General features: G+C 35.9%; 6 protein-coding genes across 19 annotated transcripts in view; 4 read left to right on the forward strand and 2 right to left on the reverse strand.

The window, feature by feature from the left end:
* The window catches only part of LOC6049036 (tetraspanin-13), a 23,452-nt gene extending 23,222 nt beyond the window's left edge, over positions 1-230 (forward strand). For all 3 annotated transcript variants that reach the window (XR_005277824.1, XR_005277825.1, XM_001865830.2), the window contains one exon: positions 1-230. This exon is cut by the window's left edge and continues 1,486 nt beyond it. The gene's annotated coding sequence lies outside the window, so the exon portion shown is untranslated.
* A 3,926-nt stretch (positions 231-4,156) lies between these two features.
* LOC6049031 (ankyrin repeat and SAM domain-containing protein 6) lies at positions 4,157-5,228 on the reverse strand. Its single transcript, XM_001865829.2, has 3 exons — positions 5,071-5,228; positions 4,697-5,009; positions 4,157-4,629 (listed from the first exon to the last, which is right to left on the reverse strand). Exons 1-3 carry the CDS (start codon positions 5,084-5,086, stop codon positions 4,353-4,355), a joined length of 606 nt encoding a protein of 201 aa, XP_001865864.1. The 5' UTR covers positions 5,087-5,228; the 3' UTR covers positions 4,157-4,352.
* Positions 5,229-18,970: 13,742 nt separating this feature from the next.
* LOC6049034 (uridine phosphorylase 1) lies at positions 18,971-62,634 on the forward strand. 12 transcript variants are annotated; one of them, XM_038248198.1, is made up of 8 exons: positions 19,169-19,371; positions 33,925-34,030; positions 35,122-35,454; positions 53,487-53,610; positions 61,087-61,224; positions 61,285-61,494; positions 61,659-61,797; positions 61,858-62,634. In XM_038248198.1, the coding sequence occupies exons 3-8, from the start codon at positions 35,405-35,407 to the stop codon at positions 62,232-62,234; spliced, it is 1,038 nt and encodes a 345-aa protein (XP_038104126.1). In that variant the 5' UTR covers positions 19,169-19,371; positions 33,925-34,030; positions 35,122-35,404; the 3' UTR covers positions 62,235-62,634. The 12 variants fall into 12 exon arrangements, with proteins under 12 accessions (XP_038104124.1, XP_038104125.1, XP_038104123.1 ...); XM_038248190.1 differs by lacking the exons at positions 19,169-19,371; positions 33,925-34,030; positions 35,122-35,454 and adding exons at positions 43,097-43,295; positions 50,190-50,217; positions 50,386-50,559; XM_038248192.1 differs by lacking the exons at positions 19,169-19,371; positions 33,925-34,030; positions 35,122-35,454 and adding exons at positions 43,097-43,295; positions 50,199-50,217; positions 50,386-50,559.
* A 4,216-nt stretch (positions 62,635-66,850) lies between these two features.
* On the forward strand, positions 66,851-68,561 carry LOC6049033 (translation initiation factor eIF-2B subunit beta). Its single transcript, XM_001865826.2, has 4 exons — positions 66,851-67,022; positions 67,087-67,173; positions 67,236-68,072; positions 68,411-68,561. Exons 1-4 carry the CDS (start codon positions 66,955-66,957, stop codon positions 68,481-68,483), a joined length of 1,065 nt encoding a protein of 354 aa, XP_001865861.2. The 5' UTR covers positions 66,851-66,954; the 3' UTR covers positions 68,484-68,561.
* LOC6049035 lies at positions 68,531-77,891 on the reverse strand. The gene is made up of 3 exons (XM_001865825.2): positions 77,177-77,891; positions 69,689-70,150; positions 68,531-69,234 (listed from the first exon to the last, which is right to left on the reverse strand). The coding sequence occupies exons 1-3, from the start codon at positions 77,645-77,647 to the stop codon at positions 68,545-68,547; spliced, it is 1,623 nt and encodes a 540-aa protein (XP_001865860.2). The 5' UTR covers positions 77,648-77,891; the 3' UTR covers positions 68,531-68,544.
* Positions 77,892-83,554: 5,663 nt separating this feature from the next.
* LOC6049032 (programmed cell death protein 4) overlaps positions 83,555-101,335 on the forward strand; it is a 19,235-nt gene continuing 1,454 nt past the window's right edge. The window contains exons 1-3 of the mRNA XM_001865824.2: positions 83,555-84,511; positions 84,803-85,197; positions 85,277-85,527. Coding sequence (XP_001865859.2) covers positions 83,800-84,511; positions 84,803-85,197; positions 85,277-85,527 — 1,358 coding nt within the window. The 5' untranslated portion in view covers positions 83,555-83,799. The remainder of the gene's footprint in view (positions 84,512-84,802; positions 85,198-85,276; positions 85,528-101,335) is intronic.

Here is a 101,335-nt window from a genome sequence, read left to right on the forward strand (position 1 = left end):
CTCTGCACACAGGAAAACAGACGAGAAAAAAAACTGCCGTTTCAAATGCAAACTAGTTCGGCGCGATGCTTGGAAAAATGCTCACCAGATTGCGCTAGTGTTTTGACGTTCGCTGCGCGCCCTGGTCTCGTCTGTTTGTCTGTGCTTTGTGGTTGAACTGCGGTAATAATAGAAGCTAAAATAGTAAATAAACCATTCATATATAGCGGACTGTGAGCATAGACTAAAAAGCAGTCGTTTTTCTTATTGAATAGAATGTTGAGAACAATCCTTTATAATCACTTTTAAAAAACAAAAAATCACGTCCATTTGGCTAGTTGTCCACAACATTACGTAATTAAACTTCCCCAGCTGACCGTTGATTGTGTTTTTTTTTCGGGATTTGTTTACAGAAGCGATGCCACACATTTTAATATTATCGCCCGCGACCCGGGTCAGTGGTTATCAAACCACGGCATTTTAATACTTTTCGCGTGTTGTTAAACATTTTCATGAATGACACTGGGAGTGTGCGTCAGTTTTGACCACACCGGGATTGGTGGCGCGAGATTGAGTAGCCATCAAGGTCATTGGACTTTATGTAATTTTGTTTTTGAGACGACTTTTTTCTTTGGATCACCCGAAAGGAAATTTGCGTCATGGTTTAAAAAATGCTTGCTTAATTTTTTTTCCATAAATTTGGCGAATGGTGTTTGCCAAATCAAAAGTTTTTTCAACTATTCGTCTAAAAATATAAAAAAAAACTGTTCCGAATTAGAAAACATGTTATTCCATTGAAAAAAATACAAATGTCATAATTATACACCCACAATTCATAGTTGAGAGAATCGTTTTCTCAAAATCTTGAGGGCTCAGTGCCAAAGTCGAATACACCGTCAAAACGTTGATTGAAACAACAATTCTCCAACATGTGTCATATAACGACTCCTCCTTGGCTCTAGGCTCGGCTACCAGGCTATTAAGTCATTGGGTTAGTCTGTTAAAGGTCTCTGGCTCGATTCTCGTAGTCGACACTTTTTGTATGACGGATGATTTTTTTAATAATTCTCTCGCCCATCTAGAGCAGTGTTCTATGTGTCCGTAAATGGGCCATTGTTCTCTCAAACAAGCACTGCCAAGTTTTGAATGTACCTTTGTAACTCCGACCCTGTGTGGTGCAAGCTCTGTCGCCGGTTTCGCACCAGCTCAAACTGTCAAAATTGTACCAGCGTTGAAAGCTTTACGCTCATGGTATGGCAGATTTTCAAATCAAAATATTTGGCTATTTGACAATTCTAAACCGATCAAAGAAATTGTTGGAAAAATCGTCGTTTTGTGAGTTTTGTTAATTATGTTTAGTCTTTTGTAATTTGTGAATCAAATCTGGATTTATTTCAGATTCTTGATGGCCGCAATCTGCTTTAAACGTGGTTTTAATTTTGCGAAATTCAATCAGTTGTAAATAGTGGAGCAAAAAAACAACTGTGTAAAAACATTTAAATATGATCATAAATAAGTTCATAGTGAATAAATTCAGTAAAAAAATAATAAAAAAATAAAATTAAACCATAACTGACAGCTCGCGCGACCAAGCTCCGACTCAAAGCCGCATGCTCTTTCTCTTTTATTTTTTCTCTTTTTCTCGCTCATGCAGTGCTGCGTGGTGACAGCAATCATTTGAATGCAGTCATGCAAGGCATATGGATCAGGTAAACTAAGGCAGGTTCTCGATCTGCAAAAAAAATAGTTAGCACGGAAACCGGATTTTATATGGCGATTTTCAGGAAAGAGGAAATTTAACAAATAATAAAAAAAATGCGTTTTTCGGTTCCGTTTGGTATGTCAAACAACCTTATATAATAAAATCCTGTGAAATTTGCGAGTAAAAAAAAAGTTAAAATTTCCATTTCTAAAAACTTCTATATAAAATCCGGTGGTCCAATCCAATCCCCATTTCAGAATGGCAGCGATCCTGGCGGCCCATTTTCGAGGTAATTGGGTATTATCTGACCCCGCCTAGACATAGAACAAGAACCTGACGGGTCCTCGATCTATCTTTTAAAATACAAACCCAACAGGCAAAACAGGGATAGGCGCGTATATAGTGGTAAATAAAGGCTTTTTTTTACTTTTTCACAACTGGCTGAGATTTTCTCTCCTTTTTCACTTTTCCGCTCTTATTATTTTTCTTACGCGCCAAAACGACAACACTGTAGCGCAAAGTGTCACAATCAGGGTTGCCAGGTCAAAATTGAAAAAAAATCTTGTTAAGTACCTAAAAAATCTGGCAGTCGAAAATCTAACAATCAATAAAAAATTTGTAGAATTCAGGTGATTTAATCGATTTTTTTGGCCGATTACATTTACATTTTCATTAGAATATTTTTTGAGATTTTTGATTAAAATCCTTTGTTTTTTTAAATTGAAAAGTTGTTCAAAATTGACAGAAAATGAAAAAAAATCTTCAAAATCTGTCAAAATCTGGCATAGTTAATGATGAATCTTTATTCTGGCTGAAGCTATGTCCGGACCAATCATCCAATCTATCGTAGGATGGGTAATAGAAAGATCTTCCAAACGAATCTAAAATTTTTATGTTTTGGCAACCCTGTCTCAAGTTACTACAACTTAAGTAAAATTTACGCACTTTTTTGATGCCGAATCTCACTTATCTGTATAAAAACATTGTCCGGATCCATCATCGAAAGATCTCGACTCGATAACGATAACGATAATTCTATCGTTAAATCCATCTGCGATAATCTTATCGCCGATAATGAATGATAACTCATTTTTAAAATCTTTCTAAAATCGAATAATTCAACCATATCATGTTAAATGTTTAATGCTTTCTCTAAAAATATTTTTTTTTTGAAAATCTAATAAGTTTAAAAGTTCGATATGTATTCAAAATTGTTCACAAAATATCGTTGTTTTTTTAAAGTACTCAAATTTTCATAATTTCACAAGTTTCTAAATATGCAATATGGATATCAAACAAATTGTAATTTTGTATGTTTTTCTCTTATTTAGAGTTTTTTTTGCTAAAAACTAAAATTTTATCAAAATACCGTATTTTTTTTTTCGAAAATACTCAAATTTTCAAAATATGAAATATATGAAATATATCCATACCAAATACCAAGTTATCTGCTTACTTGGTTTCCAAATAATATGAATTATTCTGTGATGAATAGAATGCCAATAGAAATAGGAAGGCAACAATCACATAAGTGGGTTAAGATAGTTTTTTTATATATATATTGCAATTCAAAACCTGTGGCCGGCAGAGATGTTATGGGAAAGTATAATTTGTATCTAGCTTGACATGTTTCTTTCTAAGCGGTGGTGTTTGAATGATGCTCGATAATCCAATGTGTTTCTTGAAATTTACTAAACCGAAGCACAGCACCAGTAAAGCAGCTTTTTGGGAACATTTCTGTTTAAATAGACTTCTACCAAGAGTGTTTCTGATTCCTTTCACAAGAATTTTACAAAAATATTTCCTAAGTCTATTCCAGTCAAACGTGAATGCACGGGAGCCCACGCAATTTCTAATATCGGCAGTGTTCAGTGTTCATGGGTATGCAACTTAAAGTAAGTCAAACTAAAAGTAGTATTTCCATAGAAAGCCTCTTGGCATCACTGACTCTCATTGACATGTTGTGCTAGTGGTGTTGGTCTCCGGTCTTTGTTCTTTACTTGCCTTCGCTTCTCGCTCGGTTTTTTTTGTCAGCCAGCGACGAAAATAGGTAAAACTTTGAGTGACTTAGGGCATTTGTTGTTTTGTTAGCGCTTTCTAATTAATTACATGTTTCGGGATTAGTTTTCACGTGAAAATCTAAAGTATGCGCAAGAGAGTGTTTTGCCGGCAGTTGTAAGCAATTTTATAACAAAAACGCTGTAAAAACGTTAGCGCAAGTGAAAAGATGGTAATGACGACTTTTGTCAAGCGGTTGAGCTTTCATCTTTTGTGTGATGGTGAGTACATTCAAAGTGATGAGAAATTGTGCTGCTAATGCCGCTCCATATGCCGAAGATAGGTGACTGACGAGAATGAGTATATTTCCCCTAAATGGAATTATCTGATTTTTCTGCTTAACGGTGCACATCAACCAGATCGATCTCGATATCGAGATCGATATCGATAAAATTGTAATTTTTACAAAGAAAAGTGTTATCAGTCGAATCATATTGTATTTGTTAAATTATTTAGCACTACTAAGACGGAAAACATTGAATGATTTTCATAAATCTAATACCTAATTACAACACAACACATCAAATAAGAAGTTCAAGCATCACAATCTTCGTACGTAAGTATAAAAAATGAAAACATTTAACACTAATTTTCAAAAAAGTAAAAACCGCCTTCACAGACAGCTGTTCAGCTCGGCCACCTTGCCCAGAATCAGCTCAATGTCCCGCTGGCAGTCGATTCCGATCGTGTGCAGGTCGTCCTCGGACAGCGTCAGGAACACCACCAGGTCGATCTCCTCGCGCACCATCACGTCGATGTACCGGGCCAGGTCCAGATCGCGCAAGATGTTGGCCACCGTGATGCGATGTTCGAGCTGCCGCTTGGCCAGGGGCGTACCCAGGATGATGCTGCGGTTCCGCTGCTCCTTGGCCGTCATCATGCCGGTTGATCTGCAGAGAACAATAGAAATGAAACGAATCTTCCAGAAAGAATTGTTTTTTTTTTGCTCAAACTTACAGCTTACTGGTGTCGATCAGCACCTTCGGCACGATGGGCCGCTTAAAGTCCTTTGGCCGTGGCGTGTTGACATGCCGGGGCGTCATCCGGATCGACGTCGTCGTCGTCGTCTTGGTCTTGCTGCTGATTTCGATCGGGGAGATGTTGGGCGATCGCATTTTCTGCTCGTGGACGATCGGCGAGAAGCTGCGCTTGCGCGGTTTCGACTGCTGCTTGTACGACTCGAACGACACGTCCACGGCGGCCAGCGATTCCGGCGAGAACTTGAAGATCTTGGGCGACACCATAACGGTGGTCACGGTGGGCGTCGGGACTGCGGGGTTGAAGAATTCAATGTGATTTCAAATGATGCAAAATATATAACAATCAATTACCTCGTTGGTGGAACATTTTGTCGGAAAAAGCTGCAATCACGATGGTCACCAAATCTCACACTGTGTGTCGATATCAATTGTAAAAGTAATGTATTGTGCTCAGGGAAGACAATGCAACAACAGCGCAATAGAAATGGTGGCAACTGCTTCGAATTTAATGCCTATGCGTGTTTGGCGATGTTATGGAAAATGCGATTTTATGGTTCTATAGGGCAAATATACCGATTTTTGTTATTAGCATTTCTGTCTTCAAAGGATCACAATTTTCAATTTTTTACATTTGTATTTTGTTTTAATTTCTAGCATTTGAATTCAGTGACCTCAAATTAGTTCAGTTCTAGTGGTCGTTCATCTGTCACACTACCAAAAAAGTATTCAAAAAATGCACAACCGCCATATTGGCCGCCATCTTGAATCACACACTCCCAGATCACTTGAGGGGTTACGTACCGTAAAACGGGGTGACTTTGATAGGTTTGCGATTTTTCCGCAAAATGAAGAGTACAATTAAAATACGTACGAAATGGCTTAGAATCATACTGACCGTGATAGAGAAGCGTTCAAAGTACCTCAAGAAGAACTTTTCAAAACATTTTTTAAACTTCTCAAAGTGTCATGATTTTCTCAATGAACATGATTTTGAATCGGAAAACGGAATGCATTTTCGGATTCTTTGAACAATTTTCCACTAGGTGAAGGTTAAATAAGTTTGTAAATAATAAATTATATTTGGTTTTGAAACACAATTTAAAAAAATCTCGAAATTTATATGCAATTTCAGTTGAACAAATTGCATGTAAAATGTGAAAACTTGTGATTCGTGCTTCGAATTCAGTATAAAATGCAATATAAATCGATAATTCTACAAACAAAACTAATTTTAACAAATTTCAGGCAAAATTCCGACTTTCCAACAATTTTACCTAAAATTTATATGTATTTTGTTAAAAAGCTTAAAAACTAAGTTTACTAAATATAAACTTTGTTTTCTTTTTCTTAAAAACTATATCAGCTACTTTAGTGATGCTACATTTAACGTACAAATAAAGTTTGAACATCTTAAATATGATTTTAACAAGAAAAACTATGACTATCAAAGTCACCCCGGAATTTGAACTAGGAATTTTCAACGTAACTATTTTTCTAAACACTATTGAAAAAACTTTTTTTTTCCAAATAGTGCATGGACTTTGTGTGGCCTACCCCAGTACATGTTTTAAAAATAATAATCTTGAGAAAAACCTTACTTGTTGGAAAATATTCCAAAAACAAATTGAAATCCTATCAAAGTCACCCCGGTTTACGGTACATGTAAACCGTAAAAAAATGTCAGAGGTTGGTATGAGCACACATTGCAACCTTTTTAAAAACCTTTTTGCTGGGCATTAAAAAAGACAATTTCATCTATTAATTTGAAGATATTTGGTTGTATAATTGCCGAGATTTTGCTATTTGAAGTTAACAATTTCAAAAAAAGAGTGCCACGATATCTCAACACTACTTTGACCAAATCGGCTCAAAATGTTGGTGAAAATTCGTTAAACTGGTCTTGTGTGAAGGCCGATTTTCAAAATTCGCCCCAAATTTCAGCTAATTTGGTCCATAACCATCTCGAGATATCGGTGACACTCGTAAATCAACTCGATATTTAGAGAAAAAAGTTAACAAAGTTTGACAGTTCGCTTTGCGCATGGCAAAATTGTGAACTTAAATCGTCTCTTACTGAGTTGAGTCACGAAATATCTTCATAAAACTTTCAGGAGGGATTGAAAATATTTTTTTTTGTAATTCCGTCGTGAAACTACTTTTCCTGTCATTCTTGAACGACAAAATAGCCTACTTTTCTGTACCAAAAATAACAGAATCGAATAGCAACACTTTTCAAAATAAATGCTGCAAAGTTCTACTGTAAAAAATCCTCTTTTTGCAACTTGTTGCATAAACTACTATTTTAGTGCATTCAGTGAATTTTCTGTAATATGAAATTTTGTGATTCTTTACATGTATGTAACCCCTTAGGAGCAGTTCCATGCCACATTAGAAAAAGCTATGCAAAATAAGTAACGGTTGTCAAATTCCTTTATCTCTACGAACCAATTTTATATGTAAAAAAAACTTTTTTTTCATGTTTCCTTTTTTAAAAAAAGTAACCACTGAATTTGAACCTTTTGAAAAGAGTGGCTTTTTTTATTGCGTTTTTGCTGTCGTCAAGTTATTTTTAAAATAAGTATCGTTGTTTTTCGACTGCCAAATTATTTTCACATCTTGTTCTACAATATTTTTGGTTTTAATTTTGTTAAGACTTTTCAGGCCATCGATAAGAAAATCCATTCTTAAGATACATTTTTTGAATACTATAATTCCTTTTTTGTGTAGACCTCTATCAAAATTGTATGGCAAAAAACTTAAAATTAAGCGTAAAAAATGTTTCAATCTTAGGGTTTACAGAAAAAAACCCGATTTAATCCCACCTGGGGTGAGATAGAGCCTTTCTTACTAAAGAATATAACAATGGTAGAACTTTTTTCAATTCATAACATCTACTTTGTTTATTTATAACGTCAGCACAAAAGAAGGTCTTATGATGAAAGCAATGTATTATAAATGATATGATTTATAAAGAAATAAAAAACGCAATTTTCACCATAAGAATATTTTCAATCGTACAATATGTTTGTAAGTTTGTAATCAAACAAACGTTTATGACAAACGCGATCATAGCAAGCTTCCCATGCGCCAGTGACAACGCACACCGCGGTTTTGGTTTTTTAGCTTCGGTACGAGCCTTTTGTGTGTTGGTATTCTCCGTTTTTTCAAAGGTACACGCCGCGCGGCAGTTCAGAATGTGCCGCAGACACTGTTGCCAGCGATTTTTTGCCCGCGAGCGAGAAGAAGCACCAGTTGGCAACGAAAAAAAACAACAACACAACGCTTGAAGTTATACTTAGCTCTACACCATCGCCTCTTTAGCACAAGGCGCCGTGTGCGGTGAGCGCGAGTGTGGAGAGGAAAGGAATATAAGTTCTCTCCCTCGCTCGCTTGCGATCAAAGCTTTCCTTTTTCACCCAACAACAAGAAGCAAGCCAAAAACTTTCGAAGAAGATCCCCACTTTCTAAAAAGATCCCCACCCTCTAAAAGCTCTTTCAAATTCACCTCAATGTTTCTCAAGATTTAAATCTTTTGCCTCTGATCTAGATAAAATATTAGTTAGGACACAAACCTCTAGACCACCACACAACAAAAATAAATGACAAAATTTAAATCGCATAATGGTCTCATGTCGCAGGTTTCAAAACAAATACTGGACAGTTCTGCATATAATGATAATACTAAAGAGCCGAAAAATATACGATATCTATAGTAGCAAATGAAAATCGATAGGGCACCCAACACATAATAGAGTATATTGGATTCCAATAACAAGACGCGCCAGCAGTACGCGCCAGCATTAGAAGCTCAACTTGACAACGTCTAAAATCGATGCAGTGTGATTTTTTGACGATTTTTCCGAAGAAAATTCATGCTGAATCGACATATTTACGAAGATGAAAATGACGTCCAGCCTTAAAGTAAAACCTATACCTTTCTTTAGTAAGAAAGGCAAAAAGTAAATCGCTCTAAAAATTGATCCGGATTGCCGATAGATGTCAAATTTGTTTCAGATGCTCACTCATGGTCTGTACTATGCATGTAGAAAGAAATTTCGGATAAAATCGGAAATGAAAAGTGTTGGCAAAGGCCACCAGGTGGGCTTTTATTACCTTTTTTTAGGGATTTTTTTCTTTTGGTAGGTTAATCAAATGGCTCTAACTCCAGAACCAGATTATGGATCTGGATGAAAATTTGGGAGGTTGTAGAGCTTGAAAAATGCAATTTTTGAGATAAATAAATGATATGAAAATGAAAAAAAATGACCATATTTTCATTTGAAAACTGTGTATTTTGTTGAAAAGTCTGGCCGTATCCGAAAACAGATGGATATTTCGAAATTCGGTCTCAAATTGACCCTTGTTCAGCACACCACTTTTCAAATGCACTTGGAACAATCAAAATCGAAAATAGGGGAGCCGAGGATTACGCGACACAAAATTTGGCAAAAAATTTACCACACACGGACATCACTCGAACTCCACGGAATTTATTTTCTCAAAATTCGAGGGTTGGAGATAGGCGAGTTCTGTCAAGGTGAATCGATAGAGCGTCTAAAATCGATGCAGTGTGATTTTTTGACGATTTTTCCGAAGAAAATTCATGCTGAATCGACATATTTACGAAGATGAAAATGACGTCCAGCCTTAAAGTAAAACCTATACCTTTCTTTAGTAAGAAAGGCAAATATACTCGAAGAATGATAACTTAATTTTTAAATGTTAGGCCAATGTTAGATTGTCAACAAAGAGTGTTTCCTGCTCACTCTCAACGTAAACATAGGATCATTCTTATGTAAAATTGTCTGATCTTTCCGATGAAAATATTTTCAGGTTTTTAAAAACTGACCTAACATTTGAATAGTCCAAAATGATTTTATAGCGGAATTGGGGTTAAACGTGCCCTAGATGATTTTTGCGGTGTATGTGGTTATTTTTAATGGATTCCAGGGACATTTTTAACATAAGTTAAGTGTATTTTGGATGGCCTCATGAAGCATCCTTAATAAATTAATGAAAAATTGTTGAAAAATGGGGAATCGGGGCAAAATGGACCCCTAGCCGTTTTGTGCGATGGATGAAACCATCACCAATCGATTGCCTAGATTTTTTTTTACATAAGAGACACTAGTTTGCTTGCACAGGAACCAGCCGCGATGAATTAAGTCCGATTTTGGGTCCGATTTCGCCCACTGTGCACAAAGTCAACCTGAAAAGTGATGAACTGTCACTTTTTACACGGGACACACAATTACTATCAAACCAATCGTTTCGTAGTGTGTATGAGCTCCGTGTAAAGAGGGTGTCAAGTTCAAAAGTGACCCCGTTCGTTTGACAACAATTGGTGTCAAACCATCGGGGTTTCATTGTATCTCTTAAAATTAAATTCCCAAATTCCGTTTTTAGTTTTTTTTTTCATGAGTTTTAGACAAAACAAATTAGTCAACTGGATCGAACGGGGATTACAGTATTGCGTTAAGCGACATGCGTTAAGCGACATCTTTAAAACATTAAACTATTTAAAAAATAAGGCATTGAAAATTCGATTTAGCATTTAAAAAATGACACTTTTTTTAAGTTCTTGATCTTTTTCCAAAAATCACCTTTTTTCAAAATCCATCTCGGTGGAAAAACTGTTGACCATTCTTCTCGGTGGATCGAAAGATGCCTTTTTTGATCCCCTTGAAAATATTAATACATCTCGAAAATTTTAATTTTAGACTTTTTGTGAACAAAAACTAACAAACATTGTCGAAAACCTAAATGTACAAAATTGTTAATTTAACGACGAAATTTGCAGAGGTTTGATTAACTTTTATTTGCAATTATGGAAACCCTTTTTGTGATCTCTCGATTGATACATTTATTCGAGAGATCACAAGAAAGTCTTTCCATAATTGCAAATAAAAGTGAATCAAAGCATTGCAAGTATTTTTTTAGTTTATGGCATTTTAAATTGTTTTCAGTCTTGTGGATAGGAAAAGGTCTGCAGCCGTTCAGGGAGAAAACAAAGTCAAACTACCACGACACTCCACCATGTAACAAGTTACCACGCGTCTCCATGAAAGAAAAAAAAACTCCCAAAAAAAGAAAAGCTCAAACACAAAGGGCACAATGCATTCCGCCACAACAAAAGCTTCCGCCGCCACCACCACCGCCATTGTGTCACCTTGTTTGCTTTGACTGACAACTGGCCCGCGAGGCATCATCTGCCGTTGCTTTTTGGTTGGGACACGACCGTGTCTCGTCGTCGGTGACCTGGAAGTGCGCGTGTGCGTGCTTGGCCCCGAGCAACTCCCGAAAAAAAACCCCGTCGCCTTCGGGCCCAATCTTATCACATGGGGCGAGAGGACGAAGGCAAAGCGGTGCGACCGCGATGACCGACGACGACGACGACTCGGGAAGGGAAGAGCGAGTCAACGAAGAAGCAAAATTTTTGATTACGTTTCGTGGGTCCTCGCGTGGTTGAGATGTGGACTATGGACATTTTCATTCAAAATTAATTTTATTTAAAATTTAAATTCAAATTGTTTGTTGATTTTTCAAATGTGCATTCTGCAGCTGTGGCCAGGATTTTTTTTTGCATGAAATTTTGTAGTAGAATTTATTAACGTTGCATTAACATTTTAATTGAAATACAAACAATTATAAAATCTCCGATAAGTAAAAAAGCCTAACAAAAAGATTTGTTTTTCAATTCACGTGATATTTCAATTGTTTTGAAATCCAGTATCGATAAATCTTTCTCGAAAAAATCACGAATCGAAATGAAAATGTACTAGGGGCATGGGTGACTAAAACGGCATATTTTATGCTTACCTGTCAAATTGCAACATGGAGTTAAATTTTCTATGCAGTTGCTGTAAAGCAGGGGTGCCCAACCTTTTGGCCCTGCGGGCCAGATCTGATTTTTCTGAAGCAGTGACGGGCCGGAACCAATGTTTGATAAAAATTGAAAAAGTAAACATTTTTTTCATAAAATTATTCTTATAGGTTCTTTTCATGTAATCAAATGAATAAACTAGTGTTGAAAATAAGAATCAAAACATTGAAAAATGTGTTCATTTCTTTTATTTTCATTTAGTTTTTTTTTTTTCATTTATTGTTATTGGTTTTGTAGATTGCTATTCAATACCTTGATATAATTAATTTAAAAATTAGTAAAAAAAAAATGCAAAACATTCAAATGTAACTGGTCGTTGCAAGTTTTTTTTGAAAGCTTGATTGCCAACACAGCCATGTATAAAAGAAATCAATGAGGCTTGACAAAAACTATCTAAACGAAATTTGGATCCAAATAATTTGGATCCAAGCGTAATGAAACAAAAAAAAGTTTTTGCGTTGTTGTTCACCTTTATTGAAATATATTTTATAAAACATTTTAAAAGATTTTAAACAAACAAATTTTAAAACGTGTAGAAAAATATATATTGAGTAGTTTTCATGTTTAGTTCATTGAACTTCTTTAAACTATCGAAGTTTATGAAAAATATACTGAAGAACGTGTCATATATTTTATGCTCCCAGATTTATTGAGTCATTTTAACATTTCAATATTTTAAAAATATTTGCAGCTATTTTTTCTTCGGTCTTAATAATTTGCTTTTAAAAAGCTTTTTTTTTCAAACACAAGTTTATCACTGAAAAGATGTTCTGAAAAAAACGATATTTGAATTTTAAACTCAATTTTAATCAAGTTCCTAAAAAAAGAAAAACTTCAGTTTTATTTCACATTCTCACGAAATGGATAATTTTTTTTAAGCCATTTTTCAGTTAATTGATTAATTCTGAAGTCATCAATATAGAAATGATAAGAATTAAATTCAAACATGAAGAATGTTAGATTTTGAAACAAAAATCTTTGAAAATACAAAGGCAAAATCCAAATAATACGTTGAATTAGTAACATTTTATAGCAAAAAAAAAAAAACAAATAAAAAACCAAAATTTTTCTCGTTAAATTTTTGCTTGCGTGAATATTTAATCTCATGCTTATTTTTTAATTTAAACACTCAGTTTATTTATTGAATATTTCATGAACAGTCCATGAACAGGGCCGGTCATAGAACATTTTTGAAAAGCCGTCGCGGGCCGGATGAAATGGCTTCACGGGCCGGATCCGGCCCGCGGGCCGGACGTTGGGCAGGCTTGCTGTAAAGCTTACCAAGGCTTTTCAAAAAGTTTTACTCCATGTTGCACTCACACAATCTCACTTTTAATTTCTCGATAGGATGGAGCAAAATCCGGTACCGAAGTTGTGTTTTTTAAATGATGATTTTTGGAAAATATCAACATATCGATGCCTCTAGCTCTCTTGTACTATAAGTCTGCTGGTTTTCCTACCTACTTAGCATAAGAGAGTACAAAGGCAACGATATGGAAACCGGTAAATTTAAAAATTTAATTTAAGATGCAAAATACGTTTAAATCTTTTTATTTTAACAAAGTGAACAATTTCAAGTTCTATGCACTTTCGGTTGAAATTATAGAAAAAATCTCTGTCTTAGGAAAAATTGTCAGAAAAATATTTACACTCTTAAAAAATAACCTGTGTTTTGCTTTTTTTTTTACAAGAAATCAGATTGCGCAAAATAACCATTTTTGAAAAATATCAATTTTTGATAACAAAAAATATTATCTGTTGAGCTATGGCGCAAGTTCGGGAATAGTAGTTTTTGCAATTCCATCGTGAAACTACTTACTTTTCCTGTCATTCTAGAACGACGAACCAGGCTACTTTTCTCTACCCAAAAAAATAGCTTCGAATAGAAACACTTTTCAAAACAAATGGCGAAAAGTTCTACTTTTCAGAATTGAAATGGATGCTGTTTAGATTTAAACGGTGGATTGACAAAATACATGGTCATTTAACTTAAAATTTCATTCAAAGGGTGTCTTTCGGAATTGCAAAAAAAATGTTAGCAGCTTGTTGCAAAACTTGATTCGTCGTATTTATCCAACTCAGTGAACCTCGTTGGATAAATGTACGACTCGAAAAAGTCTTCATTTTTGCAACTTGTTACATAAAGTACTATCATGCAACAAGTTTCAAAAGGAAGATTTTTTCAGCACGAATCGTACCTAGTTGGATAAATACGACGTGTGCTGAAAAAATCATGTTTTGCAACAAGTTGCTTAAATTTTTTTTGGCAATTCCGAAATACACCCTTTGAATGAAATTTTAAGTCAAATTTCCATGTATTTAGTCAGATCATTCAATAAAAACAAGTGCTGAAAAGTTCAACTTTTAGGCTGGTACAAATATGCTTTAAAATTTTTGTCACGTCTTCCCCCTCCCCCTCACTTTAGGGGCAAACTTTTTTTTTCAAAAAATATTCTAATTTCAATGGATATAAAATGCGCTTGTCTGCGTTTTTAGCAAGTTTGAGTTTATTCAAAAATCTCTTGAGTTTCTGAAAATGTTGTTGTACAGTACGCAAAAAAAAAATTGGCTAAAATTTTTGTTTTCGTCAAATTTTACATTTTTTTGAAAACTACTGACCTAGTGTAAAATAGTAGTTTATGCAACAAGTTGCAAAAAGAGGATATTTTCAGCACGAGTCGTACATTTATCCAATGAGGTTCACCGAGTTGGATAAATACGAAGAGTGCTGAAAAAATCAAGTTTTGCAACGAGTTCCATACAACATTTTTTGCAATTCCAAAAAACACACACTGAGTGAAATTTTATGTCGAATTTTCATGTATTTTGTCATTAAATCGTTTAAATCAAAAAAATATTGAAAAGTGTTACTTTTCGAAACAAGTGCTGAAAAGTTCAACTTTTCAGCACCCATTTGAGTGCTGAAAAGTAGAACTTTTCAGCATTTATTTTGAAAAGTGTTGCTATTCGATTCTGTTATTTTTGGTACAGAAAAGTAGGCTATGTCGTCGTTCAAGAATGACAGGAAATGTAAGTAGTTTCACGACGGAATTGCAAAAAAGCATATTAAAACACTTTTTCATTCAAATGTTTAGATCATGGCTTGTTATTTAAATTTTTATATTTTTGCCCACAACCCCGCCCCCCTCCCCTTCTTGACATCGGGCAGAGCCAAGGGACAAATAGTTTTTTTTTTAATATTTGCATCGGTCTTAACATTTATTTGACGAAATGAATGCCGTCCGTCTTGTGCCATAGTTGTCATATGAAACAATGTTAGAAATATTGGCCAAAATAATCAGACCTGTATTCGAAATAGGGGACTCACGATTTTTGACAGTTGAGTAACGGGAAATGGCAGCGATTTTAGAATTATTTTTAAACTTTTTTGCCTTCCTCACTGAGGTAAGGCTATAATCCTGCTCTAAAAATGAACTTTGTATAAAAAGGTCGTAGACCCACCTACATGTATACATAAGGCTACCAACTCTTGCTGATCAAAAATCCGTACACTTTGCCGATATGACACAATGGTGTAACAAAAATTGTCAATGACTTATTTAGATAAATTAAATTAAATAAATTTGAGAATCAACAATATCAGAGTGCTTTTGACTTGCACGTTTAAAAGTATTCATAAAATAAACCGTGATTTGAATCAAATCATTATTGATCCTTGCACTGTAACTTGGATTTGGCCCGCACTTTTGACAATAAAATTTCAAAAAACTTGGCAACCAGCAGTTGTTTATTTACATTTCCAATCGCAGTTTCCACCAAACTGGACATTCGCACTTTAAAATTGCGATTGACAGGTGAGCAGGACGGCTCACTTTGATCATTTTTTAGAAAATTAAAATTTCCCAAGCCATTTTGACAAGTCGCAATAGTGCGTGTTCTTAATTTTTTTTATCAAATGTTAAAAAGTTTACGAAATGTCAAGTTTGCTATCAAATTTGTTTATTTGTTTATTTGTTTAACACCAACAGGCACCACATGCCCAAATGGTGTGCTTAAAACTAAGTACATGTACACAAATTATCGCCTGATCATCAAATTATCGCTATCGTTCTTAAGGTAAGAACAAGATTGTCCGTCAGGCCTGAACGCAAACGCAAAATTTTGCGCCTGTCATCATAGCCTGCCAGTCATCGACCATTGAACAAAGCAACCCCTGCAGATTGTTCGACTGACAGTTGATGGAAAAATCGAACTGGCACAGCGTTCTGCGTTCACCACTGCGTCGAACGGACAATCTTGTTCTTAGCTTTAGTGTTTTCACGAACACTTTTCCAGAGTTTTTTTTTTATTGAAAACTATAACATGTGAAACACAACAGTTTATAGGACCTTTAAAAATACTCTAGATTTGTTAATTCAAATGTTCAAATGTTTTCACAAGTTTCAGAAAGCCTTTGGAAATGGATAAATATATTTAGTAAGGAATTTCTAAAAGAACAATTCTAGAGTTTTTTTTAAAGGTCCTATCAACATAAGAAAGACAATAGTTCAAAAACTCTAGAATTATTGATAAACAAGTTTGAATTGAGGAAACCCCTTAAAACTCTCCCTTTTTAAATCAAACTCACAGAAAATAAAAATTTCTTGTTAACAAAAGCTTTTAGCAATTATATGATTAAAAAGTTATTAAAACTCCGTACAAATCCGTACTATGCGTAAAATTCCCTACAAAAATTCCGGCCTGTTAAAAATCCGCGAAGAGGTTCAAAAATCCGTATGGTAAGGAAAAAATCCGTACAGATGGTAGCCTTATAGTATACATATCGACTCAGAATCGAAAACTGAACAAATGTCTGTGTGTATGTGTGTGTGTATGTATGTATGTGAGCATGAGCATGAGCATGAGCATGAGAGACCACCCATGGTTGTCCTTCTCCGTTGCTGAACAGGACCATAATATCCCATCAGCACAACCGGTCACACGCTTCAACGATCAAATGATGTTTCCCTTATCAACAGCATGCATGAATGCGCTGAAAAGATAAAACATCACGATCATCAAAACTAGAGCCGGTGTGAATAGGAAACAGTCGTTGGCCACCAACGGCGCCCGCCATGTCAGTTTGTAGATCTCGAGGGAATGGGACGGGAATGTTAGTTAGCACAGGCTGCTACCAAGGGTGGGTTCTATACGATATCCACACCCCGCGTGTGCCGGAAAACTACTTCTACTTGGGATTTTGTTAGTGGGTAAGGGTAATGGCCAGGATTCAACATAGAGGATGATGATGCGACCCAATAATCAATAAATTTTGTTTAATGGTGTGATGTATTATGCATTCTCAAGGCAATCAGTCGGAGTATGCGGATGAGACTATTCCCGGTTATTTGGTGTTGAGTTTAGCATAAATGATTTAATCTTAGACAGCCGGCTGTGGAAAGATAAAACCAACTAAAATGCGAAAACGCGAAACCGCCCGGATCGAAATACACGCACAATCGGGGGGACAACAAAGACGGAAACGGCAACGAAAATCCTGCGCGAGGACCGCGACGCACACCGTTCATATTCTCCAACGCAACTGTCAAACATCCCGAAACCACCCGGATCGAAATACACACACAATCGGGGGGACAACAAAGACGGAAACGGCAACGAAAATCCTGCGTGATGACCGCGACGCGCACCGTTCAAATTCTCCAACGCAACTGTCAAACATCCCGAAACCGCCCGGATCGAAATACACACACAATCGGGGGAACAACAAAGACGAAAACGGCAACGAAAATCCTGCGCGAGGACCGCGACGCACACCGTTCAAATTCTCCAACGCAACTCTGTGTGTGTGTATGTATGTATGTGACCAACAAACTAGCTCATGTTTCTCGACACTGGCTGGACCGATTTGATCCGAACCTGTTGCATTCGACTTGGTTTAGGGTCCCATAGATCGAGTTTTATACAGACTGAAGTTTCGATAAATAGTTCAAAAGTTATGTATAAAAATGTGTTTTCACATTTATCCGGATCTCACTTAAATGTATGTAAACTATGTCCGGGTCTATCATCCGACCCATCGTTGGTTAGGTTATCAAAAGACCTTTCCAATGAGCCTAAAACATTGAAGATCTGGCAACCCTGTCTCGATATATGGCCACTTAAGTGGTATTGATGTACTTTTTGGAAGCCGGATCTCACATAAATGTATGTAAACTATGTCCGGATCCATCATCCGACCCATCGTTGGTTAGATTATCAAAAAACCTTTCCAATGAGTCCAAAACATTGAAGATCTGGCAACCCTGTCTCGAGATATGGCCACTTAAGTGGTATTGATGTACTTTTTGGAAGCCGGATCTCACTTAAATGTATGTATACTATGTCCGGTTCCACCATCCAACCCATCGTTGGTTAGGTTATCACAAGACCTTTCCAACGAGTCCAAAACTTTGATGATCTGGCAACCCTGTCTCGAGGTATGGCCATTTATGTGAAAATTATGTACTTTTTTATTCCGGATCTAAAAAATAGATGAAATTTTTGTACAATTCCATCATATCAGCCATTGTTGGTAATAGGCGAGGAAGGCTCCAACCACATATGTGGATTAAGTTAGTTTTTTGATGAAAAATAGTTTTTTTTTCGGAATTTTGAGTATTCCATCAAATCGGGTGTCTAATTTTACACAAAAGTCCCTTGACACCACATTTTTATCTCTTCACGGTTGCGAGCTACAAATCACTGAAAAACGTGTCTTAGTAAAAAACCAGAAAAATGAAAGGGGTCGTACCGCCCCATCGTCACGAGATATCGAAAAATGGACCTCGCATTCGTGATCAGGGATCAAAATTACCCCTTAGAACAAAGTTTCACGAAAATCGAAGGGGGCAACTTTTTCCGATTTTGTGTGAGTTGGTGGAGAATTACCCATAACTAATAAGTTATAGTGACCGATTCTTAGCGAAGCTACACCAAAATGTAACTTTTTTCGATTTTCAATGTGATTTTTTATAAAAGTTTTAAAAAATCAATCTGGCAAAACTGTGTCGATTTTTTTGGTGTGCCTTTTAAAATTCCAGTTTTACGATGTTGTCCCGTCACGCTACATTTTCATTTCAGGAGAAGCACAGGTATAATATTGTTCATTATGCATGTCATTTCTATGTTGGAAAATCAATTATCTTTTCAAATATGTAATAACATTGGGGGGTTTCTTCTTTAATTGTGCCACTACAGCCAAAACGCTGAAAAAAACTTGGGAATTTTTTGAAAAGGAGCCGAAGAATCGGTCTAGTATGTTTTGTTTTTTTTTACCCTTTGCGAATCCAATTTTGTCCACCACCCTAAATCCCACCGTGCGCCACCATCGTCGTCGTCGGATGACGCCGACAGAGCTCCTTTAAAATCTGCTCCTCGGCCGTGTGTTCCTTTTTTACGCTCGAAGCCTTCGTCGAGTCGGGTGGTACCATTGCGTTATTCCTTCAGCCGGTCAGTCAGTCCGTGTAAGTCCGTGCTTTAGGGTGTGTGTTGTGCGCTTAGTTGTCGCGACCGGAGTTGGGGTAAAAGGTAAATTGGGGGTTTTTCCGAAGAGTTTGAAAGGGAGTGTGATTTTTGTGTGCGGTATTTTCGAAATCAAAGAAGAAGAAAGAAAATTGTGTGTAATTTTAAGTTGCTGTGACGCCACAATTTCCTTTTCCGTGAACCGAGATCAAATGTTTGAAATTTGAGAAGAATTATCGATTTTGGAAAAGTGAAATCAACTATGAGCCGGATTTAGTCAGAGCAACAATTTCATCGAAACACCCAAGGTATAGTTTACATTTTATTGCTCATTACTGGGAGTTTTATCTGAGGAAAAAGTTTTCCCAACCCAAATACGATGCAACTGGCAGGCTTGATAATTTTAATGAAAAAACTTGCTCCTCCTGCCGGGTAAAATGACTTTTACAATCCTGTGCGGGTTTTTTTTTCTTTGGAAAATTTGCCTCTTCCCGCCACCGACCACCACCGCATCATGGCAGGGGGGTCGGGAGAGCTTAGTGGCCAAAGTTACGGGCAGACACCCGGAGAAAATCGATATCCGCCACCTTTTTCCCGCATATTTCCCACCACACCGAATTATGTGTGTGAGAGAGTTTGTGTGTGTGTGTGTGTGGGGTGGGGAGGGAAAATCGGTGGCGCGCGGTTAGAGATGGTCGCGAGCTTTACCCCGTTCGTGATCGTGTTGCTTTCGTGTGAAGTATCGTTTTGAGCATTGAAACAAGACGACTTAAGTTAAATTAGATATATTTAGTTTCAAACTAAAGTTTGTATGCAATTCTACTCCAACACCTAAAATTTTATGAAATTTCCTGAAGATTCTGAATACGTCAAAATTCAAAGCAAAAAATGCCGAGGTTTTAATTTGTTCACAGCAAAATCGTCCAATTATTAGAACAATTTCCATGGGCCAAAAAGATTTTTACCGTGAGCGCAAAATTTTCTAACTTTCATCTAAGGTTGGAGGCTATTATAAAAAAAGTTATTGTTGTTTTAAAATATCAGGTTTTCAGTAGTTTGCTGAAATTGCCAAAAATGAAACCATTCCTGAATTTGGAAGTGTTCAAAAATACATTTGGAAGTGTTTAAAAGACCTTTCAGCCAAAATCTACAAACTTCATTAAAGTTTACGCAAATGCAAGCAATTTTAAGATTTTTAATGATTATATCTTGAGTTTTTAAGGTCAAATAAACAAAATTTTAAAAGTAAAAAATTCAAATTATGTTTAGGCCGTTGGAAATATTTTTCAAAATTGTTCCGAAAAATCAGGAGGCAAAAATAACATTTTTTCCAAAAAACTTCAAAATTTCCATGAAAATATAAGTCTAACGGCGGAGCGGTTCTATCGACCAACCCAGCGTTCTCTCTCGGTTGGGGAGGTTCATACGCTAGAGTAGCCGCTTCTGGGGGCGGTTCTCCCCCGGGACAAGCTGATGTTACCGGTGATGATCTCTTCACGCTTCCTGAGTTTTTCGCCCTTGCTGGAGAAATGTTCACGCGCTTTCGTGCCTACTGAAACAAGGCAGAACAATTCCAAGCTCTCAGTGAGCTGATGATGAAGTACATCTACAACGGATAAGCTGCCTTGTGCAGTGAAGTTTTTCGACATCAATAGACTAAACATACTGTGATATAGCTTTAAGCTTTTCTATTTCTATCCTTTTCCTTAGCAAATCTAGAAGGTTTTTTTTTAATTCTCCTTCTCTTGCCAAATCCATTGTTAGAATATCTAATTACATCAATATTAATTATACAGCAATTCCATTTGAAAAGAGCCTAAACCAAAAAAAAAGTTCTCCGATCGGGCTCAAAATTTTTCTGGGGGTTCCTTGGCCAAAATAATTAGACCCGTATTTTTTTGTTTGGCCATTAGGGTGGCCTACATCGTGCTAGGGTGGTTCAAAAAATGGCAATTTTCGTCATTTTCCGCAAAAACCACTTTTTTTTCTAAAAATCATATCTCCGCGCCATTTCATCCGATTTTAGCTGTCTTAGACGCAAAGAAAGGTGATGAGTTTGGCTATTTGGGAAAAATAGTAAAAGTTCCAAAATCTAGCTTAACTATTGAAAAGTCGTATGAAAACTTAAAATGGCGTTTTGACCGTGTCTGGACCAAAGAGCCTATGCCTGAAAATATTTTTATCGGATTCCTCGGAAAATTTCATAACATATCAAAAATTGGCGATGTCGAACCGTACGTTTTGGAGATACGATTTTTGAAAATAAAACTGCGTTTTCGACGCGCCACGCGCAAAAACGGGAAAATGACGAAATCGGCAAAAATCAACTTTTTCACTAAAACTGCGATAACTTTAAAATTTCAGCGATGACCTATACATGTCTGGGTACCAAAATTTTCGTAATTGAGAGACGCAACTTTTGGTACCATAACATCTATAGGTCATCGCTGAAATTTTAAAGTTATCGCAGTTTTAGTGGAAAAAGATTTTGCCGATTTTGCGCGTGGCGCGTCGAATTTTTTCAAAAATCATATCTCGAAACGTACGGTTCGACATCGCCAATTTTGATATGTTATGTGAAATTTTCCGAGGAATCCGATAAAAATATTTTCAGACACGGTCCAGACACGGTCAAGCCACAATTTTCATACGACTTTTCAATTTTTAGATTTGGAACTTTACTATTTTTCCCAAATAGCCAAACTCATCACCTTTCTTTGCGTCTAAGAAGCTAAAATCGGATGAAATGAGATTGAAAAAAGTGGTTTCGAAAAATGACGAATTGCCATTTTGTGGAAACCACCTAACCAAACAAAAATACGGGTCTAATTATTTTGGCCAAGGAACCCCCAGAAAAATTTTGAGCCCGATCGGAGAACTTTTTTTTTGGTTTAGGCTCTTTTCAAATGGAATTGCTGTATAGTTCAAATCATAGTTGAAAGGAACTCCAAAACTCTATCAGGTTATAAGAAATACGAAATTGTAAATTGATTATTTACTAATAAAATAAATTGAATTGAATTGAATATAAGTCTAATCAACTGAAAACAATCTAAAATGCATTTTTCTGCATTGATAATCATGTTTAGCATGTTTGGACTTGTTTAATTTTTTTAATTTTTTATGAAATTCCAATGTACAGCTCAGCAAAAAACATATTTTTCCCAAAAAAAAATTCCTCAATACTTAGAAATTTTGTGAACAAATGATGGCAAAACAACTGGGCACGTATATAATGCATTTTAAAACACCTTTTTTGATTGAAATGTTAAAACCATGGCACGTAATTTAAATTTTTTTACTTTTTTTATTTTTTTTGCCCATACACACATACATTTGCAACGTTATCGCTGATAATTTTATCGTTCAGCGATTTTCAATACATTAAAGATTTTAGTGTAGAATACTAATTTTTAATCATCGTATTTTTGAAAACACATTCCTGACTCGATCTTCCGAAGACTTCGGTTAATAAAATCGCCGGATAAACGAAAAAAAATAATCTTTTTGCGTTGTCTTGTTTTGGCTCTTATTTGACTTCAAAAGTACCTCAACGTGATTTGGAAATTTTAAAATCGAATATTAAGAAAATGCATCTGCTAATGCAGACAATCAATCATTCGAATGTGACTAAATTTAGTACTGGAATTTGATGTTAAAAGTTTATTGTCTCAATACGAAAATTTGTTTATCTAAAGCTCCTAAAAAACTTTCTGATAATCAAAACTTTAGATAAACGAGTCTAGGCCAATGCTTGAAAAGGGGTCTATCACTGAATGGGACTGTTCGATATTCGATAGATCTTTCTGTCAGCGATCATTTCCCAACACGATATTTGATCGCTGACACACAACGCCTATCATGATCGTCATTGCTTGGCAACGGTCGGTGAACGTAAACACGAAGACGAAACGAACGAAAAATGAGCACCACTCAAGCAGCCGCCCGAACGAGACAACGTGCTCTTTCTCTTTCTCTCGTTTTTGTCTCTCTCTTCCTAGTGTATGCTGCGTGGTGACAGAAGTCATATGATTGCTGTCATTGGAGAGATGATCGGAATCTCGGTAGAATGTCAAACGACTGCTCTCTAAGCGATTTTTTGTTCCTGGAGGGAAGTCAATGATTCTGTGAGTGACTTTGCGTAGCACTCATTCCTTTGTGTGTGAAACGAACGAAAGAAGAATGTTAAAATCAGGTTGTCCTGGTGAAGACGATTGGAGGGTTCTGTCAGCTATCACAAAGTCGAAATTTCGCAAGCAATATAGGTATCAAACGACACAAATTTTAGTAAAGTCCACATTAAAAAGGCATTTTCACCAGACTGATTTTCATGTTGTATAAGTATTTTCATAAATAAGACTGCTGCAAATAGTTTCGGCCCGAAAAATCAGGTGGCAAAACATTTTTCTTATTCTTCCAAATTTCAACGTAATTTTGAGTGCAATCAGCTTAAAACAATTTAAAATTCATTCTGCGTTTATAATTTATAACATGTTATGAAATATTTTCAATTTTTGTGTATTTTCAATGTTTTTTTATTCGCAAAAAAATATTGTCGTCAAACCCAACTGTACTAGTGTAAAATGCATTTTCATTTTGTTGAAATTTTGGCTGGTGAACCACGCACCTCCTCCCCTCCCTCCCCTCTTCCCTGAGTTGTGGGACAAAAACTTCGAAACATATTTGCATCGGTACTTGGTGTAAATTGAAGTTTTTGTTTTACTAAAAAACAGTAATCTAGTTTAAATTAATTCAAAATTGAAAATTTCAAAAGATTCGTACAACGGTCCTGATTTTCGGTTCAAAGATCAGAAATCACTCACTCATCGCCGAGCGAATCTTTGCCGACTGGAGCTCGCAACCAGCCGCGAGCGAACACTACACTCAGGCTACCATGGCGATTTGCTCAATCGCTTCTCCCAGCGCCACACATACTTCGTGAATTTCTTTGCCCACTCCGTCCGTCGACCCGCGTCACACACGAATACATTCAGAGAGGATAGAATCGAACAACATACCAGCTCGGCGTTCTTTTGGCCTACACTACCACAGTTTGCCGAAAATTTGTATTTGACATGATGGAAATTGCTTGTAAATGTGTCTTTGATGTCGTGTTATCAACAAAATTGCAAAACATTTTTGATAACATATGTTTTAAGTAGTTTAATATTGTGGATTTAGCTCGTAGCTGGATTTTCTGGCATCTTCTCACGGTCATTGGAAACGTTCGTGGATAGACCTAGGTGTTCCCAGTTGTTGTGAAAAAAAAAATCAATTTGTAGAAAAATTATGGATTAAAATTTTGCTTCTTTATCACTTCTCCGACATCAGAAATAATTGTTTGAACGTGCTCGCAATTTTTTTTATTCGATCGAAAAAATATTATTTTTCTTGAAAAAACTTTCATTTTTAATCACATGATCACCCCTAATTCTGGCTCGATGCCGCCATCATGCGACCGCGTGCTCCGTTTGATTGTCAACAAAGCTGCAGCTGGATGGTGAGACGAAGTGAAGGGGGGAAGAGATTTTGACATTTTTATGCCCGCATCTGGCCCGCCGCCTATTTCGTCGGTCGTTGAGTCGCCGGTCGTTTCCAGCGGCCGAGTCCAGCTAGGAACTGATCGTACAATAACTGAGTAAAACAAAGCCGATAGCAAACTATTTCGACTCAGCGACTGAGCGACATGACGCAATCGGTCTATTTGGACCATTCGCTGTACTACCCGATTAACGTGAGAGGGAGAGCAAAGAGAGAGTATTCTGTAACGATTGGTGTGGAAGCGACAAACGGTCAGAGCAGTTTTTGTCGCTTTCAATTTGTGGTCGCGAGTGAATGAGTCGTTTTGGAGCAATCAGGACTCTTGGTTGAGTATTGAAAAAATGTTTTCAATAAAATTTGAGTATTTTATACAAAAAAATGATGGCTATGGTCTCAACATTTGAATGATTTTTTTTTTAAGTGCATTTTACACCTGCCTAGTTATTTTGCAATCATTAGTTTTCAAAATATCCAAGTTTTAAAGGGATTTTTTTTCGCCGAAAAAAAAACTTTTTGGGGTGCTGTACAGTGAAATTTCACATAAATTGAAAATATTTTTGATCGATCCCAGACATGCTAAATATGATTTTAAATGCAGGAAAATGCATTTCTAATTGTTTTCAGTTGGTAAGACTTCTATTTCCTTTAAAACTTTGAAGTTTTTTGATAAATATTTTTTTGCCCCCTGATTTTTCGAACCGATTTTGAAGTAGGGGGTTTCGTTTTGGCTGGCCACGCAAGAAGTTGCTCACATCTAATTCTAATTTGAAATCGCCCTGACGATGACTTGGTGCTGAACTCTAAAATGCGTTTTTATTCTCGAATTACATAATTTGGAATAATAGCCGAATTTTCAATTAAAATAGTAAATTTCAAATTCAACCACCTCTACTACAGTCCTAGAGGTAGCATGTTCATATCTCGTAAAGCACGACTTTCGAAGCGATTTTCCCAGCTTCTTGGTACAGACTGTTTACCAGTAGGGGAAGGTGGGGCAAGACGACCATATGGGGCAAGAGGAACAATCGCTCGTACGGCCGTAATTTTTACAATTTTGATTATTTCCAGTATGAGGAATTGTTGCTAGCAATGCAATTAGCTGATTCTACTACCACATAACCGCCAAAACGACGTAAACGCCACGGAGCATAAGATTTAATGCAGTTTTTTTCAAAACCTCTGTTTTCTTATAATATTTGGAAAGTACAAAATAAGGCATAGGATTCGTTTTATGGCAATTTTTTTCAAAATGCAATTTTTCCTAGATCAGTAGTGTCCCTACCAATGACTTGCACCTATTACAAAGTATGATTTAACTTTTGGTTATTTTTGTTGAGAGCTTTAAAAAAACTTGTTCAGATGGGGCAAGTGTACCATATAGATTTTTAGTATGGAAAAAAATACGAATTGCTGCAAAAACCTATTTTATTGGGAAAGAAATACTTAAAAGTACTTAAAAACTGATAAATAACTGTTAACAAAAAAATTCCAAACAAAATATAATGATATCATGAAAATTTACTATTTATCATCTCAGTAATATTTTTTTTTTGTAAAAACGATAAAATTTTTAGTAAAATATTTTTATTTAATCTAAAAATGAAAGAAACGTTTCAAATAAATTGTAATCTGATGTGTCTAAGTGATAACAGTTCAATTGTTAGCAAATTAGCATGTTGTTTCATGCATTGTTCCTCTTGCCCCAACGGGTTGTTCGTCTTGCCCCACTAGTTGAGTAGAACGCATGGAAAATCAAAAATTTTAAAATCAGTTTTTTACAGTCAAAACTAGATTTTTTAAAAGCCTGTTCTATCAAAGTCTTAGTCAAGACCTGGAATAAGATGATTATAAAAAAATCCGAAATTTTTCACGTTTTTAATGGGTTATAACGAGCATTTCCTTAGCTTGTTACACTTGCCCCACTTTCCCCTACTTAGTACAACAGAGTCCATCCTTCATCCAAGTTGGGTGCAAACATAAAAAAAATGAAAAGAAAAGAAAACCCCCGAGAAAATGGTAAAGCTTGCTGGATGTTTTGTTTTACATTATGTTAAGGGAGCTAGAACGAGAAATATGACTCACAAAAAACACAACCTCATCATCCCACTTGACCGCAGTGCGCGTCCCTTAATGGAAGGGGGGGTTGCTTTTTGACATTTTTATTTTTGTTTTTTGATTGACAACGATATTTTGCTGTGAATACAATTTAGAGATTGCTGTATCATCTCAGATTGTAAAAGGTGTGACTTTCAAAATCATTTAAAAGACATTGTTTACCGTCACATGTCACTTTTATTTGTAAACATAACATGACAGACAGAACATAACAGATCTTGAACCGAACCCCTTTGATTGAGAGTACTTTTTTTATTATATTTTGCTTTTGCTTTCCCCTCTCTTTCTTCATTTAAGAGGTCAAACTGAGAGAGCTTTGGTTGTCAGAACAACTGTCAAACAGTGTCATGATTCAGTAGTCGCATTAAATGTCAGAGAAATTCAGTTTGAGTGTAGACATCCGATGTTTCCAGCTTACAATAATGTCGTTAGATACCAGTGAAACTAGAAGAGGACTATTTTTCTAATAATAGCATGTAAATATTTCATTCCATCAATCAAATTGCCCACGTTACATCAAGTGGTTCGGTGTTATGTTCCCAAGAGCGATTTATCCTTGATTAATCATTGATTATACAGTAGCCACCGTTGATTGCGCGTTATGTGTCACGCACCACCCCCTCGAGTTGCAAGTGAAAGTTGGTTTTACCCAGCAAACATCAACCAACACTGATGGGAGGGGGGGGGGGGGGGCAAAACTTCCAGTTCCGGCGCGGACGCCCACGCTGACGTCAATTTTTAAATGGGTTTTTCGTCCTTCGTCCCATTTTTTCTGACCATTCCGACCAGCAGCAGCAAAAAACGAAGAGCCGTGCTGTAATTGTTGGCGGAATGTGTTTGCAAAAAAAGAAAACAAAAAATATGCACGAAGATAGCAAAACTGTCATTCTGAAGCAGAAATTGCCAACAGAGGAACGATTCCGACTTCCGGTTGGTGCTTCCGGATTAAGTGTTGCCGGCCATGTTTTCTCCCTCTTGCGTTCCAGCTCAAGGTTGTATGACAATTCTTTTTCTTTTTTGCTGGAAATGAAACGTAGCTCTGGAAATTGTTTCACGTAATGGGATGTCATGAGTGTGGAAGGGAAATGTTTGGCTGGTGATTTTTGTGGGAAAGTGAAGTTTCAACGTTCCTCTGTCGGAGTTATTTAATTTAATAAGTGAAAACATGGAAGTCGTTTTATATTCTACTCATTCTAGTTTTTATTTTATTTAAAATATCACGCAATTTAAAATGAAATTTCAAAGCAGTCTATAGCTAGAAATCCATAATAAAATATCATATGCCCTACCAAAATTGTCAAAACTCATGTTGGACTTGGCCCAAAATAATTAAATTTTAATAATTGAAAAAAAAAAATCACTCTAACTTTCTTAAACGATTTTCAAGACAAAAGCAGATCTCCTACTAACCCCGAGTAAGCCGCTGGTAATCGGCTCCCCTTCCATTAACATTTACACACAAGATCCTTGTAATTACTCTTAGCTTTATGAAAAAAATAATTTCAAAAGCCGGCTCTATCCTAACCAGGTCTCAGTACCGAAAGGACCCTTATAAATAATAATAATAAAAAAAAAAAAAAAATACAGAGCAGGTTTGTATTACTTACAACAAAATTCGTGAATTTAATCTCGGTTTTCAGAACTCGAGCAATTGAAAAAATGACTTTTTGAGGGTTCAACATTGCACAGTGGGAAAAATCGAGGCAAAAAACGGTCTTAATTGATGCCGGTCAATTAGAACTTTCAACCAAGACTTTTCTAAAATATATAAAAATGGATAAAAACAAGCCATGATCTCAACATTTGAATAAAAAAAAGTATTTTACAATGATTTTACACTAGGGTACGTTATCCATTAGTGGACCCCTTTCCTATAGTGGACTCTCTGAAGATTTTTTGATGAAAAATTCAATAAAATCTCAATTATTGTTTTTGTTTACAAATCTTTTATTTGGCGTAAAACAATGTTGACTGACATTGACGTGTCCTTTCCACCAAAATAAGTGTTTTGAGGTCGACATCTGAAATCAGCAATAGCCACTAGCGTTTTCACAACAAAACAGCATTTCTATTTTATGACTGAATTAACTATCCAATCATTTTTTCACAGATTATTTCCCTTCAGAAAGTCGAAATAATGTAAGTTTAAAGAACTTCACTTAAATAAAACGAAGAACTGCTCAATTTCGAGGAAAATTATGGCAATATAGGACAACGAAAATCCTAACTTTTCCAAAAGTGGACCCTTGTTATTTTAACTTACAAAAATAAAGAAAACTGTGTATTTAAGCAAAAGTTTTTCTTAACTATACAATAAATGCTTGTTGTAATCAACATCAATTGCATATATGCATATTTCAATCATGAGTATAAATATAGCTGTTTGAATGTTAAAAGTACCAAAGTTGCTGAAACTGTAAGAATTTATAATTGATCAAAACTTTAGTTAATTGTACTTAACTGAAGCATCATAATTGAAGTTTGAAATGATATTTTATAATAATAAATCAACAACAAAACAAATGTATTGTTTTGTTTTGGTCAACTATTTAAGTAATTAATGTGGAAAAAATGCAAATGCATGCACCCTTTTAATCGTTTTTATGTTTACATTGGTTTTTGACACGTTTTCTTTGATTTTTTTTCGGAAATAACTGAGTTTAAAAGTCTGTTAAGTTGTTATGTTGTTTGAAGCCATATTTGTTGACAAAATTTATTGGTTTACAGTGAAAAGTTAGCAAATGCTTACTTTTATTCTTTATATCTCTAATTAAACCCACACCATGCATCAAATCATCAAATATCGATTAAATTTGGTATAAATAATAACAGTTTTTCTATAGTGGACCCGGGTCCACAATCGGATTATGGACCCAGGTCCACTATAGGAAAAGAGGGTCCATAACTGGCAAAAAACAAATTTTTTTCTAGTGACTATTTTTCTGCTCAAAAACAAATAACTGATGAAACAAATGGTCAAAATTGTTCGAAAGACTTCAGATTTCATTGTTTTGTACAAAGGTTGAGTTTAGGTTGAAAGTTCTAATTGACCGGCATTAACTAAGTCCGGGGTTTCGCCTCGATTTTTCCCGCCTCGATTTTTTTTTGTGGTAATGGTTCATGAAATCAACATTTTGTATGATTTTTTTTTGAAAATGTGTCACATAAATCCAATTAATATAAAAATAAACATTCTTTTGCAAATTTTGATGAAGCTTTCGATTTAAATACTTTCAATCTATACAGTTGCATTTTTAAAACACACAGTTTCCTAAAATTTCGATTACTCTAGATAGCAAACACACGCCTGAAAAAAAAAATCTGCAAAGTTTCAAATGTTCTCAAAATTTGTTCAACACTACTTCTCGATGTAGGTGCTTTACCAAGTGGTTTGTGGATGGTTTGAGGACACGTTTTTTGCCTTCCTCACCTCACTGAGGCAAGGCTATAAAATCACTCGGAAATAGAACTTCTTACCTTCTAGATGTACCTTCACGTATACATATCGACTGCCTGAACCGATTTTGGCCGGGTCAACCTTATTTGATTCGTTTTGAGGTCCCATAGGACCCTATTAATTTTTTTTCTGTTTAGTAAAGTATTTAAAAAGTTATGCTAAGAAAAAGATTTTTATATCTACAAAAAGGGTGATTTTTTGCATAACCTCAAAAGGCCGGGTCTTTTTGTTTACGTGCGAGAGTCGCGTCAGTTGCGAAACGCCCGGTTGCCACATTGCTTCAAATGAGAGTCTGCATGTGTTCTGGAAAAGTCTGTATGAGGTATATATTTTTTTCATAAACTTATTTTCATTATAGAGTTACAGGGTTGTTACGGACGGCGCGGGTCGCGCGGATGGCGCGTTTCGCGCGGATAGCGCGGATTTGGCGCGGATTTGCTGACTAATTTTGCTCAGGCGCGGATTTCGCGCGGATGGCAATTTTAATAAATAAATAGATAAAATTACTTTCAAGTTTGTTTTTTTCATTGAGTTGCAATTTCAATTTCTTATTAATAGATTTTTTTGAAAATGATTGTTTGTATTTTCTTAGTACGAACCGTCGAAAAATTAAGATGAAGATTATGTAGAGATTATTTTTCAAATGTATGGTTGAGAATTTCTTAAATTTAATTATTACTACACTTAACTCATTTCTTAGTATATCCGGCTCTAAATATGTAATTTCTTTTGAGTTTTGAGTAATGTTTTTTTTAACCCTTATTTATTTTCAATTTTTTAGTGGATTTATTCAATTTGCCTTTGAATTGTAGATGGGATTTACCCGTAGAAATATTTTTCTAAATTTAAACATTCTTGGTGAAAAATAAAAAGATCAGAACATTCCAAAATTATTGCTCTATCATTCAAAATTCAAATTTCAAAAATTCGATTTTTTTTTATATTTAATAGTTTTTTTGAATCAAAATTTTTAAAATTCAGATTCAACCAATTTTGAATTTCTAAAATCGTAATTTAAAAATCCTAAATTTCTAAATTCAGAATTTTAAAAATCTGAAATTCAAAACTCCAAAACTAAAAATCCAAAATTCAAAATTTAGAGAAAAATCAAAATTAAAAAAATTAAAATTAAAAAAATCTAATTTTGAAAAAAAAATATTAAATTTAAAAAAATGGAAATCTAAAAAATCTCCAATAAAATTTAAATTCTTAAATTCTTAAATTCTTAAATTCTTAAATTCTTAATTCTTAAATTCTTAAATTCTTAGATTCTTAAATTCTTAAATTCTTAAATTCTTAAATTCTTAAATTCTTAAATTCTTAAATTCTTAAATTCTTAAATTCTTAAATTCTTAAATTCTTAAATTCTTAAATTCTTTAATTCTTAAATTCTTAAATTCTTAAATTCTTAAATTCTTAAATTCTTAAATTCTTAAATTCTTAAATTCTTAATTCTTAAATTCTTAAATTCTTAAATTCTTAAATTCTTAAATTCTTAAATTCTTAAATTCTTAAATTCTTAAATTCTTAAATTCTTAAATTCTTAAATTCTTAAATTCTTAAATTCTTAAATTCTTAAATTCTTAAATTCTTAAATTCTTAAATTCTTAAATTTAAATTCTTAAATTCTTAAATTCTTAAATTCTTAAATTCTTAAATTCTTAAATTCTTAAATTCTTAAATTCTTAAATTCTTAAATTCTTAAATTCTTAAATTCTTAAATTCTTAAATTCTTAAATTCTTAAATTCTTAATTCTTAAATTCTTAAATTCTTAAATTCTTAAATTCTTAAATTCTTAAATTCTTAAATTCTTAAATTCTTAAATTCTTAAATTCTTAAATTCTTAAATTCTTAAATTCTTAAATTCTTAAATTCTTAAATTCTTAAATTCTTAAATTCTTAAATTCTTAAATTCTTAAATTCTTAAATTCTTAAATTCTTAAATTCTTAAATTCTTAAATTCTTAAATTCTTAAATTCTTAAATTCTTAAATTCTTAAATTATTAAATTCTTAAATTCTTAAATTCTTAAATTCTTAAATTCTTAAATTTTTAATTTCTTAAATTCTAAAAATCCTTAAATTCTTGAATTCTTAATTTTTTAGAAGAAAATATTTCAAATATTGGAAATGCAAATTATTTTGGAATGAAATTTTAGTGAGAAATTTGTAATACAATCTGTATTAAAATACATAGATTTTGAATTTATAGAATTTCGAAATCTAAAATTTAATCATAATAAAATTTTAGATTTTGGTTTTTTTAGCCAACATTTTTGAAGTTAAATATTGAATAAATAAATTAGATTTTTAAATTTTGTTTATATTGGTTGATAATTTTCTATTTTGTTTATATTGGTCAAAATTATTGTAGTGTCCTTCTGATTTGCAAATAGTTTTTTTTTTTGGTGACACTTTTCTTGACGTTTCTTGAGGTATTTTTAAAAGGATTTTTTGCTTTCATTCCTTCAAACATAAAACGAGTTTAATTTTTTTATCAAATGCTTTCTGTATTAGTTTTTTTTCTTTGGAAATAACATTTCTTGTATATTGGTCGCGATTTTTTTTATATGGCGCGGATTTCTCGCGGATATAGGTTTCGGTCGGCGCGGATTTGGCGCGGATTTTTTTTCGACTTTCCCGTAACAACCCTGGAGTTATCTAAGCCTGCGCTCACGCACACTTGCATGCCATTTGTTTTGCTGGCCGGTACAAAATTTAACCTCAATCTTTTTCGTGTACGTAGACGCAATAAATGCGCACGTAGATAACTCTATTACTTTTTAAATGTGAGGAAGGCACCAACCACCTAATGGAATGGACCTAATGAAACGTTTTTCTTGAATTTTTTCTCTATTTAGCAACTTTTTTCCATTTTAGATTATAATTCAAACAAAAAATTAAAACAAATTTGAATTACAGGGCAAGGTTTTAACATTTGAATAAAAATGTGACTAAAAATGCATTTTATACCTACCCATTTGTTTTGCTATTTTTAGTTTTCAAAAAAAAAATCGACATAAAAAACATTGCAAAATAGCCCAAAAGCAAAAAAAAAAAAAATGGTTTATTGGACATTTATAAAAAAAAACCGAATGCTATGCTTGTGTTCTAAATTTTTAACTTTTGTTAACTCTAAACTGAAAAGTACCATCAGTTTTCTACTTAAAATAAGCATTTTAGGCATATTTTAATTCTTACCAAGGAATTAACGAGTTTAACTGTTTTTCCAACCTAAAATTCATATCATTTTTCAGGTTTTATGGGACGATTTGGTTTTATCATCTCGAATTTTACTAAGGATCGATTCTGATTGATGTTCTCAAATTAGGCAATGGTTTTGCAACGTCTAGCTTTTCGCTAATTTTTGCAATCATTTTTTTAACGTGAAATTAACTTCGGCATTTGAAGCGACATTCTGATTGATTTGGTATCTTGAGCAAAGTTATAGGTTATTATTATGACTTTTCAGAAAAAATAGTACGTTTATTTTTTAAAATAAATTTTAATTTTCTTTAAAACATTGATTTTGAAATTTTTCACCCCGTTCGTCACTTTTTTCATTTTGTAGAAGTTAATAGAGGAGTAACCTAAAAAGTAAAAAATAATAATAAAAAAGATGGCTGATTTTTTGTCCAGGTATAACTTTGATTTTTTTTAATCTTAGGACATATTACTCGTATTAGTCAACATTATCACATGTATCATTTCCACTAACCATCTCTATTTCTCGCTGTTTTCCATTCCAGACATTTTCATTAAAATCCTCATCGAGCATTCCGGTGTGACAGTCCTCGTTGCAATCCAGATTACGGATTTTAACGTCACGACTCGCGCTGAACCGTTCAGATCAGAGTACGTCCCTCCTCGGGGGAGCTACTCCGCAAATCCACATCTGACTCTTCTTTTGTCAGTCCAGGCTCGTATCGAGAAATTACAAAGAGAGATGTGAGCCGGTAACATGGAGTGAAACTTTCGCAGCTGTCATGGTAAACTTCACTGCAGCTTGGCAGAAAGTTTAACTCCATGTTGCACTTTTAATTTCTCGATATTGCTCGTTTTGGGCGCGGGCAAAGTTTATCCAGTGCGACTAACTTTTACTACCCCTGGCGGCGCGCTAGATCAAATAAGTGACAAAAGCTGTGTTTTTCGCGTGAAATGGGAAAAAGAACGTCAGGACAAACCGGGAAAGGAAACTGGCCGCACGTGACGGAAGTCGAATCGTGCCCGTCCGGCATTGATTCAATTGTCACACGGGGGAGTTTTTGGGGGGTTGCTTTTTGGTTGAAAATAGTAGTATTTTCGCAGTTTTTGGTGGAGATCTTTGAAGCTCTGGCAACACGGTCTTTGGAGCATCTAAAGAGAGATTTTTTATAGTTTTCAAAACTGAATTTGAGAATTTTCGTTAAATAACTTTTGGAATCGTTCAGACGACAAAGAGCCAACTCTCTATACATCCTTCCAAACATGGGAAGTTCCACAAAAAGTTTTATGTGAAAAAGTCAGTCTGAATTTAAATATTAATTTGTTGGAAAAATTGTTTTCTTGTTTCGACCTTTTTTCCAGTCGACTTTTTGTCTTTATAGATTTCCAATCAGAATTTAACGGTCTATTTGAGTGATCAGAAACTCACCACAGCAGTTTTAAATTCACCACAGCTTGTTTACACGCTTTTGACAGATGCTTGAAATTGAAGCATTAATAACTAGATGGCTATAGTTATTATTAATTATTGTTTTTTTTAAATAAATTCAATGATTCACGTCTGTTGTCTGTGAATAAACTTGTAGGAACTGGAAACTCTGCAAGAATCATCGCTATTTTCCGAGCTATTTTTTTGTTGGATTGTTGATGCAACTTTGTGTAACAATCATCGAAAGCAGACTGCAAATTAATTAATTTTCTTCAGAGCTTTGATTTCATGATTCAACAATTAAATTGAGTAGTTCCAGCGAATCAATACCGGAAAAGTGAGTTTGACTAGTGCTACAGCATAAATTGAACAAGTTTCCCTAGGAGAACCTCTTGAAGTGTGTGATTTCGCTCTCGATTCAATCGAACTCAATTTCTTCCGGAAGCTTTGTGAAGGGTAGCTCCCAAGTTTTGCACGTGTAATTGACTGAATAAGTGTTGGTAGTGAACAGAAAAAAACAAGCCAAGGAAGAACAAGTGGAAATCTTCGACCGAAAGGACCCCAGCGGAAGAAAAAGGAACCTACACTCGTGAACCATGTCGGCCTGGAACTACCATCCATCACTGTCGGAGGAGGAACGTGACGAGTAAGTAATGGGATTTTCTGCGACGGGAGGTTTCTTCTTATTTTCTTGTATTTTTTTGGTTATGTTTTACTGATTGGACTTTGGAGTTGTGCGGGGTTTTTTTTCGAAACTAAGTTTAATTAATTTCTCTGGAAATTTAGGTTACCCCAAATTGAATTTTAATGTATCAGCAGTAAGCTCAAATTTGAGTTTCCACTCATTTTTCGCCATTCTTCCGTTCGCGCTGACATGAAATATTCAAAAGGTCAAATCTCAAAAGGAAACGTTTATTTTTCGCTACCCTCTCCATCGCCATACAATTTGCTTTAACACAAACAAAGCGAGTAAAGGTTGAATTAGTCAGGCACAAAGAGCTTCAACCGGGTTCATTGTTTTGCATGAATTACGTGTTTTTTTGTTTTTTTTTTTGTCTCGTCGTTATCCTTTTCCTCTTTGTAGGAAAAGAAGACAATAAAATAAGGACCTGTTGAAATTGAATGGGGCAATGCATAATTAATTTAGAGCATATGATTACGGACACGAAGGTCTCTGGAATTAAATCGATCAATTTGAGAAACGAAAACTCACCTCGGCAGTTTTGAACTCACCACAACTCATCTACATATTTTACAGGATTTACAAATTATTTAAATCTGTTTGTCTGTGGTGCGCGATTCAATAAAAAAAATCGCTAGAAAATCATGAAACACAAAAAACTATTGAAATGTTTCAATCAAATTGTACAAATGATAACCTCGCCTATCAAAGCTTTAGCGTAAAATTGATGCGTTCCCCATCAAAATTTTGTTCTATCAAAACCTTGATGTCAGTGGCAGTAGAGTGGCCATTGGTCATGTGTTTGTAATTAAAGTGATAATGTTGCCTCCGATGTTTTGTTTGTTTGTTTGTTATTTTTTTTTCAATGAGAGTTCTAGCACTGCTCTTCTCTGATTAGAAGCTGATTACGGAATTGCGTAGCGTCTGATGCTATTTGCGTCATGATTTTTTTTGAACTTTTTTGTTCGTTTTCTTTTTCTTCAACCTTTTTCAACTAAATAATTTAGCAGAAGTCTGTGAGAAATTTTGGTAATTCGCAAAAAAAAAATTAAGCAAAACAATGTAGAGTCCGTCCCGCTTGTTCCTAATGTAAACATCCACTGACGTAAGCAGGACAGACTGTTTGTTTACACTTTGTTTTAGCCCATTTACATTGTATTGCTTGAAATGTCAAAAGCAAAATAAACTGTATTTAAAAAAATGCTATATTTTTAAAATTTAGGCTTGAATGTTTTTTATTGTCCATTAGATTGAGTTTTAAACTGTTTGAAGAGTCGATAAGTTGTTCAAAATTTATGCATAAAATGGATAATTAGTTAAGTAAATGTAAGATTTTTCCAACGAGTCTACAAGTTTGAAGGTCGAAATTGAAAAACTTCTGGTCAAGTACCGAAAAAAATCTGAAAAAATTTGGCAGACAAAAATCTTCCAATAATGAATAGGTTTAGGGAGGCGGGATATGATTTTGCTAAAAAGTTTGTAGAATCCATTTTTTTTTAATTTTTACTTCAAAAAGTAGAATTCAAATTTTTATTGCAATAAATATTAAGTTGATGATAAATCTTTAATCTGACTGCCACTTGAAAAATTTGGCATTTCCGATCCGGCAACCATGACCGCGTTTGAAATTATGAGTTATGAGTTTATATTTTAATTGCTATTTTGAGATTCGTCAGCCCAGCTTTCGAGTTTCATGTTAAAGTACAGCCCAGTTACCGATCAAGTACTGTATAAAAGAGCAAATCTTGGGACTTAACCTTTAAGGGTTGACTTTTGACAGCTGTCATGCCTAACAAAATGGTGTTAGATTTTATGTTTTTAAGTTAAAAATTAGGCCCTAAAACTAAACTTAGATTGCGGATATTATTGTTTACAGCGATAAAGCTTATTTTTCTGAGTACACTCAAACCCCGTTGGTTTGACACCAACTGTTGTCAAACGAACGGGGTCACTTTTTAGTTTGACACTCTTCTTACACGGAGTTCACACACACTACTAAACGTTTGTTTTGATAGTGTGCGTAAGCGCCGTGTAAAAAGTGACAGTTCGTCACTTTTTAGTTTGACTTTGACCAACCAACGGGGTACAAACTAAAAAAATGTCAAACGAAAAAGTGACCAACCACCGGGGGTTGAGTGTACAATGACTCTTTGTACGACAACAAAGAGTTTAAAATGGATTTTCAAATCAATTTTGAAAAATTAACCCCGCGGCCTTTCTTGACAGAAAAGGTCTGAAAAATGTTGTCTTGCCAATTCTTTTTTTGCACTAAAATAAATAAAAAGTAATCAGAAATGGTTTTTAAGCTTGTTTTTAATCGTTGTACAATAAAATATACATAGGGCTTCAGGACCCTATTCCGCATGAACTGTTTACGGGCTTTGAATGTTAAATTTGGTTTCTGTATTTGTTTGCGTGTATAATGCACTGTTCATTCGTGACGTCACAATGTTAAACCAAAACCTAATCGAGAAATAAAAAGTGCAACATGGATTTAAACTTTCTGTCAAGCTTCTGTGAAGTTTACCATGCCAGTGGCGAAAGTTTAACACCATGTTACCGGCTCACATCTCCCTTTTTAATTTCTCGATAAGGTTTTCCAACGAAAAATTTATAACACCCTAAAAGCGGAGTGGTGGTTTGTTTCCCCCACAGTTTTGTTAGTGTTAGAGGTTTAAACCTACTTCCCCATAAAAAAAATCATTATGACGACAAGATTGACATTCCGATGCTTTTGTTCTAAGCTTGCTGAGATTCCTCTCTAGTTCACAGAGGGCATCGATTTGCTAAGTCAACAGAAGTTATAAACATTATCTGGATGTTTTTTTTGTGGATTTGGCAGCTGTTTATTTTCAACATAGCACAGTTTCATGAACATACTCTTTATCCAAGGGAATTAGGTTCTACGCCGTGACGTCATTTGACAGCTCATGTGCACTGTTTACATGGTCTTCGTCAATTGTCAACGAATTTCCCCGAATAAAATCGACATTGAACTGTGCTAAGTCCATGTAAACATTGCACTCCTTTCTAACCTCCTCGAGACGGTGTAAAACCTCATGATGGAACAAGAGGAATCACAAATCCGCATAAATAATTTCAAGATTGTTCTGGTGTAAACTGAAAACGCGATCGAAAATTAAAGTAGACGAACACCCAAGTAACATTTTTAAACCAACTAGCCACCACCAAGTTTTATTGAGGTTTTATTGTAGCATCTTGATTGCTTAATAGTTTTATTTGGGCATTCATCGCAACCAACAAGCAAGAGCTAATTAATAGGTTTAATGTTATATGTTGTTATATGTTATATGTTGTTTATATGTTATAATAGGTTTTATGTTATACACTCAAACCCCGTTGGTTTGACACCAACTGTTGTCAAACGAACGGGGTCACTTTTTAGTTTGACACCCTTCTTACACGGAGTTCACACACACTACTAAACGTTTGTTTTGATAGTGTGCGTGAGCGCCGTGTAAAAAGTGACAGTTCGTCACTTTTTAGTTTGATTTTGACCAACCAACGGGGTACAAACTAAAAAAGTGTCAAACGAAAAAGTGACCAACCACCGGGGGTACGATAGACAAACTAAACTTCAACTTACCCTCAACAACCTTAACATGGTGCAACAAGGTAAGGAAATAAGTCAATTCGGAATATTTCCCCACTGTAAACACCTTTATTAGAGACAAACACATCTCCAAACATGACCCCCAATTTGTCAATCATCCTCCGACGGGGTGTGAATGATGATGATGATTCGCCCTCGATTACGGCTCAATCAACCGTTTCAATTTCCTTTTTCTGAGACGAGTTCGACAGAATCTCCCACAGCCGGCGGGATCTCCATACAAAAACGAAACCATTCAGGAGTGCGATTAATAATTGACACGGAGGCGGAATTATCCAATTGATTGCGTTCGTCGCAAACCTGCCGACATGTCACACGCAGTTCTTCTCTGGTAGTCCCATATTCGCTACTGCTACACAGCGGAGATCCGTTTGGTTGGACGGGGACTGTTTCACCTCAACACCGATTGGAACGTGTCGCTCCACCGATGTCCTACTGTGAGCTGTTTCTGGATTAGACAGGCAATATCGTCCCAGGTGGGTTTCGTTTACCGGAAGTACTTCTTCTGCAGTCCCTCTTCCTATCAGGTAACACCCTGGCCCTGGGGGTGCTAATACGTGATTTATCCTCGGTTTGATGCTTTTCCAAAGCCAAAGCTTTTGACGTTTATTGATTTTGCGCCGATTGAGGCGGGAGTCCGTCGGAGTTTAAAAATAACTCCGGGTAGAAGTAGGAAAAGCGGTTTCTCGAGGGGATGTGTAAACATTTCCAACTCAGTCGGATGCAAAATACCTGGGTACGGACCAGTCCAGGATAGTGCAAGGTGGAATGTTAAAGTATCGGAAGACCTTTTGACGTGGGAAAAAAGATTATAACGGCTTAACGTTGATTGCATTTCGGCGAAGAACGTCCCACTTTTGAAGTATTTTATTGTATTTATTTATGTTTGCAATTGAGGTAAACACGAATAACATCAATTTTCTTAAATTTGCACGTTTCAACTCAACATTCTACTCTGCAACATTATCTGTAGCGCTTGTGAAACGTCTGTGCGACAAATCGAAACGGACGCAACAAATTCGAATGTTATTTGACTTGTGCGCTACCTTGCGGAAAATGTTCGAACTAATTTCGTCGCCAGCATAGAATTTTACGATGTTTTCTGCTTTGCCTAACTTCAGTTTCTCACGCGTTTCATTCTCGGCGTGAGTAGCAGGATTTGAAGCAAAATAAAAGAAATTTGAAAACCGCGTGGTTTGTTATGTTATGACTACTCATTTCTTTCTGTTTCTTCGCCGCTCTTCTCCACTTGCAGGCTCGTTTATTTGGGTTTAGTTTGCAGGGATCGTGTTTTTGTTTCTGTTGACGTAGCCGTAGCTTCGTCAGCATCGGCTGATGTTTCGTCAAAGCGTCGTTTTTGAATAAGCACTTAGCGGTCTGATTTATTTTTATTTTTTCCGATTTCTCAATTGGGTTTTTGTTCACATATTTATTTATTATTGAATCATTTTTGATTTGGTCGTTAAATTTAAGAAGCATACCAAATATCGGATCTAAAAAAAAAAAAACGATTTCATTTCTCCTTAAAGATATTTCTTGTGAGTTTTTCCTAGGTTTTTAAATTCGTTCAAACATGGCCAGTTGCGGAGAATCAGAATTTCAATATTTGCTTTTATGAATTTCAAAGAACTTCTGTCATGGGCAATTTGATGATTATTTTTTAAAAGGGTTATATTTTCATAAAATATTGCTTTGAGAATTCAGATAACGATTTGATATGGAGCAATTTCAGCACAAAACAGGAAATTTTCAGGTACATTTTTCTCGACCCTCTCCGATTTCAATGAAACTTTGTAGACATGTTATCCTACGCTTATAAAAGCAATTTTTATGTACACCCAAAAACCGATGGTTTGACACCAACTGTTGTCAAACGAACGGGGTCACTTTTTAGTTTGACACCCCTTTTACACGGAGTTCACACACACTACCAAACGTTTGTTTTGATAGTGTGCGTGAGCGCCGTGTAAAAAGTGACAGTTGGTCACTTTTTAGTTTGACTTTGACCAACCAACGGGGTACAAACTAAAAAAGTGTCAAACGAAAAAATGACCAACCACCGGGGGTTGAGTGTATATGGAACCAGATTCACTCGAAAATGACATTTGAGAAAGGCGTAAGTGTTTTCAATGTTTTTCTAATATGGAATATAAATATTGCTGTATTTCGAAGCCGTTGCAACGTATGAAAAAGTGGTCAAAGACAAACTTGTTGGAAATTTGACGGGCTTTCCGACAAAAATACACTGAAAGAAAAAAACACGCCAAATTTATGAGATTTTTTTAATTTTCAAGTTTAAATGTCAAATTTAAAGGTGAGCCCACGATTTTTTTTCGTTAAATTTTTTTTGTGAGCCTAAGATGTTACAAAAAGATTCACAAAAAATAATAAAATTGTATTCAATCTTTAAAAAAATAGCAGAAAAAATATTTGAAAAATCTTACTTTTGGACGAGGAATGTCACCGATGCATCACAATTTTGGTGACCAATGTCAACATTATGAGAAGAAACGAGACGGGACGGGTGGAAAATCGAAATGTACAAAAATTCCTACTTTTTGCTGAAATTCATTTCCTTATTATAATAAAAAGGTTTGTTTTATTACCATTTTGTCATTAGCTGCGAGTTGTTATTCAAATACATTAGGTGGATAATACCAAAATGAAAAATTTAGCTTTGAGAAAGAAACTCGCCAAACCAATATTGATTCACGAAAATTAGAAAATTATGATCATTGTCTTTTGTATTGAAATCCATTTTAATTTTTTATGCTTTTGATCATGTCGGTAAAAACATGTTAAGATTTTGTAACATAAGATATTTGAATAATTTATTATTCTTTAAATTTGCTTTTTTTAATATTATCGTTTTCATTGTTAAATCTTGTTGATCGAGGTTCTATTTCTAGAGTTTTATTTAAAGAGGCCCATTAAACTTGGAAAATCTCACAGCTTACAGTCCCCTTTCAAGTTAGATCCACTAGAAATATGACAACGTGAATTTTTCAACCTGTAAATGTTATGACCAAGCTTGATCATCTTGAAAAATATGTTTTTTTTTTCAAAACATTCAGAAAATTTCACATAATTTGGTAAAAAGATATTGAAAATAGCCGCTGAGATACAGCCTCCAAAATAAAAACAAGGTTTTTTATACATCACCAAAATAGTGTTGAATTTTCAGGTAACGATAACTAAGATTTTTTATGTCACAAAGTTGAAGTATCAAATGTCAAATAAAAATATTTTCATAATTTTAAAATTACTCCTGACATTTGATATGGTTAAAAATAAATGTTATTTTTTGCCAAATATTTTGATTCAATTTTGTATGTTTTCTGAAACAAATGTCACTTAAATGTTTTTTTAGAAAACTAAAAATAGGTTTTTTTATTTGCTTTGTTTTTTTTTATTCCCATTTTTTTCGCGTCAATTGGCATAAATATTTGGCAGTGTTGCCATTTTTATGAAAACATTGTCGATTTTCTTTTTTTTTATTTGATTCGGAATTGAAAATAACTTCTTAAAAATTATGTTAAATGCACCATTTTCGAGATAAATCTACAAAATGTTTGATTTTGGGAACATATTCCAATTTTTGGATAGTTATTTAAAAAGTGCCCGTGACGTCTAATTTTTTTTCCAAATGTTTAGAAATATCCCCATAAATTTGTTTCAGAAACTCAGAAAAAATCAAGAAAAAATCACAGAAAACGTGAAATTTATGATCGATTGATTTTTTTATCAAAATTTCAACTTACATATTTTAGGACTAACACTTAAAAAGGGTGTAATTTCAAATATATTTTATTAAATTACAAAAAAATCTCCTAAAAGCACAACCAATCGGGTCGCAAAGAGATCTAGCTAGCCGGAGACCAAACCAACTACCGCCGCACACACCGGCCGACGGTCCGTTCCTTCACTCTCAAAACTAAATAAATAAAACAACGTGCCGACTAGAAGTTTGCTCGCTAGTCTTGCACGTACCGCTGAGTTGGACGGAAGTCGTCGCGTCGCGTTCGGTTTCGTGTCGATCGTCGGTTTTTTTTTTTACATTTGAAGAAAAGTTGTTTAAAAAGTGTTTGCGATTTTGGTGAAGATTTTTCTGTTCCGAAAATTTTGTGTTACGTGAATAGTGTTTTTTTTTCGTTTCCTGGTTAAATCAAAGGTTGATAGCAAAATTTTGATCACATTGAACAGTCTAATTCAAGTGAGAGGGTGTTCTAAAATTAGACTAGACTAAAAAAAAAAAACAGAAAAAAATGTGAGAGCGTGGCAGTTTGTTTTCATGTTTAGTTAGCTGGTCTGTCGATTGGATGGCATGGTTACTTGCGGCTTAGTTTGTGTAATTAATAAATTGTTTCTTTTTTGAATACGCCATTTTTTAAAAACGTCATCACTGTGTCGTGAGCAATCAATAATCATGCAGATTGAAATCCTTTCTCGATTATGCAACAAAATCTAGCGACGACGGTATGTCGTGACACGTGCAAACATTTGCCGGTCTTGTTTTGCACGGCATTTTTTTCGGTGTCATTCTGGTGAAATTTTCTCATTGACATCGTAATCTGCAAAAGAGAGAGGAAGAGAGTCGTCTACAACAGATGACAAAAAAGAGAGAGGATAAAGATGAGTGACACAGAAAAATGTGAATCATTGAAGCTTGTCCTGAGGGGTTTGTGACAGATCGGAAACGTAGACTTATGGGCATGAGACCAAAGTGATGATTCAATTTGTTTGTTAAAAAAAATATAATTTGGATCGATTCTTTTTAAATGGCAACGCAAGATTGTGCAACTCTAGTGCAACAAAACAAACATGATGCAACTGTTGTGCAACAAGTTTTAAAAATAAACAGTTTTAACAGTTTTAATCAAGATCGACACCACGACTTTATCGATTTAATAAAGACAATAAGCTTCAAGTTTCCAAAAAAACTACTACTACCTTAAATCAATAAATCATTTGTCAAATTGGTAATTCCATAAACAACAACATTTGCCGAACTTCAACCTCTAAAACAAAACGCAATAAATGGGGTGTGTTTGTTCACATTTTCCCACCCAGCATGGGCATGTGTGTGGCTGTCTTGGAATGACGAGCCCCCAAAAAGTGCCAACTCGTCGTCGACGACGACAAGAACCAGCAGCAGTCAGTGAGGTGGTGCAAAAGTCAACTTCGCGTGCACGACCTATCGTGCCCCACCACACTGACACATAGCAAACGAACACATGTTTTTTTTTTCAAATGTAGGTATTTTGCGCGCTCGTGATAACGTTGCCAAGTCAACAAATGAGTCGTCAACGGTGTTGTTGTTTTGTTGTTGTTGTTGTGGGTATCTTTGAGAAAAAAATAAGGTTATTTTGGACTGGTATACGCCAACGTTTCAACGTTGTCAATTTTCTTTTTGAAAGTAGCTTGTTATGATACCAATTTAAAAGTAAATTTTTATTTTAATCAGTTCATTTATGGCAAAATAGTAAATATTAACTGAAAAGTTCTAAATTATGTAATTAAATTGATTTGATATAACTGGCACCTCTGTATTTACATGTACAAGCAAACTAGCAGCACTGCTAGTGTCACAGAATGTGTACGACTCGATCGCAGACAAATCTGTTACAAAAAGCATATTTGTCTTTAAAAAAAGTTTAAAACTGGTTTTAAACCATCAGGCACTTTTCGTTACTCAACATGAAGAAATGGTGCGAAAAGTCATTTATTTGGAAATTTAGAGTACTTGTCAGCAAGCGTTGTAGAACATATTTTTTCATTCGAAAACTATCCATGAAAAGTTACAAAAAGTTCTGAATTTCGAAATTACCTCTCTGGGTTATTGCCGATTTGTAATAAACAACAAATTTCCTTGTAATCAAAGGTCTTACGATATTTTTTGAAGTTAAGTTACGAGAAATGGCGATGGTTTATAAATGGTTTCGAACTTTTTTTAAAATTGCTACTTCTAAATTTCCAAAAATTGCAAATTATTTTGGACCACAAATAGGGAAGTTCTAAAACCTTGCATAAATGAATATGTTCATTAATTCTAGTGTTTACACTTAAAAGTAATTCCCTTTTCTTTTTGACAAAAAATCCAATGACTCCATGATTATGTAAAAAATAAATCGACAATCTAAAATATTTATTTATTGAATGAGAATTTGTCGTTTTTACATTGAATAATTGTCTATAATGTAGCTACTTTTTCAAGATTTTTAATTTTTGTGTTTTTGGTTTAAAAAATTCCAAGCAAATGTCAACAGAAGACATTTTGCCACATTTGTTTTTCCACACAAGTCACTATAAAATTGTCGGCGTTCGTCATATAAAATGGGCTTGGTAGTTTCCGATTTTTGTTGTTACTTAAGTAAAATTTCCAAAACCATATTTTTAATTTACTTTTTTTGTATTTGAGGGGAAAAGCCTAAAATATGAGTTTTTAGCACTTTTACTATGATTTTGAAATTAAAAAAATAGTTTTTATTGAAAAATGCAAAAAGTTGCTTTTTACGAATCAGGTCTTTTTTATTGATTTTAATTTTGTATTTTTTAATCCGGCTGAAACTTTTTCGGTGCCTTCGGTATGCCCAAAGAAGCCATTTTGTATCATTAGTTTGCCCATATAATTTTCCATACAAATTTGGCAGCTGTCCATGCAAAAATGATTTATGAAAATTCAAAAATCTCCATCTTTTGAAGGAATTCTTGATCGATTTGGTGTCTTTGGCAAAGTTGTAGGAATGGTTAAGGACTACACTGAAAAAAATGATGCACGAAAAAAATGGTGATTTTTATTTCAGTTTTTGTCATTAAAACTTGAATTGCAAAAAAAAACAATATTTTTATTTTTTATTATTTTTTAATATGTTTTAGAGGACATCAAATACCAATTTCTCAGAAATTTTCAGACTGTGCAAAAAATCTTTGACCGAGTTATGATTTTTTATAATCAATAGTGAGTTTTTCAAAAAATCGAAACATTGGTCGTAAAAAAATTTCAACTTCATTTTTCTATGAAAAATCGAATTTACAATCAAAAAGTACTTTAGTGAAATTTTGAAAAAGTGCACCGTTTTCAAGTTATAGCCAATTTTAGGTAACTTTTTTAAAAAATAGTGGCACTTATTCATTTTTTAAAATGTGCCCATGTTTGCCCACTTTTGAAGAAAATATGTTTGAAAAGCTGAGGAAATTCACTTTATTTTGCTTTTTTGATACGAGCGTTAGTTGCTGAGATATTGCCATGCAAAGATTTAAAAACAGGAAAATCACTCAAACAACCCACCATTTTCTAATGTCGATATCTCATCAACTTATGGTCCGATTTTAAATGTTAAAATATGAAACATTCGTGAAATTTTTCGAACTTTTTGAAAACAATATTTTTTTAAAGCAAGACTTACATTTCAAAAGGGCCAAACATTAACTATTACGTCCTTTTTTAATGTTAGGTTTGATAAAAAAAATGAAAATATTGTTTTCGAAAAGATCGAAAAATTTCACGAATGTTTCATAATAACTTGAAGAAATGCAATGCAATTTAGCTTTTTTTTGCATGAAAATATATAACGAATAAAATCAAACGTTATCTTCTCAAATTCAGATTTAATGGTCATGTTTTTGAAACATGTATTGAGTTTAATACTTAAAGTAAGAAAATCATACAGTCAAATCTCTGGTTGTCGATCTCTGGTTCTTCAAACTCCATGCTTCGCTTCTCTTCCTTCTTCAATATTTTCTCTCGCTCGAAGAATCTCTTCCTCAACGGTCCCTTGGATACTTTTTGTTTAGAAATCTCATCCAGTTTTCATGGCTTGCATCAGGCCCGTGATACTGACGTAGCTTGCTGAAGCCGCCATCAAATGTTTGATGGCGCTGTTTCGGGATTAACATTTCAGAGGGTTACAAATCAAAATATAATAAATATTATTATTTTTTTTTTTGATAAAAATCCTGTAGCTGCTCAGAATGATACTTTTCATTAAAATAAACCAAAAATGCCGTTAACAACAATATAGATCTAGCATCAGGTCTCAGGCAAAGCTTCCCAGCAGGTCTTTTAAAAATCCTCTGAAATGTCTTCCGCAAATTCTAATTTGGCCAATGAACTTACAGATCACCTTTTTTTTTGCAATTTGATGCGGTTAAACTAATATGTGAGCTCAACCATGTAATTGGGAAACCTTAAGAGCGAGTCCATGTGTTGATAAATTTTCGACCTGAAAGCCTTCTATGAACAACTGTTCTTTGACATAACAGTTCAAATTTAGAAACTAATTTTGTTGTTTTATGTCTATTCTAACTGAAACCAATAAAAAATATCCAAATATTGTGCAAAAACATTGCTAAAATCACTTCCCAATTCACCCCATGTGTCCCGATTTGCTCCGGATAATGGTACACATTTAATTTCATTTTAACTATTGATCCTTGCACTGTAACTTGGATTTTGCCCGCACTTTTCTCTCGCACTTTTGACAGCAAAAATTCAAAAATCTAGGCAGCCACTCGTTGTTTATTTACATCTCCAGTTGCAGTTTCCACCAAACTGAACATTCGCACTTCAAAATTGCGAGTGACAGCTAAAAAACAAGCGATAATCCTCGGCTTTCTTTGATCGTTTTTGAGGAAATTTTAAATTTTCCAAGCCAGTTTGACAAGTCGCAATAGTGCGATCAATAGCAATAATTTAGTGCGAAGGCCAAGTTAGTGAGAATTGCGCAATAACAAAACAAAAATAAAGAAAAATATGATTTTCGTCCTTTCGATTTTGCGCCCTTTTCGTCATGTTACTCCCCATAATTTTGACACTAGACATCAAAACTTTGGTACTTTTTAGGCTTCAGTGACATTGTATGCAGATTACAGCCGTAGCATCCCCGTGGCTTTTATAGACATTTTCTGGTGCTTCTCTTCCTCGATGATCCCTCGGATAATGACAACCAGAATGTCGATTTTACTAATTTTTAATTTTTTAACACTAGCAAAAGCATAAAACTGTTTTTTAAAATTCAATTCAATTTTTTGTTTTTAAATTAGAAATTTCATCATTTTGTATGTAGTTGGCAAAAGGAGCCCATTTTTTCAAGATATTCACAACATTTTTGTTTGGCACGAAATATCCAAATATCCAATTACTTTCCTGTTTGCCAGATAGTGATTGAACACGACTGCGTTCTACGAGGGTTAAAAAACAACTTTTACCAAACAAAACAGCTGTCTAACCTTGAATCCAAGTCGCCTGTGGTTAGACACGTTTTGTTTTGTTTCTACGCAGTTTGAAATTTTCGATCTAGTCAAAAATGTTAATTTGTGCAACTCGTCCAGCAGTCCACGGCAGCACTGCTTAAGGTGACATTTTGGCAATCTCCAGAATCCTGCCCCAAAATTTGACTTACAAAAAGTTATTTTTTTTTTCGCTGCTGATCTATTTTAACATATTTTACTGCTGCTGCTTTTTTGGAAACTGGCAGCTTCTTCTCTTCGAGGGAGAGAGGGAGCACAATTTGCAAGTCAGATGAGGCGCGGTGACTTTTATCTGCAGAAATGTTGTACACTGTTATAAAAAAAATAATACAATGTGTTTGAAAGGTTTTTTCGCACTAAACAAAAATAAAACTCAAATTTTCCGATTCCCACTTCTCCCTGAAAATAAAATAATTTGCCAATTTACACTAACACACCACACCTAACTGATTCGGAGCGTTTGGTACGGTATGTCCACGCATCCTTCCTCCCCTGATAATTCTGTGAAATGTGATCCGTTCACAGAATCTGTCTCTGCGGTTAATGCAACGCAGTAGGCCTGGCCGCTTTAAATTTTGCTATACATTTTCGTGGTAACTCGGATGTACTGCAATTATTAATACTGACAAGAAAGTTCTTCCAGGATGCTTTCTTCGGACTGGCTGCGCTTGTGTTCGATTAGATTAGATTAGATTAGATTAGATGTGTTTGAAAGGTTTTTTTTTTCTTTTTGAAAAAATATTCAGGATGAAAAGGATTAAAAACATTTTTTTTTTTCACTGTGCAGTAAATTTTTATTTGTAGATATATAGCCGAATTTTATGATGCATATTTGATGAGCACCTTTAAAATTCATCGCTATGGACGAATTGGATTTAATGTCCTGATAAAAGGAGCTGCTTTGAATAATATCAAATTGAAGAAAACATCTGGTTGGAGACAACCGGAATCGTGCAATTTCATGCATCTTATTGTGGCCTCGCTCGTTATCACTTCTACTTTTTTTCTGTAATTTAGCTAAGAAATTTGCTTTTTTTATAAAAATACTATCCAACTTGCTAACTTTCACAGTAAATTCCCTGAAAGCAACTGCAAATTAGCGACTCTCTTCCTCACTGCCAAAAGTCATGACTATCGCCAGGTTCATCACCTTCAGTCCGTGGTCCAATGTACAACTTCAGCACGGGAAATGACCGACCATCTCTAATTAGGGCTTATTATCGGCGATGGCGTGGTCTTACCCACCTTTTCTTCTTCTTCTTTCGAGATGGTCACCCTGGAATGTCGATTTGCGGCAATTTGCTGTACAACTGAGAGCTACTGTATTCTTTCGTCACGTTTTTTTTCTTGTTTGCTTTTTTTTGTGTGCAGGTTCTTGTATGATTATTTGGTCGATTTGACCGACTTGCCCGAGAATTGACATTGACGTGATGGAGGCAATTTGTGCGATTCTTGACGAAAATGGCAAAGAAACTTTAAATATTTTACTTTAAATAATAAAATTTAAAATTTCTTGAGGCTTATGTCTCACAAGCAGAAGGTTCTGGGATCAAATCCCACTCGCTTCCTTTGAAATTTGAAATTAATGTTAAGTTATTCCAAGTCTGATACAAATTATACTATTTGGAACAAACAAATTTATTGACAAGATTTTTTTAAACAAAATAATGTTGAAATACATTTTTCACCGAGAATTCTTAATTAAAGTCCGCGCACTGGAACCGGTTTACCGAACAAATCAACGGGGCCGCTAGTGGTGCAGTCACAAACTAAGCAAGCCATGCCACACCTTTCATCAGTGTCAATCATAAATCAGGGTTTTCAGAAACAATTCACACCTGTCAGTACACCCTTACCAAAAATCATGATTTTTTGAGTTCCAAATCCCACTTTTCATACGAATTTTTCAGTTCAACCCATATAACCATTTTTATGGTTGTAGTACCTGAACTCAAAAAATCGTATGAAAAGTGGGATTTGGGACTCAAAAAATCATGATTTTTGGTAAGGGTGTAGGGTTTTGTACAAGTGAGAGGGAGAGAGTGACTGACTGATCTCAAAATGAGTGATTCCAACGGGTTCAAGAACGGTGGTTCCAGCGATTCCCAGAATGGGTCCCACGAGAACGGCAACCAGCACCGGAAGCCGGACGAGGAGGAAGACACGGTCTACCATCCGGACACGAGGTAAGGTTGAGGAAAACTTTTAATGAAAACATTTATTGAACTGGTGGCACAGATTTCCGAATCTTTAAAAGACGGATATAAAAAGTAACAGAGAATCGCGGACTAAGTTTCCGGAACGGCGTCTTAAGTTGGTCACCGTTGTGCTGTTTTGTCACATTTATCACATCATTAGGTTTGACAGCTAAAAAATCTGACAAACTCTTTGTTTACATTACAGTACAACCCCACTTTTTCGACTGTCAACATTTCCAAACAATCAGAAACGTCAAAACTGTCATCGTTGCGTCATAATTGCACCACCACGACGAAGTCGGACCGTCTCCCAAAGTAGATGGAAGTAACTTTAATCGTTTTGTTGCTGGTTGGTCCGGGTTCAGGTCAGACCAGCCGGCGCGGCGCGGTCGCGCTGTCAGCAAAAAAAGGACACAAAGTTGTTCATGTGTACTATATACACTTTTACTTTTGTTGAGGCTTCCTTATCTTGCCTGCTGGGGTGTGTACTTCCAGGAAGGACCGAGGCAGGAGGTGTCGAGGGTCGGTCTGTCTCCTCTGTCTTGCTGGATTTGACGTTGACACCCACGCGCGCGCCCGTTCAACGGTTTGGGTCGGCGAGGTTGAGGTTATGTCGCAGCGTGGTGCGATTGAATTTGGTCCCGGTCTTCGTGGAAGGGAGGGTTGAATTTACGTGTAACTTTAACATTATTTTTGTTGGGTGAACTTTGAACAGCTCAAAATTTAATATTTCCATTTGTATTGAAAATTTAAAACTTTCGTTCAGATTGACTAAAATCTTGCAAATCCTCAAACAATCTTTTCTCTAATATTTTTTCTTCCTGAAAGATTCTGGAGTGGAATAATGTTTCGACGTGTTCGTGCTACCTTTTCGCACGTCACTTTCTGAGGTGTCGAGAATAACGCGTTCAAATGTTTGACCTTGATTAAACAAAAAATAGAGCACGCAATCTAAACAATAACAAACACGTTTTGTTTGACTGTCTTTTATGAGTATTACGATTTTCCGAAAAATGTGAAATTTTGATGCTTTGGTGAACTTCATTATCAAATTTCGGTAAGTTTTTGCCGAATTCGATCATTTTCAGTTTTTCAAACTGTTCAGCAGTTGAAAATTCGGTAAACTTTACCGAATTCGGTAAAAAATCTAAGCATAGACTATTTAAAGACTAAACACTCCAAACGAAATTTTCCAAAAAGTATGACTCATAAAGTGTGAACCGCGGGTATTACGTTGAAAAGCATCGGCTCGCCCCTTGTATGACAGATCAACCTGGCAGCGCTGGCTTTTTCGATTCCGTTTTGTGCTGATTTACGCGCTCATCTTGTTTGTTTATGTTTTGTTTGGCAATCGAGGCAGCAGGCAGCAAATAAATCGGTTCAACAGATCGCCCACGACCTCACCATCGGATGATTGGAATCATCTCAAATCCGGTCAACTCGGTGGTCCCGATTGCCTGCGACACTCTATTCAAGGCCGGAGTTTGGGACACTAGGTGCGTGTTTGGCATTTCCACGCTGGAAATTATTCGTGCCAACACGTTCATCGGTGAGAGTGTCGACTTCGACGGGTCAACATTCCGGTCATCGAAGGTCACTCCGGCGGGATCATCATCCCAGTGCATCCCAGAGTGGTCTTCAAGCATAGGCGCTTCCACCGTTCAGCAGACGCGCAGAATGTGAATCGCTAGAAATTCGACAGCCCTCGGGATCTCACTTGGGATCCCCTTCGGACGATGGTTCATTCTAGCAATCACCGTCTTCATCCGGAACTGGTTCTGTTTAAATCAAAACAAAAACAATAACACTCCGCGAAATGTCATGTAAAAGTAAGAGCTGCCAGTTGATGAAATTTCGATCTGTCGTTTTGTGACAGTGAACCGGCCGTGCCGAGGGGTCATAAAAAGGTCATGGGTTAGAGCTAACTGTGTAGTCTTTTATTAGTCTATGATCTAAGTGTGTACGACTAAATTTAGAGAAAGAATCTGAGCAAACCATCAAAAATCAGTTTTAAGTTTTTTGAGAAAAGTGATGTTGGAGACAGTTTTAGAGCGAGTTCACACACACTACCAAACGTTTGTTTTGATAGTGTTCGTGAGCGCCGTGTAAAAAGTGACAGCTTGTCACTTTTTAGTTTGAATTTGACCAACCAACGGGGTACAAACTAAAAAAGTGCCAAACAAAAAAGTGACCAATCACCGGGGGTTGAGTGTATCTTTACACAATGTTCAATCATCACAATTCCATCCTCAATAATGCTAACGAAGTTGCATACATTACCTACCTACATTGCCCTCATCAGCAAATTTCATCAACTTGTGGTCTGCTATAGCTGTAACAATGCTCCAAAGTTAATTGAATTTGTGTGGTATATCCTTCTTGCTGGTGTAGGAGTCGGTCACTAATACTCAGTGGGTGGTTGCCGGTTTTGTGGGTGACATCCCGCAGAGAAGAAGAACGACTCCCATTTCAATGTTTAATTTATTGTTGTCAAAAAAGGGGAGAAAACCGCAAAATCGGAAAATTCGTTTTTTTGCTGCCATAACGAAGCAATGGTAGGTCATTTGAGAGGTCTAAAGTAAACCAAATCTCACTTTTTTAAGGGGTTTGACTTGGAATGCGAGTGGCAAACAGTCGAACCCCACCCCGAAACGCGGAGTTCTGGGTGAATAAATTTACCAAAATTGGCATGTTTGCGACAGAGAGAGCGGGGCTTAGAGCAATTGTTGATTCAAGGGCTAATCCACTCTTTGGGTTGGGACTGGCACAACCCACTCTCGGATGCTGGAAAACTGGGGCTCTGCATTGTTTATTTAACTTTGTGTCATATAGTAAATGGCTTCCAGAGTTTACTTTGGGGTTTAAATATACCATGATTCAAAGTACATTTTCTTTTTTTCTCTTTCGCTTTGCAGATACAATGATGGATCAGTTCGGCTTCGGAACCCCAACATCGAACTCATGGACCAGGACATTCTGTACCATCTGGCACTGGGCAGCGGCAGCCATGATCTGGTGGAGATGTTTGGCGATGTTAAGGTGAGTTGAGAATTATAAACTGTGTGGGAGCCCAATGTATGTAGATTAGTAAGGTAAGGCGAGATTTGGTATATGGCATTTTTCAGAATAGTGAAAATTTTACCATTTTCCGGGCAAATTTCACCACATTTTTTCTTTAGGGTTATTAAGCATGCCAAACTGAACCCAAATACGCTTTTAAAACCAAAATGTTTTTTTTTTGTTTTTCAATAAATCAAGTTTAATGCGTTTTTTCGGTTCAGTTGTCATGCTTAACAACCTTACAGAAAAAAAATATGATGAAATTTTCCCGAAAAATTGTCAAATTTTCACTTTTCTTACAATCGCCATATAAAATGTAGGTTTCGTGCTAACTGTTTTGACAGCTGGAAATACCCTCCTTACCTTATCTTATCTACCGTAAAACGGGGTGACTTTGATAGCCGGGGTGACTTTGATAGGTTTGCGATTTTTCCGCAAAATGAAGAGTACAATTAAAATACGTAAGGAATGGTTCAGAAACATACTGACCGTGGTAGAGAAGTGTTCAAAGTACCTCAAGAAGAACTTTTCATAAATTTTTGAAAAGTTTATAAAGTTAGTTAACTATAGTTAAGAAAATGTGGATGAAAGTCATTATTTTAAACTTCTCAAAGTGTCACGATTTTCTCAATAAACATGATTTTTAATCGGAAAACGGAATGCATTTTCGGATTCTTTGGACAATTTTCCACTAGGAGAAGGTTAAATAAGTTTGTAAATAATAAATTATATGTGTTTTTGAAACACAATTAAAAAAAAAATCTCCAAATTTATAGGCAAATTCAGTTTAACAAATATCATGTAAAATGTGAAAACTTGTGATTCGTGCTTCGAATTCAGTTTAAAATGCAATATAAATCGATAATTTTATAAACAAAACTATTTTTAACAACTTTCAGGCAAAATTCCGACTTTTTAACAATTTTACCAAAAATTTATATATATTTTGTTAAAAAGCTTATAAACTTAGTTAACTTAATGTAAACATTGATTTTTTTTCTTACAAACTATATCAACTACTTTAGTGATGGTACATTTAACGTACAAATATAGTTTGAACATCTTAAATATGATTTTAACAAGAAAAACTATGACTATCAAAGTCACCCCGGAATTCAAACCAAGAATTTTTAACGTAACTATTTTTCTAAACACTATTGAAAAAACTTTTTTTCCAAAATACTGCGTGGACTTTGTGAGGCCTACCCCAGTACATGTTTTAAAAATAATAATCTTGAGAAAAACCTTACCTGTTGGAAAATATTCTAAAAACAAATTGAAATCCTATCAAAGTCACCCCGGTTTACGGTACATATATTGGTGGGAGCCTTTCCCTCTGGCCAGAGACAATTTTTTAAAGACTATTACATTCAACCCCCGGTGGTTGGTCACTTTTTCGTTTGACACTTTTTTAGTTTGTACCCCGTTGGTTGGTCAAAGTGACGAACTGTAACCTTTTATACGGCACTCTCGCACACTATCAAAACAAACATTTGGTAGTGAGTGTGAACTCCGTTTAAAAAGGGTGTCAAACTAAAACGTGACCCCGTTCGTTTGACAACAGTTGGTGTCAAACCATCGGGGTTTGAGTGTATCACCGTTTTGGTGAAAAAATACTGCTCTTAAAAACTATCTTATATTTTTATTTACTTCTCATGAAAACTTTAATTCCCAAAATTGGTATTTTTAGATTTTCGTTTTTTTTATATTTAAGGGATTAAAATATGCAAGTTTTAAGCCGGAGAGTTATGAGTATAAAAAAATGTGGTAAAACATTCTATTTTTCCCCGAAACAACCGTTTTTAAGGAAAATAAAATTTGAAATTTTACTTAACAAAAAAACCGGTTTCCTAAAATTTGATTTTGGAGGTTTTTTAGTTTTTTTGATTTTCAAAATAATGCTCATGCACAGAAAGGAATATGTGAATTTACTCGACACGGAAAAAAATAATCACGTGTAAACTAAGTTGATGTAAATTTGAAATTCGAAGTAAACCGTTGAATCACCCGTAAAATCATGTTTTTACGTATAATTTGTTGTAAATTTACATCAAATTGCATTTAAATTTAAATGTTCAATGACGAGCAAAAGTTTTCCATCATAGATGATGTAACATTTGGAAATATTTTTGTGTGTGACTTTTCATTTTATTTATTTTTTTGCACTTCCGTCGTGAAACATTTTTCTTTTCTGTCACTCTCGAGTGACGAAACGGCCTACTTTTCTCAAACAAAAATTAACAGAATGAAAGATTAATACCTTTAAAAACCAGTGCTGAACAGTTATACTTTACAGCACTGAAATGAGCTCTGAAAAGTTGAACTTTTCAGCACTAGTATCAAAAAGCAACATTTTTCAATATGTCTTTGTTTTGAACGGTGAATTTACGTTTGACATAGAATTCCATTCAAAAAGCGTTTTTCGGAATTGCAAAATAGTAGTTTATGCAACAAGTTGCAAAAAGATGATTTTTTCAGCATGAGTCGTTTACCGAGTTGGATAAATACGACAAGTGTTGAAAAAATCAAGTTTTGCAACGAGTTGCTTACAACAGTTTTTGCAAAAACGCTTTTTGAATGGTACTTTATGTCAAGATCCATGTGTTAAAAAAAATCATCGTTCAAAACAAAAAGAAATATTGAAAAAAAATACTTTTCGAGACTAGTGCTGAAAAGTTCAATACTGGTGTTGAAATGTATAAATCTTTCATTCTGTTAATTTTGGTAGAGAAAAGTAGGCCATTTCGTGTCTCAAGAATGACAGGAAAAGCAAGTAGTTTCACGACGGAATTGCTAAAACAACATTATGGCAATCATTGAGTAAAGAAAAGTTTAACTTTTCAGCACTTGCTAAGAAAAGTAATACCGTTTGACACTGTTGACAATTTCTTTTCAATAATGAATTTCGGAATTGCAAAAAAAAAACTGTTGTATGGAACTCTTTGCAAAATTCGATTTTTTCAGCACTCGTGGTATTCATCCGATTCGACAGAGCCTCCTTGAATTAATCTATGAATCTTGTGCTGAAAAAATCATCATTTTGCAATTCGTTGCATGATTTACATTTTTTAACTTTTAAGTTGATTGCTCGTTTCATTCTTTTGAAATTTGTGATCTGTTTGAAATAAATGGTTTGTTTTTTAATGCCCAGAAATACTCTGATCTAAAATGTTTAATAAAATGTAATGTTTTTTTAGTGCGTTTTATGTAATATCAACACTTTGCATGGCAACCAAAGTTCCCAAGCTCGCTGCTTTGAATTCCACCGAATTTGAAACTCCTGTTTTTTTCCATCTGCTGATTAGATCACAAATTTCACTCGATGACTCGCCATAACAATCCTGCTGCGATCGAATTTGCATCGATTGCAAAAACGCTGACGCTGCGGACCCATAGGGTAATGGTTCCAGCATTGTTTTTTTTTGTTGGAATTGTAATTTGCTGAATTTTTATTTTATGATTATAATTCCGTAATTTTTTTTCAGAAAAAAGTACATTTTATTTATCTTTATTTTTTGAAAAAAAAAAAATCCACATTCAATTCAATAATCCGATCCACGAAACGGTCATCAATCTATTTTAAAACAGAATGCACGAGCCTTGTGTTTTGTTTAGTTTTCGCAAACTGCTATTATTCCAAGAAACCCATAACCGTTTTATCAGCTCAAGTGGGCGGACCAGACATTTGCTTTACATCGACCGTAGCCGTAGTCGGGTGCTGTCACCCGTAATTCCCGGAATTACTTGCAAGTCGTAGCCGTTACCAGACGACAGCTTCACAAGAGCAAACATAAGGAAAAGAAAGTAGAAAAGAAGGGTTATGTCACGTTTATTGATAACGAAGATGTGTGTAATCAATGACTTCTAACCCACACCCCTCCTCAGTTACGGTTACGTGACAATGACGGTGTTGCGGATCGTCGGGGTGCGGGTTCAAGTCGGGAAAATTGTGTTACAAAATCGGATTACCCCTAATTGTGCCATTTGCGCCATAAATCAATTTCCGTCCGCTCAGCTCTTTGTCCGCTACATCACTTCATGGGGACGCAAGGTGATTCACCGAAAGGTAGCGCAGGAGGCACGTCAAATTGAGTTTATCAATTTGATGGGTAAATTGTGTTTCCTTAGCCGGGCGTGCAGCCAAATTTCGTTTGAAGGTCAAATGATAGTGTTATCGTTTTTTGGGGAGCAAGACATGTTATCATTCGTGATAAACATCGGCAAGTTTCTTTTATTGAAGTTGCGATTTTTTTTGCTCGTGATTTGCTGATAACAATCTTTCGACACATTAGTTTCATCGATTGACGTAACTGTTGTTGTTTTGTTTGTTTGTTTCGGCCGGCTGCCAATAGGACGCACAGCATAGCGTCATTATTCCCCGATGTCGAATGTCGAACGTGATTAACCCGTGAGTGAGATTACCAGAGAGGGAGCATCATCTCGTGTGAGGCAGGCGAGAGAAGTTTTTTTTTCACGGCTGATAATAGTCGGAGGCTTTATTTTTAGGGCCGCAAACGATGGCGATGGCGTGACGATTGAATGGCAGCGTTTGTCAAAATAAAATAAAAAGGCGATGCACCTTGAACTTGGCGTTAACAGTACAAGATCATTTTTGAAATTTGTGATTAGTCGTGTATTAGTCGGGATTTCAACTTACTTGCTTATTTTTATTTAGATTTCGTCAAACTAAACCAACTCAGAAATGAGTTCAGCGGAATTAACCCAAAAATGAGTGAAAAATTCCTTGGTGTCTACACGCACGTTCAAAATCACTCAGTTTTTGTCAAAACCAAACCTACTCAGTGATGAGTAAATCATGCATTTGTCAGATTTGAGTACATTTTTCTCAGGATTCCACAAAAATTGAATGTAATTCATTTAGATCTGACATGTGCCCCATTCACTCATTTTTGAGGGTGAAGAAATTGTTGAACAATGGAGTTGGATTGCAGTTTGATTACTCATTTTTTTTTACTTTTGAGTGCTATTTAATTCGAATTTGACAGACTGTGAAGGCAATGATAAAAACCCGATTAAATGTAATTTCGATGAAATTCTGACAATCCCAAACGGAAAATCTAGCTAATTCCATAGAATAGAAGCACCTAACGGCCAGGTCTTTGTTCCATAAAAAATGTTATTGTGTAGATGTTTAGCCTTATCCTCACTTTTTCAACAACAAAACGTGTGCTGCACCCACTCGAACCCGTCATTGTTTTGCTATCTCTGCGCTGCTACATTTTGCATTGTGTATATGAAAACTTTTATGCTTCTGTACGGTTTCTGCCCTTTCGCCATTCACGACGTAGAAATGTGTAGAATAATCGAGGTAGGATGCATGTTTAGCCGACAGGTATTGTTTTGGTTTCGGTATCATCACTTTACCCTATCAATTTTCCTCAGATGGTAAGCAATCCACGCCTGGTGTTGTTTATAAAGGGTTCAAGTTTTCATTTTTGTTAGAGTAAATTGAAATAAATCTTCGTGTAAGTTGAGTACCTAATAAACTCTGTAACAACTTTTCAATAGGGCGAAACCCTCAGATGTAAACAAACTGAGTTTTTGTCAGAATCATATAAAGCGAACAAAACTGATTCTAAAACACCCTCCATCATCACAAAATTCCGAAAATACGTAGTTTTACAAGCAAAAACAAAGGGCTAATCAACAACATCAATCAAAACAAACCAAATTGAGTTTCCGCCCTTGTGTTTTCATCCAATCACGAGGGCGAATGTAGTGTTTTCTGCAAGTTCCGACGTATATTTAGAAACACTAATTTTTCGTTATAATTTAGTGAATTTTAACCTGACAATCCTCAAAATGGATCAAAATGTATGTTTTTGATGTCTCTGACCACAATTCCACAAAAAAACACAGATTTGTATGATCCTAAATACATAACTTTTTAATTTCAATTATTGTAGTATCGGATCTGGTCTGGATTCACAATCTAGCTGTGAAGGTCCATAATTTACCGGTTCTTGGGACATCCGGGGATTCTGGGTCGAGCAGTTGCAGGACAAAAAGTTAGTGTAGGGAGGTTTAGGAGGAATGCCGTACAAAATCATCGCCTCCGTAACCATCGAAGCTATGCAAAGATTGAGAAGGCCGGATGGTGTCTCCCACTTCCGGCGGGGACACCCTAAGGAACGTCACTTAAATATAGACCACATCGTCAAACCAACTTGCTACTTACGGTGTATCCTAGCTCAACGAGTCTTGGCCTGAATCGGACTCCTTATGAAGGCTTTCTAGACCAATTTTTTATCACTGAGGTTGCAAATATCACTGTATTATCACTGACTGTAACGTTTCACAATGATAACATAGTTGTTTCACCACTTTTTTCTTTAAAAACCCGAAAAATGAACAAAAAACAAAAGGGCGAATCTGTTGTTTACTTTTGCTTTGTGGCGTAACCTGACGGGCTAAACCGTTGTTTTGGTTGAGTGGGTGGCGAATACGGTGGGGCGAAAATGGAGGCACGCTCTTCAAAAAGGCGTAATTTGTTTTTCTCATTTTTTAATAGCAAAACACCTTAATTAATTTCAAACTGCTCTCTGTGATGAAATTATTGCTTTTTTCTATTACGTTTTGAAAAAAATGATGGTTTTCATGCTTTTTTGTGAAAATAGGAATTGATCGGAGTTGCAAAATTTTGAATGTTGATTTTCTCGAAACGGCAGGATCGTAGGTTTCGCCCTTTTGAAATGTTGTTACTGAACTATAGCATAAGGCTTTCTAGGCCCAGTGAAAAAAATATAATTTAACTCAAAAATGACGAACTCCTCGTCATAGTGTCCTGATGCAAACAATGATCGAGCTGTAGCTGTCACAGCCCTGCGAAGTATGTTGGCTGACATATCGGGCAGTCAGTCAAATAAACCAGCTAGAAGTCGCTTGACAAAAAAAAAATTGCTAGAAAGAGATAGGAAACCTGATGCAAACAAACGTCCAGCTGTCATGTAAACATACTTTGAATGTGTTGGTAAATTTCTGACTAGAAAGCCTTATTGTTAAAAAAACCTGGGTTCAAAGTTAACTTAATTATTCAATTTTTTTCACACCATTTTAGGAAACCCTCTAAGACAACATTTTACTGAAAAATTCTGATAAAAAATCGATTGATCAGAAATTTGGCTCGTTTTTGAGCAAAAATGACAGCTCTTGATGCCACAATACACGCTTCTTTTAACATAGCAATTTTGGGTATTTATTATGCCGGCCATATTTTTGACAGTGGGTTTTAAGGCATATCATGTTTCTCTAGCAAGACATTGTGAAGTGTAAACAAAGAGTCTATCCTGCTCGTTCCTAACATAAACATCAACTGACGTGAGCAGGATAGACTCTTTGTTTACACTTCGGCTTCGGCCCTTTTACATTGTTTTGCTTGTTTTAATGGTTCAAGAGACATCAATTAATGTTTGCGTTTTCCCCTTTTTCCGACAGTTTGTCTGCATGGGCGGCACCCCGAAGCGCATGGAGAACTTTGCACACTTCATCATGGACGAGATCGGCTACAAGCTGCCCGCCGGAACCCAGCTGCAGGACATCAGCGCGTTCTCGTACCGGTACTCGATGTACAAGGTTCGCTTCAAATGACCCAAATATCTAGCAAATACCCAATGTTAACAATTCTCTTCAAAGGTCGGTCCAGTGCTGTCCATCAGCCACGGCATGGGCGTGCCCTCGCTCGGTATTTTGCTGCACGAGATGATCAAGCTGATGTACCACGCCAAGTGCAAGAACCCGATCTTCATGCGGATCGGAACGTGCGGCGGAATCGGCGTCGAGGGCGGCACCGTCGTCATCACCGAGGACGCCGTCGACGGGCTGCTGCGGAGTACCCACGAGCTGGTGAGTGTTACTTAGTTTAGTGTTCGGGATCTGGGCTGTCTTCGTTTCAGCGTGTACTGATGGTTTTACAGCACGCTCGCGATGACAGTTTTGTACACGGTCCACTAAGTTTAGACCATTTATTTTTCAAAATTACCTGACGAATTTTTTGTTTCATTTTTCAGGCTGTCCTGGGTAAAATTGTCCACCGTCCAGCTATTCTAGACAAACGACTAGTGCGGGAGCTGAAATCGCTTGCCTCACAGGATGACCCATACGACACGATCGTCGGCAAGACCATGTGCACATCGGACTTTTACGAAGGTAAGCGGTTTAAAAGTTTGAAAAAGTTCTCGTGAATTGTACGCCCAACTTCCCTTTTAGGCCAAGGTCGCCTGGACGGTGCGTTCTGCGAGTTTAGCGAGACGGAAAAGATGGAGTACCTCGAGAAGCTGCACGACTTTGGCGTCGTGAACATCGAGATGGAGTGCACCATCTTCGCGGCGCTCACGCACTACGCCGGCATCAAGGCGGCGATCGTGTGCGTCACGCTGCTGGACCGGCTCAAGGGTGATCAGGTGATGTCGCCGAAGGAGGTCATGAACGAGTGGCAGCAGCGGCCGCAGATTCTCGTGTCGCGGTTGATCCGCAAACACCTGGCCCAGGCCGGCCACCTCAAAGCGCTTGCGTCCCTGCCCAGTGCGATCAAGTCGCCGCGGCGTTTCAAGCTGGTCCAGCAGGAGTCGGAAGCGCACGAGTAAGCGTGAAGGGGCAGACGACTTCCACACAGACAAGCAAGTATATTTACACAAACTCATATAAAATTAACAAAAATTGCCTGGCCGTGCCATGGCGCAAGCTTTGGCCTGGTGTTCGTTACTTAGAAGAAACAAAAAGACAAGTTTTCGTCGGGATACGAAGCAGTAGATTAGGTGTGAGGGCAACACCCCTCCACCCTCCCGCTGAATGCACATTCCAGTTAGCAAACATTCGTTCTAACCTAAAAAATAATTGCGGCCTGGCAAATATCGAACCGGGAAGAAAGCAGAAGGTATCGTGATATTGCAAGCTTAGCCTAACTAGAACAATATTTCACCGTAAATGAATCGATGGTTGGTTTATTTTGACTTACGTTCAATAAATGACGTTTTCAACCATAAATGCGTTGTAACCCCACTGAAAAAAATAATGGTGAAATGTATTCTAACTAAGATGTCTGGTTTCGCGTAAGAGTGTTGCGATGTAAACAAAGTGATGGGGAGCGTTCTTTTATTACGTAACGCGAAAAATCGGACTTTTAGACCCCCTCCCCCCCCTCGTAACAAAATTTCCATACAAATTTTAAAAAAATTGTATGGAGCGTAACACGGCCTCCGACCCCCTCCCCCTTCTGCGTTACGTAATAAAAGAACGATCCCATGTCACTGTTTTATCATACACTCTGTCAGGAATTATGCATTTTGGGTTATAACAACTTCTAAAATACTTTTTTTAGTGGGTTTAAAAACTTCTATCAATTGAGTCATTTTTCCTAACCAATAGAAGAGTAAAAACCAACGATTTTGTTTTAAACAAAAAGTAAAGGATTCACATTTTTCGTTTGCATCTTGGAAGTCATTGTTCAAAATTGATCTGGTTAAACTTCTTTAGAAAATGAAAAAGAAAACATCAATATCTAATGAAAACGACAATATGCGCCCAGCAAACTGTGTACGGCAAGCCTGTTTCGAAGGTTCCGAAACGATTCTTTATTTTGCGTGCGCAGAGAACTAAAACCGGCTAGGAACAGTTTCATGAAGTAAAAAAAATCGTTTTAAAAACGTTTTATCGAATAGACAACGAGAAAAGCAAATGTGACCCGCTAGATTTTGAGAATGTTTTTTCCATTCGTTCGTTTTGAATCGTTACTACTAAGCGTTATTTGGTAGTTGTATTATTATATATCCTCCAATTGATACACACCGTATATTAGCGTTAATTGAGCAACTAAAGTTGCTGTAATGTTAAGCGTCGAAAACTAAAACAAATGAAAAATTACAAAAAAAAACAACTTCAAATTGTCTTTTTTAGTTAAGCGTTCTAATCATATAGTTGTCAAAACAGCAATGGAAGGCTCTAAAAATGCATTTAAAAATTTAGATGAGTGAACTAAAAGTCATATCATTTTGTTTAAAATCATTTTCAAAATATAACCCAAACTATGGAAGCTCTTTCTTTTCGAAATTATTTTTGAATAACCAACACCACTATTGGATGTTAAACACAGAAACACTACTCACTACTCAAAAAGAAAACTATACACTATTTACTCTAATCTGTACAAATCCTAAGCTGCGTGTTGCAAACGGATGGAGAAAATCATACCAGTAAATGTCTCTTACACTCACTAAAGTAACTAAAAAATAATCATCCTCACTATACTCACCAGGATATTCGGAACGTAAAGAAAAACAAAACTCTCATCATACCTTGCACTCTGGTTGGCAGGCAAAATTTAAAACAATCTTTAAACAAAAATCATTCTTCCTTCCGACGGAAAGGGGCAAAACATATTCAAACTATAGTAGCGACAGAACAGAGAAATGTGCGCGCAGCTTGAAGCGAAACGCGATGTGGATTGTACAAACGTCTCGTTGAACCGTGTGCGGAACTTGTGCGTCATCTTATTATTAAATTAAAATATATACCTATTGAATGATTTGATGCAAAACTTCTATTTGAAGAAAAGTGGCCGTGTTTTTACTTGATTCTGAAGCAATCCGAAACTCCGTTGTTCTTCCTTTATTTATTTTTCAGAGTGGTAATGGTTTCTAAACTATTAAAAATTAGGTCAGATCTGCCTTTGTTCTTCGTAAAACTTTACTTGTTTTGAGTTTATCTCCATGATGTTTTTCGTATTTTGGTTTGCTCTTCATTTTGTATCTTTAGATGTTCTAATAATTTCATGCCTTTCTTACAAACTTCAACGGCTACATTTTGCCTATTTAATGTTAATAAAATAGGGGTTTAGAGCCCATTGTAAATTTTATTTCCGCATAACTAAATTTAAAATTTTGCAGGTGAACACTAAAAATTCGGTTGAGATTTGAAGTAGACAAAAAAATATTAAATTAACATATTTTATCTACTTTCGACTTTGGATTATAAATAAGGAGACTGGTCGATATAAATTTGATTTATCCAAACAGACACGAGTTTGCCGTATCCAAACGAGGTCCCTACTTTACTTTCTACAAGAAGGCGAAAAAAAGTCCTAGTGATAAAATATAATTTAATTCCAAAATGACAAACAGTGTCACAGTGTCCTGATGCAAACAAAGATCGAGCTCGCTATCGAGAAATTAAAAGTGCAACATGGAGTTAAACTTTCTGTCAAGCTTCTGTGAAGTTTTCCATGATTGCTGGAAAAGTTTCACTCCATGTCACCGGCTCACATCTCTCTTTTTAATTTCTCGATATAAGTCGCATGACGAACAACTTTTGCGAGAAAAGGTAAGCAGATTCCAATGCAAACAAAACAACTTCTTTGAAGATAAAATAAAAATTAGATATCAAAAATATTTCTGCATTCCTGTTCCTGAGGGGAACACCCGTGAAGAGTATCAGGGCCGGCATTTACAAAGATTCAGTGACAGTTTATTAATCAACTTAATGCTAACATGTTAAGGTTAATGTTAACATATTAGTGCGCTGACCACGGGGACGCGCTGTCTTGTTTTTGCATGCTCATTTTCATTTCTTTTGTGTCGCTGTTTGTGTGCTTGGGTGCTTGGTTATTATATATATAGGCGAAGGGATTTTATTAAATGACATTATATTGCATTATTATATTTAATTGATTATATAACCACACTATATTTTACACTTAACACATTATACAAAACACATATGAAACTGTAAAATGGAGCTTTTGGTACGGTATGTCCTCCCCTGTAGATTCTGTGAAATGTGATCCGTTCTCAGAATCCTCTTTGCGGTAAACACAACGTAGTAGGGCTGGCCGCTTTAATTTTTGCAATACATTTTCGGGTGTTCTCGGATGTACTGCAATTATTAATAATGATAAGAAAAGTGCTTGGGGCGTAATCTAATCACAAGACTTTCCAGCATGCTTTCATCGGACTGGCTGCGTTTGTGTTAGATTAGATTAGTTTAGATAGATTAGACATGTTAAGGTTAATGTTAACATTCCATAGGTTGTCTTCCTAAGGTGTGGTGGTAAGGTCCAGTTTGTGACGATACACTATCTTCCATTTACTAAGCAATCGAATCCAGAAGGGAAAAGATCACCAGTTGTGTTGGTCCGAGCCGGGATTTGAACCCCGATCTACCACTTGCGAGGCGGAAGCGTTACTACGTGACTCGGTTAATGTTTAAGGACCCTAGAAATCTTCTTGCTCACTTCCTACTAAGGTGAAGTGAGACGTAAGTTTTTAGTCAACTTCTGTTCAAATTTAATCTTTTTCTGATAGATTTTTTTTTGACAGATTGCTTTCTATCGAGCTGTCAAATCTGCAACAAAGAATTAAACTTTCTGCGAAGTTGCTGTGAAGTTTTCCATGGCACTTCGAAAAGTTTAACTCCATGTTGCACGCACACATTCTTACTTTTAATTTCTCGATAGAGTGATCTAAGCCCGATCTCACGCACACTAGCTTACCATTTGTTTTTGCTGGCGAGTACAAATTTTAACCTAAAAATCCATCGTGTACGTACACGCAATACATGCGCACGTAGATAACTCTATTGTCTGAAACACGCAGAACCTTCGTACTTGAATTTACTGGTACGTCAAAGTGCTGATATGCCAACATTACGTGCCCGATGGAAGTACATGCTGTTCACATAGATTGTATTAGATCATTAGATTCATGTAAAGTCGGTTTTTAATTTAACAATATTTAACAAAAAAGAACAGATATCCCATAAGGCTTTCTAGTCAGAAATTTACCAACACATTCAAAGTATGTTTACATGACAGCTGGACGTTTGTTTGCATCAGGTTTCCTATCTCTTTCTAGCAAATTTTTTTTTGTCAAGCGACTTCTAGCTGGTTTATTTGACTGACTGCCCGATATGTCAGCCAACATACTTCGCAGGGCTGTGACAGCTACAGCTCGATCATTGTTTGCATCAGGACACTATGACGAGGAGTTCGTCATTTTTGAGTTAAATTATATTTTTTTCACTGGGCCTAGAAAGCCTTATTAGAAATTGAAATATTTTACTTGTGGCAGCGCGAGACTCAATTTTGAGTAATTTATTGTACCTTTCGCTGACAGTGGGTAAAAACTCCACCGGATTTACCCTTCTTTTCCGGAGACGTGTACTGATGATGATGTCTGCGTACAGACCTCAATGATTGTTGACATTTTTTGACGTTTCGCGACTTTCGGTCGTCGTGTTCGTTTTCGTTGGACGAAATTTAGAGTTTGGCGTGAAATTTGTCTACATTTTCTGCATTTCAACGTGAATATTGAAATGACTGGACAAGAGGAAGTCTGCCCCATGCCGGAAATTGCCCAATTCATCCACGATGTGCGGCTAAAGTGAGCAAATGTTTGATTATATTAAAATTGTGTTGGTGTTTACCTTTGCAATGTTCAATTTCAGCAAAATTGTTGGTTCGCACAAACTCACGTCTCGAACGTTGGTCCTGCTAACGAACCTAATCTCCAAGTCGGAATGGAACACGGCTGAGTAAGTTTGCCTCTTGAAGATCTCTTGATCAGATTCCCTAATTGAAATTTCCCCGCCAACAGGAACCTGCTGGAGCAGATCCGCCGGCAGGGCCACTTGCTGGTGGCAGCCCTGCCCCAGGACATTGTGATTGCCAACACGGTGCGCCGGATTCTGAAAATCGTCCGCGAAGAGTACGATTCGGCCCAGCTGCGGGTGCACTACGACGAGGCCCAAACTTCGCTTTCGCTGCACAAACTGGTCACGCAAACCAGCGATCACAAGCGCGCCAACGACTACTCGAAGCCCCAGGAGGGACTGAAGGACGCCCTGCTGGAGCACCTGAGCGAGATCGAAACCGAGCTGGAAACGTGCGCGGAAAACTTGACCTCCCAGGCGACGGAGCACATCCACTCGGCGGAACTAATCATGACGCTGGGCCACTCCAAGTCGGTCGAGAAGTTCCTCAAGAAAGCCTCCGAGAACCGAAACATCGAGGTGATCGTGGCGGAGTGTGCCCCCGTCTGTAAGGGCCACCAGCTGGCCACCAACCTCGGAAAAGCCAAGATCCAGACAACGCTCATCCCCGATTCGGCCATCTTCGCCATGATGTCGCGCGTCAACAAGGTCATCATCGGAACGCAGTGCGTCCTGGCCAACGGTGGGTTGCGCGCCGTTTGTGGCGCCTATTCGTTGGCCCTGGCGGCGAAACACTTTTCCGTGCCGGTGATTGTGCTGGCGCCGACGTACAAACTGACGCCGGTGCACTTGTCCAGCTACGATCAGGACGATTTCAACATTCTTGCGAATACAGAGGGCGTGCTGGCGTACAATTCGCGCGCGGCGCGCTTTGCCAAGGCGTACAATCCGGTGTTTGATTACGTGCCGCCGGAGCTGGTGACGCTGTTTATCACCAACACGTGAGTACAAAAAAGTTCAAGGAACTTCTTGCGAAACAAATCCGCAATTCTGTTTCCAACTTATCTTAGGATAGTAACTTCACACAACGATATATGTTATATTCTGGACACATTTTTAATAGAAATTCCGGAATGAAATTGAGCGTGTTGTTATTTTTTGTGTATATCTTTATTAAATATTCGGTTAAGACTTTTTTCTGTGATTGCTAACTTTACTAATTAAATGATTTAATACCAAATTATAGAATAATTGTAACACTTAATTTACCTTAGATCCTAAAAACAATTATAAATAATTTATCTGAAACATCAAAACTCCGCTTGCTCTTTATTTACAGCGGTGGCAACGCCCCTTCGTACGTCTACCGACTGCTCAGCGAGTTGTACCACCCGGACGATAGCGAGCTGTAAAGCGCCCAGAGTTTAGGTATTTTGGCAATGTATAACTCTTTTGTTAATAAAATCTTTTGCTTTATGATTGCTTAAAAAGTTTCTTGTTGAACAGCTTCGCCCCTCTGTACGTGGTGATGTTGTAAAACTTTGACAATCCCTTGGCCGGCGCCGAGTTCAAACTCTCGGTGGACGCCTTCACTGACGACGACGACGACGGCGTTGCCTTCTTCAACTCGCCAGTCGCCGCCGTTCCGCTGTAAATCGGTTTCATCTTGATGCTCTCCTGCCGGTCCAGGATCCTACATCTCACCAGTTTCTGCTCGGCAGTCGACTCTTCGCCGTCGCTTTGGAATGTCAACGCCCGCGGGGGCTTCGGAATCGAGTTTGCCCTGGTTAGACCCTTGCTTGTTGGGGTGCCCCCCAACTGTTGGTCCTCCTCGGGAAGATCCCGCTGGCGTTGCTGCTCCTCGTCGACCACCGTCGAAGAGTTGGACGACGAAGAAGATGTGGACGACGAGTCGGAGCGAATCGTGACTTGGTTTGGGGCAAGGCGTGGGGTGCTGCTCGCACGCACGATTATGTCCTCCTGTGGTACGGCCTTCATGTTGACGTTCTCGATCTGGGTGGCGGAGTAATCGAGCGGAAGGAAGCCGGAAGAGGGGGTCGAGTCGCGTTTGCTGGAGTGACGTTGATGGGTTGGGCTGAGCAGAACCAGGCTGCGGCTGCGCGTTGGAGTAACTTCGACGATCCGGATGCGGTAGTAGAGGATCTAGGGAAGGAGATTTGGGGTGAGTATTTGTAAAATATGGTAAGTTGTTGTTTTTGTCTGACGAAGAAGAAGAAGCACATCTAGAGAAAATACTGAGCAACTTTAATCGCACGTCAAGTGCGCGAATTGTGGTGGTTATTTTACGGCCAATTACCCCACATAATTTTAGGAAATTTACTCAAAATAGAGGTAATACTGAATCATTTAAATTTACAACCTTCCAAAATTCAACTTTTTTTAACTATTTATTTATGGATGATGAACATTTGTGAGGAGTTCTGTTATCGTAACGAGAAAAAAAATACTCCTGTACAAAAGGCTGACGTCCGAAATTGGAAATTGATAACGACACGCGCCAGTCTTCCTCGGTCCGGATTACCGCAGCAATTTGCAAATTCCAAAAAAGTCGTTATCTATTTTAAAACAACAAATAAAATAAAAACATTCCACCCACCTTTTCCTTGGTCATGAACCGCACCGCTTCTTCGATCGCAATTTTGGCGCAGTTGCCGTCCTTCAAAAAGTCCGCGTCCGTTTCGGCGTGGCACGGAAACCGTTGCACCAGCAGCTTGGCACTGTCGATCGGCGAGTACAGCTCCAGCTCGAACGCGAACCGCTGGCTGGTTTTCGCCTCCTTCGAGGCACAAATGACCGTCCAGATGGTGCGGCGACTGTTCTGGTCCAGAATTTGGTACACGTTGAAGAACTCGCCGAACGTGCGGATCACGTAGTACGCAATCACCGACTGGAGCTGCAGGCCGCGCCGATCGTCGGAGGCGTAGTTCCAGGTTAGCACGATGTCCGGCGAGTTGTACACCTTGTCCTGGTGGTCCGCCACGCAGTGCTCGTTCCAGTCCTTTTCGCAGCCGTGCCACGAGCAGTTTTCCCACACCTTGCCCATGAAGCACTCGATTTGCTGGGAAATGAAGGGAAATTTGGTTGATTTTGATTAATTTATAAATAATTTATAGGGATAATCACGAATATTTAACATGTTAAAGATTTAATACTATTGTTATTTCAATTACCGATCCTCACTGTTTAAAGTACCGTAAACCGGGGTGACTTTGATAGGATTTCAATTTGTTTTTAGAATATTTTCCAACAGGTAAGGTTTTTCTCAAGATTATTATTTTTAAAACATGTACTGGGGTAGGACACACAAAGTCCATGCACTATTTTGGAAAAAAAGTTTTTTCAATAGTGTTTAGAAAAATAGTTACGTTTAAAATTCTTAGTTTTAATTCCGGGGTGACTTTGATAGTCAAAGTTTTTCTTGTTAAAATCATATTTAAGATGTTTAAACTTTATTTGTACGTTAAATGTATCATTCCTAATGTAGCTGATATAATTTGTAAGAAAAAAAATCAATGTTTATGTTAAGTTAACTACACTCAAACCCCGATGGTTTGACACCAACTGTAGTCAAACGAACGGGGTCACTTTTTAGTTTGACACCCCTTTTACACGGAGTTCACACACACTACCAAACGTTTGTTTTGATAGTGTGAGTGAGCGCCGTGTAAAAAGTGACAGTTCGTCACTTTTTAGTTTGACTTTGTCAAACCAACGGGGTACAAACTAAAAAAGTGTCAAACAAATAAGTGACCAACCACCGGGGGTTGAGTGTATTGGTTAACTAAGTTTATAAGCTTTTTAACAAAATACATATAAATTTCAGGTAAAATTGTTAAAAAGTCGGGATTTTGCCTGAAATTTGTTAAAACTTGTTTTGTTTATAAAATTATCGATTTTTATTGCATTTTATACTGAATTCGAAGCACGAATCACAAATTTTCACATTTTACATGAAATTTCTTTAACTGAATTTGCCTATAAATTTGGAGATTTTTTTTTATTGTGTTTCAAAAACACATATTATTTATTATTTACAAACTTATTTAACCTTCTCCTAGTGGAAAATTGCCCAAAGAATGCGAAAATGCATTCCGTTTTCCGATTGAAAATCATGTTCATTGAGAAAATCATGACACTTTGAGAAGTTTAAAATAATGACTTCCATCAACATTTTCTTAACTATAGTTAACTAACTTTATAAACCTTTCAAAAAATTATGAAAAGTTCTTCATGAGGTACTTTGAACACTTCTCTACCACGGTCAGTATGTTTCTGAACCATTCCTTACGTATTTTAATTGTACTCTTCATTTTGCGGAAAAATCGCAAACCTATCAAAGTCACCCCGGCTATCAAAGTCACCCCGTTTTACGGAATTGTTTTCGATAGAAACTTTCTTGTTCACTTTCAAAAAGTGACGTTAAGATACGAAGTCATTCTAAATTATCTGAAAATAAATCGTATTTGAAAAAGTTTAATTACCAATATTCATAGATTTTTTTTAGCTGTTTCAAAAGTATGAAAATTCGGTGAAGTTTTAATCTGTTAAAATATGAAAAATACAAAAAATGTGTTTCTACAGAATTTTCGGTACCGTTATCTGGGGTGACATTGGGTCTGTGGGTTGAGATTAGGCCATACAAAAATGCTGAAATTTGTATGACCCAATCTCACCCCTCAGACCCAATGTCACCCCAGATGACGGTAGTGAAAAACTTTAATATATTATCGATTTCGGTCAAAAAGGTTGGTTTTATAAAAATAAATTAAAGCTTCAGTAAGTTTGATTCAGAGCTTTTGGTACGGTATGTCCACGCATCCTTCCTACCTCCCCTGATGATTCTATGAAATGTGGTCCGTTTACAGAATCTGTCTCTATACGGTTAATGAATCGCAGTAGGCCTGGTCGCTTTAATTTTTGCTGCACAGTTTTGGGGTTACTCGGATGTACATACTGCAATTATCAATTCTGACAAGAAAGGACTTGGGGCGTAATCGAACCGCAAGTTACTCCAGGATGCTATCTTCGGAGGGGCTGTGCTTTTTAGATTAGATTAGAATAAAATATAGCTTCATTTAAAGAATTGAAGTCGAGAGCCCAGCTGCTGTTAGTAAAGCTATTTTTGTAGTAGGGGGTCATTCCCTTGTGGACCATCATTCAGTGAGGTACTCCTGGATTTTAGCTCCTGAAAAGTGCTTAAAAAGTGCAAAAATGCCTCACGGCAAGAAAAAGAGGCGGTCCTCACCAGCAGGATCGGCAGATTTGAAGAAGCTAAAGAATGCCGAAGCGCTACCTGCAAAGCCAGGCAGTTTGAGCAAGGACGCTCAAAAATTGTCTGGAAACCAATTCGCTACCCTCCCTGTGGACGTGAGCGAGAAGGAAGAATTTGAACGACGTGAAAAGTTGCCACCCATTTTTGTGAAAACATCGTCAACGGATTCGGTGCGAAAGTGGCTGACCGGGTTTATCAAATCTGGTGCTTTACGAGCTTCCATTCGCTTGTGTGCTGATGGACTCAAAATTCTGCTACCTACCAGAAAGGATTACAACTACGTTCGGGATTTCCTGAACAACACAAAGATTGAATACTACAGCCATGACGATCCAGGTAAACGACCCATGAAACAGGTCCTCCGAGGCCTGTACGACATGGATGTGAGTGTGCTGAAAGAAGAGCTCAAAACTCTTAAGTTGAACGTGATCGAAGTCTTCAAGATGACGAGACACAACAAGGACATCAAGTATCGTGATCAACTGTACCTGGTTCATCTCGAGAAAGGATCGACAACGCCGTCTGAGCTGAAGGCAGTTCGGGCAATTTTCAACATCATCGTGACTTGGGAACGTTATCGTCCAGTGCACCGTGACGTGACACAGTGTTCGAACTGTTTGCAGTTTGGACATGGTGGAAGGAACTGTTTCATCAAGAGTCGTTGTGCAACCTGCGGAGGTGAGCACAAAACTCAAGTTTGCAATACAATCAACGAGAACATCGAAGCCAAATGCTTCAATTGCGGCGGCGACCATTCTACCAAGAATCGAAGCTGCCCAAAACGTGCTGAGTTTGTAAAAATTCGGCAGCAAGCGACGACGAGGCACCAACCAAATCGTCGCAAAATACCACCAGCATACACGGACGTGGATTTTCCTGCTTTGGCGTCACCAGGAGCAGGATCTACTCGAGTGGTTCCAAATCTGCAGCCATTGCCGTTGAATCAGCGGCAAAGAGTTGCAGAGAATACAACACCTCCAGGCTTCAGTCAGCAACCGAGGAAAACCAACCAACATCAACGGGTGAAGGCAGTAGTGACCTGTTTTCACCACAAGAACTTTTGAACATTTTCATCGAGATGACAACAACTCTGCGTGGGTGCAAAACTCGCCAGGAACAAGTAAGAACTCTTGGAGCATTCATCTTAAAATACAGTTCGTAGTTTACTCGTTCTAGTGATTTTGAATATTTCAATGGATTTTTTTTTTTAGTTTTAGGTTAGGATTAGTTGTTAAAGTGATTTTTTTCTTTTTTACCCAAATGTATTCAATTCAATGCAATAATGTAAAACAATTTGAAGCAAATAAATAAATGTGATCAGTTAATAATAAAACGAAAAATACAACAAAGATGAAGAGCATTAGGCCATACCACTTATCATGTAAAAGAAATGTAATTATTATAAGAATGTTCAATAAAGACATATTTAATTTCAAAAAAAAAAAATGTAGTAGGGGGAAAGCATACAATTCCATCGTGCCTCTTATGTTGCCATAGAATTAATGAATTTCTAGTTATAAGTAGCTCAATAGGAAGTGAGCAAACAAGTTTTGCAAATTTATTTGTTTAAATAGGGAAAATCAGCAAATTGGATGGAGTTCGGAGCGAGTCAAACATTCAAAAATTTCCCCTAAACAGTAAAACTTTAAATTTTTCGAATAAAACGGAGGGTAAGAAGGGGATTATTATGCAACTTGCATGCACCTCGGAAATTCTTTCTGGAGGTTATCTCGATTTGAAGTTAAAAAACCTAATATATCACCTAAAAACTCAAAAATACGTCTAAAAACTCGGTCTATTTCTGGGCAAAGATGTACATTTACATCTAGATATCTAATTTTAGTTCACAAAATATATTCCTGACATAGTACACCTTAAATCGATCCATTACTTGAGTCCCAGCGTCATCAGGAGGTGTACAAAATAGTCTTGGAATGAAGTGTTTTGTTCAAAAAGTCCTACGTTTACTAGTGAAATAGCAAGATAATGTCCAAATGAAGGTTCTAAAAATAGTAAGGTCGACAGAAAAGCTACTTTTGGCATGCTATTGACAAATTATCATGAAAGTGTTCCGAATTTGTGGGTGTTTCGAATATGTGGGATGACTGTAGTTCTAGATACTAAATAAAACCCACAAATTAATTAATTGAAAAAAGGAGTATTTTATTAATCTTGCGAAATTTTGATGAATTTCCGTAAATTGAATTTTAGATTTTTTTTTCTTTTTTTATAAGGACAAATGTAAACATTGAGTGTATGTATCCCGCTTTCTCCAATGAACATTGTCACAAGGTGTGAAAGAGATACACTCAACGTTAACATTTGGAGCCTAATATTTCAAAAGAGCACATAACTTTTGTAAACAATAGTGTATCCCTTTCACTCAAATGACAGTTTACATACTTCGTCAAAAAAGTTATGTGCCCTAATGAAATGGCAAGCACGATTTGTTTATAAGATCTTATAAAAAAGTCAAGAATTTATTATTCAGCTGTTTTAATTTTATTGAGATTTTATAAAATTAGCAAATTATGCTTAAATACCTCCAAACCGAAGCACGTCTTGAACCTCTAATTCATTACAACTAGAATCATTAAAATAAGTGCAAGAAAGGGTGCTTTTTTTGCTCTCCTTAATTTCAACAACAAAAACAATTTCAGTATTTTAATAAAGTTCAAGCAAAGCATCATTAAAAGCAGTTTTTACACTTATTGATAATTCAAGAAAAAATATAATTCATTGCAAAATGGTTAACAAATATATGTTATATTTTACTAATCAATTTTATTAAAACACATAATTTATATTCAAAACATTAAAATGCAATTTGTTCATCGTTGATTAATTTATTAATTAAAATAAATTTTACCAAAAAAAGTAAAAAAGCTTTTTTTGCGTTTTTTTCAGAGAAGTGCTGATTAATGTTCTTTTAAAATCTGTTTGGAAATTTGTGGAATAAAGAAACGATTTGCATTTTTTGGAATATTCGAATCAACAATATTTTCAAAATTAGAGATCTGATATGGAAAACTTTTTTATTTGTAAACTGCTTTTCAAATGCTTGATAGAAATCTTGTAAAATGCTTGAATTAAAAAAAATAAAGCTTAAATGCACTGAGTAATTTTTGATCGATTCTGACTTTTTAACATTTTTAAGTATAAATCAAGGTATAAATTGATGTACAGTTAAAAAAAATCTAGTACTTAGTTCGAAAACTCATTAAAAACAACACCTAGTCTGTTTGTCCCATCTACGCATAATTATCCCACCAAGTATTTTCTCTCACGAAATCATTAGTTTTCCGAAGTATTGTGTCTTGTTTACCTGATGTATAGCTAATTACTAATAATAATAATCAACGACTACCTGGGATGATTTGGAACCTGTAGGGTAAATAGCGACACACGGGATCGCGTTTTTCTCAGTTGTATTTTTTGAACACTTTTTTGGTGCATAATACATCAGTACAGCTAATTTACAATCATTACAATCTATATATGACGAAAAAAAATCTCTCAAACAAGAAAAAGTGCATTTTGTCTGTTTGTCATAGTCTAATACCTCCTTTTTCTCATATTTATTTTTTTTACACCCAATTAAAAAGTAATAAACTTATTGGAATTAATTGTGAATTTTTCAAATAAAAACTATTCGACGCCGTCGTGCTAACTTGTCGTACGTCGCGTTTTGACGCTCCAAGGAAAACGCGTTTTAATGTTTGACCTTGAATAAACAAAAAACAAGAGCACGCAATGTAAACAATAACAATCATGTTTTGTTTGGCTGAACATTCTGTGCATTTTCCCGAAGTTTGGTTGAATTTGGTTGTCGAAGTCTCGAGTTATAGTTGTCAAACGTTCCTGTGTCAAACGCGTTCTGACCTGAAATCTCTTTGGCCAATTGTCGCACTTACATTAATTTTCAGGCTGTGTCAAGATAGCACGACAAGATTGAAACTTCTTTCATATGAAAAGTGACAATAATGCACGGAGTTTTTTCGGTTTTTATAGAATATCTCAGGATTGAAATCGATTTTTTTAGGATCTGTGAAGGTCGAATGATGAGGCATTGTGAGCTGCACAAAATGGCGTTCTTAACTCAATTTGGCCTAAAATCGACATACGACAAGTTGGCACAAGAGCGACGAAATGTAACCTTACTAATCAGGGTTGCCAGGTTGCCTGATAAATCTGGGAATGCCAGATATTTCAAGTGTCAGCCAGAATAAAGATTCATCCTTCTCTGTACCAGATATTGACAGATTTGCCAGATTTTTCACTTGATACCCATTTTGTGTAACTTTTTGATAAAATCATCGAATTTAATTGAATATCAAAAGAATAGAATGTGTTTTTTTTCTGAAAGAAAATGTAAATTCATCATTTTGAGGTCAGTTAAATCTTTCAATTCTACATTTTTTCCGTCTTATCCGTCCTCCCCTTAACCATTCAGAATTGTTAGATTTTCGTCAGATTTTCGCCAGATATTTCCAGATTTTTATCGATAATGTGCCAGATTTTTCTGATTTTAGCCTGTTAACCTAGAGACCCTAAATAGTAAGACTGGTCGAACATTGCTAAATCGATCTGGCAACGTATGTGCTGAGCTTGCCAACACTGCCAAGTTTTGTTGGGCGTAAAGGCAAATGCTCGTTTGGATACGTCAAACTCGTGTCTGTTTGGGTACGTCAAATTTACTTCGACCAAATGGTGAATTTGACACAATCAATTCAATTTGCACACTTTTAAGCGTGTTTTGACCGTTGTGCACATAAAAAAATATTACAATAGCAAAACCATCCCCAACCTCACCTTGAACCCGCACCGATCCTTGTGCCACCACAGCAACTCCAGCGGCAACCTCACCGTACATCCGCGGGCCGCATGGGTACACGGAAACTGCACCTTGGCCGCGATCGCCTCCAGCGTGTAGTTCCGCATGTCGGTCATCTTGTTGCGACACAGCGGACAGCTGGACAGGCCCACCTTCCGGCAGCAGTGCGTACAGATGCTGTGGCCGGCGGTGCACAGGAAGATCGGTCCGTACATCGGCTGGGCACACCCGGGACACTTGAGCTCGCCGACGATGCTGTCGTAGTGGTGCAACGTGATGCTGAACTGGCCATCGTTGTACACCAGCGAGTGGTGCTTGTCGGAGGTTCGGTTATTCGTTGGGGTCGACGAGACGGACGACGTAGATCCGGCCTCGACGTATTTGGCGCGGACCGTTACGAGGGCACCTTCGGTGGCAGCGACGGCGGATGACTCACGTTCGGAGGACATTTTGCACGCGGAAGAACACTCGCTAGCTGGAACGGCAAACACAGACTGCAACTCTTCACCAGCGGTTCAGCGGCGATTGTTCATCGCTATCTTATCAAGGGTTTATCGGGCAAAAACGATGCGGTTTTTTACGAGCTTCTTCGATTCTTGGTCAAGGTGTAAGGGAATCCAAGAAATCTCTGCAGTTTAACCATAAGATAACGCGTCCTCCTACACGGGCCAGCAGACCGGTTAACCTGGAGTTGTCCTCTGAACTGACCTGGCTGAGACGGATTGGGGTAATGGCTCAATTAGCAGGACTTGCAGAATCAGGGTGGTCCCGAGTATCCCGTAGTATTCAAAACACGAGATGACAGCAGGACCACCCTACTCTGTAGTCGGAAGTGTGTTAATTTTAAAGCTAATGGGATTAGCCTCGCGAAGAGAGTTGGATAAGAGGCTACCGCGTGGTCATCCATCAGGTGAAGCAGAGCGTTGTCGTTTAGCAATGGCGCGGTTGGGTTATGCCGATTTTCGATTTCCTTTTCAGTCTGTTTTACAATGTTGTTTGATACATTTGTAAGTCCATGCGTAGGGACATGGCAAAGTACATCACGCGGATTCACACGACTTCAGTAGAAGTACTTGAAGTGCGTTGTACTGAGCAACTTCCGACTGGAATTGAATCATAAAAAAAAAGTCAAACTATTTATGTCACAGACATAACCGGAATAGCGTGGACTACGTGTGTTTTTATTACAAAAATTTACAAAGAATACAAAAAAAATACAACATTTACAAAGAATACAAAAAAATATATAAAATAACTGCAAAAATTACAAAAATTACAAAAATTACAAAAATTACAAAAATTACAAAAATTACAAAAATTACAAAAATTACAAAAATTACAAAAATTACAAAATTACAAAAATTACAAAATTACAAAATTACAAAAATTACAAAATTACAAAATTACAAAAATTACAAAATTACAAAATTACAAAATTACAAAAATTACAAAATTACAAAAATTACAAAAATTACAAAATTACAAAATTACAAAATTACAAAATTACAAAATTACAAAAATTACAAAAATTACAAAAATTACAAAAATTACAAAAATTACAAAAATTACAAAAATTACAAAAATTACAAAAATTACAAAAATTACAAAAATTACAAAAATTACAAAAATTACAAAAATTAAAAAAATTAAAAAAATTACAAAAATTACAAAAATTACAAAAATTACAAAAATTACAAAAATTACAAAAATACAAAAATTACAAAAATTACAAAAAATTAAAAAAAATTGCAAAAATTACAAAAATTACAAAAATTACAAAATTTACAAAAATTACAAAAATTACAAAAATTACAAAATTACAAAAATTACAAAAATTACAAGAATTACATGAATTACAAGAATTACAAGAATTACAAGAATTACAAAAATTACAAAAAATACAAAAAAAAAACAATAATTACAAAAATTATTGCTTATTTCACGCAAAAAAAACGTATGCACGTGGGTGTACAGATTACGGAGTAAAAGATGATCGAATTGTTCACCTAGCGCTCACATGTGTTCCAGGACCAAGTTGCCTGCGGGTATGGGGATCATACATACATACATACATACATAATTATTGCTTATTTCACGATAAAATCACGTTTGGCCTTTTCCGACTGACAAGAACTTATGGACGCTTGACAGCCGCAGTGCAAAAAAAGTAGAATTCTCGGATCAGTTTTCAAAAAGACGTAAGAGCCTTTGATAAACAAAGCCCTTTGTGCATCGGTACTCGACCGATTTACGAAAAAACAATTTTAAAAATGCTTCAGATTGTTCAGCTACACGTCCTTCAAGTGCTCAAAGTTAAAGATAGATGAAATTTTGTTTCAATTCGGAGAAAAATTAAAATCAGTGTCGGAGGTCACACTGGCTCTTACGGCTTTTTGAAAACTCACCCGAGAATTGAACTAAAATTCAGCGTTGATTTTGCTGTCACCTTGGTTTATTTTGAAAACACCCCGAAAACTCGCTTCGCTAGGAGACGGTGATTTTAAGCGTATTTTGAAAACACCTCGAAAAACTCTGCCAAAAACTCAAGGCAACCTTTGACAACTACCGAAAATTTGTTCTGCGGCTGTCATGCGGCGATTCTCCTGCGGTCATATCAGCGCGCGTGAACTCTAATTATTAACGCCCGCGATAATACAAAAAATACAGAAAATTTAAAAAATTTGGCTGGTACAAATTTTATTCAAACTTTTTGTCCCCCCCCCCTCTTTCAAAGTTGGCCCGAAAAATCAGGGGGCAAAACAAATATTTTTTCAAAATTTTAATGGAAGTTTAAGAACAATCAGCTAAAATCAATTGAAAAATCGTTTCCCTGCGTTTAGAACCACTTTTAGCATGTTTGAGTTGATTTAAAAATCATTAAAATTTTTGAAAATTAGCGATGCTTAAGTTTTAATCGTAAACATTTTTGTTTTCGTCACATCTTTCATTTTTTTTGAAAATTATTGATTGCAAAACAACTAAACTAGTGTAAAATGCCTTTTAAAACACTCCATGCAAATGCTGAAACTATGACCTATTATTTCAATATTTTTTGTGCCACTCACCCCCTCCCCCTCGACCCCGGCCAGAGCTGAGAGACAAAAACTTTGAAAAATATTTGCATTGGCCTTACAAAAATTACAAAAAATGAAAAAAACTACAAACATTGCAAAAAATACAAAAATTGTCAAAACTTACCAAAAAATACAAAAAAATACTAGAAGTTACCAAAAAACTACCAATAATAACATAAAACGCTAAAATAACAAAAAATATCAAAATTTACCAAAAAATACCAGAAAATACCAAAAATTTATTAAAAATAGCCAAAAATAACAAAAATTGAAGAAATAAAAATAAGTAAATAAAAAAATTCTAAAATTACAAAAAAAAAAACAAAAGCTGCAAATATTACAAAAATTACAAACAAATAAAAACAATAAAAAAAATTAAAATCGTTCTATTTGAATAACACCTAATCCTTTTTAGCATTTTTGTGCTGGTTTAGAAATATTTTGTTTTATTTTTCGAAATTCCAGTGTACAGTACTGCAAAACATTTTCTCGCTTTTTTCCCCCTAACTATTTACAACTTATTGAAACTTATGATTGCAAAACAACTGGGCAGTAAATGCATCTTTGAACACTTTTTACATTCATAAACTTTAAAAAAATATTAGCAATGGCTTATCACAAAAATAACAATATAATTGTTAAAAAAAAAATAAAATTATTGCAATCACTGCAGCTTCAAATATTTTATAAATTAGGCCATTTCAAATTTTATTCAAAGTTCTAATCCCACTCCCCCACCTTCATAAATTTATTTAAAAAATGAGGGGGACTAGACAAATTATTGACTTTAATGGTAAACTATTCAGAATAAATTGTATAGTGACTATTCAGGTATTTTAATCAAAAAGGACTTTTATGTTTTTTTTTATTTTGGGACCAAAAATCGATTAAAGACATAAATGATTTAGAGAAAAATGTTTCCATAAATTCGTTAATATTTTGCTTTTTTTTGCAAATGATGCATTTTGTAATTCTTTTCACCTACACATTTTGAAAGTCAGGCCTGATTTGTGTTTCTTGAGAATATTTAATATCCACTTAAAATTGTTTTCAAGAAACTCTATATCAAGCAAAACAATGCCAAAGGGCCGTTGTGGGTTTGTAAACAAAGAGTGTGTCCTGCTCACGCTAGAGGATGTTTACATCTGGCATGAAAGGGATACACTCTTTGTTTACAAACCCACAACGGCCCTTTGGCATTGTTTTGCTAGATATGGAAAATTACATAATCCTTCACTTCGACGGTTTACACCCCGAACCACATTTTGATAACGGAACTTTCCATCGTAAGGACACGCAAGGAATCATAACAAAGCATCAGCATAAAATTTTCCTCCGTGTGCGAGTGTATTGGTGTCGCCCAAGTATATTTACCAACAAGAAAACATAATCACATAGCATAAGCTAGGGGAGGGAGAGCATAAAGCAGAGGGTGGTGTTGGTGTGGTGGTAAATGGTTTTTATTGTTATTTCCTTGTTTTTACTTTCGTTTCAAGGCCACTCACAGAACTCAGAAAAACTAGAATACGTGACTGCTTGCACGTAGACCGTGGCATAGATTTTTCGAGAATTTTCCCAAGCATTTTCCGTTGTTAGATGTTAGGAAAATGCTAAATTAAGCTTTGTTATTTAAATAATCAACTAATTTACACATGAACGAAATTTATTGAATTTAGAAAATGTTATCCAATAGATTAGTTTTGCCACTCTAAGTCGTTCAAGGGATGCCATTGTAGATTAACTTAAAATAGTAGTTTATACAACAAGTTAAAATGTAAAGATTATGATTCACTATGTTTTCATTTGCTCAACGAGGTTCACTGAGTGAGATAAATACGACGAGTGCTGGAAAAATTAAGTTTTGCAACAAGTTCATACATGTTTTATATGCATCTCTGAAAGCCTCTTTTAAATACGATTTTTCATTTAAACAATCTTTTCCACAATTTATGTTGCAGCCCAAACCTATAACCCTTAAATACATTATGACATTGGTCACAACGCTTGCTTAGAGTGTATCCTTATACCTTCCCAAAAACCGTCCAACTCCAAGCGAAACTAACTTGGGGACACCGTGGAGATTTTCCCCTGTCCCCTTAAAAAAGTGGAGCATCAACACTTCCTGGTAGTGAGAATCTAGTTCAGGTGGAATTGGTTCTATCCTCAATTATCAATCCTAGGCAACATCCTAGGCTTAGACATTCATCACATCACATGGCGAAATCCAGTCTGCAATCCGCTAAAATCACCGTCTCCTAGCGAAGCGAAGCGAATTTATGTTGCAGCCCAAGCCTAAGTTAGGTTCCAAACCCCGGTTGAAGACCTCTGGGCGGCGCCCACCCCTCGTGTACGACTGTGTGAGTGTCCAACAACAACTCCCATCCCGTCGTGTCTGATACACACCCATCATCTCCAACCAAAACAAAAACAAAAGCAACTCTCGTCGTATAACAACACGCTCATCGTACGACGGTCCTGGCGTGGTGTGCGTGAGGACAAGAACCCGCGGTCGGGTCGGCTCGCCTACTTCGCGGGGTGGTGAACCAGAGACTCGTCAATCCATCGGCGACAGTCGAGCGAAGTGGACGTGCTTTTTTCGGAGTTGTATTTTTGGAAGGCGTTTGTTATTGAGCAGCAGCAGCAGCAACTACTTTGTACATCTCTGTCTCTTTTGCTCTTTCGTGGTCCGTGCTAAATTGTGTGAAGAAGGGTGGAGTAGAGAGTGAAGAGTGCGGAGTGTGCGGCGGTATTACGCAGTATATTCCAAAGTGTGATACAAAGTTGCGGTTGATACTTTTTTTTGTAAAGTGAGAATATAGAATAAACTTTGATTAGAGGTGACATCGCGTGGACACGAGCCGGATTTCCCAGGGTATTCGAGCAGGACTAGAATATCTGCGATCGCTTCTGTCTACGCTTCGGGATTGATCCGATCCGGCGACCGGCCTCTGAATTTCAAGGCCGGAGGACATTTTGTTTTTGTGCGGCTCTTTTGGGCTTAAATAAATATTTTACGAAATAAACTTTGGGAGTTGTTTGAACTATTCTGAGCAGGCTTGCCACAAATACAGATTTTTTTGGCACATACCAAACACTCAATCGAGTATAACTTTAAAAAATAATATTCTTACCAAAAACTGAACATGCCAAAAGATGCTAACAATGTTTATCTTTTTGGCCAATTTAACAAAAACTGCTCACATTTATTCTAACTGTAAAAAAAAATTCGTTTGTGTTTCGGGCCTGTGCTGAAAAATCTGTATTTGTGGCAAGCCTGATTCTGAGTAGAGGGTTGAAAGTTGGACATTGGCTCGAAAGGTCTAGAATTTTCGCAACCGGGAGTCTGAGAGCGGCGGAGTTTAAAATAGACCCCGGGAGGTTTGCGTCTGTGTATTGTTCCGGCGACGCGCCGCTGTCGTTGTGTGCGTGAATTTGCCCCTCCCGGCCAGCAAATTTGCTCCGACCAGCTGCAAGACCACCAACAACAACCTCAATCAGCGGCTAGAGTAGCGAAGGTTGACGACACGATGATGGAGGTCGAGAAGATGCCGAACGGCGACCATGCCCTGAACGGAGCCGGGCTCAACGGGCACCACAGCGAGAACTCGTCGAGTCCCGTTGGAAGCCCCAAGGCCAACGGATCTCCGGCTGGTGCCGGAGACGGGTTGATGAAGAAACCGATTGCCATACTGGACGACAAGCAGAAGAAACGGGTCCGCAAGCTGTCCCGGTCCAACAGCAAGGACGGGGCCCTCGGCGTGGCCGGAACGCCCAACTTTGTGGCGCCACACCGCAAATGGAAGAACAGCCGGCGGTCGCGTAATGGCAGCGGCCGAGGTCTGCCCAAGAAGGGTGGGGCCGGCGGCAAGGGCGTCTGGGGAAAGCTTGGCTCGGAGCTCGAAGAGATGGACGAGGAGCTGGACCAGAACGACCCGAATTTTGACCTGGACGCGTACAACAGCCGGCGCAACATCGAGCTGAAGGAGGTCGTGCCGGAGATTACGGTCGAGGAGTTTACCAAAAAGGTCGGCTCGATCCTGCTCGAGTACTACGAGCACGGGGACACGCACGAGGTTGCAGACAGTTTGGACGATATTATGAGCGCCGAGCGGCGGGCGCTCGTTCCGAAGGTGGCCGTGGAGATGGCCTTTGAGCACAAGCAGTCCCAGCGGGAACTGACGTCGGTGCTGATCTCAGATCTCTACGGCCGCACCATCACCAGCCGGGATATTTGCAAGGGTAGGTTGCTTGCTGGATTTTTCATTCCTACACCCACAGGTGAAAAATGCATCAGAAAATGTCATGTAGCTTTTGCTGCACTTTTTGACAGTGCTTCTGCCAAAAACTTTGCCGGTCTCACCAATCCAACCATGTTTTTCCTCTTGCGCTGGGATCAGCTGTAGTGGAGAAGAAAATAGTGTGTAAACATTCTTTGAATGTGTTGGTAGATTTCTGACTAGAAAGCCTTATTTTTCTTGTTTTTTGATTGTTCTGTTCTACTAAACCCGTAACACATCTCCCCCCGTCCAGGTTTCGACACGTTGCTGGAAAACATGCCGGACCTGATCCTGGACACGCCCGAGGCGCCCCACATCCTGGGCAACTTTATCGCCCGGGCCGTCGCCGACGACTGCATCCCGCCCAAGTTCGCGTTCGACGTGGAAGCCCGCCCGGACGCGGCCACGCTGAGCGCCCCGGCCCGGGAAGCGCTGACGCGCGCTAGCGGCCTACTCTCGCTGCACCAGGGCTGGGGCCACCTGGACGACGTGTGGGGCGTCGGAGGGGCGCTCCGACCCGTGAAGACGCTTACCCGCCAGATGGCGATCCTGCTGCAGGAGTACCTGCTGTCGCGTGATCTCGAGGAGGCCCAGCGCTCGATCAAGGAGCTGGAGGTGCCTCACTTCCACCACGAGCTGATCTACGAGGTACGTGGTTTCCGTGCGGCTCGAAGAAGTGAGGTTAAGATTAACTATGGTTCTTTGTTTCTCCCCTCTTGCAACACAGGCCATCGTAATGATGCTCGAGGCGCTCAGCGAACCCACCGAGGAGGCCATCTGCGCGCTGTTAAAATCGCTGGACGATACCTGCCTCGTGACGCCGGAACAGATGGAGCAGGGCTTCCGGCGGGTGTACGAGGACATGACTGACATCGTGCTGGACATTCCGCTGGCGTACTCCATTCTGGACCGGTTCGTGCAGCGCTGCCAGCGCGCCGACTTCCTGAACGAGGCCGTCATCAAGGATCTGCCGTCGAGGTGAGTTTGAACAGGGGTTGAAGTCTCCTTCGGGAGTGGCGCTTAAACCATCTCACTTAACCATCGAACTTCCTGTATTATGTTGTTAAAAAGGGTGGGATTTAGCCTCACTTTTTTACCTCCAGTGAATGTTAAAAACCGTACAAAAATCCTGAATTCCGTTTTTCAATATTTTCTACAACTTTAAAATATTTTGTTTTTATTTCGATTTATTTTATAATTTTAAATTATTTTGAAAGTTTTTTGAATTTCCAAAATTAAACAAAAAAGATTACAATGTTTCAAAAAATGTTCAAAACTTCATCTAAATTTTTAATACGTAAAAGATGTTTATGAATTTATGTTAATTTTTTTCAATAGATTTTAGAATTTTAAAATTTATTTTAGGAAATTTAGATAAAAATCTTCTTGATAATTAAGCTTCCATTTTTTTTCAAATTTTGAGAATTTTCTAAAATTTAGAACTTTGCAGTTCTAGAATTTTATAGTTTTTAACTTTTAGAGTCTTTAAATTTTGAAATTTAAGAATTTTAAGAATTGTGAGAATGTCAAGAATTTTAAAAATTTTTGGAAGTTTTAGAATTTTAAGAATTTTTAAAACTTTAAGATGTTTTAAAAAATTAAATTTTTTTCAAAATTTTAAGATTGTTTAAAAAATTTAAGATTTTTTAAAAATTTTAGGTTTTTTTTAAGAATTTTAAAAAATTGAAGAATTTTAAGAATTTTAAGAATTTTAAGAATTTTAAGAATTTTAAGAATTTTAAGAATTTTAAGAATTTTAAGAATTTTAAGAATTTTAAGAATTTTAAGAATTTTAAGAATTTTAAGAATTTTAAGAATTTTAAGAATTTTAAGAATTTTAAGAATTTTAAGAATTTTAAGAATTTTAAGAATTTTAAGAATTTTAAGAATTTTAAGAATTTTAAGAATTTTAAGAATTTTAAGAATTTTAAGAATTTTAAGAATTTTAAGAATTTTAAAATTTTAAGAATTTTAAGAATTTTAAAAATTTTAAGAATTCTAAAATTTTAAGAATTTTAAGAATGTTAAGAATTTTAAGAATTTTAAGAATTTTAAAATTTTAAAATTTTAAAATTTTAAGAATTTTAAAATTTTAAGAATTTTAAGAATTTTAAGAATTTTAAGAATTTTAAGAATTTTAAGAATTTTAAGAATTTTAAGAATTTTAAAATTTTAAAATTTTAAGAATTTTAAGAATTTTAAGAATTTTAAGAATTTTAAGAATTTTAAAATTTTAAAATTTTAAAATTTTAAAATTTTAAGAATTTTAAGAATTTTAAGAATTTTAAGAATTTTAAGAATTTTAAGAATTTTAAGAATTTTAAGAATTTTAAGAATTTTAAGAATTTTAAGAATTTTAAGAATTTTAAGAATTTTAAGAATTTTAAGAATTTTAAGAATTTTAAGAATTTTAAGAATTTTAAGAATTTTAAGAATTTTAAGAATTTTAAGAGTTAAAAAAAGGAATATTACAAATTTTTAAAAAAATTAAGAATGTTTTAGAATTTAAAGAATTTAAGGAATTTTTTTTTTTAAAGAATTTTAAATTTTCTAAGAATTTGAAGAATTCTGAAAATTTTTAGAACTTTAAAAATTTTAAGAATTTTAAGAATTTTTAGAATTTTTAGAATTTTAAGAATTTTAAGAATTTTAAAATTTTTAAGAAATTTAAGAATTTTAAAAACTTGAAGAATTTTAAGATTTTTAAGATTTTTATGAATTTTAAGGATCTTAAGAATTCAAAAAATAGAAGTACCACGAGGTAACATTTCCCATCCAACCTACTCTCGCCCCCCTCGCAAGTTCTCTTCCAACCTGACTTCCTGCTCACTCACTCAACGAGGCGGCATGCTCGAATCAAAATAACAATTAAACCGGTTCGTGCCGCGCCACTACCAAAACATCATCAGCAACACCAACAACAAAGGCTCGGCCGTCGGGGGTGCTCGGGAGTTAGTTGTTCAAAAATAGAACAAAACTTGATACACGGTACGGAGAGTACGAAAACAGCTTCAGGTTTGGGGCCGGATTAGTCGATGGCGATGACGACGACGCACCCCAAATTGGGGTTTTGTTTTCGAATCGTGCGGACTAAGATTGCGTCAAATTTATGATCCTGTGGTGACGAATTATTCATTAGAGCACAGACAAGCGGACGTGACTCTTTATTAAAGCATTTTGGTTCTAGCGCAATCTGGTGGATGTTTTTTGAAACCCAAACTGTCAAAATTGTTGTTTCTAGGATCGTAACTTGGCGTTGTCCAACCTGCTTGTCTGTGATCAACCGAATGAAGTAATATTTGCTCTGTTGTTTATTTGTTTGTTTGCTACAGCAAGTGGCGTAGCAAACAGGCAAGATTGCGGTGAAAGGTGCACTGGATGACATTGAACCGCGCAGCTCTGCATTATTGTTTCGAGATTCTCGCAGTTACGAGCGGCAGATTGTATTGGTTTGGGGGTGTGTACTGGCAGGCCGGCCGGCCGGCGTGCATTCTAATGTGCATCACCCAAAGGTAGACGTCTCGGAGCAGGGATTGTAAACGCGAGCGCGCACTTCGAATGCTTAATTAGCGATTATTTATAGTTGGGGCTTTTTTTCTTGATCGCGGTTGAGAGGTGCGTTGGCACTTGAAGACATGGACAGTGCAACTGCACTGTTGGATGTAGTTTCTGACTCTGACGTTGAACGCTGTGGTGGTTGGTTTTACAGCTTGAAACGACCTAAATTTTGTGGGGTTCAGTGAATTGCCTTGATTCGGAACTCGGCTTGGATGTGGTTGAGCTAAGCGGTATTAGAAATCTCTAGAAAAAATAACATTGGGTTGAATTATGTATAGTCTTTACGTCTGACTCACTTCTTTGCAAGGCAAGTTAAGAGAAACAATTTATTTTGTTATTCTGGCAAACCTCATTAATAACCTTAACAATAGCTTGTTTATTTGTTTACCACGGATTATCTAACTATTCTTGGAAATCTCTTGAAATATTTATTGGGAAACTTTGAAAGATTCTCAAAACTGTTAATAACAAAAATAAAACTTAATAAAAATTAAACACAACCGTTTTCTATTCGTCACAAAAATACTTAAGATTCATCAAATGTTCAAATCGGGAAAAAACAGTGAAATTTTGTTTTGTTTTAGAGAAAAACGCAAATAAGTGTCAAAGGTCATAGCGGCTCTTGTGTCCTTTTGAAAACTAACCCGAGATTTGATGCCTCCTTTTATTTTTTTTAGGCAAAAAGAATCACAAAGTATGTGATATTGTATGCTCAACCGATCCAATATCCAATAGGCCGGCTACGAAATTATGTGAAAGTAGAATTTGTCTCTAGTTTGGTTTCTGCTGATACAACTTAGCTCAGTTGACGTTTGCGAATGGAACAAATTGAACTAACATAACTCCACGTGATGCTCTAATCATGAAAAGAAGATCACTGTTAAATTATTACAAATGATCCAAAACATTGCCAAACACGACCATTTGGCACCTAAAAAAGCTGGGCAAAAAAAAACTTGCGTTTTTAAGCTATTTTTTTAATTTGCTAGTTTTAAGATTGGCGATTTTTCTTTTAATTCAGTTCTGGATAAAATTTCTGGATAAAAAATAATAATAATTGAAATGAAATAAACGAAATCAACCGGCTGAAAAATTGTGGGCCGGGAATCATACTTTGAATTTATTTTTTTAAATTTTTGTGGGCTGGAATTTTTTGATTTTAAGAGTTTTTGGAATTGTTTAGTGGTGAAATATCAGAATCAGACTGCATAAATTTGTAATCTTTGTCATTTTTAACATGAAAATATATTAAACTTGATTGCTTGAGAATCTTAACCTTTCGTTTTTTAAATTTAATTTTTTTGAACTTTTGAAAATTAGACTCCAGAATGTTAAAATTTCTAATTTTTCTGTTATTAAATACAAATTTGCCTCAGCATACAAAATCCGCTTGCGAATTTACGTAAATTTAATAAGAAGTCATTTAAAAAAAAGTTTCGTAAAATTTACATAATAAAACCAACTTTATTTTAAATTCCATATTTTTGTTCAGTTTTCCCTTTTTTCTTGTGCAAGCGAATTGTTTATAAAGTTCTCAAAACCTCTTTTCTACAATACTTGAAGTAACTGCCTGAGTTTCAATTTAAAATATCACATTTTTTAAGAGCTTATGAGTTTAGGTGTAAATCTAAAGGAATTCTCAAATATTGGGGGATACCTTTTGAAGACTGATTCTCTTTTATATATTTTTGTAAGAATTTTTGATTTTAGGAGCTTATGGAATTGTTGAATGTTGAAATATTTCAGTATTTTTCCGTACTTTTTAGCTTTAACAAATTGATAATTTTGAAATTTTTCAAATTTTAACTTTTAAAAATAGATTGTATTTGATATGTTTTCAATTCAAATTCTTTGACTTTTTTTAATTTTTTGATTTTTGTACATTTGAATTTAAGCTTTATTTTTTTAGAATATTTAATTTAATTTTAAAATGATGATTTTTTAAATTGTACTGTTTAAATTTTGTTGTACTGTTGCATTTATGAATTTGGCTATTTTTAGTTTTTTAATTAAAACTCAAAACACTGTCAAAAAATTTACGCTTGAGAATTTATGTTTATTTAAGAGCAATTCCAGCCCAAAAGAGGAATTTTTTAGGTACTTTTTCCGACCCTCTCCGATTTCAATGAAACTTTGTAGACATGTTATCCTAGGCATATATAAGCCATTTTTATGTATATGGAGCCAGTTTCACTCGATAATGACATTTGAGAAGGGCATAAGTGTTTTAAATATTTTTGTTATTCGTTATTTAAATATTTCCATAACTCGATGCCGTTGGCCATAAACAAACTTGTAGGAAATTTGACGGGCTTTCCGAAAAAAATACACTGAAAGAAAAAAACACTCCACTTTTATGAGATTTTTTGATTTTTTAGTCAAATTTGATGATGCGCCCACGATTTTTTTCGTTCGAATTTTTTGTGAAAATAGCCTCAGATGTTACAAAAAAACTCACGAAAAATGCAGGATAGAGCAACTCACCTAAAAAATACAAAAATCATTTACTGAAACTGTTTTTTTTTTAAAGTGACCACGCTTTTTGCAGACAATTTAATTAAAAATGCATTTGTTTATGTTTTTGGACTCATCTATCTATAGAATAATGAATATTATGGTAAAAACTATATACTTCAACACTTACAATATCTATACATATATGCTTTTTATATTGTCCAAAAATCATAATGAAAATTCAATGCCAAGGTTTCATTGAAGAAAGAGCGATGAAACTTTGTTTTTAACTTAATGTTAAAAACGTGTTTTTGATGAGCCAAAATTTCCAGATTTTGAATAAAAAACACCTGAGTCGCAGATTAAGCTGGGAGTGTTCGCTACGGTTTTGACCTTCCTTCCAGAACAATTCCATCACACCTCGTCTCGGTGTGAACGATTTTCTTCTTCTCTCATCAGAGGCGCCTGTGTCTTTTCACGTACGCCCATACAAAGTTTGCTTTTGATTCTTTTTTCTTCTACTCTCAACCACAACACACAACTTAAGGATCCCTGATGGTGGTTGTGCGGTCGACCAAGAGTGTTATCTCGTTGTTTTTTTCTTTGCATGTTTTTTTTCTTACTTTCTTTCAAAACGAAGAAAAGTAAGAACTCTTGCGAAGAAAGCGATAAAAATTTAAGTAATCGACAATTTTTCGCTCTTGTGGCGAAAAAGAAAAGAAAATGTGTGCCTACTGAGATGAGTAAACCCGCACACAGTGTAGATTGAATTTATAAATACTTGCGTTGTTTGTAAATATCTAATTGGAACTGTAAACAACGGCAATCTACTGGTTGAAAGTGAAGAGAGTCACTTGAAAACACACGTTTATCAGTGTTATAAAACTGATATGATTAAACAAACTCAGGTGCTGCGCACCGAAGGCTAGACATTTCCAGATTGTTCTATTCAAAACGTGGAACACGTAACAGGACACCTTGACAGAAACGTCAAAGTGAAATTTTTGTCCAAAATTTTTAGGTGGTTCGTCTATTGATTGATGCCTCATTGACAATCTTTAGATTTTTTTTTTTCAAAGTTTCACTCAAATAAACAAATTAGTTTTCAAAAAGTCGTCTGATACTCCCAAACTGGTGTGCGCAAACTCGTTTCAGTCGTGTTTTGCAACACCATGTATGATAATAATATTTTGATTTTCGGGTGGAAATTTCTATACAGAAAGGCACAGAATGTCGCTCAGTCTGTCTGTATTTGTTGAAACACCTGGCAGCACTCACACTGCGCCACCGAAAACGCACACTCTTGCGCAATTTGTGCCGGCAGCTGCACCAACACCATCGCAGCAAGCCGGTAAAATACATGCAAAGAAGCTTCACGCGATAAACGACTTCACGCACACACCCCTAAAAAGTGCGCGTTTGTTATGCATAGAAAAGAGCGAACAGAGCGGACGTGAAGAAAATGCGTCTTAGCCAAAATAAAAAGTAATCGCGGGACAAAAACAAAAACAAGCAACCATGCTGATGCGCGACCCCCCCTTACTCCTAACCTCACTGCACCAACGACCATGCGCAACCTTTTGCACAGGCCATAGGGGGATGGCGTCGCTATTTTTAGACCACGTTTTCCACTTTTTCTCATCGAAACCGACTACTTTATCGACTTCATTTTGCTGGGCGAGATAGGACGCCGTCTATTTTTAGACGATGACTCAGCACTTTTCCACTCTTGCACCTCAAAAAACCAGGTGGCAGCACGATGTAACGCCACGTCCCTATGGATTTCTTTCTGAAACGAAAATCCACGTGGCCGTTCAAGATTCACTCCTCCGAGGTTTACTTTATTTTGACACCCAGCCTACTACGCGCGTACGTGATTTCTTGCACGTGGAGGAGAAAAAACAACGTGGCCAGCATAACCGAATCAAATAAAATAAAAAGGGGGAAGTGAAGTGGCGTGGGCAATGTTTTGAACGTAATTTTATCTTCTAAGCTTTCAAGGTCGTACCGCACCGCACCTTACAAAAAACAGCGCGTTGTTTTCGGTACTTTTCCATCGTTTGGCAATCGCCGTTGGATCACTTTTGAACGATTGGGAATGCGAGACGGTAATTAGTTGTTTGTTTTTCAATTCGACTGGGATTGTTTTTGTTTGCGACATTTGGGAACACACCTCGCCGGATGATGCAATCTGAGAAAATATTGATCGGATGTTGTGAGGTTGAGCAGTGAAACGTGTTGCTTCTGGTTTGCAAATTCAGTCCGTCTATCGGAAGTTCACAGTTCAAGAAAGAAGCGTTACATTTTATAACGTGATTTCCGAATGATCCCCTCTACTGCAGCTGTAAACATAAAAAAGTATGAAGTTATGTTCCAGTTCAAGCTTGACGTAGTTTGTTTTCAAACATTTTTTGCATAGAAGAATACCTCCAACTGTTATTGGAATGATCGGATTAGGCCGATGCAAATATTTAAAAAAGTTTTTGTCCCTCGGCCCAGGCCGAGGTCAAGGGGGCAAAAAAATAAAAAAAATATAAAAATTTAAATAACAAGCCATAGTCTTCACATTTAAATGAAAAAAGTGTTTTAAAATGCATTTTACACTAGTTCAGTTGTTTTGCAATCATTGGTTTTCAAAAAAATTAAGATCTAACAAAAACAAAAATTGAATCGGAAAAAAAAGATTTTGCATCGAAAATTTTCAAAAAATCTTAAGATTTTTTAATAAACCCAAACATGCTCAAAATTATTTTAAACGCAGGAGAATGTATTTTAATTTGATTTCAGCTGGTTGCACTTGAATTTTCATTGAAATTTAGAAGTTTATTGTAAAAAATATTTTTTTTGCCCCCTGATTTTTCGGGCCAATTTTGAAGGGGGGGGGGGGTGACAAAAACTTTTAAAAATATTTGTACCAGCATTAGTTGTTAAAATACAAAAAATAATAACAAAGATTTCTTCGAAGGATAACTAAAAATGTGATTAGTCTGTTATTGCAATAACAATCCAATAACATAAAAATCATAACGGCGAATAACAAAACTTGTTATAAATAACATATAATGTTATTGACCTAGTATTTTCAAATATCAAAAAATGTTATTTTAATGTTATTTCCGTCTGCTCGGGTTATTTTTGAAAAAAAAAAAATGGTCAAAATTTTACCGTAAGTTTAGCCTTTTTATCAGAATAAATAAATAAGATAACAAATTGGAGTAATTCTCCACCAACTCACACGAAATCGGAATAAAATGCTCCGATTTTCGTGAAACTTTGCTCTAAGGGGTAATTTTGGTCCCTGATCACGAATCCCAGGTCCATTTTTCGATATCTCGTGACGATGGGGCGGTACGACCCCTTTCATTTTCTGGTTTTTTACTAAGACACGTTTTTCAGTGATTTGTAGCTCGCAACCGTGAAGAGATAGAAATTTCGTGTTAAAGGGACTTTTGTGTAAAATTAGACGCTCAATTTGATGACGTACTCAAAATTCCGAAAAAACGTATCTCGCTGCCCTTTCCCGTTACTCAACTGTCAAAAATCGTGAGACATGTCATTTTATGGGAAATTTCATTTACTTTTCGAAACTGAAATAACTCAGGACGGTCATTTTTTCATTTGGAACAAAATTTTTCATTTTAAAATTACGTGTTTTTTCTAACTTTGCAGGGTTACATTTAAGAGTGTAACAATGTTCTACAAAATTGTAGAGCAGACAAAAACAAAAATTTTGATATATAGACATAAGGGGTTTGCATGTATTCTTCACAAGTTATCAGAATTTTAAAAAAAATGTTTTTGAAAAAGTTATGATTTTGACCATTTTTGACCAGTTTTTCGAATTTTTAACCCCAAAAACTCAATCGTGTGCTTTTGAAAGTATTTTTTCGGAAAGTTCAGCTAACTTTGCAAGAGAATGACCCCTTGGACGATTGTTGTGGCTTGTGCACTGCTTGTATGAGGGATTTTTCGAAAATAAAAAAAAACTTCTGGGTTATTTCAGATTCGAAATGTACATTAAATTTCCCATAAAATGACATGTCTCACGATTTTTGACAGTTAAAAAACGAGAAATGGCAGCGATTTTGAAATTATTTTTTAACTTTTTTGATGAAAAATACGTTTTTTCGTAATTTTGAGTACGCCATCAAATCGGGCGTCTAATTTTTCACAAAAGTCCCTTTGACACCAAATTTCTATCTCTTCACGGTTGCGAGCTACAAATCACTGAAAAACGTGTCTTAGTAAAAAACCAGAAAAATGAAAGGGGTCGTACCGCCCCACCGTCATGAAATATCGAAAAATGGACCTCGGATTCATGATCAGGAACCAAAATAACCCCTTAGAGCAAAGTTTCACGCAAATCGAAGAGGGGTTGGGGCAACTGCTGTGTAAGTTGGCGGAGAATGACCCATTGGGCAATGGAAAATTGGTAAAAATTATTCCATAGTTCTTTTAAAATTCTAAATATAATTATAAATTTGGTTATTATTAAACATTATATTTTAAAAGTTGGATGAATAACGCGATCAGTAATTTGATGATTTTCCAATTTCTTCATTTTTTTTTTATTTTTTTAGTTATTATTATATTTATCATTATCTTTTAAAATCTGTTGTTGTTTATAAAAATATGTTTTTCACTAATGAGCAGTTCTCTTCGGAAATCGGTCTTTTTTATTCAATTTTAATTATTGTATTTTTTAAACCGGCTAAACTTTTTTGGTGTCTTTGGTATGCCCAAAGAAGCCATTTTGCATCATTAATTCGTTTGGTGCCTTCGGCAAAGTTGCAGGTATGAATATGGACTACACTGAAAAAAATGATACACGGTAAAAAAAAACTTTGGTGATTTTTAATTTCACTTTTTGTCACTAAATCTTGATTAATAAAAAAAAACACTATTTTTATTTTTTTATTTTTTTATATGTTTTAGAGGACATCGAATGCCAACTTTTCAAAAATTTGCAGAATGGGCAAAAAATCTTTGACCGAGTTATGATTTTTTGAAACAATACAGATTTTTAAAAAAAAAATCGAAATATTGGTCGCAAATTTTAAAAAATCAATAACTGCGATTATTTTGAAAAAAGTTACCTGAAAATGGCTATAACTTGAAAACGGTGCACTTTATCAAAATTTCACTAAAGTACTTTTTGATTGCAAATTCGATTTTTCATATGTCGGGTTTTTTTTAAATCTGTATTGTTTCAAAAAATCATAGCTCAGTCAAAGATTTTCTGCCCATTCTGGAAATATCTGAAAAGTTGGTATTTGATGTCCTCTAAAACATATCAGAAAATTAAATATAGTATTTTTTTGCAAATCAAGTTTAAGTGACAAAAAGATAAATTAAAAATCACCAAAGTTTTTTTTTACCGTGTATCATTTTTTTTTTTAGTGTAGTCCATATTCATACCAACAACTTTGCCGAAGACACCAAAACGATCAAAAAATTCCTTCAAAAGATACAGATTTTTGAATTTTCACATTTCATTTTTGTCCATACAAAAATAGCTGCCAAATTTGTATGGAAAATTATATAAACGAACTAATGATGCAAAATGGCTTCTTTGGGCATACCAAAGGCACCAAAAAAGTTATAGCCGGATTAAAAAATCGAATGACCGAAATCTCAGAGAATTGCTCTAAAGATTTTTGTATTTTCCGTGCTGTGGTCGCAAAATCTAAGTTATAAAAAAGCCCAAAAAGAATTATTTTGTGAAATTTTCTAAAAAATGTTTATCATCAAATGTACAAATTTTAGGAATAAAACGTTGAATTTTACGCATTTTTATTTCCCTTAGAAAAAAAAAATAGAATTTATTATCATGATTTGAAAATCTTATTAACCTTCCAATAATCAAACATTTGATAGTCAGATCTAAGAGAAAACGAAAATTAACTGTATCTGATCAAAAAAAACTTTAAAACTAAAAAATAGTATTATAATTCCCAAAATGAAGGATCAAATGAATAAAGAATGATGATTGTTCAATTTGTGGAATTATCTGTTCCAGTTTAACAGCGGAATATGAAATACACACTGTCAGAGGTAATAATCATTTTTTATTTTGAAATGAAGAAATATTGAAATTTTTTGAATTTCCATTTTCTATGTTATTGTTTTGTCTTGATTTGAAAAATCTTTCTTGGAATTCTAAAAGCCTTGAATTTTTGTCTAATATAAGTTTGACAATTTTTTCACATTAAATCGAGAAAAACAAACTAAAATACCCACAACATTGGCACTTTCAAATGCGCAAAAGCCAAGCCCCGGTCGGTTATAAGCCGGCTGTTTTCACCGCACAATAACAAAACGCAGTAAATAAAAAAAAAACAAGCCCACACACACACACAGCCACAAATCGCATTATCGCCGCCGTCGCCGCACCTCGCGATCTTTTTTGCTTGTTTTTTTTCCTCAAATTCTTTTTCTTCAAAACAACTGGAAGAACCGCTCTGCGCGCTCGCCGGTGGCAGTAAATTGTGCCGATAAACAATCTGCAGTCCATCGTCAGTTTTGTCGCATGTCGATTTGTCGAACTTAGTTTGTCAAAACTGAAATTTGAAATGTTGACACACTTCATACATTTTATTCAAACAGGTCTGTTTGACACACATAAGTGCCAATTGTTTTGTTTGTTTTTTTTTTTTTTTGTGTGCGACAGCATGCCATTATGACAACAAAATATAATAATATGTGTGGAAGGGGCTTGCTGGGACCCGATTTTAAGTCGTTGGGCAAAAATCCTGTGGAGGGGAAAGTGGAGAACATCGACGGGGGGTATTATGCACACTGCTTGGAACCAGACCAGGCCGGTCCATGGAAACCGGTCACTGCAGAAAACGTGGCAACGTGGGGGAATGCAACAACTTTCGAGTTCTGTTGCACCATGGAAAGATTCCTCCACATATTGCCTCCATTCAGAGTCTTCTAGACACAACAATGGAATTTTCTAGTGGGACGGAATTAGGGCATGTTGAAAACACTTGATGAATGTCTTAAAATTGAATATTTTGGATTAAAAATAACGTTTGGTTAAATATTTAAAATCATTTTGCTTTTAAAAATTGAGTCAGAAACTATCAAAATATTTTAAACATTCAAAATAGTTATTTTGCTAGCTAAAGTCAAAATTATTGATTTTACAGTTTTTTTTTCAATCGGAGGAATCTAGTTTTGAAACAAACAACTACAAATGAAGTGTTACAATTGAAATTAGATTTTCTGAAAAATCAATATCAGAATAATCAATGTTACAAAATCAGCACAGAAAACAACAAAGTAAGCAAAAAACCGGTTACGTTCCGGTTCTCTCGATTCGCTTCTCCACTTGCCCACATAATAACACACTTCCTTGCTTGCCCGGTTCCGAATCAAGCGATGCTCTCGTGTGTTGTTGTTGTTGTTGTTATGATATTTTAATTTTATTTTTACTTGCCGCTTGCTCTCGCCAACAATCGACCGAACTGCGAATAGTGCGCGAATTTCGAGACGAAAACAACCGGCGAAAACAGAAAAAAAAACAGGGTAAATTATTGCATAACTCTCGAAAAAACGAGTTGCGCCCGGTTTCGGAGGATATTTTAACAAGTTTGTGAACGTGTGTGCGTGTGGTAAAATGTCCCGTTTATTATTGTTTGGCTCTGGTTGTTTACCAACCTTTTTGGCGAATCGAAAAGCGACGGGTGAACCTGTGAGTCATTTTCGATTTTGGTCCTCCCTGATTAGCAATTCGGTTGGTTAAACAGGTTTCGGGCTGCCGGTTTTGTTTTGCTTGGTGGTCAGTTTTGGTGAAATCAGATTTGTACTTTTTATTAAATAATTATTTTAAGTTTAGTTTTGTCGTTTGTTGATATATTTTATATGTTGAAGCTTTTGTTGACTTATTATGAAAACCAAAATAGTTCATCTCCATTTCAACTTCAATATATTTTTTTGCAATTCCGTCGTGAAACTGCTTACTTTTCCTGTCATTCTTGAACGACGAAATAGCCTACTTTTCTGTACCAAAAATAACAGAATCGAATGGCAACACTTTTCAGCACTTGTTTTTGATAAGTAACACTTTTTAACATTTTTATGATTTAAACGATTTATTGACAAAATACATGAAAATTTGACATAAAATTTCACTCAGTGTGTGTTTTTTGGAATTGCAAAAAATGTTGTTTGGAACTCGTTACAAAACTTGATTTTTTCAGCACTCTTCGTATTTATCCAACTCGGTGAACCTCGTTGGATAAATGTACGATTCGTGCTGAAAAAATCCTCTTTTTGCAACTTGTTGCATAAACTACTATTTTCTGTTTATTACAAAAATTGATAATTTAAATAAAACTATCTTGTTATCTTAGCTACCTAGGAACAATTACAACATGTGCTAGCTTGCCTGGCAATGCATCTGTTTAACTTTGTGCTATCTTATGCTGACTAGATAGGAAAACCAGGCAGCTTAGTACAAGAGAGCATAGAGGCATCGAGGCACATAGGGGAAGGTGGGGCAAGACGACCATATGCGGCAAGAGGAACAATCGCTCGTACGGCCGTAATTTTTACAATTTTGATATTTCCATTATGAGGAATTGTTGCTAGCATTGCAATTAGTTGATTCTACTACCACATAACCGCCAAAACGACGTAAACATCACGGGGTATAAGATTGAATGACGTTTTTTTTTCAAAACCTTCGTTTTTTATAACATTTGGAAAGTACAAAATAAGGCTTCGACTCATTTCATACCAATGATTTTCAGCTATTATAAAGTGGGTAATTCTCTACCAACTCACACGAAATCGGGAAAAGTTGCCCCGACCCCTCTTCGATTTGCGTGAAACTTTGTCCTAAGGGGTAACTTTTGTCCCTGATCACGAATCCGAGGTCCGTTTTTTGATATCTCATGACGGAGGGCGGTACGAGCCCTTCAATTTTTGAACATGCGAAAAAAGAGGTATTTTTCAATAATTTTCCAGCCTGAAACGGTGATGAGATAGAAATTTGGTGTCAAAGGGACTTTTATGTAAAATTAGACGCCTGATTTGATGGCGTACTCAGAATTCCGAAAAAAAACGTATTTTTCATCGAAAAAAAAAACACTAAAAACGTTTTAAAAATTCTCCCATTTTCCGTTACTCGACTGTAAAATTTTTTGGAACATGTCATTTTATGGGAAATTTAATGTACTTTTCGAATCTACATTGACCCAGAAGGGTCATTTTTTCATTTAGAACAAAATTTTTCATTTTAAAATTTTGTATTTTTTCTAACTTTGCAGGATTATTTTTTAGAGTGTAACAATGTTCTACAAAGTTGTAGAGCAGACAATTACAAAAAATTTGATGTATAGACATAAGGGGTTTGCTCATAAACATCACGAGTTATCACGCTTTTACGAAAAAAAAGTTTTGAAAAAGTTACTTTTTGCGTTTCTCTTTGTTTCGTCGTCCGTGTCCGCGGGTGACCATAAACGGGCATGATCGACGACGACCAACTTTTTCAAAACTTTTTTTCGTAAAATCTCTGTAACCGGTGATGTTTTTAAGCAAACCATCTATGTTTATATATCAAAATTTTTGTAATTGTCTGCTCTGCAACTTTGTAAAACATTGTTACATTCTAAAAAATAACCCTGCAAAGTTAGAATAAACACGAAATTTCAAAATGAAAATTTTTGTTTTAAATGAAAAAAATTACCCTTCTGGGTCAATGAAGATTCAAAAAGTACATTAAATTTCCCATAAAATGACATGTTTTCCAAAAAAATCAACTAACGGAAAATGGCCGAGTCCGTTTCGTGTTTTTTTCGATGAAAAATACGTTTTTTTCGGAATTTTGAGTACGCCATCAAATCGGGCGTCCCTTTGACACCGATTTTCTATCTCATCAGGCTGCAAATTAATGAAAAACACTTATTTTTTCGCCTGTTGAAAAAATGAAGGGGTCGTACCGCCTCTCCGTCACGAGATATCAAAAAACGGACCTCGAATTCGTGATCAGAGACAAAAGTTCCTTCTCAGAACAAAGTTTCACGCAAATCGAAGATGTGTCGGGGCAACTTTTCTCGAATTCGTGTGATCTTGAAAAACAGGATTTTTCAGAAACTTGTTCTATCATAGTCTTAGTCAAGATCTGGGATAAGATTATCAAAAAATTCGACAGATTTTTAACCTATTTATTGGGTTTAACGAGTATTTCCTTAGCTTGTTACACTTGCCCCACTTTCCCCTAATTATGAGTCGGCCACGCCAAAATTGTCATTTTCGAAAGCTAACAACAGTTTAGCAAAAAATGTTATGAATATGGTGTCTTCGGGATTTTTTTTCCAAATTTAATGAAGGTCTTAGTTTTGAGGATTCAACAAACAGAACAGACGGAAATAATAAAATTCATGCCATTTTAATAACTAATACTGTTAAAATAACAGAAAGAGATGGATTCATCTTGAAAGATCAACTTTTGCATAAAAGATGAATAAAAGTATATGTTATCATAACAAAATTTGTTATTGGTCTGATATTGATTGAAAGCCAAAATAACTTTGGAATAACATTTTTTGTTATGAATGAATACCTCGAACTGTTGTTGGGAATATCATGCTAACATATTATTTTTCTTGAAAAAAGTTTTTTTGTCAGTTTTAGAGAATTTTCTCAATTTCAAAACAATTGAGTTGGTTTGAAAAAAATAGTGCAAAATATTAAAAAAAATATATTTATAAAATGTGAAAAAGTTGGTGTTCTCATACTTTGTTAAAATGCATTCCGCAAAGTG

Source organism: Culex quinquefasciatus, chromosome 1, assembly GCF_015732765.1.
Source record: "Culex quinquefasciatus strain JHB chromosome 1, VPISU_Cqui_1.0_pri_paternal, whole genome shotgun sequence".
NCBI classification, from domain to species: Eukaryota; Metazoa; Arthropoda; class Insecta; order Diptera; family Culicidae; genus Culex; species Culex quinquefasciatus.

What these genes read in the sequence shown, in the direction of transcription:
- LOC6049031 (XM_001865829.2), bottom strand. An exon ending in CTGATCGACACCAGTAAGCT is followed by an intron (nt 4,630 to 4,696) that starts GTAAGTTTGAGC and finishes TGTTCTCTGCAG; the next exon opens with ATCAACCGGCATGATGACGG.
- LOC6049034 (XM_038248190.1), top strand. Translation starts at nt 50,435, where the DNA reads ATGAGTGATTCCAACGGGTTCAAGAACGGTGGTTCCAGCGATTCCCAG. An exon ending in TGCGGAGTACCCACGAGCTG is followed by an intron (nt 61,495 to 61,658) that starts GTGAGTGTTACT and finishes TTCATTTTTCAG; the next exon opens with GCTGTCCTGGGTAAAATTGT. An exon ending in CACATCGGACTTTTACGAAG is followed by an intron (nt 61,798 to 61,857) that starts GTAAGCGGTTTA and finishes CTTCCCTTTTAG; the next exon opens with GCCAAGGTCGCCTGGACGGT.
- LOC6049033 (XM_001865826.2), top strand. Translation starts at nt 66,955, where the DNA reads ATGACTGGACAAGAGGAAGTCTGCCCCATGCCGGAAATTGCCCAATTC. An exon ending in ATCCACGATGTGCGGCTAAA is followed by an intron (nt 67,023 to 67,086) that starts GTGAGCAAATGT and finishes GTTCAATTTCAG; the next exon opens with CAAAATTGTTGGTTCGCACA. An exon ending in ACGCTGTTTATCACCAACAC is followed by an intron (nt 68,073 to 68,410) that starts GTGAGTACAAAA and finishes CTTTATTTACAG; the next exon opens with CGGTGGCAACGCCCCTTCGT.
- LOC6049035 (XM_001865825.2), bottom strand. Translation starts at nt 77,647, where the DNA reads ATGTCCTCCGAACGTGAGTCATCCGCCGTCGCTGCCACCGAAGGTGCC. An exon ending in AGGATCGGTGCGGGTTCAAG is followed by an intron (nt 70,151 to 77,176) that starts GTGAGGTTGGGG and finishes TTCATTTCCCAG; the next exon opens with CAAATCGAGTGCTTCATGGG. An exon ending in GGTTCATGACCAAGGAAAAG is followed by an intron (nt 69,235 to 69,688) that starts GTGGGTGGAATG and finishes CTCCTTCCCTAG; the next exon opens with ATCCTCTACTACCGCATCCG.